General features: G+C 61.0%; 5 protein-coding genes and 2 non-coding genes across 24 annotated transcripts; 5 read left to right on the top strand and 2 right to left on the bottom strand.

Annotated features, from left to right (window-relative positions):
* The first annotated feature begins 5,966 nt into the window (after nt 1-5,966).
* On the top strand, nt 5,967-20,739 carry FGFR3 (fibroblast growth factor receptor 3). Of its 12 annotated transcripts, none has more exons than XM_037047181.1 (18): nt 5,967-6,159; nt 6,534-6,744; nt 12,109-12,378; nt 12,538-12,591; nt 13,554-13,723; nt 13,798-13,921; nt 13,998-14,188; nt 15,921-16,065; nt 16,518-16,705; nt 16,932-17,077; nt 17,462-17,583; nt 17,663-17,773; nt 17,880-18,070; nt 18,163-18,285; nt 18,374-18,444; nt 18,646-18,783; nt 18,874-18,979; nt 19,069-20,739. In XM_037047181.1, the coding sequence occupies exons 2-18, from the start codon at nt 6,636-6,638 to the stop codon at nt 19,213-19,215; spliced, it is 2,406 nt and encodes an 801-aa protein (XP_036903076.1). In that variant the 5' UTR covers nt 5,967-6,159; nt 6,534-6,635; the 3' UTR covers nt 19,216-20,739. The 12 variants fall into 12 exon arrangements, with proteins under 12 accessions (XP_036903076.1, XP_036903065.1, XP_036903046.1 ...); XM_037047170.1 differs by having other exon boundaries at nt 16,929-17,077; XM_037047151.1 differs by lacking the exon at nt 15,921-16,065 and adding an exon at nt 15,161-15,311.
* A 4,817-nt stretch (nt 20,740-25,556) lies between these two features.
* Nucleotides 25,557-53,079, bottom strand: LETM1 (leucine zipper and EF-hand containing transmembrane protein 1). 2 transcript variants are annotated; one of them, XM_037047055.1, is made up of 14 exons: nt 52,744-53,079; nt 46,966-47,026; nt 40,334-40,781; nt 39,905-40,048; nt 39,383-39,520; nt 38,574-38,777; nt 33,325-33,444; nt 31,819-31,950; nt 31,381-31,524; nt 31,066-31,197; nt 28,104-28,238; nt 27,052-27,242; nt 26,530-26,668; nt 25,557-26,244 (listed from the first exon to the last, which is right to left on the bottom strand). In XM_037047055.1, exons 1-14 carry the CDS (start codon nt 52,817-52,819, stop codon nt 26,095-26,097), a joined length of 2,214 nt encoding a protein of 737 aa, XP_036902950.1. In that variant the 5' UTR covers nt 52,820-53,079; the 3' UTR covers nt 25,557-26,094. The 2 variants fall into 2 exon arrangements, with proteins under 2 accessions (XP_036902950.1, XP_036902961.1); XM_037047066.1 differs by having other exon boundaries at nt 31,066-31,194.
* Nucleotides 37,728-37,834, top strand: LOC118989926 (U6 spliceosomal RNA). The gene has a single exon (XR_005067123.1). It is a non-coding gene; the product is annotated as a U6 spliceosomal RNA (small nuclear RNA).
* Nucleotides 53,080-70,456: 17,377 nt separating the features above from the next.
* NSD2 (nuclear receptor binding SET domain protein 2) lies at nt 70,457-116,916 on the top strand. Of its 3 annotated transcripts, none has more exons than XM_037046989.1 (22): nt 70,457-70,577; nt 84,405-85,030; nt 86,869-87,031; nt 88,287-88,453; nt 88,897-89,355; nt 92,227-92,371; nt 94,504-94,622; nt 96,472-96,553; nt 97,714-97,838; nt 106,026-106,157; nt 106,405-106,528; nt 107,288-107,488; nt 108,087-108,266; nt 108,484-108,640; nt 108,776-108,981; nt 109,820-109,923; nt 111,041-111,310; nt 111,577-111,693; nt 114,244-114,385; nt 114,543-114,649; nt 115,305-115,509; nt 115,837-116,916. In XM_037046989.1, exons 2-22 carry the CDS (start codon nt 84,434-84,436, stop codon nt 116,106-116,108), a joined length of 4,074 nt encoding a protein of 1,357 aa, XP_036902884.1. In that variant the 5' UTR covers nt 70,457-70,577; nt 84,405-84,433; the 3' UTR covers nt 116,109-116,916. The 3 variants fall into 3 exon arrangements, 2 of the variants coding, with proteins under 2 accessions (XP_036902884.1, XP_036902876.1); XM_037046981.1 differs by having other exon boundaries at nt 84,400-85,030; XR_005066631.1 differs by lacking the exons at nt 106,026-106,157; nt 106,405-106,528; nt 107,288-107,488; ... (8 more) ...; nt 115,305-115,509; nt 115,837-116,916 and adding an exon at nt 110,956-110,967 and having other exon boundaries at nt 70,458-70,577; nt 84,400-85,030; nt 97,714-98,621.
* LOC118989961 (small Cajal body-specific RNA 23) lies at nt 114,013-114,137 on the top strand. The gene has a single exon (XR_005067140.1).
* A 2,976-nt stretch (nt 116,917-119,892) lies between the features above and the next one.
* On the bottom strand, nt 119,893-129,801 carry NELFA (negative elongation factor complex member A). 2 transcript variants are annotated; one of them, XM_037047007.1, is made up of 11 exons: nt 129,570-129,801; nt 126,160-126,331; nt 125,426-125,587; nt 124,349-124,438; nt 122,599-122,729; nt 122,434-122,503; nt 122,103-122,194; nt 121,478-121,589; nt 120,525-120,808; nt 120,258-120,357; nt 119,893-120,151 (listed from the first exon to the last, which is right to left on the bottom strand). In XM_037047007.1, exons 1-11 carry the CDS (start codon nt 129,777-129,779, stop codon nt 119,967-119,969), a joined length of 1,608 nt encoding a protein of 535 aa, XP_036902902.1. In that variant the 5' UTR covers nt 129,780-129,801; the 3' UTR covers nt 119,893-119,966. The 2 variants fall into 2 exon arrangements, with proteins under 2 accessions (XP_036902902.1, XP_036902910.1); XM_037047015.1 differs by having other exon boundaries at nt 122,103-122,191.
* A 199-nt stretch (nt 129,802-130,000) lies between these two features.
* LOC118987750 (uncharacterized) lies at nt 130,001-131,384 on the top strand. 3 transcript variants are annotated; one of them, XM_037047036.1, is made up of 3 exons: nt 130,001-130,502; nt 130,940-131,188; nt 131,291-131,384. In XM_037047036.1, the coding sequence occupies exons 1-3, from the start codon at nt 130,186-130,188 to the stop codon at nt 131,331-131,333; spliced, it is 609 nt and encodes a 202-aa protein (XP_036902931.1). In that variant the 5' UTR covers nt 130,001-130,185; the 3' UTR covers nt 131,334-131,384. The 3 variants fall into 3 exon arrangements, 2 of the variants coding, with proteins under 2 accessions (XP_036902931.1, XP_036902922.1); XM_037047027.1 differs by having other exon boundaries at nt 130,001-130,571; XR_005066635.1 differs by lacking the exon at nt 130,940-131,188 and having other exon boundaries at nt 130,001-130,571.
* Nucleotides 131,385-134,528: the final 3,144 nt, after the last annotated feature.

The raw sequence follows: 134,528 nt of genomic DNA, 5'->3' as shown, positions 1-134,528 counted from the left end.
GCAGCGGCTCACCGCAGCACGCCTTCATTTCCCATCTGCAAAGTGGCGCCATGCTGACTGAGTTGGGCACCTCTTAGAGCTAAATAGACACGCTCGCCCTGGTGCCCAGCATGTGCCAGCTGACACGGCAGGGCAGCACACTCACCCTGCCCCCGGGCCTTTGCTGCATTGGCATTTTGAGAAGCCGAGGGCCTGGGGGACGCATCCAGCTCCTGGGTGCATGGGTGGGACAGGAACCAAAGTCAGCAGCCGGCAAGGCCCCACACCACTGCAGCCCCTCTCAGCTGGGCTGGGGGTGGGGTCCTGCGTGGGCCCTCTCTGGGGGTGATGGGGTGCCGAGGGGGCCTGGGTCCACAGAGCCCAGCCAAAGCCTCCTCTGCTGGAATCTTCAGAGCCAGGCCCCTGCCCGGGGAAGCCCAGGACCCTCTGCCTCCAGGCCACCTCCTCCCTCCACTGCCCTCAGAGCAGGTGCGGTTCAGATGGGTGACGGAGATGGTGGGCAAATGGCCGAGACCGAGACTGCAGGACTGGGCCCTGGTGGTGCCCATCCTGGCCCAGATTCTGCCTCAGACCCAGCCTTTGACCTTTCACCCCGAGCCCACCCGGCTGAGTGCGGCTGCCTGGTGTCAGGACTTCCCCCAGAACGCAGTGCCAGCCTCGGGGCAGCCTGCAGTGAGGGCCAGCCCCCCCCCCAACCCCCGTGCTGCTGTCTCCTGGGCAGGGAGCCCGGCCACGGCGGTGGGGGGCCCGCGGCTCCTGGTGGGCCCTGCTGGGGGTGCACACAGGGAGCAGGGCTCCTGCTTGGCGAGCCAGCGGCCTCTGCCCAGCCTCGGTGAGTTCGCCCTGCAAACAGCTGCCTCCTCCAATTAGCTCCGAGCAGCCCTGCGAGCCAGCATCCGGCACGGGCCGGTGGGGGCAGGGCCAGCCTCCCTCCAGCTGCAGGCGCCTGCCCGAGGCTGGGGGGCCCCCCGCCTGCTCTCTGGGCCCCCAAACACTGCGGAAGGCACCTGCCCTCCCCTTCCCAGGTATGGTTGAAACCCCTTGGGAAAGAGCTGCACCTGGTTACTGTGTACCTGCTGTGCCACCCAAGGTTCCATGCCTCAGTTTCCCCACCTGTCAAACAGGGCTAAAGATGGGGCTGGCATGAGGATCAGCCCTGGGGCTTCTTTGCCTGAAGTCACCATCACCCCCAGCTCCAGTCCCCCCACCACTCCCGGTCCCACAGGACGTGGGTCACCCCAGCCGGAGTCTCGGGGGCTCCTCTGGGTCTGGCCCGGGTGGGTCTAGAGCCACCAGCCAGCAGAGGTTAAGCCGCCACTGCCTGTGGGACTCAGCTGGCCACTCTGAACAGGCGCTGCGGCCCGGAGCTGGGCTGCCGTTTGTCCACGGCCGGCCAGTGGGGGCAGAGGGGGTTGGGCCCCCGGGGGTTCTGGCTGAGGCTCCCAGGCCAGGCGGGGAGCCAGTAGGACCCAAAGGAAGGGGCATCCCCGAGAGGGCGAGGCTGCCCGCTGGAGGGGGGGGGGTACCACTGGGCCTGGCCCGAGGGCCCCGGCCTGGATTCCGAATTCAGCCGGAGCCTGTGGAGTCGGGCTTGTTTATTCTTGGCAGGAAGGCTGGTGCTGGGGGGCGGAGGTGGGGAGTGAAGCCTTTCAAAAAATAATAATAATAAAAACGCTCATTTAGAAGGCTCCCAAGACGTGCTGAACACCAAAAGGGTCCTGGAAAAAATGCTGAGAAGGTTTAAGTGTAAATGGACCCAAAACATCATAATTAAATTTCCCTTAAATTTACCAGAGTTTGGGGTCAAAGAAAAAATAAAACTTAGGGAAAATACACTTGAGGTTTTAGGCAAATGCCAAGTGCTTAGGAAAATAGATTTCTGAGCTGCTCAGCGGCTACCGGCCTGGCCCCCACCAGCCGGGCCCAGGAGCTGTGGCTGCCTTAACCCCTCCCTGGCCGCTGTGGGCCCCCTCCACCCTCCCCTCACTCTCCAGCCTGCCCCCAGCCCACTTCTGCCCTCACCAGCTGCCTCCTGCCCCTCTGCCCTGCAGAGCAGCCCTCGGGGCCAGGCTTCTGTTCGGGCTGGGGCCCGCTCATTCCCGGGCCTGGGCTGGAGCCCTGGGCAAGCCCAGGCCTTCACTGCCTCCCACCCCCTGACCCCTAGACGCTCCCGTGTCTGTCCACAGCCCTGGTCTCCCTCTTTCTCCTCATCTGGAAACAACCCCATCTTCCAGATCTAAAGTCAGGGTTTGAGGTCCGAGCGAGCCAAAGGGCAAAAAGGACGGATCGTTTGGATGGGGCGGTCGGAGCACACCTGAGAAGACTGCCTTGAAACAGCCTGGGATTTATGGTATTGCCCTTCTTGCTCAGCCTGCCGGGAAGCTCAGAGCCAAAAGGAAGGACACGCTACAGTCGCTGGCATTCGCCAATGCATTTTGAAATATCTTCTCTTATCCACGTTCTTTAAAATTCCGCTTTTGGTATCAGGAGCACATCTACTGTGCTTTCTATTTGAGTCCCCCACTTTTCTGAGAATAAAATAAAAAGGCAGAAATTGCCCACGATCCACAACAGCCACAGCCTCTCTCCAATTTGCTCTTCCTTCTGGGTGGGGAGGGAACGAGCCCAGCCCAGCTCAGCCGGTCCTCGACAGGCCCCTCCTCCTCCTCCAGCCCTGGTGGACTGCCCTGGTCCCCGGGGCCCCGTGCCCCCCAGAAGGCAGGGCAGCAGGTGTCAGAGCGTGGGCTGTGCGTTGGCAGATGGTGAGCGCTGGGAGGAGAGGGAGCAGCCCCTGCTGGCCCCAGGAGCCCCCTGGGGGCGATGGGCCGGGCGGAGGGGCTCCCAACTTCAGGGAAGGGCAGAGAGAAGCTCTAGCAGCAGAGGGCCATTTCTGGGCTGGATGGTCCCTCTGGAGGGGAGCTGGGCACGGGAGGGGACGCCCCTGCCCTGAGGTCCAGGCCTGGCAGCAGCCTTAACAGGCCCTGAGAGATGGAGCCCACGGCCCGCAGGGAGCACATGTGGGTTCCAGGCCACAGCAAGAAGGTCCGGAGGCTGAACACACCTCACACGTGTCCCCAGCATCAGCCCAGGCTCCGCAGGGGAAGGTGCGGAGAGCTAGACGCTGGAGCAGCTGCACCCAGCTTCCCTCCCACGGAGGCGCTTTCGGAGCTCACAGCACAGGCCCCAGCAAGCCGGCCACCGGCTCTGAGTCACCTAAGGCTGGGCTGGGCACAGCTGCCCCCAGCCCCGATTCCTGTCTCCCCTTGGCCTCCCACATGCAATTTCACGCAGGAGCCCTGTGGGTGTGGGCCCTGAGAGACCGGTGGGCGTGCGGGGAGGGGGTGGGCAGGGTGGTGTGAACCCCGAGGGAGCCCCGCACTATGCTCTAGCCCTTGGCCAGCTGTTCCCCACTGTCTTGCATGGCTCACCGGTCCAGTGGCCCAGGGAGGGACTGCCCCATCGGGGTGTCAGATGACATTGCAGAGGGTCTCAGTAGAAATGACCCACCAAGGGGGTATGACAAAATAGTGGGTACACATGGAAAGCATCACTAAAGTCCATGACACATGGTGAGGACGGTGCCCTGGACAGCAGACCTGGCCCCAATGCCCAGGGACAGGCCTGTGACACAGCACCACGCTCCAGGTGAGCACGGTGACTGGGAAATAACAGTTGTGAATAATGACATCATTTTTGTCAGTAACAGTAAAGGAGGCCAGGGGCAGCGAGGCCTTCGGTGTTGGCCTGGGGCCATGCTCAGGCCCTTTGGAGGCAATTTGGCCACATCAGCCCAGAGCCACAAAAATGCACCTGACCTTTGACCTAAATGCCACCAGACAGTGCCACTGGGGAGGCTAAATGAAGGGGCCACTTGAGTTCCTCAGCAGCAGCAGCACCAGAGGAACCAGCCAGGACAGGGAGTGTAGAGGGCAGTTGGAGGCCTCCAAAGGACTAGTCAGTGTCCTGACCCCCAAAACCTAGTGGGGTGACCTTACTTGGAAAAGTGGTCTTTGCAGGTAAGTTAAGCTCTTGAGATGAGGAGATGGTGCCGGAGTAGCTGGGTGGGCCCACACCCAGTGACCCACCCTTACAAACCAAGTGAAGCCCAGTGACGGAGGTGGCAGAGGTTGGAGGGACGCCTCGAGCCCCCCCCCCCCCCCGGCGGGAAGAGGTGGGAGGAGCCCCCGGAGCCTGGGAGGGAGCCCCGCCCTGCAGCCCCTGGTCTCCGCCTCCAGGCTGAGTGGAGGAGGATGCTCTGCAGCAGCTCTGGGAGAGGAGCGTGGGCAGGTCTGTGAGCACCCATGGGTCGGCCTGGGCCTGCTGCTGGGAGACGAGGGGCTCACTCTGCCTGGCAGGCCCAAGGGAATGCCCACGTCCTGCCTGCTGGAGGGACTTATGCACGCAAAGCTGCGGTGGGGCTCGGGCTCGTGGGGCAGGGACAGTGGGATGAGGGGGAGAAGGTGCAGGGCTGAGAGGGGGAGCCCCGCACCTGGAGAACAGCTGGCACAGGCCCTCCATCCCCCACCCCATGGGCACTTCTGCCAAGGTCTTAGTGCTGCGGGCTGAGAGCAGAGCTGCTCGGTGATGAGGAACTGGTTCCTCCCTCTCAGAGGCCGTGGGATGCAGCACAACCTTCTTGGGGGGCTGCAGAGGGGCTGACCTCCTGGAGACCATGCAGAGCTCCTTCTGGGCCTCAGAAGGACCAGCAGCCCACACCCATGCTGGCATGCTCAGTAACTAGGAATGGTTGATGGATCAGAGCAGAGCATGTCATTGTGGCCCTTGGGACCCTATCTTGGGGAAGAGCCAACACAGGGACGGCCTGGAGCTGCACACGGGAGGGGTCTAGACAGCCCCCAGAGTTCAGCAGGCCCCAGCCTGTCTGGGAGACAAGGGCCCGAGTGGAGTATGCACAGAGGACAGCCTGTCAGGGAAGCATTGGTGGTGGGGGGGTGCCTTTCAGGGCTGTTAACTCTGGCCTCAGAGGCCGGGGTCTCCCGCTGGCCCCTCGCAGTACAGGCAGCCCCTGGAGCCGTGGGTGGCCTGAACAGCCAGTGCCAGAGGGGCATTCACGCCGGTTTTTCGGATGAGTAAACCGAGTCCCAGTGCCCACAGCCAGGTGGGCTACAGGTGTTAGGCTGGGGTGCCAAGCCTTGCCCAGGTGATCCAAGCTCTGGCTCCCTCCGGTCACCCTCCCAGGTTTTTCTGAAATCAGAAGAGCCCTCTTCCTCACAAAGGTGGACACAGAAGCCACAGTCACATGGACCCACTCAGGCCAGTCTGCCCACTCTGGCAGGGACCACTCAGGGATCCACTCTGCCACCCGCTCCCCGGGGGGCCGTCCTCAGGGCCCTAAGGTTGGGCCCCCAACCCCTGCTCTCTCTTCTGATGCCTGGAAGCACCCAATCTCCACACCTGTCTCCTGGGGAAGCCGGGTAAGGACTCGCTCTGTGAGGGGGCTCAGGCAGCTCAGCTACATGGGTGCCGCAGTCGTTTAGTTAACTCAGCAGCCAGCTCCTGGGTATCGAGCTTCCCGGGTGCAGTCCCCTTGCATTTCAGCCCCACGTCCTCACATCTAGCATTCCTCGGCCCCCATGCCGCGCTCCTGCACTCGGACTTCACCCATTGAGACCACCCTGAGCCCCTGATCCGCGGCTGGGTGAGAACTCGGACTGCGCGCTGCGTAGAGGCCTACGCTCGGCCTCCCTGTGCGCACAGCGGCGCGACCTGGGACCTCACCCGCCTAGCCCCGGCTCCCACGCCCTCCGAGACCGCCGGGCGCCCCCGCCCGGCCCCGCCCCCTCTAATCCCCTCCGCGGGCTCTGGAGAGTTGGACGGCGGGCCCGCCCCAAGACCGCCCCAGGGGAGGGGCGTGTCCTTTCTGCACCGCGCGTCGGTGTGGGCGTGGCCCATCCGGGTTGGGGGCGGGGCCGGCGCGGGCCAGCCCCCACTGGCTGCCGCGCGCCGGGCCGCCAGGACTCAGTGCGAGGTGGCGGCAGCGGCGGCTCGGGTAGTTAGTGCTGCGCGGTCCTACTCGGTCGGGCGCACGGACGCACCGGCTTGCCGACGGCCGGAGGGGCCGGGAGCGGGCGCTGGGCTGTGGAGCAGCTAGCGGAAGCAAGGGCAGCACGCAGCGATTGGAAGACCCGAGACCGCCAGGTCAGTGCGGGGGCCAGGGCGGGCGCGGGAGGGGGTCCAGGGGAGCGCGCGGCGGGGCCGGAGCGCGCAGCAGGCTCGGATCCCGAGCGGTCCTGCAGCGGAGCCCGGCCGGGGCGCGAGCTTCCCGCTCTGGAAAGTTTGCCGCCGCCGCCGCCCTGGGAGGGCTCTGCAGCAGCCAGGCAGGGAAGGGGGAGGAGGGAGGGACCGCGGCGGGGAGGAGGCGGCCGGCGCCAGGCGGCCCGGGAGCCCTGGGCGGCGGCGGCGGCGGGTGGGGCGGAAGGGGTCGGAGGGGCTGAGACGCAGGACCGGGCCACAGCCGCTTCCTCCCCTTCGCGCCCGGTCCGCCCGGGTAACAAGCTGTCCGCCTTCTGCAGACTCCCGAGAGGCGCCCTCTTCCCGCCGGTGCCAGGGCCGGGCCATGGGGGGCAGCATGCCCGCGAGCACTGCCTGAAGACGCCGTATCCCCTGCCCCCGCGATGGGTGCCCCGGTTTGGGCTGTCGCGCTCTTCGTGGCCATAGTGGTCGTGACCGGTGCCGCCTCGGGGCTCCCGGGCGCGGAGCAGCGGGTCCTGCGGAGAGTGGCAGGTAAGGAAGGGCCGGACGGGACATGGGAGGGGCCACGGGCCCTGCGGGCAGAAGCGTCCCGGCTCCGGAACAGGCACCTGGGTGAGTGTCGGACGCTGATCTGAGAGGGCCCGAGGGCCCTCCGCGGGCTGCCACCGCGGGGCCTGTGTCCGGGTTCTGTCGCCCTCCCTCCCCAGGGATCTCGGCCAGAGCTGGCACGGCAGTGAGTGGGGCGCCTGGAGCCGCAGGGCCACCACCCAAGTGCGAGGCTGCGGTGGGTGCGGGCCGGGCGGTGGCGTCCGCAGTCCCCCGCCTCCGCGCTGCCCGGGGTGGGGGCGCGGTCCGCCGTAGGCGCCGTCGGGAGGGCGCGGGGGGCTGCGTTTCCAGGATCCCTATTGTTCTGTGGGTTTTGCACTGACGGAAAGTTTCTATTGTTGGTGCCGCTCCCCCAACCCTCTTCGGGCCCCAGTTCATGGCCAGCTTTGGCCAAAGCGAGGGACCGTGCTTTGGAGGGAGGGTAAGAGTGCGACAGCCCGCGGCTGGTCCCTTGCTCCTCCGCGGCTCCCAAGGCAAGGCGCTAACTTCTAGTGTCCGTCCGACCACCCCTCTCTCATACCCTGTGGCTGGATGTGTCTGCCCCCGGCGGGTGCACGCGGGGCGCCTCGAGGTGAGAGGGCGGATATCCGAGGGACGTGGAGCCGCGGACACCGGTTGGTAGTGAAGGTCCCGCGGGACGTGGAGGGTCTCGAGGAGGGCCGGGCCAGCGGGGTGATGGACGCTGAGGTGTGGGAGCGCGTCTGGGCGCCAGGCCCCGCCCAGCACACGCGCCGCCGCCCTGAAGGCGCTGTGCGCAACCTCGACTAGCCCGGCTGGGCGCTCCCAATGCCACCGCCCCGGACGCGTGCCGCCAGGCTCCGGGCGGCAGGGCAGAAACTTGTGGTCCGGGTGGTGACCACGGGGAGCTCGCCTTTTGGGGACAGTTACCTCCACAGCGCAGGCGAGGGGGCAGCGCGAAACCTGCCTCCTCCCTGGCGGCCGCGTGGAGGGAGGCCTTTACCCGGTGAGCTCACGCCCCACCCGGGCGCACCCGAACAGCCGCTCCTTTGTACCTCGGCGCGGCCACAGACGCGCATTGATGGCGGGGCCAGGCCGCCTCGGAGGGAGGTGTGAGCGCAGCGGCTGGGGTGCGCCGTGCCAGCGAGGCGGCGGCCGGCCGCGGGCAGGACACAGGCAGATGGTGGCCCGCCCTCCCCGCGCCCCCTGAGCCCCTTTCTCCGGCGGCGGCTGCAGCCTCCCGGAACAATGTCATTTTTTTATGAATGAAAGTGGGCCCGGCGCTTGAATGTGCGTGTCATTCAGCGGCGTGACAGAGGCCGTCGGGAGGTCAGCGCGCGCTTTTAGCGCCTGCTCCTGCGGCCCCCGCTTCCAGGGGCTCCGAATAAGCGGCCGCGGGGGGAGCCCCGCATTAGCATTCGCATTCAGATAAAGATATTACTCCCTACGGCCAGGGAATGTCAACTAGCCCCGGGGGAGGGGGTGGCGGGAAGGCCACAGACCCTCTCCAGGACCCCCTGTGGCGCTCGGGGCTCGTGGCCTCCTCCAGCCCTAGTCGTAAGACTGGCAGCAAAGCCTGTGGTGCTCCCGCCGGATGCGGGCTTGGGTCAGAGGACTGCGAGGGCCCCGCCAAGGCCGCGGGGAAGGGGTCTACTGCCTCCTGCCTCTGCCCCAGCGGGCCCCTCCTCGCCCCCGCAGTACAGCTGGTGAAACAGGTAGTAAGTAGATAGGTCAATAAACTTAATCCGGTTCCTTTGAGAGATGGGCGGGTTGGGCAGTAAACACACAAAGGCCTTGTGAAATTTCCAGAGGTGCCGGCTGGCGCTTTCCGGGGAACACAAGTTACGGAGCCAGAGCTGGGTGGGGTCAAGGACAGCAGAGAAGGTGAGGGGCTGCCGGGCTGCCCTGGGGACCCCAGGCTGCCCCACCGCTGCCTGCTTCTCCGCAGGGGGTCGTGTTCTCCAGTGAGGGGCCCAGGCAGGGTACCCCACTGGGAAGGAAGGTTGGTGGGAGCAGCAGGAGGCTGCCCCCTGCAGCCTGACCCCACCCAGCCAGCAGGGGTATGGGGGGTAGTGCTGGGCACCTCCCTGGCTTCAGCCTCTCCCTCCTCCTCCTCCTGGGGCTGGACTTTGAGCCTGCGGGGCCTCTGGGTGGTTCATTAACCTGGGCTGAGCCCCAGGCTGGACTTGTGGCCCCTGAACCCCCAGCAGGGAGTCCACCAGGGCCCCCCCCCCCAGGTCTCAGGCCCCACTTGGGACCAGTTGCCCTAAGAATGTCCAGCCTTAGAAAAAAAGCCTTGTAAAAGTTTGTTTGAGCTGACTGACGTCAGTTGCAGGGAAGTGAAACTTCAGTGGATTGCTCTGGAGAATGGCCGTTTTGCAGCTTGTTCTATACTTGAGCATCGGGTGGGGCAGCCTCGGTGGAAACCGAGTGAGGTGGGAGGTGCTGCGGGTCCAGGGCTGGGAGCATGCTGGTGCATGGGGGTGGTGTGCGGGAACAGCACCGTGTCCCCCCACCCCGGGGTGCCTTCCAGAAGTCTGGAGAAGATTGCTCTGATATTTAAAAAGCATTCTATCTTATCTTAGATGCACAAAGAGTAAGACATTCTCAAAGGTCAAGACTGACCTTTGTCCAGGAAGCTCCAGGCCTCTCAGGTAACCACCTGCACGTAGCGACCTGCACGTAACCACTGGCCCTGACCCCGGGGGCCCTGGCCCGGTTAGTCAGGGAGTTTTGCGATCAGCCCACTGTGTGGTGACTTTGGTCTCTGGGCCTGGCCTCCCCTGAGCCAGTCAGGTTTTGAATGCGGCCCTTTTTTCTATCCATTTTCCAAATGGATCTAGAGGGGAAAGAGGGGAGGTGGGACCAGCCTGCCCCAGCAGTGGTTTGGGGGGAGTCCTCCACTGGTCCACACAGGGCCGAGTGATTAACAAGTGAAATGAGCTGTGAATGGAGCCTCTTCTTCTCTGCGAGGTGAAGGGCTCCCTGACCCCAGGCCCTGCTGGGGGGCTCAAGGCTGTCCACTGCTGGGCCCTCTCCTGGAGCCCCAGTTTCCTCGCCTGTCCCAGAAGGCCAGCAATGGAGGGGCTGTTGGGAGGATTAGGCTGGATAATCCTGTAAACCCTCATTAGCCCGCCCACCATCCCCCCCCCTTTTTCTCTGACTTTGTTCCGAAACTTTTCAGGATGTTTCCTGGTGGGGGTCCAGAACCTTTGCCCGAGGCCTCACGGCCCCTTGGAGGTGCCTCCTCCCTGGCCTCCCCCAGAGTGTGTCTCTGGCCACAGGTCCCACGGCCAGGAGGGAGAGCTGGGGACAGCTTCTCCACTCCAGACCGTGTTCTGTCCTTCTGGACCCTGTGGCCATGCGCACCTTGTAGTCTGTCCGAGTTGGATGGGTGCTTCTTGGTGTTGCCTACAAGAACCACCTACCTGCCCATGGCTGGGTGTCCCACAGGCCTTGGTGACTTCTGTCTCAGAGCACACTCAGACTGGCTGTGACCGTGCCCGGGGCCTGTCTGCTTTGGGCGATAGACCCAGGGCGGGGGGGGGGGGGGGGGTAGGGAGTCTCTTGNGGGGGGGGGGGGGGGGGGGCGGGTAGGGAGTCTCTTGCCCTACTTCCACATGCTCCAGGGCTTTAACTGCACGAGGAGGCTTCCCTGGTGCCACACAGGTGGAAACTGAGGCAGGGGCCAGGGCATGGCAGGGTCAGGAACTCCGAGACCGGGAGACCAGTGTGCAGGCCTGGCTTGGCCCTCTTGGGGCGTGCCACCCCTCCAGCTCTGGCGATGGGCTACTCTTGACACATGGCCTCCAATCACGCTCAGCCCTTTGCGGCAGGGGTGGGTGGAGGCGTCTGCGCAGGTGGGAGCAGGCACTAGGGAGCCCACTGGGGCAGACTTTCCACTGCGACCACCCTCCACCTGGGCACCTGGGTGCCACTGTGGCATGCAGGACCTCTATGCCCCAACGTGTGTGGGCCCCAGTGTCTGTGGCAGTAAGGAGCCCCTTTTTCTTGATCAAGAAAGACCCCTTCCTGGGGCCACTCTGGGGGGGCAGAGGCCTGAACACCCCGGCAGGTAGAGCAGGACCCTGATCTTGGATGTCGGAGCCCCGCCCCCCACTTGTCTCTGTGTCCCCCGGGGCTCCAGGTGAGCCTGTGTGTGGGATTTGCTGGAGGGAGACCCACCTGGCTCGCTGACCTGGTGTGGGAGTGACTGCCTCGTGGAGGCACTGTGCTGGGCAGGGTGGTGGGTGGGGCAGGGGTGACCCCCCGCAGCGGGTGGCTGCCTAGCGGGTGGCTCCCTGGGGTGCTCCGCGTCCCCTCAGCCTAGTGCTGGACCAGGCTGAAGCGAATACTTGTGCGGACGGTCCGACCTCCCCAGACCAGACCGGAACTGACTGCTGTTGCCCTTGGGCCGGGGCCTGGGGCTGAGGCTGCCGCTGCAGCCTGTTCTTGGCCTTCTGGGGGGCCTCCATCGGCTCCCGGCACTGGGTGGTCCCCACAGGATGTAGTGGCCAAGACTGGGGGGCTGGCGTTCAGGCCCGGTGCCTTCAGACTGTGGGGTCCCCAGGGACACAGGCTCTGAATGCTTCGGATGCCCTTCTAGTGGGCACTGGGCCTGTGAGGATGTCTGAGGTGGACGGGCGGAACTGGGCCTGCCCCAGGGTGCCAGGGACTGGTGTGGCTGGCAGGGCAGCTGGGCCCTCGAATGTAGGCCGCGTGTCAGCAGAATGACAAGTAACGGAGCAGCTGACCCAGCTGGGTGGGGAGGGCGGCCTGTGCAGCAGGACCACCCAGCCCTGTCCTGGGCCTTCTGCCTGGCCGCCCGCCTGCTGGGCATTGTCTGGCCCCAACAGGGAGGGCTGGGGGCAGCCGGCCTGGCCAGCGATGTGTCCCTGGGTCTCGGGCCTGGAGGGCCTCCCGGGAGCTGGGCAGCCACAGCATGCACGGTGGGCCCCTCTTCTGATGTCTTCCTCCCTGGCCTGTGTTGTGTGGTCATCTGTAAATGGGGGTCTCAGGCACCTTCATCCCAAATGCAGAATGGATTTTGTGTCTTTAAATGGCTGAAAACACCTGGAGGAAGACTCCTCCATGATGCGCCAAGGTCGGTGCCCATGACCAAGGTTGGTCGGTGCCCATGACCAAGGCCCCACTGGGGTGCAGCCTCGCTGGCTCTAAATGCACGGTGGCTGCACCACGGCCCCACACCCTCCCACTGCTGCTGTGGTGGCGGGTCTGTGAGGTGGGGCGTCTTGGCACCCTCTGGAGGTGCTGAGCACTGGTGTTCTTGGTGGGGAGCCCGTCCCTCACGGTCACCCGTCTTGCCGGCAGAGGTCCCGGAGCCGGAGCCTGGCCAGCAGGAGCAGCTGGTCTTTGGAAGTGGGGACACCGTGGAGCTGAACTGCCGTCCGCCTACAGGTGGCCCTGCAGGGCCCACCTTTTGGGTCAAGGACGGGACAGGGCTGACACCCTCGGACAGGGTCCTGGTGGGGCCGCAGCGGCTGCAGGTGCTCAATGCCTCCCACGAGGACGCCGGGGCCTACAGCTGCCGGCAGAGGCTCACCCAGCGCATCCTCTGCCACTTCAGCGTGCGGGTGACAGGTGGGTGTCTGCCAGTGTCCGTGGGTGCTCCGGGAGGCTGGGCTCTCAGACCGCAGGTCTGGGTGGAGAGCAGGGTGCCCCCGGCGGCACCGCCTGAGGGGCAGACTCTGGGCCTCCTGGGCAGGGGGGTCAGATACGGCCCTCTTCCCCACACTGCAGATGCCCCATCCTCAGGAGACGATGAAGATGAGGAGGAGGAGGCGGAAGACACAGGTGAGATGGGGTTTGGGAGGGGTTTGAAATGCTGAGGGATGGGGGGCGGGACCCTCTGGGGTCCAGGAGCAAGTAGGCGAGGAGGAGCCAGTGGGGAGCGGGAAACCTGAGGGGCAGAGGTGTAGGGCAGAGAGGGGCCTAGGAGAGCCGGGTGCTAGGCCCTCAAGACGCAGCAGGAACAGCTTGAACTCGAGGTTGAAGATCCTTCTCCCTTAGTCCGTAGGGAGGTTCCAGGCCGAACTTCCTGCCTGGCTGCCCCACTGCCCTCTCCCAGCCTCGCTCTTCTGGGGCCCTTCCTGCCCTGGCTGTCTCTGACTGGGGTCTGCTGTCTGTCTGTCCGTCTGTGTGGGCTCTGGGTGCCTGGGAGGTGCCTCCCTAGCGCCTGTCCACACACCCCCTTCCTGGGCCTCAGTACTCTCCTCGGAGAAGGCAGCAGGGTTGTGGGGAGGGGGTGCCCCCGCCTTGGGGGACGCTTGCCCAGCCCCCTGCCCCGGCAGGAATGCAGCCCCCACCCTGGCCCTGGAGAAGGAGAAAAACCAGTTGGGCTCTGGCGGTGGGGAGGGGGGGTGGCCCTGCCCCCACCTGCTGCCCTGCAGGCCCTGGGGTGCAGCCGAGGGTGGCGCCCGGGAGCCTCCAGGGCTCCAGGTTGTGGGAGTGGTTGGGCCTGCTTGTCTGGCGCTGAGCTTCCCGACCCGGTCTGGCCTGGCTCCTCTGTCCGCTGGGTGGGTAGGTGTGCCCCCAGGAGGCATCTGTGTCCTGCAGGCTCCCAGGAGGCAGGGGACAGGGGGCCTGGCTGAGTGAGTGCTGTAGGTGGTGTGGAGTCTGCTGGGAGCCTCATCTAGTTCAGGCGGGCCCCTCAAAAGGCCCCCAATCCCCTGCAGAGGAGAAACTGAGGCTGGAAGGGCAGACAATAGGCCTCGGCCCCACCCAGCTTATGGCCTCCCTGTGCCTGTCACCAGCAGGGGCCCCTTACTGGACACGGCCCGAGCGGATGGAGAAGAAGCTGCTGGCCGTGCCGGCCGCCAACACCGTTCGCTTCCGCTGCCCGGCTGCTGGCAGCCCCACCCCGTCCATCACCTGGCTGAAGAACGGCAGGGAGTTCCGGGGCGAGCACCGCATCGGGGGCATCAAGGTGGGCCCGGCAGGTGGGCTGGGTGTGGGCCTGGGGGCCTGGCCTGCCGCCCTCACCGCCACATCTGTCCCCAGCTGCGGCTCCAGCAGTGGAGCCTGGTCATGGAGAGCGTGGTGCCCTCCGACCGGGGCAACTACACGTGTGTCGTGCAGAACAGGTTCGGCAGCATCCGGCAGACCTACACCCTGGACGTGCTCGGTGAGGCCCCGGGCCCCCAGGGGGCGGGGGGCGCCCCCGCCGGCAGCCCGTAAGCCTCTGTGCATCTGTCCCCCAGAGCGCTCTCCGCACCGGCCCATCCTGCAGGCAGGGCTGCCGGCCAACCAGACGGCGGTGCTGGGCAGCGACGTGGAGTTTCACTGCAAGGTGTACAGCGACGCCCAGCCCCACATCCAGTGGCTGAAGCACGTGGAGGTGAATGGCAGCAAAGTGGGGCCCGACGGCACTCCCTACGTCACCGTGCTCAAGGTGGGTGCTGCCCCCTGCTGGCGGGAGCCGGGACAGGGTGGACGCCGGGGCAGGGAGGCCATGCTTGGGCCCGGGGCTTGGGCTGATCCACTGGCCCTGCCCTGCTGGGGAGGTGGGGGGGTGAGTCCCAGCGGGCCCTCCCACACGTTCGCAGGTCTCCCTGTCTGCCCCTGGGGGTTCTCAGCCCTGGAAGCTTGCAGAGGTCCCCTGGGGTGGGCCCCACTCCCAGCCCCAGCTGGCCTGTGGCCACTGAGGCCGAGAAGCACCCTCTTGGGTCTGGGAGGCTGGGCACTGCTCCTGGAGCTGGGAGGGTCTGGCGCATGGGGCATGTCCCTGTGTTCTGAGAAATTGCCACCCAGCCCGCCACTCTGGGCCTTGGGGCAGGACAGCCTCGGCTCTGTTCCCAGGGCCCCGGGGCGGGGGGGGGGGGGGGGGGNCGGCGGCTGCCTGCATCGGGGTGGTTGCGACACTGGCAGCCCCGAGAGAAACATCTGTTCAGAGACAAGACAGGCGGGTGGGGGAGGGAAGCAGGGGCTCAGGCTGTGGAGTCCAGACCCGGCTGGGCGAGGCTGGCTGGGCCCACTGGGTGGTGTCTCAGCACGGGGGTCGGCACGTGAGCTGCCCACTGGGGCACAGCAGGCCCACCCTGGGCTTCGGGGGCGGGCGGGTGTGCGCACACCAGCCCTGAGGGGCCTCCTGGGTGCCTGCCCGGGCCGTGCTGTGGGCTGGAGAGAGTGGATGTGGGAAGGCGCATGTGAAACAACAGTCTTCTGCGGAGAAGTGCCCACATGCCTCCTCCAGGCAGCCTTCTGGGCTGGCCCAGCCCCATTCATTCCACAGGGGCCTCCCACACCCACCTGGGAGCCTCGGGGCCCCAGGCTGCCCTCCTGGTGGGGTCTGGACCTGTGCACAGCCCCTCCGGGCGGCCGGGCAGCGGCAGGCGCGCCTGAGCGGGGTCTCTTGTCCCCGCAGTCGTGGATCAGTGAGGCTGTGGAGGCCGACGCGCGCCTGCGCCTGGCCAATGTGTCCGAGCAGGACGGGGGCCAGTACCTCTGTCGGGCCTCCAATTTCATAGGCGTGTCTGAGAAGGCCTTTTGGCTGCGTGTTCACGGGCCCCCAGCAGGTAACAGCTCTGTCCCACGCCTGCCTGGCACGCCGAGCTCCAGCTCCAACACCTGGCCCCATGCCCACTGCACGCCCGTCCTGCTCGCTGCCCGCTCCGCCGCACGCCCGCTCAGCACACGGTCTCCGCTGCTAGGCTGGCGCCTCTGGCCTCCGTGTGACTGCCTGCCTGGAGCCCTGCCGCCTGCTGACCCTGCCTGTGCCTGTGACACCCCCGCCCCCCAGATGGCCTTCAGCCCTGTGGGGGCTGCGCCCCTCTGCCTGTGGACACTGCTTTCTTCCCACCCCTGGGGCCCCCCGGCCCGCTGCCTGCTCACTTCCTGTGCGTCCCCTGTCTGCCTGCCTGTGCCCCCCACCAAATGTTCACGCTAACCCCGCACACTGCTGGCCACCCGCCTGGTGCTCTCGTGGGACAGAGGACTCGCCGGTGAAGGGACTGGCTTCGGGCTCGGTGTGGACGCACGAGGCAGAGGACTCTCGGCCACCGTGGCGGTGGTGTGGTGGCGGCGGCGTTTTCTTTGCAGCCTGGCTGGTCAAGGCCTGTGGACTCCGGCTCTGGTGCCCCTGGGGGGCCGGCGCTCGCCTATCGGGCTCTGTTCTCTCTTTGTAGACGGCGGGCGCTAACACCACCGACAAGGAGCTAGAGGTTCTGTCCTTGCGCAATGTCACCTTTGAGGACGCGGGGGAGTACACCTGTCTGGCGGGCAATTCTATCGGGTTTTCCCATCACTCTGCGTGGCTGGTGGTGCTGCCAGGTACTGGCTCCTGCTGCTGCTTGCTCTGCACCTGTTCTCTGGTCGCTGGCTTGGGACACGCCAATGCCGCCGGGGCAGGCGGGGGACCCCGAGGTTCACGGCCACCGTGCTCTGTGCCAGGCCCGTGCCTGGCATGGGATGGAAGTCCGCCTGGCCCTGTCCTGGCCCCAAGAGGCCTCTGCCTACCCCCAACCCCCAACTGGGACCCCCACAGTCCATGTGGCGGCTTTGGCGTCTCCCTGGCTTTCGGGTGTGGGTGCTGCTGGTTCTGCTGGGCTCCTCCTCTTGGGCGTTTCTGACCACAGGACCCTGAGTGGGGTGTCGGGCTCAGCACCCCGACCGGGGCTGAGCACCCTTCCCCTGCCCCCACTGCACCTGTGGCTCCGGGCGGCCGTGGGCCCGTGGGGGCTTGCCCACGGCTAGGCCAGGCCCCGATGTCCGTGTCTTTGCAGCTGAGGAGGAGCTGGTGGCGGCGGGCGAGGCGGGCAGCGTGTATGCAGGCGTTCTCAGCTACGGCATGGGCTTCGTGCTCTTCATCCTGGTGGTGGCCGCCGTGACGCTGTGCCGCCTGCGCAGCGCCCCCAAGAAGGGCCTGGCGCCCACCGTGCACAAGGTCTCCCGCTTCCCGCTTAAGAGACAGGTAACAGAAAGTAGATACCAGGTTCCGAGCTGCCTGTCCGCCTGCCGTGGCTTCCCAGGCTCCCCCAGGGCCCGCTCTCTCGGGCCCTCACTCAGGGGCTCTCTGTTCTTCAGAGGGCCCTGGACTCCCATCTCTGCAGGGGGTGGGCCGTCCCTGGGGCCGCACCCCACCCCGCCCCCTGTCCTGCGGCCCTGTGGCGCCAACCTGCCCCTGCCGACCCAAGCAGGTGTCCTTGGAGTCCAACTCGTCCATGAACTCCAACACGCCGCTGGTCCGCATCGCCCGCCTGTCCTCGGGGGAGGGCCCCACGCTGGCCAACGTCTCTGAGCTGGAGCTGCCCGCCGACCCCAAGTGGGAGCTGCCCCGGGCCCGGTCAGTGGGGTGCCAGAGCATTGCCTGTGTGCCAGGGCCGTGACCCGGCAAAGGGTGGGGGCCTACTCAGGGTGGGGTGATCTGATGGGTGTGTCATGGGGGAATGGGCCATTGTCAGATGTGGGGCGGGTGGGAAAGACTGGGCCTTGAAAAGGTGCTCCTGAGGTGGGTGGGTGCGGTGGGCGAGGCCCCACCCCCGCCAAGTGCTCTGTTGGCGGGGCATGGCAGAGGGCCAGAGACTGGAGGGGCAACAACCTTCATCCTCGTGAGCATGGTCTCAGGGGCGAGTGTGGAAGGCTTCATGGAGGCGGTGGCACTGGGCCTCCAAGGCCGCTGGGGCGGAGCTGAGTGACAGAAGTGCTTAGCGCCGCCATCTGTCACCAGGCTGACCCTGGGCAAGCCCCTCGGGGAGGGCTGCTTCGGCCAGGTGGTCATGGCGGAGGCCATCGGCATCGACAAGGACCGGGCCACCAAGCCTGTCACTGTGGCTGTGAAGATGCTGAAAGGTGAGAGAGGCAGGTGGCAGGGGCCCTGGGCTGGGTGGCCGGGGCTGCACTGCCTGACGGGCCGTCCGTCACCACACAGACGATGCCACTGACAAGGACCTCTCTGACCTGGTGTCCGAGATGGAGATGATGAAGATGATCGGGAAGCACAAGAACATCATCAACCTGCTGGGCGCCTGCACGCAGGGCGGTGGGTGCAGCGGGGCGGCGGGTGCACGCAGGGCGGGAGGGTGTCGGGCAGGGGGCACACGGGCAGGGGTGCTGGGAGAGGCCCCCTGAGGCGCCTGTCCCCGTAGGGCCCCTGTATGTGCTGGTGGAGTTCGCAGCCAAGGGCAACCTGCGCGAGTACCTGCGTGCCCGGCGGCCCCCGGGCACGGACTACTCCTTCGACACCTGCCAGCAGCCCGAGGAGCAGCTCACCTTCAAGGACCTGGTGTCCTGCGCCTACCAGGTGGCCCGGGGCATGGAGTACCTGGCCTCACAGAAGGTGAGCGGGGCTGGGGGCAGTGGGCTCTGGGGCGGCCCCCGGGGACGTGGCCGGCCGGCCAGGCGGCTGCAGCCCTGACCCCCGGCCGGCAGTGCATCCACAGGGACCTGGCAGCCCGCAACGTGCTGGTGACCGAGGACAACGTGATGAAGATCGCAGACTTCGGCCTGGCCCGCGACGTGCACAACCTTGACTACTACAAAAAGACTACCAATGTGAGCCCAGCTCTGGGCGGGCAGGGGCTGGGGCGTCCTGGCAGGAGGGCACCAGGCAGCCAACCTGCAGCTCCCGGCTTCCCTTTAGGGCCGGCTGCCTGTGAAGTGGATGGCGCCCGAGGCTTTGTTCGACCGCGTCTACACCCACCAGAGTGATGTGTATGTGGCCCCCAGACCTCGGGGGGGGTGGGGCTGCAAGGGGCCCAGGGACCAGGGCAGGGCCGGGGTGGGGGGTTCCAGGGGCAGGCCTCGGTCCCCAGCTGGAGTCCCTGGACCTTTTAGTCTTGCGCCCTGCCCCCGCCTGGGTGGACCGAGGAGCTTGCATCCAGTGGGAGGCTGATGGCGCTGTGTGCCCTGCAGGTGGTCCTTCGGGGTTCTGCTGTGGGAGACCTTCACCCTGGGGGGCTCGCCGTACCCCGGCATCCCTGTGGAGGAGCTCTTCAAGCTGCTGAAGGAAGGTCACCGCATGGACAAGCCGGCCAACTGCACGCATGACCTGTGAGAGGCCCGCCCGGGCGGGGCCAGGGGAGGTGGGGACCCTGGCTAGGGCTGGCCGGGGCGGGCACCTCACCGAGTGCCCCCCCCCAGGTACATGATCATGCGGGAGTGCTGGCATGCCGTGCCCTCGCAGCGACCCACCTTCAAGCAGCTGGTGGAGGACCTGGACCGCGTCCTCACGGTGACGTCCACTGATGTGCGTGCTGGCCCTGCTCCCCGAGCGGGGGTGGCCAGGGGTGGGGGTGCAGGGGCCTGGGGCACTGACTGCCGCCCCCCTGCCCACAGGAGTACCTGGACTTGTCGGTGCCCTTTGAGCAGTACTCACCGGGCGGCCAGGACACCCCCAGCTCCAGCTCCTCGGGGGACGACTCTGTGTTTGCCCACGACCTGCTGCCCTCGGCCCCGACCAGCAGCGGGGGCCCACAGACGTGAAGGGCCCTCGCCCACAGGCTGAGCCCCTGCCAATGTGAGAGTGGGCCCTGGCCCACTGTGTGCCGCCGACCACTGGGGCCAGCAGCCCAGGCCTGAGCCCTGGTCCAGATGGATGGACGGACAGACAACTTGGCATCTGTGTGTGTGTGCGCCTGCATGCATGTGTGTGAGAGTCTCCAGGCCCCCGGTGTGGGGTCCCCGGGGTGCCCGGCCTGCTGTACAATGACCTCCTGGCCACTGTGCCAGCAGCAGCAGGGGGCAGAATATAGAATGTAGGGGCCCCTCCTGAGGGCCTGCCCCAGGCTCCCCGGTCCCGCACTGGGAGCACCTCCCACTCCAGGGAGCAGCTCCGGGCTCTGGCATCCTCCTAGTGCCCCGGCCGAGCCTGCAGGGAGGGCCCCTCGGGGTGTGCCTCCCCCTGCCCCCATGACACCTTGTGCCTGGGGGTGAGCGTTAGCACAGGGCCCCCCCCCAGGCCCCCTCCCCCACCCTGTCCCTCAGTGACTGAGATTACGGGTACCAGAAGGCAGGAGCCTTGACCTTCTGTCCGAGAGGTTTATTCCAGAGATGAGTGTACATTTCTCTAAGTAGATGCTGTGTATGGTATACATACACATATATAAATGTCTATCTGGAAGGAGAGAGGCTCCCGGGACCCCTGAGGCCCTCACAGCAACTCGCACACGCAGAGACCACCAGGGTGGGGGCCGGGGCTTTCCCAGCACCACAGTTTTGTTTTAAAAATTGTACCTGGACCTGTATATTTGTAAAGCTATTTATGGACCCTCAGGCTCCAGGCCTGCCCCCCCCCCCAAAGCTGTAGTGTCCAGCCTGCCACGCAGCTGTGGCTTAAGTCTTAACTTATTATTACCAGCCGAGAAGGTTTCTGCCTCACTCCAGGGGCCGCTGAGGGTGCGCCTGGTGCTGGGCACCCCAGGTGGGAGCAGCCCCTCACTCCCGAGAGGGGTCAACTGGAGTGTGAGGTCACCCCAGCGAGGATGTCTTTCCTTCGGCCTTCTTTTGCAGGGGAATTCAGTTTCTGTAGGTTTTTTTCTTTAGGAGTTTTATTTTGGGGGACTTCAAAGCAAGCTGGTATTTTCATACAGTTGTAATTGCCATGCGCTCCGGGTAGGGAGGCAGCTTCCAGTGGGGACCAGCCCTGCACACAAGTTCAGATGTTATTAGATGTTACAAGTTTATATATATCTATATATATAATTTATTGAGTTTTTACAAGATGTATTTGCTGTAGATTTAACACTTCTTACGCAATGCTTCTAGACTTTTATAGCCCGGACTGCTACCTTTCAAAGCTTGGGGGAGAGCAAGCCGTGAATTCAGTTTTGTTAACTTTTTTGTGCTGTTAACGCCCCGAGTTCGGGTGGCTGCTCTCTGCTTGTCAGGGGGCGGGCTGGCGGGGGCCTGGGGTGGTCTGTTTTCGGCCCCCAGCCTCGTGGGGGCCAAAGGTGTTGCCCACAAACTGGCAGACGTGCTTTCCAAAAATAAACAATGATTCCGTTCAGAGCCTGCCCCAAGCTTTCTGGTCCCCGGCCCCTCTGTGATTCCAGGCAGCTTCATGTCCTCACTGCCCCACCTGGAACAGGCCACGCCTGCCCTGAGGAGGGAGTGACCAGCTGTCACCGCACCAGCACAGGCTGGGTGGCCCTGGGATGGGATGGGCCAGGCCACCTCCAACCCCTTCCCCCAGTTTCCAGCCCTGGGCCCAGGCTCTGATGGCACCAATCCTGAACACAACCAGCGTGAGGGGCTGGTGTGTCCAGCTGAGACCTGAAGCTGACAAGGCCAAGGCTGAGCCTCTGTGTGTGTGTGTCACTGGTGGTCTTCATTGCCTGGGTTTCCCCAACACAGGGAGTGCAGATGCCCTGGTGTCCGGGGCGGGGGGGTGGGGTGATGGGCCTGCCCAGTCCCCAGCTACCCCAGCCACGCACTCCAAGTTGGCCCTGGGGTTGTGTTCTCAGAACCGGTTCTGAGGCCTCCCTCTTTTGGACCCACCCCCTGGCATCTGTGCCAGGGGCTGGGGGCTGGGGGCGGGGTGCAATTTCTGGGTGGGGGGCCCAAGGAGCCACATGTAAGCAAAGACTTCACCTAGTGCCCTGATCCAGCCAGACTCCAGACCACTGTCTTCTCTGGTAGCCACACTTCTGCCCCTGGCTGCCTTCCTGCACGACCCCCCCAGCAGGGCCTGGTGTACTACCCTTCGGTTTCACCTGAGTTCATGTACTGCCCCACTCCTATGCCTTCAGGTGGGAGAGGACATAGAGCAGGGCACCCATGGGGCAGTGCTGGGAAGTAAGTCTAGGAAGTCTTCCTGGAGGAGGCAGCAGTGCCCAGGCCAAGTGGGGAGATGAAGGATTTGAGGGCAGGTGCCACGCAGACGAGAACGAATCCTGGAACTCAGTACTGCCCAGGGCTGGCTGGCTGGCTCTGGACCCCACTCTGCCGTGAGATCTGGGGTGCTTCCTTCTAGCCCCTCCCCACCTCGTCCTCATGAGGGACTTAGCTGGGGCAAGAGCCGCTGGGTCCCGTGGTCTTGCCCTCTGGCTTAAGAAACTTGCCCCGTTTTGCTGTGTTTGCTTCACCCATTTTGGTAACAGGTGTGGCCCAGACCTTGACCCCACTCAGGGCAGTGTTCTGGCACCAGGCCCCCAAACGCTCACCCCCAGCTCCCTGGGGACAAGCAGGGACAGTGCCTGGACCACCGGAGCATAGCCACTGCACCCCTGCCGGCCCAAGCCTGATCCTGGAGGCGGCCTGGCGCGGGCTGGAGGCGCCCTCTAGCGTCAGTGGGATTGCGTCCTTCGGCGCCTCGTTCTCTCCTGCCAGGCGGGCTCGGCTTGCCGTGGGCTCGTGATACCTGGGTCCTAGCCACGGGAGGCTGTGGTGGTGGCCTCCTGGGATGCTGGGCGGGGTGGAGACCTCGGCGGGGCACACCAGACGGGCCAGCACAGGCTGCTCGGTCCCCAGGTCTCCCCAGGCCCTGCCAGCGCAGCCCTGCCCCTGCCTCCCATCCCTTCCTCCGCCTGCCCGGCCTCACCTCTGGTGTCCCACCCTCCCCTGCCCAGTCCCCGCCTCCCCCTCACTTCCCCAGGGGGCTCACCTAGCTCCGGGCTGGAGTGGCCTTCGGAATTTGGTTCATGGCCTGTGACTTCCACCTGCCCACCCCACCAGGCTGGACACTAACCAGCCACCCACGTCCCGTTCCCAGGTGGATTAGATACGTTCAGACGCGGCTACCTGGATGTTCAGGTGGCATCGTCACACATAAACCCAGACACCTGTCCCCAATGAGTCCCCCCCCTCAACAGAGACACGGGCTTCTCGTCCACTCATTCATACGTTCACTGCACCCGGATCGGGGATCAAACCTGTAATTTGGCGTATGGGGATGATGCTCCAACCCACTGAGCAACCTGGCCAGGGCTGGATGAGGCCGTTTAAAGTCAGGACCCTACTGGTGGCTGTGGCGTCCAGGCTGGAGCTACCCCTGCTCTGCCTCCCTCTACCAGCGACTGTGAGGAGACAGCAGGGCCTATGGAGACCTGCTTCCCGGACACGCTGGTGGACCCTGGGGGCTGTGGGGGCTGGGCAGTGCTAGGGCACAGAGCCCCAAGCCCACACCCAGCTCCTGCCCCCGTCTGGGCGGCCACGGGGGCTGCAGGGCAGGCTGGCTGGGGTGGGTGGAGATTCCCCAGGCAGAGCGTCCCAGAGACATGGCTGGGCCCAGCCCCTTCGAACTCCAGGCTCCCACAGCAGTCGGTTGGCGTGTTTCCACTTGCTGCTCTTCGCTATCATCTGCACTTGCTCTGTCCTGGCCTTCACCAGGGGTGCCCCTCCAGGTGGGCTGCTGTGACTCCGGCCAGCCCCACCTCAGCAGGAGTCAGCCTGTCTAGAGCCCTGTGAAACCAGCCCAGCCCTGGCCTTGTGCCCAGTGGCGACTCAGTGAGAGCCTGGCCCATGCACCAGGGCTCTGGGAGCCTGCTGGAGGTGTCCTGACGAGGCTGGGTGAGCACCCGGGCATGGAGGGCCGAGGCCACAGCTGGGCTCAGGGAGCACAGCCCTTGGACAGGGTGCTTCCTCCTGGCAAGGTTACAAGTGGCCCACACATTCCCCAAGGAGCCTGGGGCCAGTGCAGGGCGAGGCCCCCCGAGACAGGGCAGACATGCTAGGGTGCGGGGCCTATCTGCCGAGGGGCCGAGGGGAGACCAGCTGTGCCTGTCCTGCCTGCCACTAGGACCCCCTGTTGGGTGGTGCTCTCGCCAGGCCTCAGCTCTCCCCCAGGGACGGCGCCCCCGTCAACAGCCCACGGCTCCGTGGGGGGCAGGCTGTAGGGAGACGAGCCCCACCCCCTTGGTCAGCATTATCTCCAAACCCAGGGCCCTCAGTCTTTCGGAACAGAACTATACTCTGCTGGGTGTATAGTTGGACCCCCAAGTTCAGTTGTACTGGGTGGAGCCCCAAGTCCAAGGCACCCACTGAGGGGTGGGGGGCCGGTCAGGCAGCGACCACCTCACCAGCTGGAAGAATCAACCACCGCATGGCACAGGTCACCAAGACAAAGCTTTATTCAGTCCCCTCTGTACATCAGACTGGGTGTCCAGGCACCAGCACAGCAGCTGTCTGGGGACACAGAGGGCCGGGACACGCAGGGCACACTGTCACAGAGCAGGGACGCCCAGGCCCCCACTCTAGAGGCAGAGGGTCCTGGCACTGTCCACACCCATGGCCATTCACCGGCCCCTCCCATGTGAGGCCGGAACTGGGCCTGAGCCACACAGCGGTCCCAAAGGCAGGTGCCAGGCGACCGGGGCTCTGTCCACCTGGATCCTGGGCCTTGCTTTGAGCTGTTACAGAAACATTAATTTGATACTTTAATAAAACCATTTTTTCTGATGGTGCTCACGCAGGCAGATCTGGGGCCCCTGAGGAACACGTGGAAGCAGAGCCAATGCACACTGGGCCCAGGGGGCGGCATGCCAGCCCCGAGTCCCTCAGACCTCAGAACCATGCCCTGCCTGCGGTTTGAGAACGTCCCGACTGGGTCCCCAGAGCGGCTGCAGCCGCCACGTGCCAACGCCCTGAACTCCATGAAGCGGGCGTCTGGGTGAAGACACACGTGCCGAGCATTCCCAGCTCACTCCCCAGCAGGTGTGGACGCCGGCTCCCGTGCACCCCGCCGAGCCCACGGGCAGCCCGCAGAGCCGCCTCCTCACGCCCTCGCCCCACGAGGCTTTCCTTCCCAGGCCCACCGGTTTCTATGCTGGCCCAGGCGCTGGTCCCAGCCGAGGTTGGCGCGGTGAAGGACAGTGAAAACAAACACAAAAACGAGGGGGGCGCAGATGGCCGCCCACCTCACAAGTGGAGGCGGCTCCAGCCAGCGGCATCTGCAGCCCCGGCACAGGTTCCTCCGTGGAGCTGCAGACAACTCGGGAGGCAGCAGAGGGGACGCACAGGGTGTCTGGCCAGGCCGAGGACAGCCAGACACCAGGCCCCAGAAACACCCAAGACGAGGCAGGGACACAAAGGAGGCGCCCAGAGCTGACGGCCAGGCTGGCGGGGACAGCTGCAGTGCCTGGCCGCCACCGCACAGAGGCCCACAAGAGCACAAACCCGCCCCGGTGTGTCAGGTGTGTCAGGTCTCCTCGGGGCGGCAAACAGTAACTGAGAAGCTGTCACTTCGGAGTCTCCCCGCTCCTCCCCGGCTGACCGGGCCACTGTGCTCCTGTCTTCCACGTCTGGGTTCCCCCCAACTGGGGTGTCAGACTCCTTCTCACTGAGGGCCACATCAGCCTCGCCGTTGCCTTTAAAGAGCTGAGTGTAATTTCAACTCCTTTAGGAGTTGAACTGTACATTTACACAGTCCTAAAACTATTTCAGCTCTTTGAAGGCAACCACGAGGCTGATGTGGCCCTCAGTGAGAAGCAGTCTGACACCCCTGTCCTAAAAGAAGCACATTCCTGCCTCCGAGGGGTGGGTCAGACAGAGCTGAGGCCACGGGGTGCCTGCCCCCCACCCCCCCGCAGCAGCTTTGCCTGAGGCCACAGGGAACCAGGGCTGCACCCTGAGCCTTTCTGCAAGCCCAGGGGTGCCCCCCAAGGGCCAGGAGTGGCCACCAGCCTGCCCCTGGGGAAGGAGCTGGGCCGCAGCAGCGGAGCCAGGGGCCATACAGCCCTCAAGCGGCAGGGCTGGATGGTCCAGGACCCGCAGGACACCGGACGCAGGGGCATCTGCTCCAGCCGACCAAGGGGAAGGAGGAGCCACCAGCCCAAGTAGAAAATGCTCCAAACGCCACCACAGCACAACAAATCACTCAAATGAAAACACTTCGTTTCCAGGCTTCATTGGTGCCTCGGCCCCACGTTACATCTGAGACCGTGAGTGAGGCAGGCCGTGGTGGGGGGCGCTCTGTGCTTGTTAGTCGGTACAGAGTTAGGCGGAAATAAAGGTCGATCTCGGCAGGGGAGTTGGGGGAGCTGACACAGAGTGGGAAGCCTGAAGGAGACACCATGCCAGTCAGAGAACGACTCTGCAGGCCTGCCTCACGGTCCAGGCGTGTCCTCAGCAGGTGGGTCTCTGGACACGTGCCACCAGCCCCACTGATACCGCGTCTCAGGTGTCCAAGCCCATGGACCAGACCTCCTCCCCTGGGCCAAGGGCGGGTCCTCTCTCCTCCCAGGAAGGCCATAGCAAGGATGCAGACCCACGCGGCCCCCGGGGGCACCCGGGGACTCCAGGCTGACTCCTTGTGGAATGGTAAAAATTAAGTTACTTGATGACGGACGTTTCTGATTTGCTCCAGACAAAACATCAGTCGTGTCCCCAAGGGTTACCTCCCAGCAGCCGGGGCCAGGCTGTGGGTGGCTACCCCTTCACCTCGGCGGCCTCCTTCTCCGCCTTCTCCTTGGCCTTCTCCTTCTCCTCCACCTTCTCCTCCTTCCCCAGCATGGCCACGATCTCAGCCACCTGGCTGGTGGAGACGTGGATGTCTTCTTTGTCCACCAGCTCAATCACCTGCACAGGGAAAGACGGGGACTCAGGGTCTGTTTCCTCGACCACGAGGCTGAGAAAGCCGCTGGTGCTCGACTCGGCACCGGCTCACCAGGGGCCCTGGTGCGTTTCTGGGCCCCAGGCTGCGGGAACACACCCCTGTGGGGCTGGGCCGTCAGAGCCACCCGTGCTCGTGCGCATCCTTGCCTGGCCTGGTGGACGCCGCGCCCAGCTCCGGGCACCCAGCACTCCTCTTCTGAGGGGGCTGCCCACCCCACTCCCTCGCCACGGCCCCGACACCGTACCCACCTTGACCAGGTCGTTGATGTTGACCTTGCCGTCCTTGTTCTCGTCCAGTGCTGAAGCCAGGCTGATGAGCTTGCTTTCTGGAATGTGCTTGATCTGCCTCATGGCACTGATGAGCTCGCTGACGCTGATGACAGTCTCTCTGGGAAAGGGGGAGCCTGCATGTAGCACCGCCCGCACCCACAGTCCCAGGCCCCCAGGTCAGGCCCGCCTCCCTGTGAGCACACCTGGCTGGCTGGGACATCTAGAGCAGCCCCTGAGAGCCCTGGGCCGTCTCCCTCAGGCCTGTCTGCACCAGGGGCCATGGGGGAGCTGCCTCCTGACCCGGGAGGGCAGGGGGCCCACACAGCACAGCAGGCCGACCCAGGAGGCGATGCTGACCCTGCCTGCAGGTAAAGGGCCTGCAACCTGAGGACTACCCAGAGCCTGGTCCCCTGGGGCGCTGAGGTCAGCTACAAGCACCTGGGAGAGGGAGGCAGCTTTGTTCTGGGCAGAGGCGGTCCTGGCACCCACACCCACACTCACCCTTCAGGGGAGCCCGGGGTGGCTGTGCCCAGCTTGCCAGCCTGCTGGTCTGCCTCCAGCTGTGCCAGGAGCCCGTCGATCTGCCCAATCATCTGCTGCACCCGCTTGGTCAGCCGCTTGCTGGCTTTGGACTCTTCCACTTCCATCTCTTTGCCACTCTTCGAGAGTTCCTTCTTAATCTCTTGCAAGTCCTAAGGGAAGTATTTTGCTGTAAAAAGACTGTCTTGAAAATGCTTACAATGAAGTTTACCCTGTAATTAATCTGAACCAGCGCCCTGCAGCAACGCGCCACAGCCGGTGGTGGAGAAGCGCTGACCCCGCCGTAGGGCGCCCCGTGTGGCCGGGCGCCGGGGGTGTCCTGGTCTCTGCAGACCCAGACCCTGTTTGCAGCAAAGGGAGCGAGAGCCATTCTGAGCCTCAGCTTTCCCATCTGCTAAAGGAGTAAGTAAACGGATGAAGGAATCAAGGAACGGCAAGTGTCTTCTTAAATTCCACGCCCCTTCTGCCAGGAGCAGAGGGCGGGGAGGCAGGGAGGCTGAGGAGAGGGTCCCACAACCCCTGGCTCCTGGCGGAGCCCAAAAGCAAAGGGCTGTGTCAGGAGAAAGTTGGAACAAGGGTGGTTATCTTTCCTAAGCTCAAAACTCGTCTCCTTTTCCCAGTAGAGCTGTGAAAACACAGCTCTTTGAAGTCAGGTGAGGAAGTACTACCGATAAGTAAAAAGGACAGGTTTCCATCAAAAAAGGAAGACCCAGTCCCCACTACAAGAGAAAGTCGGGCAATCAGGAGGGAGATTCCAGGCACCAGTCGGCCAGGCTCCTCTGCTCACACCTGCACGAGCCGAAGGCACCCAGACGACGGAGCCTGTCGCCCTTGGGCACAGGGCCCGCCTCCTGGACGCCGAGACTGGGGGAGACTTGCCTAGATCCCCCTTTCTCTCCAGATGCCCTTCGGTGCCGCACCTTCCAACTTCTCCAGTGTCTGACAGAGGTTTCCCTGGGAGCGTGGGGCCGGCAGAGGCAGCGTCACCCCGGGGAGCGCCCGCCCCCCCGCACCTCGCTGTAGTCCTGCACGTCCCCCTTCAGCAGCTCCAGCTCCTCCTTCTCCTTCGTCAGGGACAGCTTCTGCTCCTTCAGCTTCGAACAGGCGTCGCTGAGGAGGTCGATCTCCTCCTTGGTGATCTCCTCTCCCTGGAGAGGAGACAAAGCAAAGCCCGGGGGGAGGGGACCCCTTGAGCCTGCGGTGGCCACCGTGCACACCTGCGTCCCGGCTGCACGCACAGGCCCTGCCTTCTTCTTCTCGACGGGATGTGTCAACTGACATGTGGACACTCGTGCGACCGTCACCCTGGAGGGAGCAGCATCTGTGCCCCGTCTTCCTCGAGCCCTGGGACCCCTCCCACCCTGACCTGCGTATGGTCTCGAGCCTGGTTTGAGATGCAGGAACTCCGCACACGTGGAACTCCACACACATGGACTCCACCTGACTGCTGCTCTGACACCGGGGTCCCGAGCGTGTCCCCGAGACTGGATAGTGCAGGTCCCACTCAGAGGGGACACCAGACTGGCTCACCCACTGTCCTGGCTGTGCCAGGTCCCCCAACCTCCAATGATCGCTCCAGAGTGACTCTGCGCCTGACAGGAGAGCGGCCGGGGCCATGCTGGTCTCCCAAGTCCCCACCCCTGCGGGTGCAGAGGCCTCCATTCGCCCAGCTCCACTTGCGCCCACCACTCAGACAGCACATAGTATGTCCACCATGCGGGCAGTGTTCACCGTGTGGGTCTTGCACACCTATTTTCAAATCTGTCCCCAAATAGTCCCTTTTATTGATGCCACTGTAAATCGCACGCTTTTAAGCCCTGGCCAGTGTGGCTCAGTGGACTGAATGCAGACCTGCAAACTCCAAGGTCACTGGTTCACTTCCTAGTCAAGCCATGTACCAGGGTGCAGGCCAGGCCCTCAGTGGGGTAGGTGTGAGAGACAACCAGTGGGTGTATCTCTCGCACATCGATCGATGTTTCTCTCCCTTTCTTCCTTCCTCCCTTCCCCCCTAAAAATAAGTAAAACCTTTAAATAAAATGACATACTTTTGAAGTGTACAATTTCTAATTACTCATCAGAAGCACAGACACACACACTGATTTTCAGGTTGTCTGTGGACACAGCTGGCCTCACTTCCTCCTGGCTGGCCGCTCGGTTTACTCTTTCCCATCGCCGCCTGGCCAGACCCTCAGCATGAGAACAGGGTGGTGAGGGCGGCCAGTGCACCAGCATGTCAGCTCAGGGGGCCCCCTGGGGCTGAGTGTGCCCCCTCCGGCCCTCCTGGGACACTTCCCACCGGAGAACACACGCTGGGTGATCAGCGCAGCCTTCTGCCCACAGAAGTGACCACTCGTGGTGTCCTGCTGACTCTGTTAACCCTCAAATGACACAGAGTGCTTTTTCGTTTTCTGGAAAAACCCACGTGAAGCCGAAAAACCCCCTCGCCACAGAACAGCAGCCTTTGACTTGCTGGCTGGCCGGGCCTTCGCAGCCCTGTGCTCCTCAGACACGAGGCTGGCGCTCTTGAGCCTGGTCTGGTTCGGGGGACATGAGTCTCGGAAAGAGATGGGGACATGCCCTCCTCCCACCTGCTCTCCAGGCGCCTGCAGCACTGCGAGGCCGCTCCCACACACGTGGACCCCCAGCACCCCTACCTGGGAGGCATCTGGGGAAGCCTCTCAGTCACAAGCTGCGCTTCCTGGCAGGGGCGGGGCTTCCCCACCTGAGGCGGCCCAGGTCTGTGGAGACCCAGGTCCCTGCGCTTGAGTGCGCCCCTTCAACCAGCCCTGGCTCCTCACCATCATTTCTCCAAGTCCGTACTTCCTGCCAACACACCTCTGGCAGCCCCTGGTCCCCAAGTTCTCCTGGGAGTTTGCACTGTCCACTGACCCTAAACCTTCAACCCCAAGAAGCAGGGCGGGTCTGTCTGAGTGCAGGCCACAGCTGTCCCGGGCTCTCCTACTGACAGCGGCCCTCATCATCCCACCCCCCCTCTGCCCGGCTGTCCCTACCCTGAAAACAACTCTGGTACCTCTGTCCCCAACCCCTGTGTTGGACACACATGAACACGCAAGCTCCCAGGCCCCGCCCCCCCAGCCCAGCCAGGGTCCTTGGACCTCCCCCTTTCCTCCAGGCCTCATCACACTAGCACCCATGTTTGTCTCCAACTGTCCCCTGGGCTGTGTCCCAGGGGTGACCTGGCCTCTTTCCGGGCCTCTAGGCTGTCAGCGTGATGAAGCAGAGTCCCTCGCCCCCGGCACATTCCAAGCCACCTCAGTGTCCAAAAGCGGCCCACCCTCCCCCACCTACTGCCACTGCCCAGCACACAGCCCCCGTAGGCTGCAGCCCGCTGACCTCAAGGGCCCCCCGTTTGGGGGCTTCGTCTTTTCTCGTGAAGAGTCCGAAACTTCCTGAAGCCTCTGCCCCCAGCACTGCACCCTGCAGGCCCCTCCCACCGCGGCTCCACGGCCCCCCCTGCCTAGGCCACTGACGAACCCACTCTCAGTGCTCCTGCCTCTCAGGAGTCCGTCTCAGGTGTCATTCCCCAGCCCCTCCCGAAGCCTCATGGCCTTGCTGTCCCACCCGGGCTGCCATGACCGTCTGGCCAGCAGACATCTGCTCCCCACAGCGAGCCCGCCCACCGGGGAGCTGCTCCGCCCACCGGGGAGCCGCAGACGGGAGGAGTCCCGTTCCAAGAACAGGCTACGCCTGGATGGTGAGGGCCCCGTAGACAAGCACCCCCAGGGTACGCAGCACATCCTGGGCCCCCGGAGAAGGTGACAGAGGGTGACAGAAGACGGCCTCTGTAGAGGAACCACACAGTGTCCCCTGCCACTGGCCCACTTGGCTGACAAGGGGCCCGGAGGCCCACTTTCTCTGTGGGGGTCCTGCCACTCGGAGCACACAGGGCCCAGAGTGCTGTGACTGGCAGCTTGTGCTCCTGCTTCCCCCGGGGCAGCTGCAGACCCTACGCACCTGCACGCCTTGCAGGACGGGGGCGGCGTCCTTCAGGGCCTCCGACGGCAGAGCCACGTCTGGCACTTCCGGCTGCAGCTCGGCCGCGGGCCTCCCAGGGGCAGCCTCCACCACTGTCGGTGCTGCTTCCTTCTGAAACACAGGCCAGGGCCAGCTCAGGGGTGGCCGAATCTTGTCCCCCCAGTGCCCCCACCACTCCAGGAAGAGGGAAAGGGCTGGAGCTGCAGGGCCCTGGGCACCAGCGGGAGGCAGTTTCTGCAGAAGCTGGAGCAGGGCGCGCCCCCTGCCGTCCCAGCCTGCCCCGTGGCCCCTCACCTGGGCCTCGGAAAGCCTCTGCAGCTCCTTCTCCTGGAGCTCCTGCCGGATGGCCGCCTCCTCCTGCAGCGTGGCCTCCAGCTTCGCCTTGTTGTCCACCTGCTCCCCCTCCACCTCGGCTACCTTCACCTGCGCCTCCTTCGCCTTCAGAGAGGGCATGTCTGGCAGTGAGCCGGGGCATGCCACCACCAGAGAGGCCAAGGCAACTCCCACCCCCACCTCCAGTGGGGCAGGACACACTGCTGGGAAACCCCTCCAGGCCCCGGAGGACCCCCTCCCGCACGCCTCCCAGGAGCCCTCGCTCTTCTGGGACACGGCAGGCCCGAGAAGGGGAGGGGTGAGTGGGTAGAACACAGGTGCCCGAGGCCAGGGATTGGGTGGTGTCTCCAGGGTCCCAGCCCTCAGGGGTGTGGATGACAGAAAGGCTGGAAAACCCACCACTATCTCCGGGAGCGTCTGCAACGTGGACTTGAGCTGGTCAGCGGGCGACAGGGTGTCTGGGAGGTACATGGCCCGGGACAGGATGAGCAGCGAGGTCGGGATCTCCTGGTGCAGGTGCAGCTCCAGCCACTGCAATTGGGAGTTCAAGACCCGACTCACCTGCTGGCCTCCTCCTGCCCACACCTGTGGCCTGGACAGGGCTCTGACCCTGGAACTCTGCTCCAGGCTGGTTCACTGCCACGTTCCGTGACTCAAAGCCACCAGAGCACAAGTGGCCAGAGGCCCTTGAGTTGGCAGCCCGGCAGCCAGGGCCTGGGAAATCCTGAGCAAGACCAGACTCACTGCCAGCAAAGTCTTCACTCTAAAATGGCATGAAAGTCCCAAAGGTGGTATTTGTGAATTCACTCAACATTCGGGGTTTACACACCTACTGTGGGCCAGGTACCACTTTAGGCTATCTTTTTAAAGACTTTATTGATTTATTTTCAGAGAGAAAGGAAAAGAAATGGAGAGAGAGAAGCATCAGTGTGTGGTTGCCTCCAGAGCGCCCCCCACTGGGGACCTGGCCTGTAAACCAGGCGTGTGCCCTGACTGGGAACTGAACCTGAGACTCTTTGGTTCACAGGCTGGCACTCAGTCCACTGAGCCACACCAGCCAGGGCAACTTGAGGCTATTTTAGTGAGAAAAAGACAACATTCAAACTGACAAGACAGACCCTGAGGACATTTGGACAAAAACTGGCCACAAGGCAAATGGTGACTCGAGGCAGCACTGGAAGACCAGGAGGGAACTTCCAGGAGAGGAAGACAGCCAGAGGGGGAGGTGGGAGCACTTGAACCACAGGCCCCGCGCCAGGTGCACTGGTGCCTCGACCAACACAGGGCCGTCAGTGCTCAGAGCAGGTCACCGGGGGCCGCACGGAAGATGCAGCCAGTGACAGGTGGAGGGGCGAGGACATACTGCATGACAGACTGCGCATGTCAGGGACCGATGGGACGCGTGCCTGCCTCTACCGGGAGGATGTGCAGACTGCCCTGGCAGCCGGGAGGCGAACCCGCAGGCCCCTGCCTGCTTCCCACCTTCCGCCATGAAGAGTGAGTCACTCTGAGCGCCGCCCATCAGAGGCCCAATGGTGGCGGCAGGTGGGCAGAGTGGCCCCCGGCTGCTGGAGAGGAGCACTGAGACCCTGGCCCAGATGAGAGACGAGCCCCGGTCCCAAAGGCAGTTCGCCGGGCCCTTACCCGTGCACAGATGACGGCAGAGAGAGGCAGAAAGGATGTTACCGCCAACCACAAGCTGCTGAGGACTGGTGCTGCCTTACAGCACCGGGTGCGATGCAGCTGGACACGAGCAGAGACCCCTGCGGGCCTCGGGCCCCAGGACATGCCCATTATCCCCCCCACACACACACGCTGCCCCCACGAGCCTGAGCTGGGCTGACTCAGGGGGAGACCCTAAGACCTCACTGGGTGGGGGGCCCAGTCGGGCCTGGGACCACGCACCTGCTTCAGTTGGTCCCGCAGGCGGTCCTCGGTGACGCCCAGGGCCCGCATGCCCCTCGCCCGGCACGCGGCCTGCAATTCCTTGACATTGAGGCTGTCCACACCCTCCTCAGCAATCAGCTGGAAAACAAAAGTTGACTCAATACCGTCTTTGAGAGCTGCTGGAGGTTTATGGTGTTTGTGCCACACGCTTGTGAACCAAGTGTCCTGCTAAGAGCCACTCTCCTAATGTGCTTTGCCGAGTGACAGATAAGCCGAGGCCTGGTCCCTGGTTTGCAGGGACAGGGCCATCTCATGGGGAGGAGGCTTGGGGGAGGGTAGGATGGCCAGGACCAACCCTGAGACGAGTGTCGAAGCACACCTCCACCCAGGCCCTGCATCTCACCTGCCAGACACCGGCATGCATCCTCACTCCACAGCCCGCTGAAGCCGGAGCTGGTTGTGTCTGTGACGCAGGGTGGGGTGACCCTGAGGCTCCCAAAATGGCTCTGGGCCTCAGCCAAAGCCCCTCCTGAGCCGACGGGAAAAGAGGGCCCCGGTGCACTGGGATGATACTGTAACTGACTGAGCCACCCAGCCAAGACATGGTTTCTGGTCCTCACCCGAAGACACTGTTACCAGTTTGAGAGAGACTGGGAGAGAAGCACCGACCTGCTGCCTCCTGGATGTGCCCTAACCAAGACCTGAACCCACGCCCTTTCAGAGCACGGGCGACACTCCAGCCCACTGGGCCACCTGGCCAGCGCCATTTTTCACCCTCGTCTCTCTGCCTGCCTGGAGAAGCACGCCACACAAGCCACCACTTTCTGCTTCGACCACTGAGCGTGATCTGGAAGCCACACAGGGAGGGGCGTGCTAGGTTTGCCCGCCGTCCCCCCCACACCCTCTGCTCAGCAGGCCTCCTCTGGGTCCTCCTAGGGTGGACCTGCCGGCGACACACCCTCAGGCTCTCTCAGCCTGCCAGTGCCTCGTGTCCTCTGCGCCCCAGAGGGCGCTGGGGCGGCACAGGGTCCTGGGCTTGTTTTGGCACCTGAGAGATCCCGCCCACGTCCTCGGGACCTCTGCAGTACTGGAGGAGAGACCTGCTGCCAACACACCCTTTTCGCTGCAGGCGAGACACTGCCCTCTCGCCGCTCTCAACACCGCACGCAGCCGGAGGCGTGTACCTGCCTGACTGCGACGTGTCTCGTGGGGTTTCTTTGGGTCTGTCCTGTGCGAGGTCCCCTCAGTGGCTGAAACTCGCAGGCTTGTCCGCTTCTGGACCCAAAAAGTGCTCGCCATCTGCATGCACTTCCTGAGCTCTGCCCCTTCTCCTCCCGCGGCCCCCAGGGGCCTGGGCTCGCACTGGTTCTTCCCTAGTTCCCCTCTGACGGTTCGGGGGCGATTCCTGCTGCTTCACACTGAAGTGCCCGGCCCTTCCGCCCTGTCCTCTACTCTGGACTGCGCTTTTCGTGGAGCGTCCACTCGGTTCTCCTTTTTCTTTGTTGGGACGGCGTCTCCAGGCTCCCGCCGCAGCTCTGAGACCTTGCCTGGTGTCTCTAGCCTGTTGTCTTGGCACCGGCACCCACGGGTTACCATTTCTGCTTGCTCTGGGACCCTTCTGGTTCTGGGCACAAGGGGACACTTCCTGCTGAACCGGGATGCTCTGAGCACTGTGTTCTAAGACTCTGAATCTTATTCCAACTGCCTGACTGACCTGACTCCCTCTGGCAGGGCTCTGGCACGGGGTTAGAGGTAGATTTTGTAACTGATGACATAGCATCAGTGGGTCCAACCTAAGGGCCAAAGTTACTCATGTCTCTCAAGCAGCCCGGCTGTCCTGGGTGTGCGAAGTCTCATTGAAATCCTCTGGCCACAAGCCCCAGCCTGTGTCGCACTTCCTGCCCCACGCAGACCGCCCCCAGCTGGCCACTCCCACCACAACAGCAATAAAGGCCAAGACCTGGTCCTCCACCTTCCCTCTCTGCTGCATCTGCTTCCTGGCCCTGGCGTGCCGAGGTCTCCTGAGGACCCGAATGGCACTGTGGCCGTTTCCAGGGAACTACAAACGACAGGCCCCTTTCGTGGGCACCGAGCCCCCGGCACCACCTGCCAACCCTGGGAATTGCGCCCCAGGTGCCAGGTGCTGCCGCGCTCCTGCCAGGCTGCCCGCTGGGCCCTAGGAGGCCCCCAGGACAGAGGTGCCAAGTGTCTGTTGGGAGGAGCAGGGCTCCTCGTTACGGGCCCCACCTGGCTTCTGACTCTACCCCAGGGGGAAGGAGTGTCCTGGGACTGCCGAGTGGGATGGGGGTCCTGGCTGGAGTCGTCTGTCCCCTGGGCAGCCCCGCCCTGTGGCAGAATGGGCTTCGCCCTTGCCCCCATCTGCAGCCCCAAGGCTGGAACCTGCGGTGCCAAGACGACCCGCCCTGTCAATCCTGGGGTCCCAGGGTCTCTCCTCCCCACATCGGAGTCTCCTCCCGTCTGCCTTCCGCTTCCTGTCTGGGCACAGTGTGCCTGCTCCACCCTCTCGGCCTCAGCGGTCTGGCCACAGTTTGTCCTCACTGGAGTCTGTGGCGCCCCCGCACCGCCTCTCCTGAGGGGCAGCCACGCTGCAGGCGCCACGTGAGTGAGGGCTGCTCCCGCCAACCCCTGGGTCCCCCGCAGAGCAACGTCCTGAGTGCCCTTCCAGGGACAGGGTTCACAGCACGCCAGAGACGCGTGCCTCCGTCCTGGGAGTGCCACCTCCCCCGAGGAGCATCTCCTCCAGACCAGCCCCAAGGGGAACACATGGAGAAGCCAGAGACAGCAGGACGCAGCACCCATGCACGTGCAGCACCAGAGAGCAGAGACAGCCAGGGTTAGGGCACGTGTCTGCAGGCCAGGCCAGGCCAGCATGAAGGGGGAGCTGGCCTTCTGCGGGCCCACGGGGAGCAGCTGAGTCCAGGCCTCAGGCCACTGCTAAGAGGCAGAGATGTCCCATCAAGCTAAGGAGAAACTGGGTGTGGGGGGCTGCTGGGGCAGACAGGCATTGAAGGCTACAGTCCCGAGAGGAGAAGCAAGACGCAGTACCGACCCTGGTGCCCAGGGTCAGGCCGAGTGAGCAGAGGTGAGGAGCTGCGGAATCCGCCGTGACACGGCCGAGGCACCAGGCTGTGCTGGGCGAGGGCCGCGAGCACACGGGGCTCGTCCGAAAGGCAGGCCCGGCCACGGTGACGGGGCTGCAGGGGGAGAGAGGCACCCCCAGAACCTCTCTGATTTTTCAGACAAGGTCTGTATTTGAAACAACTCAACACTACGAACAAGCAAAACCGAAAGGAAACAAAGACCTCTATCTTGTGCTGTTACGAGAATAAAAAGACACGAACCAAGATTAACATGTTGAGAACACAGAAATGATGGAGTGGTTTTATGTGAGAAGTGAAATTTCTCTAAAAAAGCAAAACTCCACACAGCAACCCTGGGACTGAAACGAGGGGTGCAGAAACGGCTCAGGAGGATCAGACCCAGGAGGAGAGGTCGGAGCCGACGGCGTGGGGGCGGTGTAGGGGGAGCCGGGGCTGCGGGTGGGACTCTCAAGGCGGTGGGGACCCTAAGATCTGGGAACAGGGTGGTGGCGAACACAGACACAGCCGGTGCGGCGGCACTGCTGTATAGTGGCCCAATTCCGATCACAGAGCAAACCTCAGAGGCCGCCAGATGGACACCTTGGAAGGAAAGCCACCCGGCCCCTCATCCTGCTGGACGCAGTCTGGAGCCCTACCCTCAGAAATGCGCCCTGAACCCAAAGGCAGACCAGACGCCCACACCATGGGCACTGGGAGCCGTCCTAAGACACCAGTTCAGGGTGGGCCATCGGGATGGGGACCACGGGCAGGAAGGCCAGGAGGCAAGTGCTTATGGCGGGGATGCGGCACCGCCTGGCGACAGCAGGAGGGCATGAGTGTGCGGAGAAGCCCTGGGAAGGAAGGGGTGGCCCTGCCGGGAGCCGTGGGAAGGCTGTCGCCTCAGGGGAACCTGCCAGAGTGACAAGGACCACGCTGACAGGAGGACAAAAACACTGGACTTATCCACAACAAGGAAAGGCAGGAGGTCGAGTGCCGCCTGAAAGGTGGAACAGACAGACGAAGGACGAAACAGTCCCCAACAGACAGATGACAGCGACTGGCTAGAACACCAGACCCTATGGACACCAAGGCGAGAGGCGCCGCCGAGGAGAAGGGCCCCTCCCAGAGACTCTGGAGAAGCCCAGGCACACGGGGGGCCGGGCAGGGGCGGTCAAAGGCCGGGGCAAGGCCGGGGCAGGGCCAGGGCAGGGCTTGCTCTCGACTTCCTGCCTTTTACTCAGAGGCCTAATTCCAGGTCACTGGTTAAGGAAATTACCAGAGATCTTGGGCAAAAATCCATGCTAAAAGTTACTGGAGTGTGTGCTCGCTTCGGCAGCACATAGACTAAAATTGGAACGATACAGAGAAGATTAGCATGGCCCCTGCGCAAGGATGACATGCAAATCCGTGAAGCGTTCCATATTTTTATCACCGTTAACAGGAGTCTAAACAACAGAACAAACAAGCAAGCAAAATATGACCAATGACACTCAAATACGGAACAGGCTGACAGGGTCCAGAGGGGAGAGGGGAGAGAATCACAGGGGAAAAGGGGAAGGACTCACATGAACAAGTACAAAGGAAACATGGACAATAACTAAGGGGGGGGAAGAAATGGGAGGGAGGTGGGGAGCACTGGGGAGGGGGCGGGCAGGGCTGGGAATATAAGACAGAAAACTGTACTTGAACAAGAATTAAATTAAAAAAAATATTTGTCGATAAAAAAAGTTACTGGAGTGTTGTTTAGGGTAGCAAAAGACAGGCTAACGCAGTTAAGTTACGAAGCACTTTCGTGACAAAGCATTAGGCAGGCATCAACATTTACCCCTTCGCCCTGGCCGGTGGCTCCGTGCGCTGGAGCATCGCCCTCACACACCTGAAGGCTGTGTGGTTAGTTCCCAGTCAGGGCACACACCTCGGCTGTGGGTTTGACTCCCGGTCAGAGCAGGTCGACGGCAGGCAGCCAACCACCGTCTCTCTCTCGCACTGACGCCTCCCACCCCCTCACCGCACCCTGGTGGCCAGGGAGAAGCCGCGGGGGGCCGCACAGCCCAAAGCTGCTGTCCCTGCAGGCTTGCGCACGCAGCGGGGAGAAGCCGCGGTCTGGGGCCGGCGTACCACCCGTGCCGCCCAGGGCCCGGAAGGAGGCCACCCACCAGCACCCACCTTGTCGTCGGCCTTGATGGAGCGCAGCCGCATGGTGAGCTGGAAACGCAGGAAGTTGTTGGTGCCCATGGACTGCAGCTCCAGCAGCTTGCACAGCGCCACCAGCTGTGGCCGCGTCAGGTTGTCCAGCGTCAGCTCGTCCTCAAACAGCTTGGAGAAGCGCAGGATCTCCTCGTTGCTGGGCCTCTCCCCAGTCTCTCGGATCTGCCAGAGCAAGGGCAAGGGTTGCCCACGGCGGAGGCCGGTCCCCCAGCATACACACAACGCACGCACGCAGTCTCACTCCACACCACCTCTCCCTGGGAGGAAGCAGGAGCTGGCTGGGAGGGCCGGCTCCACTGGGCCCTCCCTCAGAGCGGCCCCTCAGACTCCACCCTGCTGGAGGCCGGACCCACAGGGCAAGGCCAGTGACTGCAGGAGGCCACGGGCACCTTGCTGCCCACAAGCAGGCCTCGCCCCCCCTCCCGCCTTGGACGTGACTATGGAGCAGTCTTGGGGTCTGTCCTCAACCGGACTGGCCCCCCAGCCTGTTGTGACTGCAGGTCTTTGCATCTCTCATGTGCCACACTAGCCCCCGCACCGGGGCTGCCACGAAGTCAGACACAGGTAGGGGAGTGGGTGTCGGGGGTCACGCTCTCTACAGAGGCTCGGCCTCACCAGGCTCCATGGCAGGAGCCACCGCCCACCTAGGAGCGCCCCTGTCACTACAGCAGAAAAAGGGAGAATGGCAACAGGGCCACTCCCAGGTAAGGCAGGTGCACGCAGGGCCTGTGGGCCGAGGCCGGGAAGAGTCCGGAGCAGCAGGGCACCTTCTGGAAGAACGCGGAGAAGTCTTTGGTGGCGTTCCCCTTGGCTGCCTTGTTCTTCAAGGCCATCTCCTCAATGGTGTCCTGAAGGAACTTGGCCAGCTCCAGCTTGACCCGCAGCTCCTTCTTCAGCCTCTCCTCCTGTGGGGCAGACACAGGGCGCTGCACTCGTCCCCTGGGGCCCCCAGGACATGGTGCTGGAACCTGCTCCCCCAGCCCCCGGTCCCGTATGCTTTGTGGGACCCGAGCAGGGCTGGCTAGAGCACACACACGGCTGGAAAGGCACACCCCCCAAAGCACCGGACTGATGGAAACAGGAAGGCCTACACGACCAGGGACAACCTGGGCCCTACTCCCACGTACGGGCCTCAGCCCGGGCTTGAAGACCTGGGCCCAGAGAAACCATGATTTCAAATGCATTTAGGAGGGGCAGTCCCAAGCCCCAGCGCCCAGTGGGTGACCCTTGTGCCGCACGGCAATCACAAAGGAGCACGGAATGTCCCGGCAGCCGCCGCAGGAGGCCACCTTGCTGGACTGGGTCTCGAAGGTGGATGGCAGCATGTTGGGGAAGAGCTTCACAGCGATGGGCAGGAGGAACTCCATGAAGGGCACCACCACGAAGACGAGGAAGGGCACCAGGCGGAAGAGGTCGGCGCAGATCCGGAGGAACTGGGAAGGGCAGTGTGATCAGAGGTCACTGGCAGTGACTGGGAGTGTGACTGGGAGCCCCAGGCCCCCAACAGCTCGAGGGGCAGCTCCTGAAGGCCACTGCCGTCCACTATAGCCTGCAGGAAAGCTGGACAGGAGCCCATGCCCTGCCTGGAGCAACCCCCGCCCCAGAAGCACTGACCCATGGCACTGACCCGGAATAGCAGCCCAAGGCCACAGAGCAGCTGGGCCCCCAGAGGAATGCCCAGAGGGTGGGGGCAGGGGCTGAGGAGGCAGCTCCCCTACCTGGCGGCGCTCCCGGCGCGTCAGGGTGTGGCCGTTGAGGATGCGCCAGAGCATGCGTGCGGCGATCTTGGTGTCAATCCAGAGCAGGCGGAAGCCATGGTAGTAGTGCCGCAGTTCATCCAGGACCCGCTGCCCCAGCGACTTCTTCACGGCCACCTCCAAGGGTGGGCTGTACACAGGGCCTCCCTCCTCCAGCTTCTTGTTCTTGTCCTTCAAGGACTTCAGCGACTTCTCCACCACTGAGTCGTCGCCCCTGCGGGGTGACGAGTGCCAGCAGCGTGCAGGCAGGAAGCGTGGCGTGGGGCCTAGCGGACCCTCTGAGCCCAGCGCCCACTGCACTCGGGCCACTGCACCCGTGTGCTGGAGCCTTGGTGTCCGGCGACCCAGGGGGCCGCCTCCGAAGTAAAAGTACTTGGGGTGCACAGGAGTGCGGCCCAGAGGAACGTGCCTGGAAAAAGGGAAAGAACGCTGTCTCTGACTGAATATGCCCGACCCCCGCTTCCTGTGCCAGGTGCGGGGTGCCTGCAGGTGGGCAGGACGGACACAAACATGAGCAGCGAAGGACCTGGAAACAGACAGACCAGGGGTGGTCTGAGGCCTGTTCCCACAGACTGAGAATCAGAAGGTGGGGTGTGGGGCATGGAGGTCCTCCCCCTAACGGGTGACTTTCAACAAAAACCTGCAGTTCCTGAAAACCAGCGAGGATGCCCCAGTCGAGGGGGCCCCAGACCCCTGAATCAGCTGCCCAAAGGCACTGGTGCAAAATGGCAGGAACCGAGAACTGCAGCCCAAAGCCTGCATTCTCCCCCCGGCTCCACGCTGGTGTCCTGCCCCTGCAGCACCCAGGCAGGTCCAGGGCTCGCTCTGGCCCCTGACCCGCAGCCCTGTCCTCCCAGCCCACGCCACGCCCGACTCCAACCCACACACTCGGCCCCCCACTGGCCAAGAGGGCTCCGTCAGGCTCCGTGGGAAGCCACAGGGGCATCTGCAGGTGAGCACCTCTCACCTCTCACCTCCAAGCCCTCTCTGTCCACACTCTGAAGCCCATGGGCGGCCTGGGCCGCCTGCAGCCAGAGCAGGCCAGCCTGCACATCCCGGTCTGGCACGGCTGCACACTCAGCACCTGCCCACAGCACCTGGTGCCCGGCCAGAGCCCGGGGCTAGTGTTCACCGGCACGTCACAAACTAGGATGGATGAGCCCACCCGCTTCTTCCAGTGCCCCAGTCTCCCAGGGACAGCGCCGTCGGGAGTCTCTCCCTGCAGTGCACAAACCCACCGCAAGGCGGCCACAGGCTCCCACGAGCTTCAGAGGCACCGCAGCTCCTTCCCACGTGTCCTCTCGGGGCCTGGCTTGACGCCCACAACACAGATCTGAGCTCCCGGGCAGATGGCCCCAGTTCAACTCCAGCTCCACTACTCACTGCAGTGTGACCTTGGGGCATGACTTTGCCTCTCTGTGCTCCAGGAGCGTCCTTTGTAAAGGTATGTACTACTACACCCATACACAAAGTACCCAGGGCAGTGTCCGGCGCCCAGCGACGCCCAGCACAGAGAGGGCAGCTATTTCCACTGCCCCATCAAACCCTCTGGGAGGCTGCCGCTCGGGGCTGGAAGAAAGCTGGGGGACGGCTGGAGTAGCCGCCCCGTTTATAGAGGGGGTGCTGAAGGGAGAGCTCGCAGCCTGTGCTGGGCAGGTACAGCCCGCACGGGGTCTGCTGGCCTCTCTCCTGTCCTGTGGGGGTCCCTTCAACTCTCCCCGCCTGACAGTCACGGACCCACGGGGACAGGCTGCCTGGGGAACAGTGGTGCTGCTCGGGCTCAGGCCGCAGCCAGCAGCCCTGGACCCACCTCAGCTCCTGGTGCAGTGAGGACCGTGCCCGCACCCAGCGTTCAACCTCACTAAGCCAGCCCTCTGGGGAAATATCCAATTTCCAACCCTCTAGTGGCTCCTACGAGGAGACCTGGCATCAGCAGTGGCCGGGGGGTGGTGGTGGTGCGGGGGGGGGGGGTCAGCACGCACAGACAGACGTGTGCAGACAGACTGAGCTGAGGAGCACACGGTGCCTCACAAGGGCCCGGGAGGCCCTGGGCTGCTGCTTGCAAGCACAGTAGGAAGACTGTCACTAACACTCTAGCCAGAAAGCCTTAGCCATTTTCAGAGGCAAAGAATTGTGTCATTTACTCTTTTAAAAACTCCCATCTAGCCCTGGCTGGTGTGGCTCGGTGGATTGAGCACCAGCCTGCAAAACCAAGGGTCGCAGGTTTGATTCCCAGTCAGGGCACATGCCTGGCTCATGGACCAGGTCCCCAGTAGGGGTGGACAAGAGGCAACCACACACTGATGTTTCTCTCCCTCTCCTTCTGCCTCTTTTCCCCTCTCTCTAGAAATAAATAAATAAAATCTTTAAGGGTGGGCAGATAATCTAACTGTAATTGAATGATAAAATAATTTCAAATAATAAAATAAAATCTTCAAAACCATATTTTTTAAAAAAGCTTGGAGCCCTGGCTGGTGTGGCTCAGTGGACTGAGTGCTGGCCTGAAAACCAAAGGTTCGATTCCCAGTCAGGGCACATGCCTGGGTTGTGGGCCAGGTCGTGCAGGGAGCGAGAGGCAACCACACATTGATGTTTCTTTCCTCTCTCTTCTTCCTTTCCCTTCTCTCTAAAAATAACTAAATAAAATCTTTTAAAAAGCTTGGAAATGTCCATCAGTGGCTTGTCTGACTTCAGGGTGCCGACGCCAGCACCCACCTCAACCCAGTGCCGTGCCAGGCCTGTGCAAGGAGCCTTAGCAGCGCCGGGCTGGCTGCACAGCCACCGGACGCCGGGCCCCGCCACAGCCCCACTGACCCTGCAGCCAGGTGTGAGCATGCCACCGGCACGATGCCGCAGGTCACTAAGCTCTGGCTAACAGGTCCCCCCAGAAGGAACAGCTCCCCAGGACAATGGCCCGAGGCCCGGCCTGAGAGGGTGCCGACCCTTCACAAGCCACCCTGCTCTTCGGGACACATGGCCAGCGGAGATGCGGTAACACCAGCAGCACCGCGACAGAGGAGGGAGACTCCAGAGAGCAGAGTCTCCCTGCCCGGGGACAAGAAGCCGCCAGGGAACTGGAGACCATGGCCTGCAGCCCCCACCCCCCTGGAGGCCCGAGGCCCCGAGATGCCCAGTGTTGTGCGTGCAGGGGGCACCTGCCACCAACATGCTAGTGTTCCCCCAGTCTGGTGAGCAGTCACACTGAGTGAGTCACGGGAGTATGAACAGCCCCCCACCACACCGGTCTCCCCACTGCGTGAGGCTGCGAAGCCGTGCACCGCTCCATGGCCCGAGTGCTTACTCAGTCTGGTGCTCCCCCAGCCTTCTCTGCCAGGACACAGGAGGGCAAGAGCAGTGAGGCCAGTCCACGAAGGGGTCCCGGACCGGAGACGCCCCACCTGCCCACCCTGCAGGGGTCTGGACCCCTCACGTGAGGACAGAGCTCACAACAATGGACACAAATGGTTACCACGGCAATCACTTACCTGTGTGACTCAAGTGTTCCTATATTGTGGGATGAAAATAAAAATAAAATTTTTGGATACTGAGACATAAGAGTTTGACTCTCATCTATAATTTCTCATTTGAACTGTACTGAGCTCAGTAAAAGTCTTATAGTACTTCCTAAAAATTATGAACTTATAAAAAAGCTACATCAACGAAACCCAACTTTCACTTTTCCTAACTTTGTTCATTTCGGAGAAAGACGGGGAGAGGGAGAGAGAGGGAAACGGGCCTGCTGCTCCACTCACTCCACACCCACTGGTGGGGTCCTGCCCACGCCAACCTGAACCTGGAACGGAGGTGCTGGGTAAACCCAACACCCACTCCTGACGAGAACGCTCTGCAGGGGAGGAGCAGCAGCCCACCTTGCGTGGAGCTGGCCCACAGCAGGCACGCTGTGCTGACCACAGGCCTGGCTCCTGTGGTGAGAGTGGGCACCACAGCAGCCGGAGCGCTGGGAAGAGAGAGACAAAGGCGGGGCGGGGACAGCCCCAGGCCTGCCTGCAGAGGCGTCACAACAGTGGCTGGGGAGGCTTGGAAGGGCTGGGTCAAGGGGCCAGCACAAGGAGGCAGACATGACCAAGGAAGGACTGTGGGACGGGAGGCCTGCCCACCCCCCCACCCCCAGGTACCAGGTCAGCCAGAAAGTTCATCTGTCTTTTCCCGTATGGGGGGCTTCCTAGTGCTCACTTGTCCGCAACTTCATTTGAAACAATTCTGTCAGACTGTATCTCGACAGACGTCACATCAGTGTGCATTTAAACACTTATTAAAAAGGGTGAACTTTTCTGCAGGCTTTTCATACAGAAGATGGAAGAAAATGCGCAACATTTCTGGCGCATTACACTTTATTATCTCAAGAAAGATACAGACACGACTGAAGTGAGAAAAAAGATGCAGTGCATGGAGAAGGTGCTGTGACTGATCGAATGCGTCAAAAGTGGTTGAGAACTTTCGTGCTGGACATTCTCACTGGACAATGCCCCGCGGTCGGGCAGACCAGCTGAAGTTGACAGCAATCACATCAAGACATCAGTTCAGAAGAATCAACGTTGTACCAGGGGGAGACAGCCGACACACTCAAAACACCCAAATCAATACGGCGACTGGTGAAAAGGAAAAATGGGCCTCTGCTTTATGGAAAAATTGCATGGACTTTTGGGCCCGCCCCACAGATCACATCTGGGACGGTCAGAAAGGAACCACAGGTGGCCTACATAACGGGAATGGCAGCCCTTCTTCTGAGAGAGAAAAGATTCTAATGAAACATTTACCCCTGGGAACACAGTGTGCAACTTTAAAAGTTACTATTCCCCATTGGTTTTATGGGTGTAATGACATTCCAATTACAATCCTGCAAAGATCTGAAAGAATTCTCAAGTTCCACTAGGGGTTAGTCCAGAAAGAAGAGGTGCAAGGTCTGGTCCCCCAAACATGAGAGGTGGGGGAACTCACTAAGGTGAACGGTGGCCACAGACCACCATGGCCAATGGACGCCCTGTGTGGGGAGACAGGCATGCTGGCCCTGCCAGCTCTGGGGTCCCCACACCCGGGCTGCTTCCTACAGCCCAGCCCAGCCCACCGCAGCCCTAGCTTGTCTCAGCCATCAGTACTCGGAGAGCAGAGACTCCATACCCTGCCGGACCGGTGTGGCTCAGTGGGTTGGGTGTCGTCCCACACAGCAAAGGGTCGCTGGACAGGTCACGTCCAGGGTGCAATTAGGTTCCCACTCAGGGAACATAGGAGAGGCAACAGATTGATGCTGTACTCTCACATCAATGCTTCTCTCCCTCTCTCCCTCTGTTCCCCTCACTTGCCAGCACCCTCAGGCCACTGGGCAACCCTGTTTCCGGCCACCCACAGGCCCCAGACCCCTGAAATGCTCCCGGAAGGCTACAAAGTTCACTTCCAAATGAAATCTAGAAAGCCCAAAAGTAAAGCTGTCCTTAAACACCCCAGGGTCCACACCACAAACAGAACGGCTTCAGGACAAGCCCCGCACTGCAGAAACCTGAGGAGACACTGGCACGGGAGTGGCAGACCCTGCAAGCTGGCTGTGCACCTGAGCACGCTGCAAGGCCTTAAAATGGAAAATGGGCTTGCGAGAATGAAATCTGTCCAAGGAAGCATCCTCCAGAAAAGCTTCCCAGCCCAGATGAGGTGACGAATCGATCATCTCAAGAGAGAAAGGAAACCCCTGAAGACCCCAGAGCTCCATAGCCACGGGAGGAGGGGCCAGCCGGGCGGCGCTCAGCCAGGAGGTCCTGCACCCTCCAACAGAAGAGTCGGGGGTGTCAGGAAAGAGGAGCTCCGCTCTGGCTATGCAGGCAGGGGGACAGGGACCTGGTGCCAGGGCAGAGGTCTGGGTGTCCCAACACAGGCACGACAGGGGACCTGAGGCAGACTGCAGATGGACGCTAGGCAGAGGGGAGAGCAGGTGGGAGAGTACAGCAGCCCCCAAAGACGTGCAAGTATACATGGGATGGCAGACAGGGAAGGGTGGATGCCACCGCCTCCAGGAAGCCCTCTGGCCTTGCAGCAGCACCATGGACTTCTCTCACCAAAGGGAAGTCCCCCATGTTCCAGCCGTGACCCCAGAACTCGGCAGGGGCACGCCCCATGGCCAGCACTCACTCAGTGCACGCCTCTGTGCAGGAGTGTGCATGTGAGGCAGGGCCTGCCTGGGGCTCGGTGACAGAGCCATACGACAACGCTGCCTACCCACACCCTGCGTCTTTCGGTAGGAATCCACAACGGCCCCCACAAAGGGCAGCCACATAGGAGCAGAAAAGATTGGTCCCATTCAGTGCACACTGTGCAAAGACACGCTGCATGGGTGCCACTGGGTGTCGGAGAACCAGACACAGAAGAAAAAGGACCAGAGTAAAATACGCCAAAACCCCAAAGACATTTGTCACAGGCACCGGGACTGCAAACATCCATCTACTTCCCACAGACGCATCAATGGACGGGTGACATATTTCAAACTGAAAGGACAAAGCGAAAGAGAAGAGGGACAACAAGCAGGTGGTGCGAGCTCCCCGGGGGCCATGTGTGCTCCGGATGGACGGCGATGCTCGTTTACTTACCCGCAGCCTGTCAACCCCACGGCGCTGGCACAGCTGAGACAAGCGTGATCCCCCAGACCACCTGCGACAAAAACAAAGGGAGACAACAGTCAGTCTGCAGACGCCACCTCTCAGAATCTGATAGGGCGCCCCTGTTGTGAGGTGCGCTACGGGGGGCCTGTCTGCACGCTGCGGGGCTTCACAGCGCTGCCAGGGGCAGGGTTGCCCTTGTGAAGGACACAGTGTCTCGAGGCAGCCCCGGGCCCCTCGCTTCCCAAGTAGGGACACCAGGCTCCGCCTTGCAAGGGCCCATGAAGTCCAACCTTCAGGTCCCCCCCCCCGTGTGGGACCAGCCTGCTTTGCTCCAGCTTGGCTCTGGTGGGCAATGGCCAAGGCGCACACGGCCCCACGCACAGGCAGCCCCACAATGAGAGCGAGGGCCATGTAACAATGACCTGAAGTCCTCCCTGCCCACAGGAGGGGGCAAGGGCGGAGAATGATGGACAGACAAATGCCAAGAGCAAACCATTTCTGGGTCGAATGCTATTGATGAGCACAGAGCACAATGTTAAGATTCCGTGTATGTGGCATCACTCTAGTTCCCATGGGCCTAAGTTCAAGGTTCACCCACACGACTGATGGTCAGGCCTGCCCTTGATCAGACCCTGTGCTGGGAGTGGTCTGTGAGGGGACAAGAATGACTCTCATGGCATGCTGGCCAGTGCACCTGGGAAGGCAGGAGCTCCTGGAGCAGGTCTGGGTGGCCAAAGGCCAGCCCAGGGAGCCAGGAGGAGAGGGGCTGAGGGAAGGTGGGCAGGGCAGCGAACAGGCTCCACGCCTGGGCACCCTCGGAGCAGGCCGGGCAAGGTGGACCCAACCTTCTGCTCCCAATGGACCCTCTGGGGACACGGACTTCTGGTGATCACTTATGTAACTCGACAGGAGGCCAGTGTCAACCCAGGCAAACCTCCCTTTCTTGTGCAGAAGACTAGTTCCACCCGACGTTAAATTCAGGACCTCGTAGGTGGATGCCAGTTGAGTTCCAGGGTGGGGGCTGGGCTCGAGGGCTCAGCTGCCAGGATTCAGAGGCAATAGTTTCAGTCCAAATTAAAAAGCACCAGCAAAGAAAACACCACTCCAATGGAGGAGCACCCCCCTTGTTGTCTCCCAAACAGAAGCCCCCTCCCCTGTGCCTAGGGCAGCCCCCACCTCCGGCTGACTGAGAAAGAGCTCCCGCCATGCAGGTGGTCCAGCAAGAAGGTGGCCGTCACAGCTCCTAGGGCCACTTTGACCCCACACCTGCAAGGGGCGTGGGCCACACACCCCCTTCTACCTGCTCCTCAGACTCTGAAGGCTTCCCCAGCCTTCTGAGGGGACCCCAGGTGTGCCCCAGGGCTCTCTTCCCATCCCCTCAGCAGCAGGGGTGTGGTCCATGGGCCACCCCTCCTTCTGGGAGCCCCCTTGTCTTCTCTTCTGTCCAACAGTCAACTCTCCCGTGCCAGCTGGGCGTCCTACAATCCACTCCTGACGCTGCCCAGACTCAGCACAGACCACGGGGGAGGGCTGAGTCCCTACTTCCCATGTCAGCTGCAAGCAGGGTGCCTAGGCCGCCCACACTCTGCCAACTACAAATCCAGGGGTCCCCATGAACCCCCTGGTTTTTATAATTTGACACAAGAATGCTTCAGGACTCAGATCCTGCTCTCCTTACTGCTACAACGTACCATAAAGACTACAGATAGGACTTCCGCCAAGATGGAGGCATAGGTAGAAACACTGTGCCTTCTCCCACAACCAAGTTTGAACACGACAAAGGTTTGGAGAACTAGGACACACCCAAAGACCAGAAAACGGAATTATACGGGAGTCCGACAACTACGAACTGTTCAACAGGGACGGTAAGAGAGGCAGAGCCAGCAGCGGAGCTGGGTCGGGCAGGACAGATCCCCTGACCTAGGCACGCAGGCAGCCCGGACCCAGTCGGGGTGTGGGGCAGACTGACCGCGGTGGCACATTCGCGCACAGTGAGATGGACCACACAGACCCCAGGGGGTGAACTCAGTGGTGGAGGGCTGACGGCGGTGGCACACTCGCGTGCAGTGGAACGAAACGCGTGGGTCTAGTTACGGTGGTGGCTGCTGCCGGGGCCGCGGCAGCAGGCGGCAGACGGGAAGCCATTGTCCCTCTTTGACCCCGCCCCCACATACAATGTCACAACCCAGCGACTTAGTTGCCCTGTTCTAGTGAACACTTTAGGGCTCTGATCCTGCTATGGAACAGGCACGAACAGCCCAAAAGATGGTGCAAGAAGAACTCAAAGTCCCAGAGCCAATAACTCTAAGCGACCAAGAAATTGCCAGCTTCTCAGAAGCACAATTCAAGACACTATTTATCAGGATGCTCACAGAACTGGTAGATTATAGTCACAAATTAGAGGAACATAGTCACAAATTAGAGGAACATATGAAGGCTAAACTAATTGAAATGAAGGGAGATGCACAGGAAACCAATAGTGATGGAAAGGAAACTGGGACTCAAATCAATGGAATGGACCAGAAGGAAGAACAAAACATCCGACCAGAAAGGAATGAAGAAATGAGAATTCAAAAAACTGAGGAGAGGCTTAGGAACCTCCAGGACATCTGTAAATGTTCCAATATCCGGATTATAGGAGTACCAGAAGGGGGAAAGAAACAGCCACGAGTGGAAAACGTATTTGAACAAACAATAAAGAACTTCCCCAGTCTGGCAAAGGAAATAGACTTCCAGGAAATCCAGGAAGCTCAGAGAGTGCCAAAGAAGTTGGACCCAAGAAGGAACACACCAAGGCACATCATAATTACATTAGCCAAGACCAAAATGAAGGAGAGAATCCTAGAAGCATCAAGGGATAAGGGGACAGTCACCTACAAAGGAGTACCCATCAGACTGTCAGCGGATTTCTCAAAAGAGACCTTACAGGCAAGAAGGGGCTGGAAAGAAGTATTCCAAGTCATGAAATCCAAAGACCTACAGCCAAGATTGCTTTATCCAGCAAAACTTTCATTTAGAATGGAAGGACAGATAAAGTGCTTCTCAGATAAGGTCAAGTTCAAGGAGTTCATCATCACCAAGCCCTTATTATATGAAATGCTAAAGGGACTTATATAAGAAAAAGAAGATGAAAAATATTGACAGTGAAAGGACTGCAAACTCACAGTTATTAACAATCACACCTAAAACAAAAGCAAACCAAGAGGACAGCTAGATCAGGAGTGGAACCATAGAAATGAAGAACACATGGAGGGTTAGAAACAGGGGGGTGGGAGGGGGAGAAGGGGGGAGAAGGCACAGAAAATAGCAGAGATGGTAGGTAGAAAATAGATAGGGGGGAGGGCGAGATTAGTGGGGGAAATATAGAATCTAAAGAACTTGAGACACGTGGTTATAAACTAAGGGGGGGGAGAATGGTGGGGGAGGGAGTGTGCCGGGTAGAGGAGAATGAAGGGGGGGAATAGAACAACTGTAATGGTATAATCAATAAAATATATTTTTAAAAAAAGACTACAGATAAACAACCAGACCCAGAGGTACACAGCTGGAGGTCCAGAAGAGTCCTGAACGCAAGAGCTTCTGTCCCTGTGGGGCCACCAAGTGCCACCAAGCTCCCAAGCCCCCCAGTTGAGGAGTTTGTATCCTTATCACCTAGGCGTATTGGATCACGTTTTTGGCCAATGGTGAGTGAATCGGTCTCTAGACCCAGCTTCTCCCTGGAGGTTGGGGGTGGGGTCGGAAGGTCCAGGCCATTGATTACAGGTACCTCATTAGCATAAACTCAGGTTAGAGAAAAGGGGCTCATTATAAATCACAGGAGATTTCTGGATCACTCTGGAAATCCCAAGACCTCTCAGAGCTCTGGAAGCAGGCAGAAGGGGATGTGTGGTTCACACCGCTTGCAGATGTGGGGCAGGCCAGGGAGAGGGGCAGAACCAGGCACACTTCTTTCCATCGCACACCGTCCTTCACCTGGCTTCCCGGAGACCACACTCTTCCACACGCCAATCCCCACCCCCAGCTGCTGCAGGCAGAGCACTCAGAGGGCCATGGCCCTTCACATGCACCCACCCCCAGACCTCCAGGCCCCCAGCTGCTCCTCCCCAGCCCTCTAGTTCAAGCCCAGCCAGAGGCTGGACACCCCTGTGGCCCACAGCCAGTCTGCTCAGCCCGCCTCCAGGTGGACCAGCCTGCTCCCCAGTATGCCGGGCACTCAACGCCCCTCCACAAGAGCAGGGTGTGAAACGACCAAAGTGCAGTCACTGCAGAGGAGGGACCAGCTGGGCAGCACCTCGTCCCCCACCGAGGCCACGTGACAGCTATAAATCACACTGCCACAGCGAGCTACAGGGACACTTCTCCCCCAAACCCAGAACCGCAGTTTGACCCCACGAAAACATCAGATGAACCTCACTAGGGCGTCCTGCCCTGTGTCTGCAGCCCCCCTCAAACTGGCCAGGGGAAGTCAGGAGCTGTCACAGCCAAGAGAAGACTAAGGGCAAATGCGACCAAACGCAGTGTGCGCAGTGGGACAGTCTGTCAACAGGAAAGTGCGCCCCAAGCCAAACAGGTATCCGTGTAACGGGAAGTGGACGGGAGGATGCGGCCGCAGTAAATAACAATGTAGCAGCATTAACTCAGCAATTGGGACAAAGAATCACAGTGGCGTCCTCTGTCAATACGTGGATGTGTCCAGCAAAAACCACAGTACCTCAGCGTGCAGGGCTCCTTGCAGGTCTCACAGCAAACCGGCTGTAGCTGGGCCGTAACCTCAGAAAAAAACTGTATTCCCAAAGGGACACAGCCCCAGAAAGGTCCGGCCAACTCCGAACCGTAGGCTACCGTAACACGAAGAGGCCAAAGTGCTCCATCAGCAAGAGGCAGCAAGGCACCGGCCCGGCCCAGCCCAGCCCAGCCCAGCCCAGAGGGGTCGAGGTCCCAGCAGCTACCGCCAAAAGCGGCAGGAATCGCGCCTCTTTCTTGCAGTGTCTTGGGAAACTGCGAAGCACCGCAAAGTACATCACCTTACCTGGCTCTCAGTCTTACAGGGCAAGTTTTGCCTTTCCCCCAATCTTACAAGTAAGGAACAGTCTCAACAAAGTAATGTCGAAAAAGAGGCCGAGAGAGTGCAGGCACCCAGCACGTGGACCCCGAAGCGCCCGGCAGTAGGTGTGATTCCACGTCACCGCGAGGATCTCCGAGGCTCTGGACACCATGGATCTGGCCGGGGCCCCGCACGGCAAGGTCTGGGGACCCTCTACAAGGCGCCCCAGAGCGCCATGCCTGTCCCATGGACGCCCCGCAAACCCGCAGGTCCTCCTCGCCAGGGTCTGCCAGCCCGCCACTTCATCTCGAGAGCGAGGGGACTCAAGAACACGGCCACCCTCGTGATGGGCTGCGCGTGCCACCGAGCTCAGCCCGCAGAGCAGCGCCGAGAGCGTCCCGGGGCTGGCTGTCAGCGCACTCCCTGCAGAACTTTCCGAAGCCGCTCTGGAGGCCGCGGCCAGCGACAGGGCGGCTAAGGTCACAGTGCGAGTGAGTCACAAGCCACCGCCCGCGCCGGGCTGTCCCGAGCGCACGGCACCCACCGCCGCCCCGGCGAGGCGCAGGGGCAGGGCCGGCCAAGGCGCCAGCCCGGGGTGACCCCTGCCCCGGGTCGCGCTCGAGCGCAGCACTGACCCAGCTCCGGGGTCAGTGTCGCCCGTCGCCCGTCTCGGTCTCTCCCCGGCCCCTGGCCCTCCCAAGCCGCCCGGCCCGCGCGCTTACCCCTTCGGGCGGCGGCGCTGGACGTCGGGAGGCGGACAGGCGGGCCGCGGCAGCTCCTCAGTAAGATGGACGCCATGTGCCCGGCTACGGCGGCCGCGCCGGCCTCCTGCTGTCGCCTCCTCCTCCGCGGCAACTCGCGGGCCCGGCGGCGCCTCTGCCCGCCCGCGCGGACGGTTGAGGGCGGCGGTTGGCTTCCTGAGGCGAGTGCTCAGCTCAAGGAGCCGGCACCGGCGGCGACCATATCCCGGCACATACGTCCGGCGGCGCGGGGCGGGGCGACCGGGCGCCACTCCCATTGGGCCCCTCCGGCTCCCGCCGCCCGCCAGGTGAGGGCGGTCCCGGCGTGCCTCGCGATTTACTACCGGCCCCGGCGTGCCCCGCGGCCGGGCCCGCGCACAGCATTCTGGTCCTGGCTGCGCGTCCGCCGCGCGGGCGGACGGCGCCTGCGCGTAGTCTGGCGCCGTGGGGGCAAGCGAGTCTGACCCCGGGGTTTAGAGCCGCCGCGCGCTGACTGCGCGGCGGAGAGCTAGGGGGCGCTGGGCGCCTCGCTTGTCTAAAGTCGGCCTCGGCCCCGCCCCCGGCCAGCGCAAACAATCCGAAGAGACCCCCGGGTTTAGGGCGGCAGCCAGCCTGATCCCGCACGCCGCGTTCTCCGCACGGCATCGTTTTGCGTCCAGGTCTGCCCGTCCCCGTCCGAGATGGGGCCTCCAAAATTCGCACCAGGGCGTGCCACACCCTTAGACTGCCCAGCTGAGCTCCAGCTTCCGTTCCAGAACCAGACTCTCCGGCGTGACCTTGGAGCCCCACCCTCCCCTTCCTTAAGATGAGGTTACACTCGCAGAGGTCCCAGGAGCGGGGGAAGATCGACGAGGTCACGCAGGGAGAGCAGGTTGGGCGGTGTGTGGGATCCTCCTGCGGCCCTGCACCCCAATCCAGCCGCACCAGACCCTTCTCCGGGACTCTGCTTCCCGCATCCCAGCCTTTGCTCCTCTCGGACCCTGTCCCTGGAATGGCTTTTCCGCCTTTCCCGTCCCGTCCACCTGTTTGCCTTGTTCACCGATGTCCTCCCAAGGCACCAAACGGGGAGGGTCCTGCAGTTCACACTCCGCAGGTCTGTTCTCCGGTGCACTAGTGCGGAGCTCTAATCTCAGAGGACTCCCTAGTCTTCAAAAGCTGGTGAACTTTCAAAAGCTTGTGAAGCTGGCCTTTGGCTTCACAAGAGGCTTCCCCGCCTCTCAATGTCACCGTCTGAAAGAAGTAGCCTGCCTGACCCAGAGCTGCAAGACGCTGGACCAGGTGTCCGCATCCCAGTAGGGAGAAGGTGCTGCGAGTTAGTGCAGGACCCTTTGAAAAGTGACACCAAGTACCTATGTTGGTACAGGGCATTGAGTGTTACAGACAGCAAATCGAGTGAACCTAACCGCACGTGCCAGAAATCAAGGCCTCCACTGCCAACAAACCATAAAGGCAGGCCTCTCTCCTACCGACGCCCACACCTTGGAGGCGAGCGGGAGATAAGGAAGGACATCCTGTTCCTGCACGCAAGTCCAGGTCTGAAACAGGGTGAACAGACAGACTCTCAGGGTCACACAGGACCGGCATTTTAATGCCCCAAGTGTCGGAGGATGCTTGCAGTAGCATCAGCCATGGCCACAGAGCACCCCATGGCTCAAAGCCATGGAGGGGCGAAGGTGAGGCCCACAAAGGGGGCGGGTGAGAATCAAAGCTGGTCCCTGGTGCGGCTGAGGAGCCCCACCAGGCCCAAGATAGGGCCGAGCAGGGGGCCATGACAGGTGGACTGACAGAACTATCTGTGTGCAGGGCTTCCAAAGACATTGGTTGGGGAGGGGAGGGGAAGGGAAGCCCTCACTCGCCTCTAGTGCCGGATGCTCCAGGTGTGAAGAAAGGTAGCAACACTGCTCACCTGCCCTTTGGATGACTTACCCATGGCCCAGCTCAGTCAGGTTGGAGGGGGAAGATGAAAGTAAGATCTCCACAGAGGGGTAGGGGCGCTGTGGCGGTAGCTTCCGGGTGCCAGCTAGCTGTGAGTTCTCTGCAGCCCAGGCAGGTTGGAGTTCTAGAGAAACTCCTTTTTCAACAATAACTTTGTGGGTTTTTTAAATTATCTAAAGAACATGTGCTTGCAGTAGCCTTTTCAAGTTTATCAAAGTAAGTATAAACAAGGCATCCCACCACTTGCAATGTGTAACCTACTGCCACATGTCAGCCGTCTTCCTGCCCTGCATCTCTTCATGCCACAGTCCAAGTGCACGGAATCCTTGCACAGCCAGTTTTTTAATTATTAATTTATTTGTAGATAGAGGGTAAGGAAGAAAGAGAGGAAACATCAATGTGTGGTTGCCTCACATGCGCCCCCCAGAGGGCACCTGACCCTGCAACCCAGGCACGTGCCCTGACTGGGAATCGAACCAGCGACTCTTTGGTTTGCAGGCCAGCGCACAATCCACTGAGCCACACCAGTCAGGAGTTTGTTTTAATACTGTGGGCTTTTTTTGTTTTTTTTCTCTTCCTTTCTAAGGGGCTTTCTCATCCTGTCCCCTGTTCTCCCCATGAATTGTACATGACCTTCCACAGTAGCCTACGTTTGCACAAGTGACAAGAGTTGAGAGAAACAATGGGGTGGGATGTCCTGGCAGCAGGAATGCCCAGTTCGAGAGGTTAAAGATTCAGGTTAGAGACAAGGTTGGGGCTCAGATTCGAGACCAGGGTAGAGAATTGTCCAGGGGTTGGGGTAGCAGTCTGGTTAGGGGCCAGGAGGCCGGGGGAGGAGTCAGCAAGGCTTGGAGCTGTACGTCAGCCATGCTCAGTGTGCAGCAGCTGGGGTTGGATTTGACCAGGTTGGGGTTCAAACTGGGGAAGAGAGGAGGCGGAGTGAGGGACAGTGGCAGTTTTACCTGGGGGGCCTGCTGGGCCTGACGGGGGTTTGGAGTCAGGTACCAGAGCAAGCAAGCTAGCGAGAGAAGGATGCTTGAAGCTAGAACTGTAACTTCAGGGGACAGGCCTTTTAAGTGAAGGTGGCCTGTTGAGCCTTCTGCTTTCCTCTGCCACCAAGTACCACCAGTGACAAAATAGACAGGAGTCCAGGCCGCCAACCTTGGCCTGTTTTACATGACTGAGAAAACACCTTTCTCAGGTTCTGTTCTTTGAAGTGGTTTCTGTATATAAACCTGAACTTAGCCCTGGCTTGCGTGGCTCAGCAGATTGAGTGCCAGTCTGTGTGTGAACCAACCCGGTTTTGGATTCCGTCAGGGCACATGCCTGGGTTGTGCACCGGGCCCCCAGTAGGGGGCGTGTGAGAGCCAACCACACACTGATGTTTCCCTCTTTCTTCCTCCTTTACCCTCTCTAAAAACAAATAAATAAAATGTTGAAAAAAAAAAGATTGGAGACTTCCACCAAGATGGAGGCGTAGGTGGAAACACTGTGCCTTTGTTTAAAGTCAACAAAGTTTCAGTAACAAAAACACCACCAAAACACAGCCAATTGAACAATACGGAAGTTTGACAACAACGAATGGTTCAGCCGGACCGGTAAGAGGGGCGGAGCCAGCAGCGGAGCAGGGTCCCGCAGGAAAGATCTCCTGACCCAGGTGTGCAGGCAGCCGTGGGCAGATCCCAGGTGTGGGGTTGCAACAGGCGGACACAGTGAGAGCGCAAGGTGGCAGGCTGACTGCGGTCACACATTCGTGGGCAGTTAAACCAGCAAAGGAGCAAGCGCTGAGACGAACTGCCCGGGCCCCAGCAGCAGGAAGCAGCAGAGGGGACCACCATTGCCCCTCTCTGACCCCACCCCCACATACAGCGTCACAACCCAGCAACTGAGTTGCCCCGCCCAGGTGAGCACCTAGGGCTCTGCCCCTCATACCGAGACATTATGGCTCAAGAAGAACTCAAAGCCCCAGAGCCAATAACTCTAAGCCACTAAGAAACAGCCGACCTATCAGATGCACAGTTCAAAAACACTGGTGATCAGGATGCTCACAGAACTGGTCGATTTTAGTCACAAATTAGAGGAACAAATGAAGGCTAAACTAATTGAAATGAAGGGAAATGCACAGGAAACCAATAGTGATGGAAAGGAAACTGGGACTCAAATCAATGGAGTGGACCAGAAGGAGGAAAAAAAATGACCAAACAGAAAAGAAGGAAGAAACAAGAATTCAAAAAAATGAGGAGAGGCTTAGGAACTTTCAGGACATCTTTAAACGTTCCAACATCCGAATTATAGGGGTACCAGAAGGGGGAAGGAAACAGCCACGAGTGGAAAACTTATTTGAACAAATAATAAAGGAGAACTTCCCCAATCTGACAAAGGAAATAGACTTCCAGGAAATCCAGGAAGCTCAAAGAGTCCCAAAGAAGTTGGACCCAAGAAAGAACACCAAGGCACATCATAATTACACTGGCCAAGATTAGAATGAAGGAGAGAACCCTAGAAGCAACAAGAGGTAAGGGGACAGTCACCTACAAAGGAGTTCCCATCAGACTATCAGCTGATTTCTCAAAAGAGACCTTACAGGCAAAAAAGGGCTGGAAAGAAGTATTCCAAGTCATGAAATCCAAAGACCTACACCCAAGATTGCTCTAGCCAGCAAAGCTTTCATTTAGAATGGAAGGGCAGATAAAGTGCTTCTCAGATAAGATCAAATTCAAGGAGTTCACCATCACCAAGCCCTTATTATATGAAATGTTAAAGGGACTTATCTAAGAATAAGAAGATAAAAAATATGAACAGTGAAAGGACAGCAAACTCACAGTTATTAACAACCATACCTAAAACAAAAGCAAACCAAGAGGACAGCTAGATCAGGAGCGGAACCATAGAAATGAAGATCACATGGAGGGTTAGCAACAGGGGAGTGGGAGGAGGAGAAAGGGGAGAAGGCACATAGAATAAGTAGCATAGACAGTGGGTAGAAAATAGGCAGGGGGGAGGGCAAGAATAGTAGGGAAAATATAGAATCTAAAAAACTTGAGACACGTGGACATAAACTAAAGGGGGGGTGGGGAAGGGGGTGTGCAGGGTGGAGGGGAATGAAGGGGGGGGAATTAGAACAACTGTAATGGCATAATAAATAGAATATATTTTTTAAAAAAGATCACCCAAACTTAACACAGTGGATTCAAGGACAGACCCGGAGGTTGCTGGGTCAGTGTGATTGCAAATATATATTTTTATAAACCTTCAAAGTGAACAGTTTTCATTTTGAATTAAAATCATGTTTTCACTCTACGTCTCAGCATTACAGTGAAGTGAGGCAGCCAAGTCCTCGGTGTAGCCAGAAGCCATTTCCATCATGCCCCCTGGCAGACAGCAGCACCCCTGTCCAATCCAGGCAGGAGGTCGTGGGCTCTCAAGAGCCCCCTCGTTCCCTCTCTGGCACCGCCCCTCTGAGAGATAACCTCTACCCGGGTTTGGACTGCTGAAAATCCATTCTGCGTTTTTCACGTTATATAAATGCAGGCAAATAACGTATGCCTTTTTTTGTCTGCCTGCTTTCACTTACCATTACGTCCGTCAAATTCACCGGCGTTGTGGGCAACCTGAGTTTCTTCCCCTGCTGTGCAGTATAGGAATGGCCAGTTTGTTTACGAATAACATTGCTGTGAACATTGTTGCACACCGCGTTTGCCCCACGAAGGTGTGTTTTTGGCAGGAGTAGACTAGCTGGCCAGGGTGTGCTGAATGAAGTTCAGCGTCAGCAGCTCCTGACGCAGGGCTCTCCAGGGCGGTTCCAGCCTCTCACGCAGCCCTCCACCAGAAGAGGCCGCTCCGAATCCCTGCCAGTCCCTGCTCTGTCTGCTGCGAAGTCCCCCCTGGAAGACGGGAGGCCTATTGCGGTTCGTTCTGCATTCCTTTTGTGCCCACAAGTTTTGAAGCAGTTTTTCGTAAGTCCCCGACCATTCGTTTCTCCTCTTTTGCGAAGGGGCTATGGAACGCTAGTGTTTTGTCCATTTCTCCAATGGGCCGCCTGCCTTTTTCTGGTCGATTTGTAAGAGTTCTTTGTGTGTTCTGGATATAGGTCCTTAGATGTATGCATTGCAGCATTTTCTCCCCTTCAGTGGATTATCTTTTCAACTTTAATTGTGTCTTATGATGAATAGAAGTTCTTGAATGTAATGATTTAATCTTTCTTGGTGAGTGCTTTTTGTGATTGAAGAAATCTCTGCTACCCCAAGGTCGTGAAGACGTCCTGTTATGTCTTATTCTAGAAACGCAGTTGTTCTGTCTTTCGCATTCAGGCTGATGATCATTTGGAACTGATATTTGTTTGTTTCGTATATTGTGAGGCAGGCATCAAAGATGACTTTCCCCCGATGGGAGCAAAATAGGTCCAGCAACATTTATTGAAAAGACCACCCTCCTTCCTATCCAGCAGGCAGAATATTGGCCCCCCACAGATGTCCATGTCCTATCCTAATTCCAGGACTTATGAATATGTTATTTTACATGGAAAATGGGATTTTGAAGAGACAATCATATGAAGCATTTTGAGATTATTCAGCCGGATCAGAGTAATCAAGCATCCTTAGAAACAGAAGAGGGACGCAGAGAGAGGTGTGGTGACAGAGATGCGGCCTGTGGGGACTGGAACAGACATGGCTGGCTTCTGAGATGGGAGAAGGGGCCTTGAGACGAGGAATGCAAGCTGCCTTTAGAGGCTGCAAAAGATAAGAAGATGAACCTGATCCCAGAACCTCCAGAGAGGAATGGAGCCCAGGTGACCCCTCACTGCTAGGCAGTGACACCTGAGTCCGATTTCTTTCTGACCTACACACTTTAGGGTTGATGGACTGTCATTGTTTCAGCCACTCCGTTTGTGAGGGTGTGTGACAAACAACTGCACGCCCCACGAGTTACAGCGGCACCTCTGTTACATGTGGCGCAGTTCTGCTGCTTGGCCTTTCCGTTATACTCCAGTCAATGCCCACTGGCTCTAGTTATTTTCTTTTTAAAGATTCATTTGTTTATTTTTAGACAGAGGGGAAGGGAGAGAGAGAAACATCAGTGTATGGTTGCCTCTCACACACCCCCCACTGGGGACCTGGCCCACAACCCAGGTATGCGCCCTGACTGGGAAGTAAACCGGTGACCCTTTGGTTCGCAGGCTGACTCTCAACCCACCAGCCAGAGCTAATTACTGTAGCTTTGTAACTTGTCTTGATATGTGGTCTTAGCAGACCTCCATCCTATTCTTTTTCAAGTTTGTTTTGGAAGTTTGATGTCCTTTGATGAACAAAATTTCTTTTTTAAAATTTTTTAAAAATATATTTTATTGATTATGCCATTACAGTTGTCCTATTTCCCTTCTTCATTCCCCTCCACCCTGCACACCCCTCCCTCACCCCCTTTAGTTTATGTCCAAGTGTCTCAAGTTCTTTACATTCTATATTTCCCCTATGATTCTTGCCCTCCCCGCTGCCTATTTTCTCCCCACCATCTATGCTACTTATTCTCTGTATCTCCTCCCCCCTTCTCCTCCTCCCACTCCCCTGTTGCTAACCCTCCATGTGATCTCCATTTCTGTGGTTCTGTTCCTGTTCTAGTTGTTTGCTTAGTTTGCTTTTGATTTAGTCAAAATTTGATAAGTTTGATTAACTTAGTATGGTTGTTAATAACTGTGAGTTTGCTGTCCCTTCACTGTTGCTTTCACTGCACCCCCCCTGGCAGGGGATGCAGTTCCTGGCAGGGGGTACACGAGAGGCAACAGGGATGCCTGTGAAAGGATGTATGGGGGGATGTATGGTTGCCTCTGGTGTGTCCCCTTTCGGGAACTGGCCTGCAACCCAGGCATGTGCCCTAACTGGGAATCGAACCGCGATCCTCTGGTTCGCAGGCCCACGCTCAATCCACTGAGCTACAACAGCCAGGGCTCTCCTTCATTTTAATCTGGGCCAGTGTAATTATGATGTGCCTTGGTGTTCTTTCTTGGGTCCAACTTCTTTGGGACTCTTTGAGCTTCCTGGATTTCCTGGAAGTCTATCTCCTTTGTCAGTTTGGGGAAGTTCTCCTTTATTATTTGTTCAAATAAGTTTTCCACTTGTCGCTCTTCCTCTTCCCCTTCTGGTACCCCTATAATTCAGATGTTGGAACATTTAAAGATGTCCTGAAAGTTCCTAAGCCTCTCCTCATTTTTTTGAATTCTTGTTTCTTCCTTCTTTTCTGTTTGGTCATTTTTTTTCCTCCTTCTGGTCCACTCCATTGATTTGAGTCCCAGTTTCCTTTCCATCACTATTGGTTTCCTGTGCATTTCCCTTCATTTCAATTAGTTTAGCCTTCATTTGTTCCTCTAATTTGTGACTAAAATCGACCAGTTCTGTGAGCATCCTGATCACCAGTGTTTTTGAACTGTGCATCTGATAGGTCGGCTGTTTCTTAGTGGCTTAGAGTTATTGGCTCTGGGGCTTTGAGTTCTTCTTGAGCCATAATGTCTCGGTATGAGGGGCAGAGCCCTAGGTGCTCACCTGGGCGGGGCAACTCAGTTGCTGGGTTGTGACGCTGTATGTGGGGGTGGGGTCAGAGAGGGGCAATGGTGGTCCCCTCTGCTGCTTCCTGCTGCTGGGGCCCGGGCAGTTCGTCTCAGCGCTTGCTCCTTTGCTGGTTTAACTGCCCACGAATGTGTGACCGCAGTCAGCCTGCCACCTTGCGCTCTCACTGTGTCCGCCTGTTGCAACCCCACGGCTGGAATCTGCCAACGGCTGCCCAGGTTCCTGGGTTGGTCGGGCCAAGTTTTTCTGAGCGACCTGGCTCTGGCCCAGCTCCGCCCCAGCTCCGCCAGTCGCTGGCTCCGCCCCTCTTACTAGTCCGGCTAAACAGTTTGTTATTGTTGGACTTCCGTACAGTTAAATTTTCTGTGTTTTGGTTGCGTTTTTGTTACTAAAACTTTGTTGTCTTTAAACTTGGTTGTGTGAGGAGGCACAGTGTTTCCACCTATGCCTCCATCTTGGCGGAAAGTTCCTCCCAAAATTTCTTAATTTTAATGCAAATGTGCCAATCTTTCCTTTGATAGCTAATGGCTTTTCCTACCATCCTTGTGGAGAACTGTTCCCTGACCAAAGGTCAGACAGATAGTCACCCCTATCTTCAACGAAAAGATGGAAAGACTTATTTATTTATTTTTAAGGTTTTCTTTATTTATTTTTAGTGAGAAGGGAGGGACGGAGAAAGAGAGAGAGAGAAACATCACGTGGCCCCCACTGGGGACCTGGCCCCGCAACCCAGGCATGTGCCCTGACTGGGAATCGAACTGGTGACCCCTTAGTTTGCAGCCCGTGCTCAGTCCACTGAGCTACACCAGCCAGGGCAGAAAGTCTTCTTAAAAATTATTTACTTGTTTCCTTAGAGGAGGGGAAGGAAGAGAGAAAGAAAGGGAGAGAAACACCAACCTGTGGTTGCCTCTCACACAGGCCCCCTATCAGGGCCCTGGGCCACAACCCAGGCATGTGCCCCGACGGGGAATTGAACCTGTAACCCTTTGGCTCACAGGCCTGTGCTCCATCCACTGAGCGGCACCAGCCATAGTGGAAAGACTTGCTTTTACTGTTTAATAGCTGTTTCATCTAGAGTTTCCAGGAATCCTGGCCCACAGTGTGTAGTACATCCCACCATCAAATTTTCCCCCTACAGGTAAAACCGTGCTTCCCAGGCCTCCTGAGTCAGAAGTCCCTCCTTCCCCTCATTTGTGCCCCATCCTAGACCAGCGTTCCGTCATCTGTGCCCCATTCTAGACCAGCATTCCGTCATCTGTGCGCCTGGGCCTGGACTCTGTCTTCTCTTTCCTTCTCTTTTGCTGGTCACCCTGTACCATCTACCCCATTTCCGGTCACACCCTGACCCAAGGCCCATTTGCTCTAAACCAAAACCGGTCCCTGCATGAGACGCTGGCAAGTCAGTGGGACCACGTGGCTTTCTTTTGGGGTGAAGTTTGCAAACGTGAAGTTTTGACTGCGAAGACTACTGTCCCCTTCCTCACTGCCAGCCCTCTGGCTGGACTCTGAAGTGCCAACATGGGGTTCGCATTGCACCAACGGAATCCCGAGGGGCCTAAGGACTCCCTGAACGTGCGGGACATTCAAGTCAGTGCTTTTGTCAAGCTTGGAAAAACTGTGGCCCTTATTTTGGTAGATATTTTTTCTGCCCCTTCCCTGCCTCCCTTTCTCAGGCTTCATCCATCACTCATGTGGAACCCTTCAATCGGGACCGCCAAGTGCCTGGGACCGCTTCTTCGACGTCTTCCTCTACGCTCCTCACTGTTAGTGAGTTCATTGACTCTTCCCTCTGTCCTCTTCGATATCCTTCCAAACCTACCCGGTGATTTTCGTCGTTTATGTACTTTTCATTTCTAAAATTTTCTTTTTTTTTCTTTTTTTTTTAAATGCCGATGCACATTACACATGGCCAAGTACTGTGAATATGTTCGTAACCCTTTGTTATTTCATGTCCAGTACTTCACTCCATTACTACAGCTTGATTTATTTTTTTTATTTTTATTTTTTTAGATTTTATTTATTTATTTATCTATCTTTAGATGGGAAGGAGAGGGAGAGAAACATCAATGTATGGTTGCCTTTTGTGCATCCCCTGCTGGGAGTTGGCCTGCAGGGAACCAGTCTGCAACCCAGGCATGTGCCCTGACTGGGAATCGAACCGCGATCCTCTGGTTCGCAGGCCCGCGCTCAATCCACTGAGCTACACCAGCCAGGACTCATTTCTAAAATTTTCATTCTGTCTTTTTGAACAGCTTCCACTTTTCTGCTGAGTGGTTTTTTCTTTGCTCAGACCATATTTTTCTTTAATTACCAAACACCTTAAAACAACTGCGCTGAAGTCTAACACTGGGCTCAGGGTGGGGGCTGCTATTGGCTGTGTTCCTTGATGGTGGCCACATCTCTCCTGTCCTTGTGTGCCTTGGCTTCTTAGTGTGAGTCGTTGTTGTGGGTGGCATGTTCTAGAGTCTCTGGGTTGCAGTGTCTTCCTCTGAAAGGCTCAGAGTGTGCTTACTGCGGCCCCACCACCAAAGACTGCCGCTCGGCCAGCCTCCCCTTTGAATTCCGACTGTGGGAAAGCCAGTCCCTCTTGTGAGGAGGACATTCAAGCTGTCCACGGAGAGGTCCACATGGGAAGAACGGAGGCCGCCTGCCGGCAACCAGCACCTCCTGAGTAAGCCCTCTTTGTAGCCCATCCAAGCACCATCGGGACTTTGGGCGATGGCAGCCCTGGGTGACATCTTGTCTGCTGCCCCACAGGAGACCTTGAGCCCGATCTGTACAGCTCGCCCACTCTCAAACTCCTGACCAAAAGGAACTGTGTGTGATGGTTAATGTTTATTATTCTTGTGAACCACTACGTGATACCCAGTAAGAGGTAACAGATAGGATGTGTCTGGAGAATGTCGTGCTCCAGGATGTGGCCCCAGTTGCCGGGCCAGGGATCCTGGAGTCTCAAATGTATGCCAGGGATGGTCAGGGAGTGTGAACAAAGTATCCACTTGGACCTGGCCAGAGCTCCCAGACCTTTGTTCTCTGCAGAATCCGGGACCTCACCCTAAGCCTGTGCAGCCCAGTCCTCGGGCCAGGACCGTGGGCATCTTGAACTCCTCTCCACACACTTGCCTCTCCTGCAGTGCCCTCCGCCCGTGACAGCTCTATCACAGGCCCTCATCTCAGCCACACAGCGCGTCCTGGGTGGACCCCACCTCCCTGCGCCCTGAGGCTGCCCACACAATGGGAGCTGGGGTGGTCAAAGCGACCTCAGGAATTTCCCTTCCTTGGGGTCACAGTCCTGCACTTCCTGTTCCCGCCCCCTGAAAGTGCTGCCTCATCAGTCTGGTCCCTGCGATGGTTGGCGGGGCTGGGACAGGCTGTCCTCTGTCTGGGTCGCCCAGCAGAAGCCTCTGTCAGATTCGCTCTCTAATAAGAGACCCATCTACATCTGTGGGAAAACTGGTGAGTTCTGATCAAGTCTGGCATTTAGTTCATGGTGGTGAAGGGCCAAGGCCGGTTTCTTAGTTTTGACAAAGCTCCTATGGAAATCTTTTATGTAAATGTAAAATTATTCCAATAAAAATAACCAGAGGTATCCATCTGGCTTGGGAGGGGGGTGCGTGGGGGAGGGAGAGGGCATGCTCCGTGTCCCGTGTGGCTGTCCGCCAGGCTGCTGTCTCTGGCCCATCCCCAACGCAGGTGGCCATGCCTGTCAGCTCCTGGAGGGCTCCCCGAGCTTCCCAGGCTTCCATCTCGCTGGCAGCCCAGGGCTTGGGGAGAACTTTTATTTCCTTTTTTCTGCCTTTCCGCGTTTTAATTCCCTGCAATTTTCATAATTAGAAAAAGAAGAGTTACAACAGTGTTTCTTTAGCCAAAGCCTGAGTGCGTGGGAAGCGCTGGCAGCGGGCCTGGCCCTGGGTGGTCGTAGCGCTGATGCAGTCTGCGCGGAGGACGGGGCGGGGGAGCCGCAGGAGGGGTGCGGGTGGCCCCGTGTAGGTCGCCGCCAGTCTTCTCTCCGTTGCCCTCAGTCCGCGGGTCTCGCTTTCTTCCTTCGGAAGGACCCAGGAGATGCAAGAGCCCTGAAGCCCAGGGCGGGGCGTGGGGACGGGAGGCTGGAAGGGGAACTGCTGTAGCACGGGCTGTAGGGCGGGGTCGCCAGTGGGCGGGGCTCCGAGGTGCGTGGCCAATGGGCAGCGGTGGGGACTCAGGGCGGGGCTCCGGGGCCGCACCCCGTGGCCCGAGGCGGGCCGCGGGCGGCGGAGTAGGTCTCTAACTCCGTAGCCCGGGGGGGCCCCTCGGCGTGCTCCTCCGCCCCGGCCACGTCGGCGCTGCCAGGTTCCTGCAGCCCCTAGCCCCGCGCTTCCCTTGCGCGTTCTGGAGGGAGCACCGCTGGGCAGGTGTGAGCTTGTGCCCCCAGGAATCAGGCTCGGACCCGAAGCTGCCGTTCCTTCCCCGCTGCTATTGACATTTTACAGACAGAGGCCTCACACTCGCCCAAGGTCGTACCCCTAGTAAAAGGGGTGTGGGTTGAATTGCGTCCCCCCAGGAGTCGCGTTCAGGTCCCAACTTCCTGCCTGTGAAGGCGACCCTATTTGGAAACAGGGTCTTTGCAGATGATCCACTTCAGTACGGTCATTAGGAGGGCACCACCAATAAGTGGAGTCCCGAGAAGGGAAAACACACCCGGAGCACACGGGGGAAGGCCAGGTGAGGATGGAGCCTGGGGCTGGAGTGAGGCTGACACAAACCAGAGACACTCGGGGACTGCCAGCCAGCCGCAGAAACTGGGAAGAAGCAAGGGCAGATTCTCTCCGAGAGTGTGGGCAGGGAGCAGGGGTCTGTACACACCCCGCCTTTGGGCACAAGGCTTCCAACACTTCGAGAGCGTTAACTGTGTTTTGCGGCACTTCACTGAGGGCCTTAGGGGGTGGATGGGAAGCCCCGCAGCCCGGCTGCGGGCAGCACTGGAGATAAGCACGGGCTGTGGCCAGACTGGAGTTGGGGGTTGGTCAAGGTAGGCCTCTGGAGAAAGTAGTATCACAGCCAGGATTTGGCATGGGAAGAGGGAGAGGAAACATTCAATTCAGGACCCGCCCAGGGTGGGTGCGCATGGCTGTCCGAGGGATGACAGGTCTAGTGGGGAGTCAGCTTCACATAAGGGGGGCTTGGGGAGAGGCTGGGCTGGATGCCCTCCCCATTCCCCAAAGCCTCAGGCTGCCTGAAGAGTGGGGTTCGTGTGAGCGGCACTGGGAGGCCCAGCTGGTGGGTGACGTGGGCAATTCTGAGGTTTATAAAAATTCCCCCCGGGGACCGGGTGTAGAGAATGGACTGTAGAGGAAGGAAGTGGGGCAGGGGAACCAGTGAAGAGAAAGCTGCCCCTTATTCCGGGAAAGAAGTTGGACTAAGGCCCTGGCGGTCATTGGTGGGAGGTGGTGGTCCGGCAGAGCAGCAGGAGAGAGGAAGAGGGGAGGATTTAGGAGGTGGACTCCTTGGAGGAGGAGGGGGAGTCCTAGGCTGGCTGGGGTGGAATCTTCAGGAAGCAGCTTTTGCCGGGAAGATGGGTCTGCAGTTGCCCCCAGGACTGGACGCTGGCCCTGAGCTGTTCTGGAGGTGACTACTGAAGCTGACAACAGGCACCTCAGGCTCTCGGGAGGCCCCATTAGCCAGCCCCAAGGTGGGCAGAGAGAGGGCTGGGCAGAGAGGGTGGGGAGACCTGATCAGGCCTCTCAGCCAGGACGTGGGATGGGGGTGGAACATGGTTTCAGTCGGCATGTCCATGTTCCTGCCTGACAGGGACTCCTGCTCATCAGGGGGGTGGCCCCTGTGACCTGGGGGGCTCGCAGTACTGTTTGCCGGCTGCCAGGTCCTGCGGCTGTCCCAGCGGACTGCAGTGGTCCTTGGGCTGGGTGGGAGCCAAGGCAGAGCTTGGCCTTGGAGAAGTCCAGCTTCCAGCCTGGAGAATAGAGTGCTCAGGGCTGGGAAGGGGCTTCCAGAAAGGTGGGGGTAGGCCCCCCTCCCCTGCCACCACTGCTGGGCCTGCCCTGGGCTGAAAGGAGGGGACCTCCCTTCCCTCCTCTCCTTGGAGGAAGGGGCCACTGGGGCACTGGAGGAGGGGCGGCTTGAGACCGCCGGTTTCCACTTGGAAGCCCTCTTTATTTGGCTGGGGATGGAGAAAGGCTGGGGTCAGAGTGCATGCATCCCCATGGAAACAGCAATGAGCCTGGCCCCTTGGGGACCCTGGCCCTGGTGGGGGATGGGGAGGCCAAGCTGGGGCTCCGGGGCTCCTTTGGCTGAGGCCTGGGCCTGGCCTTTGGCAGCAGCTCTTACAGGGTGGTCCAGGCCTTGAGCTGCGGGACCTGTGATGAAGAGGAGCAGGGGAGACAGGGCCACAGGAAGAACTCAGAGGGGAGAGTGGACTGTGCCTCCTGCAGCCGGATGCTCCCCCTGGGTCGTCAGTAGGCAGCCAGAGGCAGTGAGGCTGAGGCCTTGCGGGCAAAGGGACTTCTGGTTCAGCTTGACCTCATGCTCTGTGGCTGCAGGCCTGGTTCCAGAGCCAGCAGGCAGGTCTGGGTACCCTGGTCCTAAATGCCTGGCTCAGCTCGGCTCAGGCTCAGCCTCACTCTTGGGAGGCTGGCTGCCAGGGGGTGGGGGTGGGAGCCTAGCAGGGCAGTCCGAGCAGGGCAGCCCTTGTCCTCGGAAAGGCCTTTTGTCTGTCTGTTTTTGCCACTATGTGTCACAACTAGATTCTGCTCTGGCCAGGTAGCTTAATTGGTTAGAGCATTGTCCTGATACACCAAGGTTGTGGGTTCGATTCCTGGTCAGCGTACATACAGGAATCAACCATCCACTGAATGCATAAATAAGTGGAAAACAAATCTATGTTTCTCTCTCTCCCCCTTTCTCTATTAAAAAAATAAATGACAAAAGACTGGATTCTTAGTCCCTCCATCAGCTGCAGTTACCCCTGTCTGTGTACAGAGTTTTCATTCAGAGAAGTGATGAATTTCAAAGAGACCAAAATAAGGCTCAGCCCCAGCCACTGCCATCCTTGAGTGCCCTGCACACCTCTGGGCCCACTAGGCTCCAGGCCCCACCTCTCCTGGCCCTCACCTGCTGGCCTGAGGCCAGCTCTCCAGGACCAGGTGTTCTCTCTGCCCATCCTGTGGGGGAAGCTACCCAGGCTCTCAGAAGTGCCAACATGTGTGTGCACCGAAATAGTTGCCCCAGAATCAAATGCCCACCTTTGGGAGCCTCACAGGTGAGCGCACCCATTAGGGACGTGTACTGGTCGACAGGACCAGATCTACCTTCCCGCTTTCTGCAGTCCACAGGGCAAGCCCACTGGCGCATGTAGGGCTGGTGGCTGTCCGGCTGGCCAGACTTGCCGAAAAGACCTCAGAACTTCTGAGAGAAAGCCATCTGGGCTCAGGGAGGCCCCCATTGGGCAGAAAAAGACCAGCTAGCTCCAAATCACTTTCTTCAAGAAAATCCAAACACACACTTGCATGTTTTGAATAAATTTACATGTCGATGGAACTATTCTAAATCAGAATTTTTTTTTCTGGAAGAGGGGCCTTCATTCCAAGTCTGTGAAATAAAATGAGATACAGAGGCAATTCATCTTGCACTGCAGGGGTTTAAAAGGTGCTGGGGTGGCTCTAAGTTTTCAGGCTTGTGCTACAGAGGGGTCCAGAGGGCACCAGTCCTTTCCCAGCCAGAGGGACATGGCAAAATACAAATATGAAAGGGGTCACCCAGCTAGACCCCTTCCGGGGCTCCTGACAGTTGCTCCGGATCCCCAGCGCCCTGTGAGGACACAGCACACAGCAAGTCCTCACCATACAGTTCCCAGACAAAAGGGTGAATGACTCCACAGTCCCTGGGACACTGGAGAGAGCCCTGTCTGGGCTCGGGTACACACTGGGGTGGGAAGCCGCTCAAGCTTGTAGCTGGCCAAGGTGGGGGGTCTGAATGCCCATTTCTCTTCAGTGAGTGTTACCTACTGGAGCCGCACACTGGCAGAACTGATCAGGTCATTGTACTCCAACCTGTCATGGATGTGGCCCGTCTAAGGAAGGGTGGGACTGGTGGCGGTGATCACGGTGGGTCTCTGCAACTGTGGCAGATTCTACAGGAGCTGGCGCAGGAGTCTGGGCTGGAAGACCTGCGATGGGAAACCTGAGGGGCGAGTCTTCGTGTCCACTGTACCAACTTGCTCTCCTCACCACGGCCAGAGTGATCTTCCCAAAGCTGGACTCTGACCAGAGGCCACTCCTGGGCCTCTGCCCCACCCCAGCCTCCCTGGAATGACACCTCCCCCAGCAGTTTCAGGGACTGTGATCCTTGTCTCTGACCACTATCCCCCACCCCCCGCCGGCCCCCATGCACCCAGCTCCAGGCCAGCCCCGAGTCCCGCAGGCTGGGGGACGGCTGAACCCTCCTCGCTCTGCAGGAAGACCGCAACACTACGGGTCGGCAGGCCCCCCTGTCCCTGTAGTTGCTTGTGACCATCTCTGCCAAGTCCATACTGCAAGGCTCAGGAGCGCAGGCATGGGGGCTCTGCACCTCCTCTTCAGCGCGGGAGCTCCTCCAAGCTACCCGGAGAGGTCCACCTAGCTTTTCACGTGTATGCGCACTGAAACCCGACCGCCACCTTCCCTGCTGGGGCGGTAGCTCCAGGACCCGCACCTTCTTCCTGCCTCGACCGTCCAGGGTGCCTCCCGCGCGAGGCGCGCTCGAGCGCAGGGCGGGAGGGCGCGGCGGGCCCTCGTCCGGTGCCCGAGCGGGTCGCGCGGGGTGGCCTCCTCGGCGGTGATTGGGCGCGCGGTCGTGACGTCAGTACGCCCGCTCGCCCGGCCTCATTCTCCGGCTCGGAGCTTTCGGTTCAGCTGCCTCCTGGCGCGCGCCTAGCCGAGGAGCAGGAGCAGGGAGCGCGTAGGCGCGGATTTGAGGCGGCTCGCGGGGTCTCGCGGCCCCGGCCCTAGCCCCCCGGCCCCGCCTGGCCCCCGCCGCGACCGCCGCCCCTCCCCGCTAGTTCAGCGCGGATTTGAACGGCCGGGCCGCAGCCCGCGAGCGCGGCAGCCAATCAGCGGCGCGCACTTTCCCGCGGCTTCTGCGGCGGCGGCGGCCCGGCGGCGGCGGCGGCGGGCGGGAGCGCGGGGGCGGGGTCGGCGCCGCGCGCGGAGATCCTCGGCCTGGCCGCGCTGCGCCCGCCGCCGCCCCCTCCCCTCCCTCGTCCCTCCTTTCCCGCAGCCCCGGCCCCTTCCCCGCTACCGCGGAGCCCAGTGCCGCGGCCCGAGAGCCACCGCCAGAGGATGCGACGCACCACAGGTCATTGGGGCGGCCGCGGGCCTGAGAGTGGGGCGGGGGCCGGGGGGCCGGGGGCGCGGCCGGGACGCGGGCGGGCGGCGGTGGCGGTGGTAACGGGCGGCGAGCAGGCGCGGCCATGTTGGGCCTCCGCGGCGGTTGCACCTGTGCCGGCCTGCGGGCCAGGCGGCCTTTGTTCGCGCCGGCGCCCAGACGGCCGGGCCGGCCTGGCCTTTGTGAGGCGCCGGCCAGGCCGGGCCCCGGCCGGGCGGTGGGAGGGGCGCAGCGGGCGGCGGGGAGGTGCTTTTTGTCTACCGCGGGTCCTCGGGAGACACTGGCGGGCGCCGGCCGTTGGTCAGCACGGGCGCCCGGCTGCCGGACCGGGCCTTGGCAGGTGGAGGCGGACGCCGGGCGCGGGGACCCTGCCGGGCTGCGGGCGCGCGCCGCGCCCAGACTTGCCTCGGTGCTCCCGGTCCTCGGGGCCAACGAGGTCCCTCCGGAGGCGCCGAAACGCGGCCCCGGTCCGCACGCTGGCTTGACCCCAGTCGCCGGGAGGGCAGTTTAAAATCTGGGCATTTAAAAACCGCTGCTCTTGACTTTGGGTGGAAAGGACTTGGAACCGTTGCAGCCTTGCTGTTTTCCCGCGGCGCCCGGGACGCACACCTTCCCAGGTTTGACATTTGAGCTGAAACTTGGTATCTCGGCTGCGGGGATCCCCTCCGGGCAGGGACCCGGCGCCCTGGGGTGCGCGTGGGAACAGAGCCTGCAGCAGAGGAGTGGTGCAGCCAGCGACTGGGGAGCCGGTTAGGGAAGTTCTTGACTGACAGCCCGCGCTCAGACTTTGAAGGCCTTGACTTCTAAGCGGGTTAAACACCAAGATGTACGTTTCTCCGTCACTAACCAACCTAGAATGCCTCGGTGATGCTGAGTCTGTTTTATGTGCTTTTAAATAAGCTTATTAAGATGGAAAATTAGCTATCCCACTCGTGCGTTGGTACTCAGACTCTTATTTTCCAAAATGATTTAAATGTCCTCATTTCATATTTAAACGTGAGGAGAGCAACGGTGTTGAAAAACCACAACTCCAAAGGGTAACACGAAGGAAACGAGCCCCAGAGCTCAGACATCCCTTTCCGCGTGGGCTTGCCCAGGCTCTGGCTCAAATCTAGACTGCAGGCTGCGGGGCGCAGGACTCATGCCTGAAGCACGTTGACTTTGAGTCACTTCCTTTCCTTCTCTTCCATTTTCTCAGCCTTCAGTTCGGGGCCGTGGTTACCAGCGCACACCACATGGGTGTGAGCTTTGCGAAGAGCTGGGGCCTCCCGTCTCCGCGGTCCCCAGAGCCGCCCTCCTGCTGCATCACAGCCCTAGAGGGTCCGGCCTGAGGTGGTGGGACGAGGGGCTCCTGGAGCTTCAGAAGCTTCAGAGGGTGACGGGCGCTTTGTCCTGTGTGTGAGCACGTGCCAGATTCGTCCGGAAGGGGCGAGCAAACACAACTCGAGGCTCACGGAGGCTCACAGAGAGAAAGAAGGGGCGGCCACCAGCTCGCGGTTTTCTGCAGCCGACGTACACAGGGCGTATAAAACCGCGCCTGCTCCAGGGTGAATTAGTGAAGGAAGCAGGGGTCAGAGTCGCATGGGTTAGAGATCAGGCGGCCGTGCAGGGCGTCCAGCCTTCCTCTGGCTGTGCGCCCTCTCCTCCGAAAGTAGTCCAACTTCGAAGAGTTAACTCACAGGGCAGAATGTAAACTAAAGCTAATTAGTTACTTCCTCTCATGGTTTGCTGCTTCAGTATATACCATGCGAAAGTAGGTGGAATTAAATTTCCTGAGAAGTGCTGGTGAGGAGACAGGAAACACTAATAAATTATGTGCAATGGGAGATACAGGATTCTTGTCACCAAGCACATATGGAAGCTTGAGCTGAAGTGATGCCGAAGTTCATCACCCAAATTTCTGTTCCCGCTCGTTTTAATCTGGACAGAGCACGTTGCCAAGGAAAGGCTCCTGTCCGCAGGGACAGAAGGTGCAGGCTTTCTGCTCGCACTCTGGGCGTGCGGTGTTGCTGGTGTTTTGCTGGGTGGGCTGCTTGGCCCCCGTGTGCCCGTCTTGGAGCTGCCACACAGCCGCCGAGCCCCCCTCCTCTCTTTTGCCCAATTACAGTGAAGGTGTCCTTGCTCACCACGTGTCTGGTGCTTCCAGCCGGCTCCAGGCCTTTGTGTGGACTGTGGTGGGGTGGCCCTCTGCCGTCCTTGCCAGAGGAAGGCAGAACACCCAGCCTTCCAGGGGCTGCCTGGGACCTTTCTCCCCTGTGGGCTGGGCTCTTGGAGGCAGGAGGACTGTCACTGCCTCTTCTGGTGCCCCATCATGACAGGCATTCCGTAAATGCCAAAGCCGCAGGCCCAGGACTCAGCATAACCCAACAACCAGGTCGAATGCCAGCGCCCAGCCTGTCTGCCTGTGCAGTTCCTACGCCTCGCCGCAGCAGCAAGGGAGCGTCCGGAGGAGGCTGAGTTTGGAGAGGGAGGGGCTGTCCCAGGTTGCCCTGCTCTCATCGGGGACCCACGGCCTGTTTGCCAGGCTGGCCTCCTCTCTTTCCTCTTCTCATCCCGGTGAGTGCAAATGTCAGATAAAAACCGGCTGTGGAACATCTAAGCACAACAGCAGGACCGACCTGCGACGACTGCCTCTGAGATGGAGGGGCAGGTGCGGCTGCCACCAGCCGTGTCCTGGGCAGGGTAAGGAGCGCACACAGCCCGCAAAGTACAGAAGCAAGCATGGAAGTTCGGGGATTAGGCTCCTGCTTCGCACAGTCTTCGCACAAGACGTGTTCCTTTCTTTGTCGTGAGTGGTTATTTATAGTAAACACTTTGGGGAGACAAAGTCTGAAGCGGGTCACCCCAGGGGCTCAGCAGCATTTTGCATTTGTGTATTGGTTGCGATGTAGCTTTTGAAGGGGCTGACTGATTTGATGATATTCAGTTTGTTAGTTAGAATTAGTGTTGTCCTCAAACTACTGTTGTTTTTGAGTCTGGCTTCCAAAAAGCAAATGGCTGATAATGAGCATCTTAACTTCTGTGATACTTGGTGGTTTTTAATATCAATAGTTAACAAAACACACAGGGTAGAAATTGCAAAGTGTAGGCTGAGCTGAGTGCTGGCCTTTGCTAGTGGGTGTGTAGACAGTCTTTTTTTTTAATATTTTGTTTGTTTATTTTAGAGAGAGGCAGAGAAACACCAATGTGTGGTTGCCTCTCGCCTGCCCCACTGGGGACCTGGCCCACAGCCCCGAGTCCTTGACTGGTCTGCGAGGCCTGGGAGTGTATCCTTGGCCTTTTGTGTCTCACCTGCCTTCGCACCGCTGTCCACTCTCACTGGGGTCCAGCCCCTGGGGCCCCTGGCCTGCTGCCCAGCTGCGCGTGGCCTCAGGCTGTGCCACTTGCCCCCATCAGGAACTCTCCTCTGCACACCCGAACACGGGGCTCCCTGCCTGCCCCGGTGCCCACCCTCCGCTGTAGCCCTTGCCCTCGAGTGGGTCCCACACTTGTCTATCTCCCAGACTGCACTGAGGTGTCTGTCAGTGTGGGAGTTTCCTCCTTCCTGACCTTCTTCCCCCTCTCCTCTAGATTTTTAAAATGTTTATTTACTTTTACAGGAGAGGGGAGGGAGAAAGAGAGGGAGAGAAACATCAACTGGTTGCCTCTAGCACGCCAGTACCCAGGGACCTGACCTGCCACCCAAACATGTGCCCTGACTGGGAATCGAACTGGCGACACCCAGCCAGCTCACTGAGCCCCAGCTGCCAGGGCAGCTTTGGTTAGTCTCGTATGCCCATGCTCGAGTGGTGCCCGAGGGGCCTGTTCACTCAGTGACTGGAGGAATGGTCGCTCAGCCCCTTGTATGAGGTCCGTTGTGTATACTCCTGAAGGGGTGTGGGTGACGAGGAGTGAGTGGCTGAGCATGCTGTCCTGGTACGAGGTTGGAAAGGTCACCTCCCCATGGGCTGTCGACAGGTCAGAGGGAGGCTCGTGGACCAGTAATTGAGAACCGTGGCCTTCCCACGCACAGGAGGTGGGGGAGGAGGAGTGGGCAAATGCAAGAGAGGGGCAGCATCGGTGGGCTGGGATCGGCGTGGGACTCAGAATTGGGGGGTGGGCCCCAGGAGTTCTGGGGCTGGCAGTTTGCAGGACGGGGATGGACTGCTCTCCCCATCTCACTGTGGACTAGCGGAAAGGGAAGGGGCCCTTCTGTTTCTCATCTGCTTCTGTCCTTCCCATGAAGAAGCTCTGGCCTCCCTGAGAGCGGCCCTGGGGCTGCTCGTCCCGCAGGGGCCTCTGCTGGTGTGTGGTCCCTGCACGCTTCTCCAGTGCCTTCTCTGGGCAGTGGCACCCAGAGGCACTCGGTTAATGGGGGGGGGGTAAGCTTTTGAGCCTTCTGCTCTCCTGAAGATTTTTATTTCATAAGCATGTGAATTCCTAGATTTTTAAAGTTGAAATGATGTTAGATGAAAGAGACTTCTGTCTTACTTTCCCCAGAAGATTTGAAGTCAAGTTGCCATCTGTGCAGAGCTTCTCCTTAAGTGGCTTTGCGCTGCAGACCTTCCCCAGGCTCGTTGGGTCCTGATGGCAGGAGGCCAGACCCCCAGACTTGAGGGGAGGCCCAGGGTCACTGGGCCACATGCCGCTGGGGCGCCTGTGGGGCCTGAGCCGGTTCTGTGCCCTGGGGACCTGCTGCTCTGCCTGTCCGGCCCTGTTAACGGACGGCTGTCTGCCCTGGAATAGGAGGGGCCGTTACATTTAGTCAGTGGGGCATCCTGTCCTCACTGGCCGTCAGCCGTGTGCTGGCGATGAGGCAGGACCGTGGAGTTGGCAGACCTTCTTGTGCGGGAAAAGCAGAGCCTGTGGACAGAGGGCCACGTTTTTGAAAAACCATGAAATGGTTTGGTCTTGCCAAAGAATTGAACCTGGATCTTTATTGCCAACAACCAGTTCACATGCAACGTGGTGTGGGAGGAACGCGGTGAACTACCCCTCGGAGCTGCCAGCAGCCGCAGGTCCCGGAGCTGGATCCCATCAACAAGGAGGAAGCGGAGGGCGAGGGTGGCGGGCAGAGGACTGCCTGCTCACCACCGTCTATGGCGCTCGTTGGTGCCCAGGGCGGGCCAGGGCGGGCCGCGGCTGCATGCCACTCCTCTGGCACAGGCAGGGATGGGGGCTCCCGTCAGATTTGCTGTTGAGGAGTCCCCGCCTCTTTAGCTGCCACAGTGGCTGTGTCGTGTTTGAGAAGAGACGGTGTCCCTGTTGGCCACGCGTCCAGATCCGTGCTGATGGAGGGCTGAGAGTGTGCGGCCCGACCAGGACCGTCACGGGGCAGTGGCGGCCGGTAGACTCGGCCCGGCCTGGTCTGTCCACCCTGCAGTCAGAGCTCTGCGGGAGGAAAGAAAGCCAGGGGAGTCCAGGAAAGTCGTAAGTCCTCTGCAGGACCCGTGAGCTGTTCCATCTGACCAGGGCCTGGCGAGTGCTGGGTGGTGCAGGAGAGTGCCAGGTCGCGGGTGCCCGTGCGTCTTCCGCAGGCAGGGACAGAGGTGGAAAGCTGGTGTGGCTGGAACAGGGGCGAGGGCCTGGGGGCGCACAGGCTGCCGAGGTGGGGGTGGGTTCTTCCAGGCTGAAGTGAGGACTTTTCTCCCAAGAGCAATGATGGGCAGTTTGCTGCGGGGGCGGGGGGGGGGGTGAGTGTGCGTGAGAATGTGCAGGGGGTGGGGTGGGTCTGCCGGCCCTGGGCGGTGGGCCGAGTGCTGGCTGGGGACAGGGGCCCGGCGTGGCTGCCACCTGCTGGGTAGAGGCTCGCCAGTGGCCCTGCTCTAGGTGGGTCCCCCTGGACACAGGAGTGGCCACATGACTTGCCTTGGACACTGAGAAGGGACGTGTCTCTTCCGACGGGAAGCTTCCTCACCCTCTGTGTCAGCTGGGGGGCTCACAGCCGCACCCGAGCTGGAGCGGCACCTCTGGGTTCAGCCGAGGAGCAAGCGGCTGCTGTGGGGCTTGGCTCCCTGAGTCTGGTCCGCCAGGCCTGTTGGGAGTGCGGACTCTGGGGCCCCCGCCACCTGCTGGGTCCCAGGCCCTGCGGCGGGGCTGGCAGTCTGTGTCCCACGGAGCCCATCCCTGGTGCCGGTGCCTTGATGCCGAGCACCTCAGCCAGCGAGGCAGGGAGGGGCTGGTGGCCATCAGGAGAAGGACAGTGGACCGAGATTTCAGAGGGAAGAGAAAGGTCTGGGGTGGGAAGCAGGCGGGAGGAACGACCCTCCCAGACGGGGGGCTCCGGTGTCCAGCCACACCTGCTCTGCTCACCCGGGGACGCCGCAGTGCCTGGGCCTGGAGAGGCCTCGGGGCTGGGCCAGCGGAAGCCATGCAGGGGCAGGGGACAGAAGTGACTGGGAAACCCGCGTGTGCCCCCCTTATTCCCTTGCCTTCTGGCATCTGGTGCCACCCTTGCCCAGCTGTTCCAGTCCCGCCTGCACTGAAGGCCGGCAACAGGACCCGCACCGCTCCAGCACAGGTCCAAGTCTGTGAAGGACAGGGGAGCCTGCTGGGCCCTGACCATAGCGCTGCTCCAGCACGAGGCCCCTCCGAGCAGCTGGGCCTCACGGGACTTAGAGCCCACTCGCCGAGCACGTGCCTCTCCCACAGCACCATGCCTGGGACAGGAGGGACTCTGCGCTGAGCCATTCATTCCAAATGGTTTCTGTAGCTGCAAAGGGGCTCCGAGCCACAGGCCAGAGAACACCACCCAGGTGACCGCCTGCTTGGCCAGAAGTCTCCCACCCTGGTCTGGTCACTGGGTCCCTTAGTCCCTCGAGCATTGCTGGGGGGTATGGACCAGTGGGGCCGCTGTGGAGAACGGCCGGTTGCTCAAGAAGCTCAACAGAGAGCCACCTCGTCCCCCAGTGACCCTGCTCCAGGGGGCAGACCAGGGGCAGTGGCAACACCTGCGCGCACCGGCATAGGAGCCCCTCTACAGCAGCATCGCTCCCAGGGCAACGGCCCCAAGTCCCACCCTGACAAGTGGCAGGAGGCCGGCGGGTCCCCATCCGGCAGTGCCAGGCAGACTCCAGGCAGGGGCAGGCCCAGCACAAGCGAAGTGCTCACAGAGACGGTGGGCGGCTGGGGGCTGCCAGGCAGAGAGGCTCACGGGCACAGGCTTCTTCGGGTGACAGGAAGACACAGGAATTAGTGGTGACAGCCGTGTCACACTGGCACTAGACTACAACCACTGCATTAGACACTAAAGGGGTGACTTTTATGTTAGTGAACTTCACCTCGTCTTGAAGCATCCACTCTCACCGAATGTGGGAAGCAGTTCCCTTTCCCTCTGAAGCACACACTGAGCGCGACGGTGGTCCGGGCCACAGTGGGACCACGCATGGGTATGAGAGGCCCCCGGACGCCGTCTGCGGAGGAGGATGCGCCCCGGCCAGGCCCACCGTGGCCCTGCGGCTGCAGCGCTGCGGCTGGGGAAGGGTTAGGATCATGCTCTCGAGTTCCAGCTTCTCTCCAGAGTTTTAAAGGTGCATTACAAAAATGTAGAAATTTCCCCAAATAATGAAAAATTACAGCACTCTGCCACACCACCCACTGCTGCTGGGAGACAGAAGAAGGCGACCGGGGAGCACCCTCATCCCACTGCGCTGCCGAAAGGAGGGGCCGGGGTGTAGGAAGGCGACGAGAAAAGGTGGGAGGAAGCAGGAAGAAAGGAGCAACACAGGAGAGAAAAAGAAGAAAACACGAAGATCACGCTGACAAAGCACCTACGCAGCCAGAGTTCCGAACAGAGTCAGGGGACGCAGAGAACGAGGGGAGGCCTGGACAGACAGCTCCCCACAGAGGACACATAGGCGCCCTCAGACACACAGGAAGATGCCCGACGTCACTGTCTCAGAAATGCGCGTGGAAACCACAGGGAACTGTCACCTCACACCTGCCAGAGGCTTCCGCCAACTGGTCCACAAACGCGTGCCATGAGGACGCGGGGAGAGGGGACCCTCGTGCACCACTGTCGGGAAAGCGGATGGGCGTAGCCACCGCGAAGAGCAGTGTGGAGGGTCCTCAAAACATTAAGGGCGGCCCTGGCTGGCGTAGCTCAGTGGATTGAGCGTGGGCCTGCGAACCAGAGGATCGCGGTTCGATTCCCAGTCAGGGCACATGCCGGGGTTGCAGGCCAGTTCCCAGCAGGGGACTCACGAGAGGCAGCCATGCAGTGATGTTTCTCTCCCTCTCTCCTTCTCTTCCTCTCTAAACACAAATAAATAAAATCTTAAAAAAAAAAACATTAAGGGTGGATCTGCCTCGTGACCCAGCCGTCCCACTCCTGGGACTGTACCTGAAAGAGCCTGAAACGCCAATTCAAAGCCATACACAGGGCCCCCACATCCGCCGCAGCAGCACTTGAAGTCGCCAAGACACGGAGGCAGCCTGGTGCCCTCTGCCGGGCAGCCGGGCAGCCCGGTGGGTGTGCACGCAGAGGACTACCACTCAGTGACAAACGCGAGTGCGGTCCCCGCCTCTGACAGAGCAAGCGGACCCGAAGGGCTCTGTGCTCAGCGAAGGAAGCCAGGTGCAGAAGGCCAACCAACCACGTGACTTCACATACACGTGGAACCTGAAAAGACAGACAAATGACTAAACAAAACAGAAACAACCCACAGATGCTGAGAATAAGCTGACGGTTTGGGGGGTAGGGAGGAACTTGGCTCTCACAGCTGAGGACAGTGGGCTTCCCAGTTTCACCCCAGAACCCCGCCCCTCAGCCCACCTCCTCCTCTGCCTGCCACCCTCCCTGCTGGCCACCCCCATTTGTTGCCGGCTCTGTATCCTGGTGCTGGGGCAGGCCTGGTGCCAGCAAGGATGGTGCTGGCCACTGGTTGTCTAGGTGACCCCTGCCGAGAGCAGTGCTGCCCCTCCCTATGCAGGGATGCCGCCTCTGGTCTCGGTGGCCTGGGGGAGGCTGCCCAGACGCCCACCACTGGATGTGTCCAGTCCCGTGGTGCCGGTGACCCTGTGACAGAAAGCAGCACAGGCAGGGGACTCCCGGACCCCCCCCCCCCCCAGGGTGGATGGCCGGTGACACTGAGAGGTGCTTCTCGGCTCTACCAGCCGGTGTTGCCTTTCCTTCCTACACCGACTGCGTGTACGTTTGTTACCTTAGGGTGTTTTGCAAGGAGAAACACGGCTGACAGCTGGCATTCTCACCCACTAGTGTCTTTGTCCAGGTGGGCCCACGCTCTTGGAAATTTCTTTACTGCCATCTTTTTGAAAAAGATTTTATCTGTTTATTTTTAGAGGAAGGGAGAAAGATGGAGAACAACATCAGTCAGTTGTCTCTTGCACATGCCCTACTGGGGACCCGGTCTGCAACCCAGGCATGTGCCCTGACTGGGAATCGAACTGGTGACCTGCTGGTTTGCAGGCCAGCGCTCAGTCCACTGAGCCACGCCAGCCGGGACTCCTTTACTGTGGAAGGAGTGTTGACAAATGTGAGAAAGGAAGCCTCACGTTCTTTTTAGATACGAACACTTTTGGAGTGACCACTGTTCCTTCCGTTGTGTGTCCTGCTCTTTCCCCCGGGTTTGTGCCTGTGCTGCAGAGCATCTTCTAGTGTCTTTACGGCACTAGACGCTCCCGAGCCTGTGCCTCACATTCGAACAGTGGTCCATGGGGGACTGTTCTCCCTTCGCCCTTTAGAGCAGCAGCCCTCCACCATTTTGGCTCCAGGCACCGGTTCTGTGCAGGACAGTCTTTCCCAGGACCCTGGTGGCAGTGGGGGAGACAGGAGGTGGGGCCCCGGCCGCAGTGCCAGAGGAGTGTAGGAGGAGGGAGGCTGGGGACCCCTGCTTTAGAGGGACAGCGCCCCCTGCCATCCGTTAGGGCCCTCGTGCTGGAGCTGGGCAGTTGGGGGCTCAGGCTCCCTCTGTGTCCCTGGTGGTTCGTGGTTTCAGCGTGAGGTGCTGTGTCTAGGTGTCGATCTGCATTTATCTGTCTGTGTGGGTCAGAGTCCTGGGTGTTCTGTAACCATTTTGTCTCTCCCTTGCCCAGTGCCCCTTCAGTTTGAGTATGGTTTCCTTCCCTTTCCGGAACAGTTTCCATCATTATCCTCTGAAAACCGCCTTGCCCCTACCCTCCCTGGTCCCTGCTGGAACTCCTTTGGGATGTAAGCCCGAGGACAGAGATGTTTGGTGAGGACATTAACTACATGAAGTTGGCCACTGTAGCCCTTGCTCAGTGTCCAGCTCAGGGGCAGCCAGCGCATCTGCACTGTAGTGCAGCCGTGCAGCCGGCACGCTTCCTCCCGCACAGCCAAGACTGTCCCCACGGGACCCCCGAGTCCCGTGTGCCCCTCCCCCACTGGCTTGCAAACGCCACTCTACTTCCTGTGTCTGCGAGTCTGACCTAGAGGGATGTCATGTGAGTGGGGACTACAGTATTTGTCTTCTGTGACCGGCTCCTTTTACTGGGCACCAGGTTTTCGAGGGTCATCCTTGTGCAGCAGGTGTCGGAAGGTCCTTGCTTTTTCAGACTGGGGTGCATCCCACTGTGTGGGTGGGCCCGCGTGTCACTCCCTGGAGGACGTCGTGGCTGCCTCCAGGGTCGGGCAGGTGTGAGTAAAGCTGCTGCGGACCCCCATGTGCAGGCATCTGTGTGTGGACTTAAGTTCTCACCTCGCTCAGGCACTCACCGTGGAGAGTGACTGCTGGACTGTGTGGTGAGTGTGGGTTTGGTTTTGTAAGAAACCACCATGCTGCCTTCCAAAGTCACTGCACTGCCCTGGCCGGGGAGCTCAGGTGGTCAGAGTGTCGTCCCTGGTACACCAGGGTGGCAGGTTCGATCCCTGGTCAGGGCACATGCAGGAGTCCACCAGTGAGTAAGTGGAACAACAAATGGATGTCTGTCTGTCTGTCTGTCTCCCCCGCCTTTCCTTCCCCTCTCTCTCTCCTTTTCTCTCCCTCCCCTGCTCTAAGTTACTTACAAACAAACGAAGTCACTGCTCCGCCCCTGCCCACTGTCGCTGAGCCAGCGTCCCTGCCTCTGCAGGTCCTTGTCAACAAGCATCCGGTGCCATCAGCGTTCTCGTGTCATCAGCATTCTCGGATTTGGCTGTTCTGATGGGCGCTCAGTGGGATCGCACGGTTCTTAGTTTGCGTTTTCCCAGTGACGCATGAACTGGAGTGTCTTTTCTCTAAAAAATTTTTTTAATTTATTGATTTGAGAGAGACACCAATTTGTTCTACTTACTTATGCATTCATTGCTTGATTCTCTTTTTTTCTTTTTAGGATTCCTTTACTTATTTTTAGAGAAAGGGGAAGGGAGGGAGGAAGAGAGGGAGAGAAACATCCTTGTGTGGTTGTCTCTCATGCGCCCCCTACTGGGGACCTGGCTGGTAACCCAGGCACGTGCCCTGCCTGGGAGTTGAACCAGCAGCCTTTCAGTCTGCAGGCTGGCGCTCAGTCCCCTGAGCCACACCAGCCGGGGCCCTGTTTCACTCTTGTATGTGCTCTGAACTGAACCCGCACACTTTGGCGTGTGGAGACGACACTCGAAACAACCGAGCCCCCTGGCCAGGACCCCGCTGGTCTGTCTGCTCTCCTGCCGACACCACCCTGCCTTGGGGACGGCACCTTCACAGCAGGTCTGGGGGCCGTGGTGCCAGGCACTGCTTTGTTCTCATCCTTCATGTTCTGTTGGCGGTTTTGGGCTTTTCGCCACCACGTCAAGTTTAAAATCCGCTTGTTGGATCCACAAAATGACCTGTGGGGTTTGGACTGGGGTTGCGTGTGACCTGGGGGCCACACTGGGAAGGGCTGGTGTCCTGGCTGTGCTGAGTCTTCTGTCCGTGAACATGGGGTGTCTCTGCACTTCTGTAGTTCTCTGGTCTTGCTCCTCAGAATTTCGATGTTTGCTTCTTACAGGTCTTGTTTGCACTCAGAGTTGTTCTAAAGTGCTAAAGTCTGGGGGGTGCTGGTGTAAATTGTGTGTTTGATTTACACTTCTGCTTGCTCACAGCCGGCGAGCAGGCGTCTGATCGACTTCTGTGTGTTGGCCTGTGCCTTTGCTATATTACTCACTAGTCCCAGGGTTTTGTTTTGTTTTTTTTGAGGTTTCCTACACATGTGAGTCAATCATGTTACCTATGAACAAAAGGTAGTTTTATTTCTTCCTTCCCAGGAAAAAAATGTGCCCTCCATTTCCTCTGCTGGTCTGGCTGCCTCGGCTGGGGCGGCACAGCGCTTTCTCCCCGTTGGGGCGCAGTAGGGGCTGCCCTGCCTTGCCCTCAGAGCGGGGCGTGAGCCGCGCAGCACAGTCTTCTGTGTGTCCCAGGGTTGGGAGGCAGCCCCGCGCATGTGATGCTGCCCTGACCGGGCCGTCGCCGTCTGCTCCTCGTCCCCCACGCTGTCCTGCCCACCCTGCTGCTCCTGTGAGAACCGTAGGTGGCAGGCCCCACAGCCTTGGGTTTCTCCCCCTCCACACAGCTGGCCGCTGCCCCGGTGGTGCTTGGCTGGGGAGCTGTGCACACGTGCAGGGGTGCCCGTGGCCTTGTCCCTCCTCTGGCGGGAGCAGCTGCCACGCGGTGGCCAGCAGAACCGCGTGCAGACAGGCTGCGTGTCCTTGGGCGGCCCCGCCGTCCCCAGTTGGAGCTGCTCCTCATGCATCGTAGGCCTCACCCGCACCTCCCCGGCCTCAGGTGCTTTTGGTGCCCCCCGCCCCCGTGCAGGGCCTCCCGGTGGCTGTCCTGAGGCCCCCTTGGTGGGTGACCCCCGCTGATATGGGTGCCGGCACTTTTGGCCACCTTTGGGGTTTGGGCCCTTCATGGGGGACCATGGCTGTGCCTTGAAGATGCCCACAGGGACAGTGCAGCCAGAGGGGTCTCTGCAGGTGGGCCCAGGGGCCCGCGGGTGCATCGGGGCATTGCCCTCAGTGATGGGGGGCAGCTCTTTCAGGTCTTGGGCTCTCCTGTCGTGGCCTTTAGGTTGGGCCTGGGCAGGGCAGGGTGGGGGTGCTGTGCGGGCCAGGCCCACACCTGGACTCACTCGGGCAGCCGTCTCCCTTTCTGGCTCTCAGCTCCTCCATCAGTCTGGCACTAGTGGTGTGCCAGGCAGTGGACTGTGTTTTTTCAGTTTGGGATTTCATTTCTTTTTAGGGAGAGAGGAAGGGAGGGAGAGAGGGTGAGACACATCAACATGCGACGTGAGTGAAACGTAGAGCGGTTGCCTCTCACGCGCCCCCATCTGGGGACCCGGCCCACAGCTCAGGCGTGTGCCCTGACTGGGAATCGAACCGGCTGCCCTCTGGTTCTCAGGCTGGTGCTCAGTCCACTGAGCCCCACCAGCCAGTGCAAGGAGCATCTGGTTTCAGACTTTGCTCTCAGGCGACCTGTGCCCATCAGTGAACCTCTGCCTGGGAAGCTGCCTCAGCTGTGACAGGCCCATTCTGTCCACTGCCTCTCATGGGCGCAGGGGGCAGCCGATAGTGTCCCCTTTGGGGCGATGAAGCACATTGGATGCTGTGTCCCTGGCCCCCTCGATGGTGAGAGGCAGTGGCCCGACCTGAGAGGTAGAGCCTGGCTTTTGTGTTCTCTTCCCCAGAGGCTGTTCTGTTCCTTCTTTCCAGCTTTATCGCTGTGTGATTTCGAGTCATTGTTCGTGTGTTGGAGCTGCCTCCTGTGACGTAAACCCCTGTCCAACACATCATAGGGCGACTCGAAAAAGCAAAACAAGCCCACAATGCCCATGAGATGTGGGACGCTTGTGTGAGGCTTTAAATGGGATGCTCCTTTCTGTTCTTTTGTTCCCCTAACAGTGTAGTGTTCTAAGCACGGAAGCACCTGGACTGAATGGAATTGAGCGTCAGAAAAAACCCCCTCCCAGTGCAGAAAGCCGTCCCGTTCGTGAGGATGAAGCAGGCCCCAGAGGCCCTTGGCGGCAGCACCGGGAAGGCCCCAAGCCGCGAGGTGAGCCGCGAGTGCTCTGTGCTCCTGGGCAAAGCGCAGCTCTCTGCAGGTCTGCAGGAGGGCCTCGTGCAGAAGTTCAATGGCCACGACGCACTGCCCTTCCTCCCGGCGGAGAGGCTGCGAGACCTGACCTCCCGCGTGTTCAGTGGGGACCCTGGTGCTCAGGATGCCAGACTGCGATTCGAGTCCCCGGAGGGGAGAGGGGCGGGGACCCCGCCCAGCGCTAGCCCCACCAAAAGCGGCTCTCCAGAGATCAAGTTGAAGATCACCAAGACCTACATGAATGGGAAGCCTCTCTTTGAGTCCTCCATCTGCGGAGGCGGCGCTGCTGCTGTGTCCCCGTCCGAAGAGGATGGACAGAAGCCAGACAACGCGGCGAGGAGGAGCAGGAAGAGGAGCGTGAAGTGTGACTCCTTACTGGAGCAGGGCCTTGTCGGAGCCGCTGCGGTGCCAGAGACCTCAAGCCCCTTGGACAAGAAGGTACCTAGGAGGGGCTCTATCCAGGGGCAGGGATGGCGCAGACACAGCTCTCCGCCCAGGAGAGCCAGGAGGACGCTGCCATGCGGGCTCGGGGCTGGGGGAAGAGCGGGGAGGGTCCCGGGGGTCTGTGTGGACTGTGGGTGTGGTGGGGGCGTGGCTCCAGGAAGCCCCAGCATGGCCTCCTTCAGGCCTGCCAGCCTTCCCGCGCCTTGCAGAGCCACTGTGAGGCCAGAGGAGGTCAGCGATGTCCTCGAGGTCAGAGCGGCACAAAGAGGTCACGCTGCTTTCTGAGTTCCTGGCCTCCTCTCCTGAGGTGGGCGGGGCCGGCCTGTGGCCTTGGGGGTGCACCTTGCCTCGAGGGGGCTTCTCCGACTCGCCCCACTGAGGAGTAAGTGTGGCTGCCCCTCAGCGACCCCTCTGCCCGCAGCGAAGGGCCCGCCTCCTTGGGGGCGGGGCTGTCTCCCAGCCAGGCCCCGGGTGCCCAGTGCCTGCTCGTCAGAGGCAAGGCTGCACGCCCTCGCCCACCCCACAGGCGCGTGGCAGGGCTCTGTGTCCTTATGTCTTCAAATGACCCAGGGTGGCCCCGCTTGGGTGAGCCTGGGCCGAGCGAGGCAGCCAGGGAGCCTCAGCTGTGGCTGAAGGGACCGGGAAGGGTGCCACAGCCTCCCCTGCCCACCAGGCCCTGGTGGCCTAGTGATGGCCTTGTGCGTCCGCTCGCAGGAGTTGAAGCAGGGGAGCTGAGACCAGTTTGAGCTGGTGTTGGGATACCAAAATTGGAATGTTTAGTTTGAAATTACCATCAAAGACTTCCAGTTACAGTTTCCACAGATAGGAGAGGAAATGGCCAAAGTTTCCTTGAAATTATTGAAATAATGAAGTTTGAGGTTTTGAAAAATGCCTTTCTGAGTGCTCAGAGCCTGTTTTGGTCTTGCTAGTGTAATTATAGTGGTGAGTTTCTGAAACGATGCAGCCAACAGTGGTTCTGGAGGTGCCCGTGGCTGTGGGCAGCTCAGTGAAGAAGAGGCAGGTGCCAACGGCTCCCAGCCCTGCCTCCTGGTTGTGCCCAAATGGGCACATTCCCTGCGTTCTGACTTTCCTCCTTCAGAGTGGGGACCCTGACACCCGTCCTCATGGGTGTGTCACAGGGCTGAAAACACACGGTAAAGGGAGGCTGGGCACTGCAGACTCACCTGGGGGCCCGCCTTCTCGAAAGTGTGCCAGGTGCCAGCCCTGTGCCCAGCACGCTGAGCTCCGAGAATTTAGTCCTGTGGTTGGCCCAGGATGGGGCTCCTGGGGGCCTGGGATTCACACCCAGGAGGAGGCCAGGGCCACGCTCGCTGCCTGTCCCCCTGCAGAACAGGGCACCGGGCAGCAGGCAGCCTGGGTCAGGCCTGCAGCCCCCAGACCGCCTGCATTCCGGGATAGGGAGACCGAGGTCCAGGCCCCAAGACTCCGGTCACTTGCTGCCAGGCCTGCTGGTGTCCTCACCACCCTGGGTCCTGCCACCCTGGCTCAGGCATGTGCTGGGCGGTGGGGCTCTAGGGAGTCCTCTGACCAGCTGAGTGAGGTGCCGTTAAGGCCACTGCCTGGCCAGGAGTTGATGTGGGAGGCCATCGTGGTGACGCAAGATGGGCTCTGCGGGCCCCGGGCCTGCCCCCTGGTGGAGGGCGGGAGAGGCGCCCTTTCAGGGCTGTGTCAGGGCTGTGGTCTGGCCACGGTGGGGGGTGCCGGATGAGGGGAGGCTCCCCGGTTAATCCTCACTGGGCCCTGCTCGGACAGAGGGCTGGCCCGAGGGGTGGTTTGGGGTGTCCCAGTAGACGTCTCCTGTTCACTTTCAGACCCCAGCTTCAAGGGAGCTCTGTCCAGGCGCCAGCAGAGACCGCGACCGCCTGCTGAAGTACAGCGTCGGTGATCTGGTGTGGTCCAAGGTGTCCGGGTACCCGTGGTGGCCCTGCATGGTCTCTACCGACCCACTCCTGCACAGCTACACCAAGCTTAAAGGTAGGGCGTCGCGGCTCGCCGGCCGCCCTGCTCGCCGGCCCTGTTGCCTTCTCACAGGCCTTCCGCCTTCCATAGCCTGACCGCAGTTCCTCCTTCTCTGTTCTCACTGTGTTCAAACGTGCATGGCTTGAAATTCGCCGCCTTAACCTTTAACTTACTCAGGATTCAGGTCTGAGCCACTAGTTTACAGCCTTGGCTTTAAGATTTTGTTTCTTTGTTTTTAGAGAGGGGAAGGGAGGGAGAAAGGGAAAGAGAAGCATCAATGTGTGGTTTTCTCTCGCACGCCCCCTGCTGGGCACGTGGCCCACAACCTAGGCATGTGCGCTGACTGGGAATCGAACCAGCGACCCCTCACTTTCCGGGACGATGCCCAGCCCACTGGGTCATGCTGGTCAGGGCCACCCTTTAAAACTTTGAAGGCTCTTTGTCTCTTTCTGTGGCGAGCAAGTGAGTCTGGGACGCCCCCGTCCTGCTGTGTATGGGGCTCGCTGCGTCGGTGTTTCTGGCAGCCTGTGTGGGAGGGAGCGGCCCCCAGGGGCCTGCGGCCCGTGTGTGCATGGGGGAGGCTGTCAGCTCGCTTTTGAGGGCTTGGTTGCCTGCTGACCAGCGTCTCCCAGTCTCCGGTGGCCAGTGTTCCGTATGAGGGAAGGGACTCGGTTTCCCGACGGAGACCCTTTCTCCCCGTTGGCACAGAGGTCTGACCTTACAGCCCACTTCCTTATTTTCACCCTCCTCCCGCCTCACCCCTATCCACACCCTTCCCTTGGGTGTGGGGGCCGGGCATCTCTTCCCTCGAGCGGGCCCCTCTGACTGCACGGGAGGGTCTGGCTTCTCTCTGCGGAGGGCAGCAGCCGTGGGTGCCTGGGGCTCTTCTGGCTCCGTGGTTGCCCTCCATGCCTCTGAGCGCTGCTGTGGGTGGGAGGCGGGGTGGGCTTCATGCCCAGGTCGCCTGAGCCCCGCCAGCTCCCCTCCACTGTGGTCTTGTCTCCTCAGTCAAATGGTCCTTTTGCAATGGCCTGTCTGGTGGTGCTCATTTGGAATCTTCTAAAGTGGGTCTGGGAAGGTGGGGAGGCGAAGGAATGATTTGGTCAGCTTTCTTTCCTGGGCAGCCTGAGCCCCGTCTGGCTGTCCTCCCTCGGCACAGGTGAGAGGGCAGGTCAGGCCGAGGGCGGCCGTTGGCACCAGGGACTGCGTCTTGGCGTCAGCGCTCAGTGGGTTCTCCCTCTCCACCTGTGACGTTCTCTTCTGAACCCAGGTCAGAAAAAGAGCGCACGCCAGTACCACGTCCAGTTCTTCGGCGACGCCCCTGAGAGGGCTTGGGTGTTTGAGAAGAGCCTGGTGGCCTTCGAAGGAGAAGCGCAGTTTGAAAAGTTGTGCCAGGAGAGTGCCAGGCAGGCGCCCACGAAAGCGGAGAAGATCAAGGTGCTGGACACTCCTGACCCCAGGGCCACAGCATGAGTTTGATTTGTAGTCTTAATTGTTCACCTTGTCTTGAAGCTACGGTTGCTTGAAGTGGTGCCAACACGACTAAGCGGGCCGTGGTAGAACGTATGACACGTTTCTTACTCATTTGATGACTCCCAGATATAATTTGTCTTGTAGTTTTTATTCCTCTTTAGGGGTGTATAAATAGATAATGTGTATAATATATTGCATGTGTCTGTATTTACATGAGTTAAGTGTGATTAAATTTATTTCTAGCTTAAAGAAACATGGGGCTGAACTCCATGTAAAATCCTCAAGTTAATTGGTTTCTATAGTTTTTGATTTTTAAATTCGTGTGACATTCTAAAAGTATCCTTTAAAGTGGGTCAGCACGTATGTGTTCATGGTGAAACTCTCCACGCCTGCGCCCCTCTTTGCAGCTGCTGAAGCCCATCTCGGGGAGACTGCGAGCCCAGTGGGAGACGGGGCTCCGCCAGGCCACAGAGGCTGCGGGCATGGCCGTGGAGGAGCGGAAGGCCAAGTTCACCTTCCTCTACGTGGGGGGCCAGCTCCACCTGAACCCGTATGTGGCCAAGGAGGTGGGCGTGCTGGGCGAGGCCCCAGCACCAGCGGGAGTCACTGCTGGGGCCCCCCGGCCCCAGAGAGAAGAGGGCACCGCTGTCAAGAGAAGGGGAAGGGCGAAGCTGGCTCGCCCTGTGGACAGCGAGGACAGCGGCTCTGCAGCAGTGACGGCGGCTCCGAAGGGGGCTGAGGCTGACCCCAGGAGAGGAGCGAGCGCTGCCCCCGGGCGGAAGAAGGCGGCGGCCGCCACGCCGCGGAGCAGGAAGGGGGACGCCGCCTCCCGGTTCCTGGTGTTCTGTCAGAAGCACCGGGATGAGGTGGGTGCTGCTCGGTCCGGGGTGGCCCCCTTTTGCGGGGGGAGCATGTGTGTCTGAGGAGCCGTCTGTAGGGAGCCCTGTGCCGATTCGGACCGAATAAGTAGCTGTGGTCACCACAGCCTCCCTGCTCATGGGGCTGAGGGGCCCCAGGCACTGGGCCATGGCTTCCGCTGGGCTGCCCTGGGTGAGGACGCAGCTGCAGGGTGCAGGGCCCCCAGGGGCTGCGTCGGGGCTGAGGCTGGGCTGGCCCGAGTTGCTGACCCGAGTGCCCGTGAGGCTCTGCCTGCTGAGCACCCATCCCCACGATATTTCCCAGGGCAGCGGTGTGGATGTTTGAGCAGGGTCCTCACCGGGGTCTGGGTGGGGGGGGTGTGGCCTGCTGGCCCAGGCGATGGCTTGTTCCCTGGTGCAGAGCTGAGGGGCGGGCCCTGGTGTCGGCCTTGCTCCCCGTCCCAGTGGGGGGTGGACAGTGTCATTGTGATGTGCTGTCACAGGCTCGATGCTTGTCTCGACTGGTGGAGAGAGGCGTTTGGTGACACCCACTGCTCTTTGATGCACAGTTGGCCACCCGGGATCGGGGGTGGACTCCCTCAGTTTGTTCAAGGGCTTCTCCCCAAACCTCTCGCGCTCGTCACACTTCCTAGTGCAACGTCAGAAGCATTTCTTGTGCCTTTCTGCCCCCTCTTGTCCAAAATATTGTAGCGAAAGACTGGCCAGTACAGTAAGATAAGAAACATTTAAAAGGTGCAATTGTACAGGAAGGGAGGGAGCTGACGCTGTTTGCGGAGGTCTGTGTGCAGGACTCAGGAGAGCCTGCAGAAAATGTCTCGCTGGAGTCCGAGTTCTCTGGGGCCGCTGGGTGTGGGGCAGAGCGCCACAGCGGTCACCGGAGGTGTTGTGTTAGGTAGGTGCCTTTCCAACAGCGTAAGTGTAAGGGGCTGGGGCATTGACGTGACAAAGCACGGGTGACTTTGGGGAAGAGCAGCCCTAACAGGGAAGCAGGCCCAGCCGAGCCCTCCTGGGTAGGAGGGCTCTGGGCTGTGTGTGTGGCTGGTCACAGCCCCACTGGCAGAGCAGCTTGGTCTGAGGACGGGGCTGTGGGGAGGGCCTGCCCCTGGGAACTCAGCCCTGCGTGTCGGGGACACTCAGGCAGTGACACACCCGGGGGGGCCCCAGGCGGACTTGTGTGTGTGGCAGCAGGTGGGGAGGGGTTCCAGATGGCCCGGGGCCACACCAGTGAAGTCACACTGTGGCCCCTGCAGGACAGCATCGTCACATTGGGAGAGGGGAGGGTTTCTTAAGCCAAACCGACCACACCCCAGGGTGGGACTCCATTACAGGGAAGGCATGCGTGCCCGGGACGACCCCCCTGAACCCCGTGAAAGGGGAGCTCCGTGGTTGCAGCTCACACAGTGCTGCAGGGAAGGGGCGGCGGGAGGGCCCACGAGGAGGTGCTGCCGGGGGGCCGAGTCTCAGTCCGCGGGGTCAGCTGTGCAGGGCAGCACACCAGCCCTGGAGCCTTTCTGCCCCACGCCCCCCAGAGCCTGCGTGGGTGGACACCCTGTGGAGGGCAGAAGTGAGCCATAGTGCACTGTGGGGGTTGTGTCCTGCTCAGTACAAGCCCTGCCCGCCCTGTCGGCCTCCAGGGTCTGGCGCTGGCTGGTCCTCGTGTTTGTCATCAGAAAAGAGTGACTCCCTCTGGCAGCTTCAGTGACTGGTTACGCTCTGCTGTAACTCTGAACGTGAACTGGGGCCACTGCGCCCACCCCACCCTGTAGCATAGTCTGGTCTCCCTGGGCTGTTCTTTCCTTCCGGGAGTGAGCGGTGGCTCGTGACACCCAAAGGTGCCTCTGAGAGGCTGTCGGTTGATAGCTGGTGGCCAGCATGAGGGACAGGACTGGGTGGGTGTCCCCTCTGCCCACTGGCCCTCTTTTTGTTTGTAGGGCCACTTGATAGGAGACAGGGATGGGCAGCACGCTGGTTGCCGCTTGCCGAGGTCAGCTTCCCGTGTCACCCTTGCCAACGAGAAATGCGCTTTGCTTCCGGCAACCGCTGGCTCCTGGTGGTTGTGGCGGTTGCTTGTCAGTCTGTGCAGCAGGCTCGGCTCAGCCACGCAGCCCGAGAGTGTCCTTAGAACACGGTTGGCAGGGCTGGGGGGTGCTGGGTGGCCGTCACAGGGTTCGGAGACTGCCTCCGAGAGTCTGGGCGGAGTGTGTTCCCCACCCTGGCGGCAGTGGGGATGTCCCCAGGGGAAGCCAGGCCACGGAAGACGCCCGAAGGCTGCTCTGCCGTCGTGATTTCGCAGTTAGTGGTGGTTTCGAGCCCCAGTTTTCCACTCTTGCAGGGTCTCCTCCGCCTTCCTGACGCTCGTGTTTCCAGGGCTTTCGGTACTTTCTGCCTCCTGCGTGTCCTGCGCGGGTCAGGAGCTCGGGAGCCCTGTGTGGGGGGCCGGGCCGGGCCCAGGAAGTCTTCCAGGGCGCTGCTCCCGCCGCCCGGGGCCTCCTTGCTTTCACGCCCGCAGGCCCACATGCTGAGGTCCTGTTCCCAGGGAACTTGGGGTGCAGCTGACTTTTGTAGGAAGCCTAGGAAACTGTCTCCCTAATTACGTAATGACTTTGGAAATGTGTTTTGTCTCGCCGTGCATCATTTCCTGTGTCTGCATGACGCACTGGTGCCATGGGCAAGTCTCTGTGGGTCTCGGCCTCCCTCAGGCACAGGTTCTCTCTGCCGCTTTGGTGGCAGTGTCTGTGACCTGGGAGCAAAGAGGTCCTGCTCGTCCTGTAGGGCCTTGCATTGGCTCTTGTGCCAGCGAGACCCGGGTGAGTTTTGGGTGCGTGGCTGCTTCACCCCCCCCTCCGCTTGTGCTCACAGGTGGTGGCCGAGCACCCGGACGCCTCCGGGGAGGAGATCGAGGAGCTCCTGGGGTCCCAGTGGAGCATGCTCAGCGAGAAGCAGAAGGCTCGCTACAATACGAAGTTCGCCGTGCTGGCCCTGCGCCCCTCCGAAGAAGATGCTGGTAAAGGGCATGGTGCGGGGTGTGCAGGGCGGTGTCCACTCCCCAACTCTGACCCACGGTGCCGTGCCAGCCACTCATGGTGTGCAGGGTCACAGAGAGCCACCCCTGCTGGCTGTGTGTCCCTACTCAGTGTCCTGAGAGCTGTTCCCTGCGACCCCGCTGGCCTGCGGGTCCCTCTTACGCCCGAGTGGACCGGCAGGGTCAGCCTTTAGGCCTGTGTCTTGGGGGTGCTGCGTCTGCACCCCTGGCTGGGCCAGCAGGCAGGGCTCTGGCCCTGGGGGGCTTTCTTGGCCTGTTGGAGAACGCGCAGGGTGGGTGGCCTCCAGCTGTTTCAGTTTAAAATACAAGACAAAAACACCCTTGCCAGTGTGGCTCGCTTAGTAGGAGCATCGTCCTTTACACCAAATGTCACAGGTTCAGTTCTCTGTCAGGGCACTTGCCTGGGTTGCGATTTCAGTCCCCAGGCAGGGGTGCATATGGGAGGCATCCAGCTAATAATGTTTCTCTCTCTGTTTCCCTTTCTCTCTCTCTCATGTGTTTTTAAAAATCAGAAGTCATGCAGAGAATGCTGCATCTCTCCAGGGCTGTTACTGACAAGCTCTGGAGAGGCTGACTGTGGAGTTTGCTCAGGGTCCCCTAGAAGGAGGGGGAGACCCGAGGGGTGCATTGGCTGCGTGCCTGGCGGGGCAGCAAGCTCCCTGGGGGGCTCTCTGCGTGTGCACATCCCCAGACAGCGTCATCCGTCTCGATGGACGGGGTGCTCTGGCCCTCCACATCGACTGTTTCATGACCCTGACACTGAGTCTGGCCCGTGTCCACAGTGAACACTGCAAGGTGGAGCGGGGGGTGCTCGGGGCCTGGTGTTCTCTCCGAGACAGGTCTGGGCTGCCGCCGTGAGTGCGCTGGGTTGAGCAGGTGGCCTGCTCAGCCCGGGGTGCAGTTCAGAGTGCATTGGCTTTGCCGGCAGCCAGGGCCCGCTCACCCTTGGAGAGCTTGTGTGGCAGGGACTGTGCCGCTCTGGGGCATTTGGGATGGTCAGTGGGCACTTAGGGGCCGGGAGGGAGGCCAGTCCCCACCCCTGAGGGTGTCAGCTGTGGGCTTGTCTCTGGAGGCCCTTTGGCTTCCCGGTCAGAGACCCCATGCTGGCAGCCTCGACAGGCATCACAGCCGCGGTGTCAGCTGCCTGTGGTCTGGGTGCAGGGATTCAGAGCTTTGCTGACACCTCTGTGAGGAACGGCAGCCGCCTCCTCTGTGGGGGCGGGGCAGCTCCGGGGTTGCTGCTGTGGTGGGGTCCGCAGCCCTGTCTGCCTCTGTGAGTGGGCAGCTGGCTGAGCAGGGGGCTGAACAGGCTTGCTGCCCACTGCCCACAGCCCTCTTCCCCGGGGCTTGCGGGGAGCTCAGGGACCATGACCAGGGTGGGGCTCGCGGGCGATGCAGCTGGCTGCCCTCTGGCAGTCTGGGCCTGGCAGCCAGTGAGGCGCTGTGTCCCGGTCCGGGCACTCTGGATGTCATGGCTGGCTGCGGGCTCCGCCCCACCCCAATGCCCAGTCCCTGGGGGGTGCTGCCCTCCCAGGGGCAGCTGGGCCTGTCCGGGGTCAGCCCTGGGCCAGAGAGAGGGGCGTGCATCACAGCGAACCTTGTGTGTGGGCGAGCCGTCCCTCTATGCCTGCACCCACACCCTCCCTGTGTGGGTGCCTGAGGTGGGGGGTCCCACGTGGCACAGGGATGTGGGGAGCACAGCTTGCTGTGCTTGCTGAGCTTGCTGAGCTTGCTGGTTAGGCGGGATGCTGTTTCAAGGAAATGTGTGAAGCGGAGCAAGTTGTGTGTTTGTTAAAGTACAGCTTAAATTCTACTAGTCTTTAAGTGTGAGTAAGCAAAGGGAATTCTTAAAATACTGGATCACATTGAAATGGAACACCCTAGTCCACGGGAACGTACTCAGAGCAGACAGCAGTCTTACAGCTCTGGATCGGACCCGGGTTTCCCAGGGTTCGGTGTGACCCATACCAGGTGGCTCTCGGCCCGGTAGCCCGGGAGTCAGCGGTCTTGCAGGCCTTGCCCCGGGTGCTGGCGAGCACCGTGTGGCCCGTGGGGGTGTTCATGTGCGTTTTCCTCATGCCACCACTTGCTAGGTGACTTCCGTGGGAGGAGGAGGGCCCACACAAAGAGGACACAGGACCCTGCGGGGGACGCTGATGTTGAGGACGTGCCCAGGAAAAGACTCCGGACGGACAAGCACGGCCTCCGGAAGGTACTTGAGTTGGGGTTGGCCTGGCTGGGGAGCCGCGTGCGGTGTGAACCGTGGTGTCGCTGTGCCCCTGACCCCCACCAGGGTGGGCAGTCAGGAGAGGAGGGGCAGCCCTCCTGCTCCCCCACGCCGGCAGGGCTCGCCTTCCTCGGGCGCCTCCAAGGAGGCTGCTGCTTGCACCCAAAGGCCCTGGGCCGAGCGCCTGAGACTCGGCTGCTCCTCCAGCAGCACCTGGCGTCTGACCCCACGGATCCTGGGCGGTGACCCCGAGGTCTCTAGGGCTTGTCACTCAGGCTGAGAGTGGCACTGATGTCTCAGCAGCAGCACCTGCAGCCAGGTGTCTGTCCGTGAACGGCTGTCGCCGGCCTACCCGTGTGACAGCGACTCATGGTGTTCCTGGTGGGGTCACGGCAGCGGTGCCTGTGGAAGCGCAGGGGCCACAGCCCTTGCAGTTCTGGCAAGTTCCACCTCCTCTGGGGAGCACAGCCTACCCAGGGCCCTCAGGACAGGGACGCCAGCCAAGTCCATGCGGCCTAGGAAGCCGTGGTCCTTCATCGCCACCCTTGCGGTGCTCGCCCCGAGGGCGGGGTGTCGTTCTGGCGGCGGGGGTGAGGCCCATTCCTGTAAGCCTGGTGTCCAGTTGTTGTGGATGGGGAGTGGCTATGGGCATGGCCTCCTGTGGGGCTGGCTGGCTCCTGAGTGGGCAGGGCGCCTGGCTCTTCCTGAGGAGTTTCAGGCAGTTGCTCCTTTCATGCTCTGCTTTGTTGGGAAGGATGGAAAGTAGCATCACACATGGTGGCCGTGCACGCAGGTGGCCCTGCGTCACTGTCTTTGAACCCGTCTCTGCAGCTCAGGGGGATGGGCTGGGCCTGCCCTGTGTTCCGGCCACCTGTGAGGGCGAGTGGCCGTGTCCTGCGGTGAGCTCACGGAAGCGCCGCTTGGTCCCTGGTGTGGCAGCCCTTCGCTGACACGGCTGCTTTGTAGTGTTCGCTTGGATGAAGCACCCGGCCCGGGGTGCTGATGTGATCTCAGAGTCTGCGTTAAGTAGTCGGGCAGACGTGCTCGATTAACAGGCAGTTCAGGAACTCACACTCACCACACAGTGGTGTCTGCTCTGGTGTGGTGTCCAGGTGGCGGCCCTCCTGTGCACAGCTGTCATTGTCCCAGGTGTGGGCACACCTTGTCCATAGCCCTGTGGCTGCCCCTGGAGTCCCATCCTCCGCCCAGTCCTGGGGGGGCAGGCGAGGGTGGCAGTGCAGGGACTTGGCCTCCGGGCTGGCAGGTGGGCCCTGAGGCGTGGGCAGCAGGGCCTGCGGTGTCTTGGCACTGCTTTGCTCCCGTTCTGAGCGAGGGGTGGAGGGTGCCCCTAGGCCTGCGTGCCTAGCTGGGACGCTGCTTTGTCAGTGGTCTGGGTGGGGGCCTGTCTGGAGCTTCTCTGCGCATGCACAGCCTCGGTGTGTGAGTTCCTGGCGGTGTTGGCGCTGAGTCAACTCGGCGCCACTTTCCAGCTTGGGCAGCCTGGAGAAGGGCTCTGCCCTCTTGCCCTCGTGCCCCCAGAACCCAGGGGGAACTTTGGGCGGCACACTGGAAGTCTCACCCCTGGTCAGGTCAGGTCAGGCTTGGTGAGGCCCCAGGCAGTTTGGGCGCTGGCAGGGGCCGGGCAGGGCGGCGCTCCAGTCCTGGGGAGAGCATGAGACTGGGCTGCTGGTGGCGGGTCCCCAGTGCGTCCCGGGGGCAGGGTTGCTGTCACTGCTTCTCAGTGGCCTCTGTGAGGCCATGTTAGGAGACCGTTCCATTCCCTTCTGTGTCATTCTCCTGCATTTTAGTTAGTTCGTTTGTTTTTAAATAACAGAGAGAGACCATCGTTGACAAACCATCCCGATCAGGCTCCTGCAAGGCCCTGGAGGCCACCTCCTCCCTGAAGAGCCAGGCAGGTAATGTGGCTGCACCTCCCTGGGCCCTTGGCAGGGGTCTGGGCTGGAGCTGGTGGGAGGCTGGGCTGGGGTGCGGGGCCCTTAGAGGCCGCGAGTCCTGGGGAGGCCGGACAGGCGCCAGGCAGCCCGGTGCACTGGGGACGCAGCCGTCTTCACGCCCAGCCGCCTGCATGGCTCAGCTGCCTGCTGCTGGTTTCCGCGTGGCTTTATTGCCTGCACAGCAGAGGTGTGGGCCCTGGCTGGTGGCTAGAGCCCTGGGTGGTTCCGGTGCTGCCCCGCATGCCGCGGTGTCCGGTCTGATCCCTGGTCAGGGCCTGTACAAGCACCAGCCAGTGATGCATCCACAAGTGGAACAATACTGTGTGTCTCTCTGACAAAACAAACAAGGACATGAGTGAGCGAGTGGAGGGTGAGGCTGTGCTGGGCACGGTGTGGACCGGGGCGCCCCGCCCCTCTCGTGGGGCGGCTTGTGCCCCGGCACCCCGCTGCCCAGCGTCAGAGCCTCCACCCGTGTGCGGGCAGACACCAGCGACGCCGCGCTGCTCCTGTTTCACGTGTGCGGGAGTTGAGCTTAAAATGTGTGTGAGAAGCAGCTGTGGGGTGGAGAAGGGCAGGTGCATTAGCCGTTCCCCAGTGCGGCCATCTGGAGGCTCATGGGAGGAGCTTCCGTGTCCAGCTCTGAGGTGGGAAGGAAACAACGTCCAGGGCCAAAGAGTGGCTGACTTTGGTAACGGCTCTGGCTTCATTTTGTTGCCCGAGATGCTGGACGGGCTTTTAAAAACCAGTGCAACAGACCTAAGAAAACGATGGGTGAGCAGTTTGAACACCGAGTGGGAGTTCCGTGCTAGAGAGGGATGGCTGCTTCCCCACATGGTGGCGGGGCTGTGGGCGTGCCCAGACCGCAGGCCTCAGAGGTGCACTCGGGCCTGTTTGAGGGGGTGATGGGTCTGGGCTTCGCGCCAGAGCCTGGGCAGGGCTGTGCGACCAGGCGTGCACGTCGTCCAGCAGCCCGCCTTCGCCTGTGCCCGGGTTTCCTGGGGTGAGCACCGAGGCCCTTGGTGCGGCATGGGAGCCGTCTCCAGAAGCTGGCTGGTCAAGCAGGAGAGAGACTGAGGGCTTACCGTCTCACCTTTACTTTATAAACTCAAACTATTTTGCAGCGACGAAACACCTGTCTGATGCGTGCAAACCCCTGAAGAAGCGAAACCGGGCGTCCACGGCAGCGGCCCCAGCGCTTGCGCTCAGCAAGAGCGTGTCCCCCGCGGCGTCTGTAACTGAGAACGAGGTAAAGTAGTAGTCGGGCTGGTGGCCGCGGCCTCTCTTGGAGGCCAGGCTGGCCCGGGCCGCACCTGCTCAGCACGGCCTCGCGGCTCCCCACAAGCGCAGGCGAGTTCCAGGCCCTCCAAACTGTAAACGCCATGACACGGAAAGAAGCCCTGCATAGTCTAGTTGAGACGCGAGGACTCGCACACGGCGGGCGTGCGAGCGTGCGTGCTCGTGCCGCCAGACGGGCGCGGCCTGCGGTCCCCCGGTCTCTGTGCTGCCCGAGGGAGCGGCGCTGATGGGATGCCGTCCTCAGGCCGCCCCAGGGGACGAGGGCTGGGACACGCTCGTGCGGTTCCTGTGGCTTCTGGACTGGGGCTCACGAGGGACGTGGCTGTGGGGCCACAGCCCTCTTTGGCCCTTCCGACTCCATCGCGCTCTTAGATGCGGGAGCATGGAGGTGAGTCAGACCCGGCACGGCGGCAACTCCTGTGCTCCTGGCTTGCACGGCAGCTGAGGCTGTGACTGTCGCTTGTCACGACACCTAGACTTCGTCAGCAAACCTCAAGTCTTTGCCACGTGAGGAACAAATGCGAAATAGCCTCAGAATGCAGATTCAACGCCTTTTTGGCCCAGAGGGGGTCTGGGATTCCAGACGTCTGTGGCTCCCGAGAAGGTTATTTCTGGTTTTAGCTTCTTGTTGTTTTGTCCCTGTGATTCCCTCCCCTTCCCCACTGTAGACAGGGGTCCTGTTTCTGGAGGATTGAGGAGGAGGTGCTGACCTTGGGCTTTTGCGGTGCAGGGAGTGGATAGATGCCCTGCCCTTTGGGTCAGAGGTGGCACTTCCGCCCTGTCTCTGCCACGGTCCCCAGTGGGACAGGCGTTCTGCTCTCTGCCAGCCTCAGTTCCCCTCTCGTTCGGCGAGGGGCAGGCTTTCCAGTGTGTGAGCGTCTTCAGTCGCTGAGGTCAGAGGGGCCTGAGGTCACTGACCAGGTCCTAGGGGCTGTAAACCCAGGGCGCTTCCCCGGGGGGCACTTCCTCAGGGACCCAGGCCAGCTGGGCCGTGGGGAGCAGCTGCTAGCACGTGCAGGCCGGGGCTTTCTGAGGGGTGGGGGTGCGGGTGAGGTGGCACACCCGGGTGTGCAGTCAGAATTCTCCACTGAGCCCCAGAGCTTCCTGAGCCATCAAGGGCACATCCTCTACAGGTTTTCTTTTCCTCGTCCTAAAGAGTTGACTGGAAAGGTGGCCTACAGTTCTGAACAGGAGCACTAAAAATAAAAGGTTTCCATTCCATAGACCCTTTTGGTAGAGTTGGCTTTCAATGACTCTTCTCGCACCGTCATACTTTGGGGCACGTGTTCAGTTGAGTGTCCCTTACACTCGTCAAGCACAGTCAGCAGGAAAACACCAAGGCTGCTCAGGCCTCGCCCCGGAGCCAGGCACGCACTAGGGCCGCTCACCTGAGGCCAGCACGGCGGGTGCGGAGACACACCTGTCAGACAAGTCCGAGGGCCTGACGTTCATTTTAACGAGTTGAGTCTTTGTGGCCAAGACACTGCCTCTGAACTTGGGAAGCATTTTGCAGTCATTAGACTTAACAGACTGTCAGCTCTTTAACTTGAGGAGCAGACGAGTTACCACGGAGGTTTGCAGCAGGCTCACCCCACAGCTGCCAGCTCTGGCAGGCAGCGCACAGATGGCAGCATGTGGTCTGTCCCTGGTTAGGGAGGGTGGCCTGAGGCCTGGCCGGCAGGCTGCTGTCTGGCTGGCCCGTGTCCTCCACTGGGGCTCGTGTCCACAGTGGGTACTTCTCCTGAAAAGGCCTGCAGGTACACGGGCGGCTGTCCACCCAGCCTGTCACGGACGCACACACAGGGCCCCTTCCCAGTGTGTGCCGCACGGAGGGCCCTGGGGCCTGGGAGGCAGAGTGCGGCCACATGAGCCCCCTGCTGCCCGCTGGGCCACGGCTGGTGGGGTTTGAGGCCTCGGGCGTGCCGCCTGGGCCTTCAGACTGGCCCCCGTTTGGGCCCCATGCCCTTTGCATGTTTATGCTTTTCCTTCCTTCACCCTTGATCCAAATGAGGATGCAGACAGGCTTAGGACTTCAAGACGTCATAGGTCAGTCATGTTGAGGTTTAAACCCTTCTCAAAAGGGTGTGCGCTAGGCCGCACTTGGGTCGGGCTCCAGGCGGAGACAGCGGGGCCTGGTGCACCTGCGTGATAGAGGCCCGTGACGGAGCTGATGTGGTCGCAGCGTTTCTGTGACTTCATTTCTTGTTCCCTTAGTAGAACAAACTTATTTTTTTCACCTTCGCTGGTAACAGCTTTTATGGGAGCCCACATCAGTCAAGCTGGACTTGAACTCAGCTGCCCTGTGCTGCTCTTAACACAGGGCAGCTTCCCAGGACGCCTGCAGCAGGTGGCATGTCATCGACACACTGAGGGACACCCTCACGTCACTGTGTGGAAGTGGTGTCTGGTTTTGTTGGTATTAACAAACACACACAGTGAAGAAAGCCTAACACATTTTGAGACCAAGGTAAGACACCTGATCCAGACCATCACCCTGGCCCCTCTGTCCGGTCTGAGGAGCACGCCGCTGGGCCAGGGGCTGCTGCAGGCGTCCAGGGGGCAGGGTGCCCCCCAGGGGGCAGGGTGTCCCCCTGGGGGCTGGTCCCGCTGGAGGTCGCTCTGGTCCTCCAGCTCGTCGCTCACTGAGCGTTTTCTGACAAGCGCCAGCGCTGGCACCTCCGAAGCAGAGCGCAGACACACTGGGCGGAGGTACCGTCCCCGCCCCTCTGTGCCAGTGGGGTGGCCGGCGCTGCAGCCCCACAGCCAACTTCCAGCATGGGTGGCTCCCCGTGACACTAGGCAGGGTGACTGTGCGGGCAGCGCCATCTGCAGCGTCCTCGAGGACCAGCCCCCTCCCCTCCCGGCCGTCACACGGATCCCCTCCAGGGGCTGCCGGCCTCCTGCTGGGAACGCGGCTGGGCTGCACACTTTCCCGCTGTGTCTTCCTCGTCGTGGGTGTTTGACACTCGTGCTTGAGCCTTTGCTTCCTGCAACATACGCAGAAAGCACCTCAGATGCCTGGTGCCTTGGAAGGACGTAGTGGTTCGCCCTGTGACAACGTGGCTCTAACAATAAAGTGATGAAACCACCACCATTTCATCCTTACCCAGAAGTGTAAATGCCGTATGGGTGGGGCCGAAGCCCACGTGGGGGCAAGAGGAACCGCACCGGGCGCCCCAGGCTGCTCCGAGGGCCCGGGGTGGTGGCCAAGGGTGGAGCCCCTGCTCAGTGGTAGCAGGACTCCCAGCCTCAAGGGCACCCGCAGCTCAGCACTGACGTGTGTCTCTCAGAATGCCTGTCACCATCCTAGGACGTGCGGGCACGGTGCATAAACAGCCGGACAGGGCGCGTCTGCTGGTGAGTGACAGGTGCCCTCCTGCCCAACAGGAGGGGGGGAAGGACCTCGGGGCAGTGTTAGCGTCCCCAGATGCGCCTTGGAGTTGGAGCGGCGGTGGCGGGGACACAGCCGGGGCCGGGGGGTGTGCAGGCTTTCTTGGCTGGGGAGGTAGCGGGAGTGGGGGCAGGTGTGCCCAGGGGGCTGCAGTGAGGCACAGTCACAGCAGCCCCCGGCAAGGCTGTCCCCTCTGGTGGCAGAGGACTGGCCCTAGGAGGCCCTGTGGCCACTGGAGGGGGATGGGAGGCTCAGCCCCGAGAGCTTGTGTGTCCTTGGCCGGTTGGACTGGGCTCCCCACGTGCCCTGGAGTGGTCCCCACGGCACAGGTGTGCATTTGCCCCGAGTTGTTGGAGCTGCCTGGTGCTGAGACCAGCCCCCTGCAGTGGCTCTGTGGGGGACCCTGGGAGCAAGGCCACCCACACCGTGTGCAGGTGCTGGTGGGGGCCACCGAGGGAGGGCACCTGCCAGGGTCTAGATTGCAGCTGTGCTGGCGTGGGGTGGTGCCTTGGTGAGCTGAGCGCCAGCGGCCCCACTGTCCAGCCACTGCCAGCACGCCTTTCTCCAGAGGGCCTCCTCCAAGTGGTCCCAGTGCTCTGTCATGGGCGGCCTTCCCGCTGTGCCCGCTTCTCCTGGCCGAGAGGCCCAGGGTGGAGGGTGTCCCCAGGAGCCAACGAGGAACCTGAGGGCAGTCCCATAGGCCTCAGGCAGGGGTGGCCCCTGCTCTCCCAGCCCTGGCCCTGAGCTTCCATGGGGCGCTTGCATGTGGGTGTGAGGTGCAGCGCTCGGGGGCGGGATAGCAGGGTGGGGGCACAGCCTTTTCCAGGGGTCTGTGGAGTTGGGGATGGTGGCAGCTGAGCACACCGGAGGAAGGATGGTGTAGGCTGTGAGAGGTGCACGTCAGGGCCGGGTTGGATGTGCCTGTGGTCTCTGGCCTGGACCCACTCACCCAGGACTGGTGACCAAAGGTGAGCAGGGTGGGCAGAGCAGAGCCAGCATGTGCCGGGCGGCGGGCGGTGGACACTGGCTGCCAGTCTGTGTGGAAGAGTGTGTAGGAGAGGAGGCCGTTGGTCAGCATCTGGTTCCAGCCCCCAGACGGGCCCTCGGGAGGGTGCTCAGCCGGAAGCCTGGCGTACGCTGGTGCTGGGCCCCCTGCAGTCGGTGGCCGGTGGCCAGTGGTGGCGTGCCGACTGGGAGTACCAGCATCACATGTTTGAGTGAAGGACAGCCCTCCGCTCCCTAGGGCCCCATCCCTCGAAGGGCTGCTTGGCACTGAGGGGCCCCCGCAACAGCAGGTCTAAAGGGGCTGGTGGAGAGGAGGGGGCAGGTGTGCCCGATTTCTCCCTCACAGGCTTCCTGACCTCACGCACCTGGCGCACACGAGCCCCTCCCCAGTGCCAGCCGCTCTGCCGGCGGTCCTGGCCAGGGGCCTGTGCGCACGGGCAGGTGACTGCCCACCCTGTGGGCTGGCGTGGGACTCGAATTTCATGCTTTGAAAATCAGTAGCTGCATTACCTCAGTTTTAAAAAACCTGTAAACTGGAAAAGCAGTTGCTGAGGGCGGCCGCTTGTCTCTGAGACTGTGAGTCTGGATCGCCGTGCTCTGCTGTGAGCGTCGGAACGCCGCCGTCCTGCCCGAAGAGGCTCCTGAGATGCTCTCGGGCCGGTGGTTTCTAGGCTTCCTTGGGGAGCCGTGTCGAGGCTGTGTTTTAGGGCTGGGGTCAGTGAGACTGGTCTGGGGCCCGTCGGTGCTCTCTGCCATTTGAGCTGGAGCTCTGGAGAGCACCGCCTGTCCACTTGCCGGTGGTGGCGCGGGCCCGGCCTCGGCGGGGAGGTCATGTGCGTGGTGAGCCTCCCGCTCCTTGTGCTGTCTGGTGCCCCGCAGGCCCCCGGGGCCTCGTCCGTGTGGCCCCTGCGGGGCTCCGTGTCAGGCTGAGAGTCAACAGCCAGATCTTGGGGGGCCCCTTTGTCACTAGATGGCCTCATGTTATGCCCACGTGTGTAACTTTCTTCTGTCCTGCACGCCGTTTGGGGGTTATTACACACACGGTTTGTCAGCATGTAGTTCGAAGCGCGCTAACCACGGAGGCACATTGCATCCCCCAGAGCTGACTGAGTTGGCGGTGGGGTGAGGCCTGGGCTTTGTGACTGTTCTCCAGTCGGGCCCCTGGCTCCCTCTCTGCCGAGCACAGTTGGGTCGACAGGGCTCTTTGAAGGACTTGTGTCCTCTGTGACCAAGGCTGGCTCAGGGCCCACGTGGCAGCCACCTGGAGGGGTGGGGTGGGGCAGCGAGGGGCCGCTGGCGAGTGGGGGCCAGCCCGAGTCTTCCCAAGGAGCTGTGTCACTAGAAACTGTCCCGGACTGAGCGCTGGAGAGTGTGAGCGAGTCACTGAGAAGTTATTTTGACTCCACTCTAACATTTTGCTGTGATGTCGACTCGGAAGACCTGTTTGGGACCCACCCTGTGGCCCTGAGCTGGTGTGGCCTGCTGTGTGCAGGGTCCTCATCTGTGACCCAGAACGGGGTGCACGTGCTCCCAGGCCGCTCTCTGCGCAGGCCTGGCGCACGCACCAGGGAGCCTGGGGCCCGAGGCCGCAGCTGTGTTCAGATGGTGTGGAGCTCAGCTTGGGACAGGGTTGCTTCTGCCAGGGAACACAGCCTCCGCTGTGTCACAGCACGCACGGGGGCCCCGGGGGGCTGCTCCCCGGCCAGCGTCGTCCCCGGTCCGGCTGCGAAGGAGCGGGTCTCTCGGGCGGGCAGGAGCGCTGCTGTGCAGCGGCCGCAGTGGCGGTGGGAAGCCGCCGGGAGTTCTCGGCAGCCCGGCCCCTCTCCCACGCATCCTGTTTGATGTGGGGCCGCCGGTGGGTCTTGTAGACCGAGGTGCGGGGGGCTGTCACTCTCACAACCGCATCCCCCAGTACTGTCCCCAGTGCACCTGGAGCCTGTGGCTGGAGTGGGACAGACACCCCCCGAAGTGTGTGCGCGTCCACTCCTCAGACGCTCCGTCCGTGGAGGAGCTGCTGACTGCCTCTGTAAATCGCAAATAAAAGGTGCTGTTCCTCCCTCTGACCCGGCCTGGTCTGTGTGTTCTGTCTCTCTCCATGCGTCTTTCCTCGAGTGTTTCCATCAGTTCCAGGCACAGGGAGGGAGGGCTGGGGGTCGGTGGGCGGGCGCCGGGCGCTCTTCCATGGAGCCCCCACGGGGGCCCTTCTTTGGGTCTGGTGGCTCCACCGGGGAGGCTGCCCTCAGGTCCCCTGTGCCCCCAGCCTCGGGATGGGGCCCTGTCTCTGTCTGGAGGATGCGTGACGTGGAGAGTCTGAGCACAGAGCGCTTCTCCAGGGCGTCTGTGTTCACGGGCGGGAGGTGAGGTGGCAGGAGGACCCTGGCGGCCCCGTCTGGGCAGCCTCGCGCTGGCCAGGCCTCACTGAGGGAGGCCCTGTAACTCGGGGTCCATTCACCCTGCTCTTTCCACCTCCCTAGGAGACGTGTGGGGTGAAAGGCAGCCTCTGTGCAGGCTGTGTTGTCACAGGTGTGTGAGACGGTAAGAGTGGGGCCACCCCCGTGCCCCCAGCAGCCACCGACACTGGCAGAGCAACAGGTCCCTGCAGACGCACCAGCCATGTGTCAGTAACGCCGACACGCCCCGTCGGCAGAGTCCAGTGTTTGCTGTTTTCCCGTTTTCCTCCTCCCCCCTGTGATGCCGGCCAGCTGAACCTGGAGGCGGCTCACTCAGGAGGCAGGAGAGCGGGCGCTCCTGGCGGGCTGGGCTCCCCTGTCTTATGCCCGACCTTTTGACACAGTCCGAGGACCATCTCTTGCTGGGCTCTGGGTGCTGGGCGAGCAGTGGGCGTGTCACGACACAGTGCCCTGTGGTGCTTGAGTGACAGGAGACGAGGTTTCCACGTTGCTCTGTTGAAAAACGCAGCTTTCAGCGTTTACCGACTGTCAGATAAGTGCTACGTGTGTTTCCAGTTTCACCTGAAAGACCTCAGATTGGTGTATAAGAAAGTTCTCTAATGAAAGACTCAATGATCCTATTTGAACACTTACTGTTGCTACCCCACTGAAGGGCCACTGAGCGGGGTGCGGGGAGAGGGTGGCCCCCCGTCGGTGGGGCCCAGGAGCGGGAGCCACCAGCCGGCTGGAGCACCACACCCGCCCCTGTGGTCGTGGGCCGCTGCCGCCGCTGCTGCCGCCTCCTGGTTGGGAAGGCGGGCAGCGGGCGGAGGGCGCGCAGGGCCCGCCCCGGCCTGGTCAGCCGTGCAGGATGGGCTTCCGCAGCACGGAGCCTGTAGCGCAGCAGCTGCGGGCGGCGGGCCCCGTGGGAAGGCCCCTCGTGCCCGCACTGCGGCTCTTTCAGACTCACTCGGTGTTGATGTGTTTCTCTGTACGTAGTAGGACCGCAGCCGGTGGGGTGCGGAGGCCGGGGTTCTCTGCCCCGCCTGCTGCCAGTCACCCCTGAGAGCATGCTGGGCGCTCGCGAGCACTGCTCCATGTGTAAGGAACACAAGGGACCGTTAAACTTTCTCCCTCACGTGTGCACACGTAGAAATGTCACGTGGGACGAAGTCCACTCCGAACTCCTGCCCAGCTTGTCGACACGCTGCACTGTCAGGAAACCCGCTGGCGGCGTGCGCTCGCAGGGAGGAGCTGGCCGTGCGGGCCGGTGTGCGCAGGGCCCACGCCTGGCGGGCCTGCCTCAGAGCGCTCTGCGACTCGTGAACTGTCGTCCGCCTCCGCCCTGCAGGTCTCGGACGGCCCGGGAGAGGAGCCTCTGGAGTCCCCGTACGAAAGTGCTGACGAAACTCAGACCGAAGTGTCCATCTCATCCAAGAAGTCGGAGCGGGGAGTCGCTGTCCGGAAGGAGCACGTGTGCCAGGTGAGGGCTGCCTGTTGGACCGGTGACAGCAGCCCCCTCAGCTGCCGTGGGGCGAGCACCTGTCCCGACAGGGCCGTGTGGGCGTGCTCCTGCTCTCAGGTCTCATCTGAAACCTCCTCAGTGGGTCCTGTTGCAGTCGCCAAGGGGTCCCTGCCGGTCCCCTGGCATCAGGGCCTCTGTCTGATGTGTCCTCGGGGGAGCCACGGTGGGGCGGGCTGCGGGGCCTCAGCCATGCCATCCCCTGCAGGTGTGTGAGAAGCCTGGCAGCCTCCTGCTCTGTGAGGGCCCCTGCTGTGGGGCCTTCCACCTTGCCTGCCTCGGGCTGTCCAGGCCACTGGAGGGAAGGTTCACCTGCAGCGAGTGTACTTCAGGCAAGTGCTGTTCCCCCCTGAGCTGGCCGGGCTGGCTCCCAGGCCAGTGTCCTGCCATGTCCTTTCCCAGCTTCCATGGAGGCCCCCATGTTCCCCTTGGCGCCTTTCATCGGGTGACAGGTGTGAACACTGTCAGGAGAGTGTCACTCAGGATGAGCCCACGTGAGGCACAGCAGAGTGGTGGCCTGTGGGTAGTGGTGCCACGGCTTGTGCTGGGGTTCGCGGGGGCATGGAGCCCTCGGCCAAGCTGCGTTGTGAGTGTGCTCCACGCTGGTCCCCATGCGGCCAGGACTCTCGCTCTGTGGCATCAGCTGTCACGGCTTACCTGCTGCCTGCCCGGCTCCCAACTAACTCTCCTGGAACACACCTCAGTTAGGAGAGGCCGCTGTCTCCGACAGGTGCCCCAGGTTGTGGCCAGCACGGGTATCTCCCTGGGGACCAGCCCTCTACCCGGCTCTTCACGTGGTCGGCTGCCGCACTCAGCGGGAGAGGGAAAGCCCTCCTTTCCTGGGGCCCTTGCTGCTTCCCGCTTCTCGCCCGCCCCGTAGAGCGGCCGCCGCCTGGCTGCCTTCTCCCGGGCGAGCCCTGGATGGACCCCTGGATGGACCCACAGGAGCTGGGACCGACAGCTCAGTGCAAGGGAGGGACCCGCGCCGCAGCAGCCGGGCCTGCCTCCCAGAGCTGCCAGTGTTCAGGGCGCAGGGACCGCAGCTGACCCTGCTCTTTGTCCCCTCGGCCCCTCCCTTCACCCCTTGCTAGGGATTCACTCCTGCTTCGCGTGCAAGGACAGCCAGGCGGACGTGCGGCGCTGCGTGGTGCCGCAGTGCGGGAAGTTCTACCACGAGGCCTGCGTGCGGAAGCTCCCTCTGACGGTGTTCGAGAGTCGAGGCTTCCGCTGCCCTCTGCACAGCTGCGCCACCTGCCACGCGTCCAACCCCGCGCACCCGCGCTCTGCGAAAGGTGCGGCGCCCGCAGGGGCGGCCCGAAAGGGCCTGGGGCCGGCGGTCGCGAAGGTCCTCAGGGCCCGCGGTGTTCGGAGGGGCTGCTCTCCGTCGGACTCAGCGCAGGGGGCGGAGGGTTTTCTCGGCCACCGTCCCTAAATGTCACCTGTAGACCCTCAGTCTAAAGGTTAAGGGTGGGACCTGTGAGCCCTCTTGATGGGCGCTACCGGTTTTTACTTCAATGGTCCCTCATCACCGGACGGAGACTGGAAAGCGCGGTCGTGGCTGCCATTTTGCCAGGGAGGGCGGCCGCCCACGGCCCGTGGACACGCGTGGGGGGCAGCGCCCGGCCGCGCAGCCTGACCATGGGGGCCTGACGCGCGTCGCGTCGCGTCGCGTCGCAGGGCCCACGGGTTGGGTTGTGGCGGGCGGTTTTTGAGCCTCCGCCTGAGGCTGGGTGCTCCGCGACGCGTGTCAGCTGCTGCCACCTACCTCGTCCTCGTCCCTTCTTGGTCGGGCACTTTGGCGCGGCGCCGGCTCCCACGCGTGCGGCCCGGGCGGCCCCTCGCCCCCTGCTCCCCGGGCCGGGCCCTCAGCACGTGTCCCTGCCCATTCAGGTAAAATGGTGCGCTGTGTGCGCTGCCCCGTGGCCTATCACGGAGGGGACGCGTGTCTGGCAGCGGGCTGCTTGGTGCTCGGCCCCCACAGCATCGTCTGCGCGGGCCACTTCACCGCCCGGAAGGGGAAGCGGCACCACGCCCACGTCAACGTCAGCTGGTGCTTCGTGTGCTCTAAAGGTGAGGCCGGGCGCCCTGCGGAGTCCCCCGTGCGATCGTGGGCTGCGCAGCGCGGCGTCCCCGAGTTCGCCGCAGCCCCTCCACGGGCGGCGGGGAGCTGTCGGTGGTGAGGCGTGCGTCTGTGTGGGCGTGCGGACCGCCGGTTGCGAGCGGCCGTCTGGGGTCAGGCGTGGGCAGGCCTCGGGGGGCGGGGGCTCAGCACCGCGCTCCGTTGCAGGGGGCAGCCTGCTGTGCTGCGAGGCCTGCCCTGCGGCCTTCCACCCGGACTGCCTGAACATCGAGATGCCCGACGGCAGCTGGTTCTGCAACGACTGCAGGGCCGGGAAGCGGCTGCGCCACCAGGACATCGTCTGGGTCAAACTCGGGAACTACAGGTGTGAGCGCTCGAGCCCCGAGCTCCCGTCGTCCTTGTTCAAACGTGTTCTTTTGCTTTGCAGTGCTTACATCAGCGATCTTACTGTCCCTCTCTCTGAAGAGTCTGTGAACCCTGTTTTTAATATTTATAATAGATGGTGGCCGGCAGAAGTTTGCCATCCCAAAAATGTCCCCCCAAATATTCAGAAAATGAAGCACGAGGTTGGAGAATTCCCTGTGTTTTTCTTTGGGTCTAAAGATTATTACTGGACGCATCAGGCTCGAGTGTTCCCGTACGTGGAAGGGGACCGGGGCAGCCGCTACCAGGGGGTCAGAGGGATCGGAAGAGTCTTCAAACACGGTACGGGCCCTCCGGGCGGGGGGGCAGCGGGCGCGGTGCTGACCCTCTTTTCTGCGTTTTGGAAGTGGGGTTTCTGCAGAAAACCCTGCCCTCAGCACCTTAGCTGTGCTTTAACTAAGGAAAAAGTGGTTTTGCTGATCTGTCGAGGCAGTGAGCAAGATAGACTGCCTGGTACTTCCGGGACAGATCACCCTCTCGGCCCGGTTGGGGAGGGAGCGAGTGCGTGTGCAGCAGCTGCCTCTCGCTCAGGGTCGCCTGAGGTGGGGGCGGGGCGGCGGCCCCTCTGCCCTGATCGCACAGTGGGGGTGCGGTGCCATCAGGCCACACGAGAGGGGCGTGGCTCCTGGGCTGCAGGAGGCTCACCAGGGCCGGGGCACGAGGGGGCAGTGTGCAGCAGCCACAGCTGCCCCTGCGGGAGGCCTCTGCCCTCTGGTCCTCAGGTCTGAGGGAGGGTGACAGGCGTCGGAGAGGGACCCTGAAATGGCCAGGAAGCTGTGTGCATTGAGTGAGTGTTAGCTGGACCAAGGCTAGTCAGCTTTCTCACCTCCTGACTCCTGCCTTGAGTCCTGGGGAGCCCTGAGTGGTGACAGCCCAGGGCGGCACGTCTGTCCTGACTGCCCCTGACAGAGCCAGGCCCTCTGAGGTTCTCGGAGTGCTGCTCCGCGGAGAAGGTGGCAGACTGGAACCGCCGGTCCGCAGCTTCCCAGCCTCGTTTTACGGAGACTGGCAACTGCGCACAGCAGCGAGGGGAGGGTGCGACGGGGCGTGAGAGCGCGGAGTGGAGGGGCAGGTGCGTTGGGTCTCTAAACCACTGGACCGTCTTTCCCTGGCCCTTCAGCGCTGCAAGAAGCCGAGGCTCGTTTTCGAGAAATCAAACTTCAGAGGGAGGCCCGGGAGACGCAGGAGAGTGAGCGGAGGCCCCCGCCCTACAAGCACATCAAGGTGACCTTTTTCAGCAGGTGGTCGGGGCGGGGCCACCGTGTGCGAGGAGTGGGCTCGTGAGCCAGCTGCTCGGGGAGCAGCGCAGGGCCCATGGGGACGAGGTGGGGCTGGCCCGTGGGTCGAGGTTCTGCCTGTGAGCACGAGGCCCAGGCGCCAGCCTTCGGAGCTGAACGGCTGCCCCCGCCAGGCTGCCTGGAGCTGGAGAGGCACAGGGCCAAGCCGACCCTGGAGTGCACCTCGCCTAGTGGGGCAGTCAGCTTGGGCCAGTGTCAGGCAGGAGCCTCCCGGGTGGAGTGATGTGCCTGCCTCCAAGGACGAGGTAGGAAGGGAGGCCAGGCTTGTGTGTGGCCCCGCACCTGTTCCGCGCCCCAGGGCTTGGCTCTGCGGCATGTGTGGGCGCACTCCTCACACCACCCATGCGCACTGAGTGTGTCCCCAGGGCCCGGTGGCCGCTGCCCAGGGGTGCTGGCTGCCCCGGAGCTGGTCACAGGCTCTGTTGCGTTCCTGCTGCCAGTGGCTCATGTGGGGGCGACGTTCTCCTGGTCGCCTGCACTGCACCACGTCAGGAGGGCTCCTGGAACCGTGGTGGCACAGCCCGGAGCCCCAGGGGCTAGAGGCGTGTCCCTGCTCATCTGCCCTGTGGTCCTCGGAGCCACTGGCTCCTTTCTGCTTCTGTGTCTTTTCGGGTTTCTCCACTGCCCTGTCCTCGGGCCACTGCTGTCCCATGAGCCACATGTGGAGGCCTGTGCACAGCCTGTACCTCCTGACCCCGGGGCACCTGTAGAGGCTCAGTCTGGGGGGCTGGCAGCTGTGGCGCTGGGATGCGGGCAGGCGGGTCGGGGGACAGGCGGTGCGTCTGGTGCTGAACTTCTCTGTGTGTCTTCCTGTCACACCCGCCGGCTGGACTGAGTGTCAGCTGCCCTGCATACAAGGGCACAGGTGCTGTGACCCCAGGGGGACGTTGGGGGCGGGGCAGGTTGCACCGAAGCCCCAGGCCTGGATTGCCCATGCACGGCTGCGTCAGCCTGGCAGGGTGGGGCAGGGGTGTCGCCAGGGTTGCAGGGCCCCGGGCCCGGTCCCTTGTGTGTGGGCTGAGGCAGCTCACCTGTCCCTGCAGGTGAACAAGCCTTATGGGAAAGTGCAGATCCATACAGCCGACATTTCTGAGATTCCCAAGTGCAACTGCAAGCCCACGGACGAGAGCCCCTGTGGCATTGACTCGGAGTGCCTGAACCGGATGCTGATGTTCGAGTGCCACCCGCAGGTGTGCCCGGCAGGCGAGTTCTGCCAGAACCAGTGCTTCGGCAAGCGCCAGTACCCCGAGACCAAGATCGTCAGGACGGACGGCAAAGGCTGGGGCCTCGTGGCCAAGAGAGACATCCGCAAGGTCAGCCGTCTCCCCAGGGTCACCCGAGTGTCTCTGCAGACGTGGGAAACAGTGTTTGTCCGCATCTGAGTTACCGCCGCTGTGGAGTGTCACCTGACAGCTACCTGTCAGAGCCAAGCTCATAAATTCCCTTAAAACCTGCCTTCAGTTGGAATTGGAGTGGTTGCTCTGGGGAAGCCGGAGTGGGGAGGGGACGCACTCCTCCGTGAGCAGCCTGGGGGGGGCCCCACCCGTCCAGCGAGTCAGCGCGCCCCTCTGGCCCCCAGGGGGAGTTTGTGAACGAGTACGTGGGCGAGCTGATCGACGAGGAGGAGTGCATGGCCAGGATCAGGCGCGCGCACGAGAACGACATCACTCACTTCTACATGCTCACCATAGACAAGGTAACGCCCACTGCTGGGAGCCCGTCTGGGGCCCAGGGCCCGTGGGCGCCCGAGGGGGGTGCTGGCAGGGGCCCTGCTCGGCGCCGGGCGAAGCCCAAGGGCAGTTCTTGCTTGTTGGCTGAGACCAGCAACCCGTTGAGAGCAGCGGTCTGCGGGGGTCAGCGTGCCGGGAAGAGGGTGGGTGGGGCTGCGCGTCCCCGAGGCACGTGGAAGGCGTGCGGGGGACACCCTCGGGCCTCTGACAGGTGCCGGCAGCTGCGGGCCCTTCTGGGGCGACTCCTTTCGTGATTACTGCCACCCCGAGAGAGCAGATGGACCCCCCCTGCTGTTCCCTCCCTTTCTGGGTGGTGAGGGAGGCTATTTCATTAGAAACTGAGCCCCCCACCAAAAAAAGAACAATAGCAACAGAAAACCTAACCAGGTTTCAGAGGGAAATTGAAACTGCCGTGTTTTGCCTGTACACTGTGCACCCAACATGTTTTGGGCCAGACTTTCGGGAGAAAATCTTCTAGTTTTATAGCTTGCTTACTTACTTGTATTTAGAGACAGGACAGATGATGGCGCTCTAGAGCCTAATTTTGCCCATAGGTGTCGTCGTTGCTGTCTAGTCGCCCTCTAACTGCATGAGCAAAAGAACACGGGTGTTTACAGAGGTGTGGTCAGCACCACTCATGCAGCGATGTTCACCCTTATTCTTCCCTCGAAACTTGGGGCAAAAACGGTGCATTGCACGCGGCAAAGCACGACTCCTGTGTTGTGAGTGGAGCCACATGGCTCACAGGACACACAGGCAGCCCCTCGGAGCATGTGCTCCCGGCGCCTGGCCAGCAGGCAGCGCCGTGGCCCGGGGAGGCGGGGCAAGCAGTCGGGACACGCTCCAGGAGAGGCCCACGCAGGCACGCCCCACACACAGCCGGTCGAGACTGCCGGGGGCCGAGCCTTCGGGCAAAGGTTTGGGTGTTGGCAAGAACCTGAGACAGCAAGACCAAGTCTGGCAGAAAAGGCCCAGTGCACGTACTGCAGAGGGCCCGCCCTGGAGGGGTCCAGACAGCCAGAGGGGACAGAAGATGCTGGGCATCCCAGGAGGTTGGGAAGTGGGCGTCTGGAAGAAGCTGCCAGAGCAGAGGCTGAGCCGAGGACCCAAAGTGCCGTGAGGCAGAGACTGAGGGCAGGGGCTGGAGGGGCACCCACCGTGCTCCTGGTGCAAAGGTGAAGCCTGGTGAGGGCATGTGTGCCTGTTCCCAGACGGCAGGCCGCCGTCACCTCAGTCAGCCCTGCCAGACAGCCCCGAAGCCTGTGTGGAGCCGGCGGCACAGCTGGCCCTGAGGACAGCAGGCGGGCATACTCCCAGTCCTTATACTCCAGGGAGCTGCCTGCCTGAGGCCGAGGCCGTGCCTCCCGTGGACTGAGCGCTGGGACGGTGTGGGAGAGGCGTCCCACGCAGCGACGGGGAAGTTGCAATGCCCAGAGCTGGTAAAACAGCCCCAGGAAACTGAGACCGCAGAGTGAAGACGGTCTTGACACTCGGACACACAGAGACACTGGACGCCCCACGGGAGAAGCGCTGGACAGAGCGACCTGGCATCTCTGAGTCCCAAGAGGCGTGGTGGGGAAGCATTTGTGCAGATGCCCCACTGAGCACAGGGCCTCCTCTGTCACGGGGACAGGGACATGGCCTCAGCAGTCACGGGTGGAGGCAGGGGAGTGTCCTGCGCTTGAGTCCGGGCCCTCTCTCTGCCACACATGGAGCATGGGGGCTCCGAAAAGCATGGCATCCGTGCCGGGGCGTGTGCAAGTGTGTGTGGCTGAGCTGGCCCACACAACCGGGGAGCCTGTAGGTGCTGTGAGCTCCACTCTTACTTGTCCTTATCGCAGACGTGACTTCCCGTCCACTCGCAACTGCCCCAGAGCGGGGACCTTTGCGTGGGCTCTGGTCCAGCCCCTTTTCCTTTCGGCCAGTGGAGCATCCCTTTGGCTGTCGCCACAGTCGACGCGGGGCCCTGGCGCCCAGGCCCCTTCATCCCTGCAGGCGGGCGCCCAGCTTGCGTCCTCCACACTTTTCCTGCCAGGCCTCTGGCCTCTGGACAACCGCGTCTTGGCGGGAGGTCGAAGCCTGGGGCCCTGGTTGCACGTCCGCAGCCGCTCGCAAGAGCAGGCGCCTTCCTTCCCGCCCGCCCGGCCGGGCTGGCGCCGTGCGAGCCCTGTTTGTGCCAGTCTCATCCCTGGGCAGGCCTTGTCCTCTGCGATTGTGCGTGGCTGTGCTGTCGGAGTCCTGGCTCCCTGGTCTGTCCTCCGGCGGGTGGCGAGGGCTCCCGCCCCAGGCTCCTGAGGGCTCGGTCCTGTCCATGTGGCCCTGACCTGCCCTCCTTGAGCGACAGAAATGGGACCGGGTTGGGGGTGTCCTGTCTCAGTGGACAGGGGACGCCACAGTGTCCGGTGCGACATGAGTCCCTCAGCACACGTCTTGCTCGCAGAGGCCCTTTACATGAGCCGTGTGGCTGGGAGTGGGTGGGAGTCCCTGCTGGTTGAACCCCAAGCTGTGCCTTCCAGGACCGCATAATTGACGCCGGCCCCAAAGGCAACTACTCCCGGTTCATGAACCACAGCTGCCAACCCAACTGCGAGACCCTCAAGTGGACGGTGAATGGCGACACCCGTGTGGGCCTCTTCGCCGTGTGCGACATCCCTGCAGGTACCAGCTCCGCCCAGGGCCCTACGGTCCAGCCACAGGAGGAGGGAGGCTCTGGGAGCAGCGGGTGGGGGTGTGGCAGCTGCGTTCTGTCTGGAGCACCTGCTTTCTGAGGCGCGTGGCCCTGGGTGTCCACACCTGGCGTGTCTGTTCTTCCCAGGGACAGAGCTGACTTTCAACTACAACCTCGACTGCCTGGGCAACGAGAAGACCGTGTGCCGCTGCGGGGCCCCCAACTGCAGCGGGTTCCTCGGGGACCGGCCGAAGGTGAGGCCCCGCTCCTCAGATGTGGCCCTACTCATGGCTCTTGCCACACGGGCCGGCAGCCAGGACGGACAAGGTGTGGTCACAGCCGGTGGTGAGGTCCTGGACCTCCAGCCATGACCAGCCAAGTCCCCCGTGGGTTCGGCGTCCCAGGGCTGCCCGGGAGGGCCCCTGACGTTTCATCTCTAGCAGTCCGAGGGCCAGAAGCCCCTGATCCATGTGGTCAGGGCTGTGCCCACGCCCAGGCTCCTGGGAGGGTCTGTGACTCTGCAGCTTCAGGGGCCATCGGCCAGCTGTGGCCTGTGCGCGTCTGCTGCTTCTCCCAAGGACCCCAGTCCGGCTGGGCCTATGGCCCCTGCTGTGGTGTGACTGCACCCTGACTCAGGCACCAGCAGGTTGGGGTGCTGAGGGTCTTGGGCTGCTGGGAGGGGTGTGTGCCTGGTTTGCTTTCTGGGTTTGACTGCCCCCCCCCCCCCGCTCCTGAGGGGGCAGTTTGGGTGGCTTTGGTGAGCAGCCCTGCAGGCACACCCCCTGCCGTCCGGGGGGGGGAGCCCTTGCTCTTCTGACACCAGCCCCCCACAGGTGTCCATGTCCCTAAAGGAGCGTGCCTCTGCCCACGCGCTTCTTTCCATGACCCGAGCTCCGCTCTTCGTTCCAGACCTCCATGGTGCTTGCTTCAGAGGAAAAGGGCAAGAAGACCAAGAAGAAAAGCCGGCGGCGCCGGACCCGTGGGGAAGGGAAGAAGGTGTCAGAGGACGAATGCTTCCGCTGTGGTGATGGGGGCCAGCTGGTGCTGTGCGACCGCAAGGCCTGCGCCAAGGCCTACCACCTGGGCTGCCTGGGCCTGCGCAAGCGGCCCTTTGGTGCGTCCCAGCCACAGGGGTGCGGGGGCGGGGGAGGAGGACTGTGACCTCAGGAGGGCCTTTGGGTGCAAAGGTGGGAGAGCGGAGGGAGGGGGAGTCAGACGTGGGGGTGAGGCAGAGATGCATGTTTGGACAGTGGCAGGTGACATGGCACCCTCCTCCACCTGACGCAGGGCCCTTAGGGGTCAACACAGAAGTCCAAGTCCAAGTCCATCTGGCTGGGCCCCGGGCTGCAGGGAGGCACGTCTCTCTGGCCTGGCACCCTTGGCGGGTGGGCAGGAGGGGCCTGGCCAGGCCGCTGCCAGCTGACCCGCCGTCTCCTTGCAGGGAAGTGGGTGTGCCCATGGCACCACTGCGATGTGTGTGGCAAACCTTCCGCCTTGTTTTGCCACTTCTGCCCCAATTCGTTCTGCAAGGAGCACCAGGACGGGGCAGCATTCAGCGCCACCCAGGACGGGCGGCCCCGCTGCAGTGAGCACACCCTGGGCACAGAGTCCACTGCCTGCGCCCAGGCCTCGAAGCCCTGCCCTGAGCCTGTGAAGCCCAAGGGGAAGAGGAGGCGGAGGCGGTGCTGGCGGAGAGTCACGGAAGGCAAATAGCTCGGGGGGTCCTGACCAGGTGGGGGGGCCGCCGGCCGGTGGGCGGGCCGAGCATGGGACTGGCGGGGCCCAGGGCACCTCCGCAGGGACAGGGACAGTGACAGCAGCCTCAGCCTCCCCGGGAGGGAGCGCCTGCCCACCTCTGAGCCACCAGCTGCGCCGCTGCCTCTGCACTGACCGCCCCGAGCCGCGTGCTCAGGCGCTGAGACACACGCTTGCGACACAGCATTAGGGCTACACTTGAATTGCGGGGAGCGTTGAGGGTCTGGCCCCCCAACTTTTAGGTTCAAGTTATGATGGACATTAACTGGCACATGAAATGTTTTTATCTTGCCCAGACAGGTAGAGTAGTTTGTTCTCTTAACGAGACCCCTGGGCCCGCCTCCCCGACATCCTCACTTGGGGGGCCGGGTGGGCTCGCTGCGGGGACGGGCTCAGGCCCCCAGTCCCTTGGAAACCATGATCTTGGTCATCATTTTTGCTTTTATGAAACAGCTGTATTTTTTGTACTAATGTGAAATTTTTCATCAGAACGCTCCGTTCTCATCCTAGTGAGAAGCTGTCCCAGCAGTGGTGACAGGGATAGTAGTTTTAAGATTTTTTGAGTCGTTTCTTCTCTCCGTAGATTTGAACTAAGAGCCGCCACCGAGCCTGCCTGTCCAGTGCAGGCCCCTCCTCAGGGCCGTCTCCCACCGCACTAGGTTCTGGCCAACACTTGGGAAAAGACTGTGTACTTTTTCATTGGATTCTCTTTCTGGTTTCTTGCCTTTATTCTCAATATATTTTTGCTAAGCTTGTTTCATGACCACCACTGATTGAACCGTGTATTTACTGATGCGCCCCGAGTCCTCCCCACAGACAGGGGGCTCGGCGAGGGTGCGGCCTGCAGGCGTTTGCTTGGGCGCCGGCAGAGGGGTCTCTCCAGGTCTGCGGAGAGACCTGGAGATCAGAACTGGCCGCCTGAGCTCGAGTCCACTTCCTCACACCCGGTGGGTCTGTCTGTCCATGGAAGACAGGTGCGCTGGCCAGACCTGCTCAGCCAGGGCAACAGCTGCCCAAAAGGCCCCTGGGAGACCCCCAGGGGGCGAGACACTTCTAGAAAGTAGGAAGTTTTCTGTGGAAGATGTGATTCTTTTTTCCCAGGGTCCCTCTTGACCGTGGGAAGTTCAGAGCCCCCTGAAAAGGGGAGAGCACCCCACTGGCACCTACATGTGCTGAGAGGCCTGCCTGTCCCCACGTGCAAGGGGGCGGGGCCAACTAGCAACAGACTCTTTCTGACCTTTTCTTCTTAAAATAACACGAGAAGGACATCTGGCCTCCTGCAGAAAAGCCCACACAGCTGCCCCTGAGCACTGCTACTGAGGTCTCCTGCTCGTCTCCTGTGGGCTGTGGGGCCCAGACGGTAGGCCAGTCACGGCCCCAGACTGCTTTCCCCCTGGTCAGTGGGTTTTTGACATGGGCTGGGGTAGGGGTCTGCCGGGGTACGATCCAGTGCGGCCCCCCCCTCTGGAGCACTGACTGGTTGTCCTTATGGCCCTTCTCCCACGACCCTGGACAGAGCAGCCGCATGTGGAACCAGACGGGAGAACCAGGACCTGTTGCTTTCTGACCCTCCCAGGCCTGGCCTAGCCTGCCTGGAAACACGCTGGCCTGAGGGGACAGTTGTCTTGGGGGATGCTGGCTTGACGTGTAGACAGACACCCACTCCTTGTGTCCTCAGCACCTGCATTTGAGATGTGGGCACAGGTGGCACCCAGGGTCCTTGGGGTCTGAGCTGCTGTAGATGGGGCCCCGCTGCAGGCTGTGGTCCACACTTTTTTTTTAACAGAAATATCAACATGTGGTTGCCTCTCCCATACTCACCTCTGGGGACCTGGCCTTCAACCCAGGCCTGTGCCCTGACTGGGAATCGAACAGCAACTTTGGCTCACAGGCCCACACTCAAGCCACTGAGCCACACCAGCCAGGGCTCACACACATCCTTTCGAACCAGCTGAGGGAAGTCTGTGTTAGTCAAACCATCAGAATTTGTTTTGCAGTGCACTTTGGGGAGCAGATTAACTTATTTTTATATTTGACAGTAGTAAAATCTTGTGATTTTTTGAGTCACTTTGGTATTTCCAAATTTTTAAATGATCTTTCTGAAAGAACAGCAGAAAAACCATTTTCAACATGGTTCTCTTTCCAAACACTGTTAATGAGCAAATAACACTAACTTTGAAAAAGTTACTTTAGGAAACCAGTTTAGGAATCTTGAGCTGCACCAAGCTTTTGGAGTGGCAGCTGAGTGTGAAGGGCCTTCCCACTGGGGCCGGCAGTGGCTTGTGTGTGTGTGTGTGTGTGTGGGGGGGGTTCAACCTCTTGAATCCTCAGCTTCAGCCCATTGTCATTAATGTGAAGCAGAAACAAAACAAAAACTGCCCCAAACCTCAGGGTTCCTCGGGATCAGGAGTGTGTGCCCGTGTGCGGTCACACCTGCTGTGCCAACCCTGGCCAGGGAAGGTGGGCGTGGTCTGCGGAGCAGGGGCAGCCTGTGGCCACCGTGGGGGAGCCCGGCAAGGCCCACACATGCTCGGAGGACCCACCCTCATTCCTGGCCCCACCCCCAAACTCAGGTCCGTGCCTCTGATGCCCGCGAAGTATTCCTCTCAGTGGCCACTGTCTGTCTCTCCAGCCGCCTCTTCTCACTTGGAGGCGACTGGCCCCGTCTGACTGGGAGTTAATGTGAGCGACTGCCTGTGGCCAGTCCGGTCCCCCATGTGCATGCTGGTGAATGCAAGGGCACTGTGTCCACCGCACCCTGCCAGAAACGAGCTGTGGACGTCCACCTGCCAGCTGGCACCTGAACTTTGTGCACCAGGAGGGCAGGCCCCTTTTAGGGAGACTGGGTGCCACCCCCAGCTGCAACAGACTCAGAAGCGTGACGCTTACTTCTGGGGGTGCATGTGCTCAAGTGCAGATCTGGAAGTCACCCGTGCTGGGGGAAACAGTATTTCGAGTGGGACGTTGTTTGGAAAATTGTGTATTTTTGTATTAAAACATGTTTAAAGGCTCCTTCCTCACATTTGTTTTATGTGGGACTGCGTTTGCAGTGCTGGGCTTTCTCCCACTTACTGTGAGCCGCCTGTCACTGCAGGGCTGACACCTGCACACGGGGAAGGGCTCCCGCCTGCAGCAGCCACTCTGCCCTGGGCTTGGCTGGGAGTGGACACTGTGCCCCGGGAGTGGTGCCGACTGCTGGACACAGTGAGTGCAGCTCTGATTTTGGAAAACGGTCTTTTAATCTTAAAAATACGTCGGTTCCAAATCCCCATTAGAGATGAAGTGGTCAGGAGGGAGGGGTACTGCGGCCTCCGCACCCGGCCCCAAGCATGCGCTGGCGCCCTCTGCGGCGGAGGCCTGCTCACCAGCGCTCCCGGCTGCCCAGAAGGCAACGGGAAGCCTGCAGCAGGGGCTGGGGCTCAGCTGCAGGCAGCTCTTCTCAGGCCACAGGGCTGCCTCTGGTCCCCTCGGCCTCAAGGGTGGGGAAAGCCCCTCCCCTTGGCCAGCGGAATTTAAGAAAAATAAAAAAGGTAAAAGTCCAACAGGCAGAACTGTCACTAAAACTAGGAAGCTGTAACTTTTTGGGTTAACTTTAACATTCAAAAGTGTAATATCGAATCCAAAAAAGTGTCTTAGATCACACAAAAAGTAACCCATATTAAAATTTAAAAACAAGTCCAAAACACCCCCGAGAACTGAATCTAAAGTGTGAGTGGGCTGGGGTACGGCAGGGCACCAGAGGCCGGTCCCTCGGTGACACTGCAGCGCCGCCATCCCTCGAGCCGGCGTCAGGCCCACAGAGGTGGGTGGCGGCTCCTAAGACACATTGGCCATGGGCTTGTACTTCTTGAAGCGCGTCCACTGGCCCGTGGCGTAGTTCATCTCGAACACAGTGTCCACCAGCATGGTGGTGCTGCCCTGGCCGTCTGCCTTGGGCAGGTCCTCGGTGTGCTCGCTGAGTTTGATCTGGATCACGTCACCCTGCTCCTGGCACGGGTTCTCTGTGGAGGGTGTGGGCTCTGGGCGGGGGCCGTGGCCCAGTGGCCTGAGCCCTCCCTGCAGGGCCCTGCACCCCCCGCCGCCCCCGGCCCAGCCAAGTGGACCCACCTCGGGAGCCGGCCATGAAGCCCAGGATGAGGGCCTTCTCGGGCCGCGTGACCTTGTTGGCCGTCTTGAACATCTCCTGCGCAGCAAACATCTGCTCTCTCTGCAGGCGCAGTGAGGGTGAGGGCTGGGCCACCGACCCTCAGCCCTGCCAGGGTCCCCCCGTCTTGCAGGCCCAGACCAGGCTCCCTGGCAACCTGGGCTACAGGGGTAGAGGGGCGAGGCCACAGCACTTGCCCGGCGGCCTGTGGCCTTCCAGGGCACACCTACCGTGAGGGACAGGTTCTTCTTGGGTTGCGGCTGGGCAGGGGGCTGGGCCTGTGGGGCCACCATGGCCACCGGCGGTGCCTGAGCAGCAGGGGTGGCGGCAGGGGGTGTCGTGGGCGTCAGGGGAGAGGCCGGCGCAGCAGGTACAGGTGTGGGCGTGGCTGGGCTCAGGCCGCTGTTGTACATGGGCGCCCGCTGTTTGAACTGAGCCGGCAAGGCAGGGGCTGGGGTGCTGGGCTCCTCGGGGGGCCGGCTGGCCTGAAGGCTGGCTTCCCGGGAAGGCGGGGCTGTAAGCACAGCAGGGCTGGCTGAGGCTGGCAGGACCAGGAGGTCCCACTGGACTCTGTGCCAGGCCTCACCTTGCCTAGCCTGGAGGGGGCAGGCTCTACCCACCCCCCCACCCCCAGCCCTGATGCCAGCCGTGTCCAGCCCAAACCGGCACTGCCAGCTTTTGCTGCCACGGGTCCCGAGACCTCAGCTCCGCGAGTCTCTAGGCCCTCAGGAGGCCTCCCCGCCCAGAGCTGGGGCTGGGCCCCAGGTCTCAGGCCTTTTCAGATGGACAGACAAGACACCCAGGATCTGGCCAGGTCTGCCCCCTTGGGCCCCAAATCCTGGCAGAAAAAGCCGAGTGGAAACTGCAGAGCGGGACCCGCTGGCTCAGGCCTCTCCAGACTCGAGGGCTGCAAGGGTTCTGGTGGGCCCTGAGGTACTGTCACCTCGGCCCCTCCTCCCATGCCCAACCCGAGGCAGTGCTGTGCAGCTGGACACGGGGCCACTGCCTGCTGCCCCAGGCAGGGCAGAACAGGGAAAACTGGGCTTATTTCTCAGCCTGTGCCCCCAGCAGGCACCAGCAGGGCTGGAGGGCCACGTGGGACCCCCCAACACCCAAGGAAGCACTGGGTGGGGGCCCCTCGGGAAGGTCGCCGGCATGCCGTGCTGCCCTGCCGCTGGCTCACCTGCCGGGGCCTCGGAGCTGGGGATGTAGGATGAGGCAGGGACTGCGCTGGGTGTGGCGGGCAGGTAGCTTGTGGAGGGCAGCGCAGGCTCGCTGTTCAGAGCCCCGAGTTTCTGGAATATGGTGCATGGAGAGGCCTGGGTCGCAGCACTGCCCCCACGGGGGCTGAGCCGGAAACACTGGAATGTACCTCCGCACCCCCTACCCCAGGCTGGGGAAGGGACCACTCCGGGCCACAAGGCCCCTGCCCGGCACAGCCCCCCAACCCAGACCCGCCCGAGCAGAGGACAGCTCCTGTTTGGTTAAGGAGCTGGCACACCAGCCATCTTTGAGGAGAGGAGGAAGCACAACCAGGGTTTTCTCATCACACGCGCGCGGCGGAAGGCGGGGGGGCGGGCGCGAGGAGGAGACATGGCTCCAGCCACAAGCTGCTCACGGCCCGCATCGGGGCTACGCCCAGCCCTGGCGCTGTCTCCCTCACCCTCTCGCCCTGGTGGGGGGCCCTGGCCAGCTGCCCCTGCACACGCACACCACACACGCGTGCACACACATGTTCTTTGACAACCGCCTCTGGTGGCTGAGAATCGGGACAAGAGGGAGGAGCCACGGCCGCACCGAGGCCCTACCTGCGTGGACACCAGGCCGGCTGCGTAGTCGGGGGTGGCGTTCTCGATGACCGTCTCCTCCTTGGCTGGCTTTTCCACCACCTCTGTATCTGCTGACAGAGCCTGGTCAGTGCCCCTGGAGGCCCCCTCAAGTGGGCTCAGCAAGCCAGTCTCAAAACGCTGCCTGAGTCTGCCCTTCCAACCCAGCTCCAGGCAGAGAGAACGGGCCCCAGGGGAAGGGCTGCCACCTGCAGCTCCCGCCCGAGACACGCGCTCACGCAGAGAGCACCAGAGCAGGGGAGGGCAGCCCGGAGTGCCGCCCCGCGGACCCCACCAGGACCCCGGCACCCACCCAGCGTCTTCCTCCTTCTCTTCGCCTCTCGGCCGGCACCAACCATGTCCAGCTCAGAAATGTCCAGCAGCTGCCAAGATAGACAGAAGCCTGCCCTTAACTACAACACGAGGCACGCCGAGACCCGCTGTGCCGGGCTGCAGACAGCAAAGAGGACGTGCCCACCTTCACACCCCTCTCCTTCCGCAGGGGCGTCCTTGAGGGTGGCACAGGGGTCCGGTTCCCGGCAGGGCTGAAGACGCTGGGTGCAGTGGGGCTCCGGAAGGGCGCCTGCTTTGGGATGCCTTTGAGTGGGGCTGGAACAGGACAGCGCCCATCAGAGGCGACGGTGGCAGAGACGGCCAGTCCCCTGCCACGTGCGTCCTCGGCCTCCACCAGGCGCAGAGGCACCTCTGCGGGAAGAGGCTCGCCGCCCGCTCACTGGCCCACGAGGCCCTGGAGTCTGCTGGCTGCTGAGCGGGCCGAGCCGACCCCACAGACGTGCCGCATCTACTGGAGGTGACAACCCCGGGTCACCTGTACCTGTCCTTAGGGAGGGCTGAAAAATCCAGAACAAGGCCTTGGCAAGCAATGACCTCACAGCCAACCTGAGACATTTTTGCCAAAAAACACTGAACAAAAAGCGCAGCCCAGCAGCCATCTGCCCTGCCACTCCGCACCACTCAGTGCGTAGGCCTGCTGCACGGTCAACACCTCCCTCACTGACCAGGCCTTGTCCGTCCGCACCTGGACACAGCAGGGACAGTTCCTCTTAACATGGCCTGGCCCACCCCTGGGGGCCCCGCCTCGGCGCTCAGCACGTGGGCCCTCGAAGCCAGGCCAACAGGGCCAGGGGCGGACCTACTGCCACTCCTGCCCCTAGAGAGGCCACTCACACTTCTTGTGCTTCCACGGCCACAACAGCAACAGCGTGCCATGCAGTGAGAGCCCGGGACCACCCCTCACACAGTGACAAGTCGGCTGGCGCCCAGACACCAGGCCCCACTCAGCAGGTCCAGAACTGTGGGCCTGCGTGTGGCAGACAGCAGGGGAGCGGAGCAGGCCTGCCCACAGAGTGTGGCCTGGGGACTCCCTTGGGCTCCAGAGTCTTGCTCATCTGTGGCTCTCATGTGCCCTGTCTTCTCAGCTGTGTGCTGGGCCCTGGGCGGTGAGCTCTGTGTGGACAGGGGGCACATGGTGACAGGAAACAGGAGTAGGGCCGTCCTTCCCTCTGGGCTCTTGGCCTGGGCCATCTGGAGGGAAGCTGCAGGGCACCTGATTTTCAATTGCTTGGGTCGTGCGTTTGGGGCTCTGTGCTCCTGACCCCAGGAGAGGAGCAGGCCTGGGAGGACGAGGTGGGACCACTGGCTCCCAGGCACCACCCTCCCCAACCATCAGCCTGCAAGTGGGGGCGGGGGGCAGCGGCAGGAGCACAGGCCCAGCCCCCCACCAGGGAGCAGCACCGCAGGCTCATGGGCCTCAGAGCTGGCCGGACCCTGCACTTGCCACGTTTGACAGAAAGGAATGTTCCAGCCCTCGCACCTGCTGGGGACGTGCTGCACTTGCTGGAACTTGTATGAATCCCTCCACAGAAGAAAATGCTTCACTGTTTGGCACTCGGTTTCAGCACTTGCCACGAGCTCCGGAAGCAGCTGCTGACGAGTGCTGAGGTGCCCTGCGCCTTGACCCTGTGCCCTTGACCCTGGAAGAGGCCAGCCCTGTGCTCTGCCCTCAGCTCCCTCTGCTGGCCAGTGGCTCTGGAGGTCAGACCTCAGCCTTTGAGCACCTCTGCCCATGAGGAAAAATCTCTCATCTTTTAGGTCCGACCGGCCTGGCGGGCGGGTAGTTCTGGGCCCCATGCTGGCCCGCAGCCAAGAAGCCCTCTGGTGCCGGGCGTGGTCCAGGGGCCACTCCGGTGAGGGGCACGAGGCCTTACTTGTGGTGTCCATCTTGCGGAGCAGCCCCCGGCCCTTGGCGTGGAAGGGCACCCCTGCGCTCCTCTTCAGCTGCTGGGCAGTCTCGGTGGCTGTAAGGAGAGGGCGGTGCATGTCAGCCCACCCCAAAAGGACACCATGCCTCTGCTGCCGGTGAGTCCAGCCCCCACCCATCTGACAGAGAGGTGTGTCCCTGCAGACGCCAGGTCTGCCCTCTGAGTGAGCCCTCGCCCGCTCACTGGGAGTCCGAGGCGAGCTCGGACGCTACAGCCACGTGTTCTGAGCACAAAGTAGAGCCATGGGTGGGATGCCAGGCACTCTGATGGGGTCCCAGGGGGTCTGCATGGCCGCACACCCTGTGTGAGGCCCAGTGGGGCGTGGGCATCCCTGGAGCTCTCCTGCAGAAGCACCAGGAAGGACGTCAGAGTGGTCTGGGGCAGGGCTCAGGGAGGGACAGAGCCCTGAGCTACACCAGCTCTGGGAAAGCAGAACTGGTCTGGCCCTAGGACACTGCCAGGTTCACTCAGGTTCCTTGGAAACGGCATTTTCACGTTATTAACACCCATTCCACAGCGCTGACGTCTGACTGAAGGAGTGCCCCCCCTCCTTCCCCTGACAGGTCCCTCCCACACATAACCCTGACCCCACGATGCAAGAACACGTTGAGTAAAGCCACCAGACATTTGTGAAGCCAGCCTGAGATCAAGACGAAGGTCACGTTGCGGGAGCAGAGCCGACCTTTGCGAGGCTGCCTGGCTCTCTGACCTTGTGACTTAGTTGGTACAAATTCAATTTTGTTACAAACACTCGGTGTTACAAACACCAGAAAATTCTGAAGTTTGTAAAATAGGCTTTTAGAAAACAGTTCAGCATAGCAATAAAATTTCAAGAAATAAAACAGAACCAAACAAAAACCCTTAGGACTTTCTGTAGGACCCCCATGGTCTTCAGCACACAGCTTAGGTCCCATAAAACGGCGACAGCGCCAAGGAGAAGCGCAGGACAGAAGCGCAGGACCTGGCGGAAGCGCAGTGGGCGGCGCACCCCCCCCCCCCCCCCCCGCGCGGCGGGGCACTCACACTTCTGCAGGAGCTCGGCCCTCAGCGTGGCGCTCTTCGGCTTCCTCTTCAGCTGGAAGTGCTTCACCGGAGGGGTGAGCGGGCCGGCCAGGGTGGTCAGGGCGCTCTTATTCAGGTACCGGCACTCCAGCGGCAGCATGGCGGATGCCTCACACTCAGTCACTGTCCGTTGGAGGAGCGGCGCACGGTCAGGGGGCGCGGCGCACGGTCAGGAGGCGCGCCTCCCTTTCTGAGCGCACAGCCCGCCGTCTACAGTCACGGGGCAGGGACCCACGGGGGGCAGCACCCGAGACGCTGCCACCACAGCTGAGGCGACGTCCTCTGCTGGCTCCAACTCCCTGGCCAGGGCAGGGGCTGGGGGAAGGGGGAGCAGCGCACTGCACCTGCGCAGGCTCTCAGACATTTGCAAATATTTTCTAAGTGGCTTTCGGTTCCCCTTCTGAACGACTTAACTGCTGGAGTTGTCTGCGCTCTGTGACAGCCTGGATGGGCGAGGGGAGGGACTGCAAGGGGAGAGTGCGCAGGAACACCAGAAGTGCGTGAAAAGTTTCAGAAAAACACGTGCGGGGGCGGGGACACACGAGCGCACTGTGGTTCTAAAATCCTCTACCACGTCCTAAAGTCAGCCAGTCCCCAGCATGACACCCTGAAAGCCAGATTCCTTTAAGAAAAGATGATTTTGCTCTTTGGAAGCCATTTCCCTCCCTCGACACAAACCAAACCCACACACGTACCCTTTTCTCTAAGTTCTCCTAAAATATCTTGAACGTTGGGATTCTGCTCCTCGAGATCGAGGTTGAGTGAGCCCGTGTCTGGAAAGGACTTGAGGATGTCGGCGACCATAAGCACCCAGGGATCCGAGTCCAGGGTGGCCAGCTGGATGACCTCGGTCAGGGCGCCTTTCATCTGCCCAGGGAGGAGAGCCAGAGTCCTGAGCAGGGCCTGCCCTGCCCACCCAGGAGCCTGGCGCCCCTCCTCGGAGGGGCGCTGCTGCCCCACTGGGGGGGGGGCAGAAAGGGGTGCACCAGGGGGGTGCGGCCAGAGCCTTTGTTTTCATTTATTTATTTTTAAGACTTTAATTATGTGCCCTGGCTGGCGTGGCTCACGGGGAAAAAGCTCTGCAGAGGGAAAGCAGCTGGTTGCCCGAGACCACAAGCTGTCTGACTGCACTTAGAAGGAAACTTCTAGAACAGCCAAGTCCACAGACCAAGGAAGCAGCCAGGTGGGGCCCAGGGCCAGGAGGTGTGGGGGATTGGTATAGGGTTTGTTTCGGAGTAGATGGAGATGCTCTAAAACTGACTAGGATGACATTAGATGGGTGAGTGGCATGGTACTTGAACTACATTTTAGTAGAGCTATTAAAGCTCATTCATGATTAAAATAATTCTTAAAAAATCTAGAAATGTAAGAGAAGTTCCCTAACCAGGCACAAGGTATCTATCAGGGAACAGAAAACAGCAAGCAACAAAGCACTGAAGGTTCTCTCTGTGGATCAGAAACTAGGCAACACATGGGGGGCAGGGGGGTGCAGAAGAGAAAAAGTGATAGAGAACACAGAAAAATAAAGATTCTGCAGCGAAATAATTACAATTAGTAACATTTCAGCACAGATGCTATTCACACACTCATCTAAAAAGAAAATATAAAATGCTTGCTCTGCCTGGTGTGGCTCAGTGGTCTGAGCACCTGCCTGCGAACCAAAGGGTTGCAGGTTCGATTCCCAGTCAGGGTACATGCCTGGGTTGCAGGCCAGGTCCCAGTAGGGGGCATGTGAGAGGCAACCACACATTGATGTTTCTCTCCCTCTTCCTCCCCCCTCTTTAAAAATAAGTAGGTAAAATAATTTAGAAAAGGAAAGAAAATAAAATTCTAATGTGTTTATAACAGCATAAGAAAATGTGAAATATCCAGAAACTTGTCTAACAGAAGGTGGAAGGCCTCTATGGAGGAAATCACAAAACTTTATAGTAAACATTAAAGAAGATCTAAGTAGAGAGGGATACCTGCACCCACAATTTATAAGATTCAATATTGAAATGATTTCTCCCCAGAATGAACTAAATTCTACTCGGCCTTAATGAGCATCCCCTGGCTGCTCGTGGGTGCCTGTGTAAGCTGGTCATGCGGGGTGCGGGGGCTCCTTCTGAAAAAGGAAGTGGTCAGCAGCCCAGTCAGCTGCCCGCACTGAGGCACCAGGTCCTGTACCAGGACCTAGTGGGATCCTAGCACCTGATCTGTCTCTACACAGCAGAGTGGAGCCCAGACGGACAGCCGTGGCCCCAGTGACAGTGCAGATCAGCAGTCCCTTCGGAAGCATGAAGGACAGTCTCTCAGTAAATGAACGGTGCCAGGCTGACGACACATCTGTATGGACAGAACCAGCTCCGCGTGGTTAGCCACTCATTCCAGGTGGACGCCAAGGTGTGAGGCACGACTGCACACTCTGACTCCACGGTGCACGGCCCCCCAACCGCGAAGCAGCCACACTGCAGGGCGCCTGTAACACATGCAACCAAAACAGGACTGCTACCCAGCCTTGATTTTTAAAAACTTCCTACAAAGCAGCAGCAACAATAACAAAAAAAAGAATCAGAAACAAAAACCCGAATAGCCCTGGGTGGTGTAGCTCAGTGGATTGAGCGCAGGCTTGCGAACCAAAGCATCACTGGTTTGATTCCCAGTCAGGGCACATGCCCGGGTTGCAGGCCAGTTCCCAGTAGGGGTGTGCTAGAGGCAGCCATATACTGATGTTTCACTCCCTCTTTCTCCCTCCCTTCCCCATCTCTCTAAAATAAATGAATTAAATTTAAAAAAAGAGATCTGAACAGACAATTCACAAAAAAAGAACTTCAAATAGTGAATGAACACACGCAAGGGTGCTGGGATGACATGGGAAGCAGGCACCTGGTGCCAGCAGTTAATAAATCTTCAACTCCCCCACCCCGCCCCCCAAGTTCTGTAACTACATGCTGGGAGGGCATGAGGGAGACACTGCTGTGAGCATTTCAAAACAAACACACCCAGTCGCTCCCCGGCACACCGAAACCAATGGGACGCAACCAATGGGACGCTGCAGATCGATTACACCCCAGTAGGAAAGGTGCAGGAGCTTTGGAAAACAAAATCCACGGAACGAAGTCCGGCGAGCTTGGGGAAGGAGTTTAATCTTTTAAACCACTTTGAAAAACAACCTGGCATGAAGCCATCAGCCCCCTTCCACTACCACAGAGGGTGGAACCGAACGCCGTGATCCTGGCCACAGCAGGGCTCCCAGCAGCAGGGGCTGGCCGGCTCGGGTGTCCACGCGACAACGCGGCGGCGTGCTCAGAAAGCGGCCACAGGAAGGCCAAGCTCCCACACCGCACGCACGCGCGACGCACACACACGCACGCCCACGATGCGCATAGCTGCGCGCACACAGTGCTCACACCGGGCACCACCGGGGCCCCCGGTGCAGCGGCGGACTGCCTACGCTGTTGATAAGATTACACAGAAAGGCGCGTTGCGGGGAGGGCGGGGGGGGGGGCGGGAACGCGGGGACCTGCAGGCAGGGCGACCGCCATCGCAGCGAGCGGGTCCCAGGGCCTCGCTGGCGCCGCTGTGGACGTCACACCTCACAACACAAACAGTTGTGAACGACTACTCCCTGGTCGCGATCGCAACGTAGCTGGGGAGCCTCCACCAACAGTGGCCCCAAAACTGACTAACAACCGTTCACTTCGCCCGAAAACAGCACAACGCACCGCTGGAGAAACACACTGACGGCCCCACCCCCGAGCCGGACGCGGGCGTGCGGAGAGGGCCGGAGGGACGCGTGGGCCTGCACGTGCGCTGGCGCGCTGGCGCGGCCGCTGGGAAGTCCAGCGGAGACTGGGGCTCGGCTGGGCTCGGCTCGGCACGGCCCGGCCCGTCCGGCTCCCCACGCCGGACCCGGACGAAGCTCGGCTCGCCCCCGCGAACCCGGTGCAAGCAGGTGCCCGCGTCTATCCTTGCCGCCTGGAGCCCCACCCCCACAGCTGACGGGCGCCGCCTCCCCTCCCCGAGAAGGGGGTCGGGTGGGGGCCGAGGGGCTGCGGGGGACTCCGGATCTGGGCTCCGTTACGGGAGGCCGTCCCCGCGCCGCGCACCGCCGCCGGCGCCTTACCTCGTCCACCGTGCGGCGTGGGAGGTGCAGCGTCCCAAGCAGCAGCTTGAGCTTCACGGCCGACGAGAGGCCGTGGAAGCAGAGGCGGATGTTGTCGATGACTGCGGGCGTGAGCAGGGACGCGATGCTGGGTGGTGCCCACAGCTCGTCCGTGGCCCCCAGTTTGTTGTGCAGCCACAGGCCCGTGTCGCTCTCCCGCATTGACGCCATCTTGAGGGGAAAAAGCCGAGCGCCGCCGCCGATCCGGCATCTTATGAAGACACCTACGCGCCCGCCGCGAGGACCCCCAACATGGCGGCGCCCGCCTGGGCGTCTGCGGGCACGTTGCGGCGGGGCGGGGCCTTGGCTAGGTGCCGTAACGTAACATGGCGTCGTCCACGGCTGGCTCTAGGGACCGCTGCGGGACGTGACGTCCGGAGGGGACGGTGGAGCCGTTAGGCTAGTGCGCGCGGCGGCGGGCGGAGGTCTCGGCAGGGTCCGGGCGCCAACGGCGGCGCCACTGGAGAGCGTTTCAAGGTCAGAAAGACCCTAAGGGGCACCTGCGTCCACGGAAGCCAGGAAGGGTCGAGTTTTCCTTTCTTTTTTAATACGCTGAGCACCTACTGTGTGTCCAGCAATGTGCCGGACGCAAAAGTCCAAACCTCCCGAGCTAATTTGGGTCACATACGAGGGCCGACCCGGAAGCAGATCCTTAAGAGGGTTGAGAAGTGCTCCAAAGAATGGCAGGTGTGTAGTTCTCTTCGCGCCTTTAGTGTCAAAGGCGAGAGCTAGGGGTAACGGGAAGTCCCTCGGTGGTAGACGGGCGAACGGGCGCAGGCAAAGCGGGAAATCCCGCGTCCGGCTGCAGGGAGGCCACACCAAGTTCTACCGCCCGCGGGGCTGGGCCGCGGTGCCTGCGGGGTCCGGAAGAGGACTGCCCCCCGACGGTTGGAGGTACGGGGTGCCGCGCGCCCCGGAACGACCGGCCGGGGCTGTTGAGAGAACCACTCGGACGTTTGGGAGGTGCGTCCTTCCCCGTCCGGTGGTGGCGGGGCAGCAAGTTGGGGGCATGATCAGCTCGGCCCCAGACTGGGGGTGGGAGCTTGTTCGCCACGCCACGGCCAGGCCGCCGATCCCAGGGAGCGCCCTCCGCTCCGGGGAGCCTGCCTGCGCCCACCCCCTCCCCCCTTCCCCCAGCACACCCAGGGGCTCCGGCCGAGCTTGGTGGCGCCCCGGCTCGCCCGCCACCTGCCCTCACTGCAGGGGAGGCCCCACTCGGGTGCGGTCGTGTTGTTTCTATTCTTCCGCCGTCAGTCCCGAAGCTCGCTTTGCCCCCCACCTTCCTCCCGCTCTGGTGTGTTTGGAGCGGGCCCGGTGCGTGTCCTTGGCAGACGCGGAGCGGACTCGCGCGACTGCGCACGTCTTCAGCGGCAGAGCGGACATTGCCGACCCGTGTCTGCGGCGTATTTCGGCTTCCACGCTCCTGCGGTCAAACCCTCACGCCGCCGCCGGTCTGCGCAGAGGCCCCTGGTTGGCGCCCGCAGGGCGAAGGCGGTGCTGCCCAGAAGAGGGGTGTTGGCCGGAGGGCACCCCGGCTGCCCGGGGGCTGCCCCACCCCCACTGCGGGGGCCGCTGTTAAGGTTTTACAAGAGTGTCAATTATAACATCCATTATCAAGAATTAAACTTCACTGTATTCATTTTATTTCTTAACTTCTCACAAGGTATCTTCCTTCACTTCAGTGTCACCCTCACCCTGGGTGTGACGCCCAGCTGTGGTGACTGAGGGGTGGAGCTGCCACACCGCCGGTCCTCAGGTGACGTGAGGACATCGCTGGAAAAGGTGACAAAAGGAACCCTGCCCGGTTGGTCTCGACTATGAGCAGCGCACGCGTGTCCCCCGTATCTGCATGCGTCTCCTCCGGGTCCTCGGCTTTCCTGCCGCATCCACAGGCCTGTGGGGTAGACCATTGCCCCTGTGTGACTGTGGGCGTGGGTGGCCCTGGTGGGTGGGTCCCGCCCTGCCACCCGGGACCCTGAACTGGAATTTGCAGGTTGGAAAATAATGGTATTGCCCCTGCTGGTGCGACTCAGCGGACTGAGCGCTGGCTTGCGAACCACAGGGTCTCCAGTTCTATTCCCAGTCAGGCAGGTGCCTGGGTTGGAGACATGCAAGAGGCAACTACACTTGGATGTTTTGCTCCCTCTCTCTGAAAATAAATAAAACTCTTTAAAAATGATACCATTTTCATTAATGTTTGTTAAATGTGGGTAGTGCCCTAGACCAGGAATTGACCCCTGAGTCACAGGTTTGGCGCTCAGCCACTGAGCTGCACTTGCCAAGGTGAGCTCATGTTTATTTTAATGTTTAAATTAGAAGTGTTTTGGGTCGTTATTTAGAAGTTTGGTGACTTGTGTGTGTGACTACGAGCATGCCATAGGAATATGACTCTCGTCTACATCCATTAGCCTGGCGTGCACTTGGGGTCATTCCTGTTGCTCTGTATGAAGGACTTACAGGGAGCACACTGCTGCCTGACTGCTCCGGCTCCACTGTCCAGGGCCTCGGGCCTCGGGCCTCGAACTTGAACTCAGCACTGCTGGGAGAGCCAGCGCTGTGCGCGCTGGCAGGGGGCGTGGTTGGTTACTGAAGGCCAGACCCCACCCAGGGATGGAGGAAACGCCAGCAACGAACATCAGAGTTAAAAGCCCGCTGTGTCCGGGATCACTGCCGTGGGGACGGCACACGCAGTTTCTCCAGGTTCAGAAACGCTGGTCGGTGCCAGCAGGGAGGGAAGCCACCACGGCCCGGGACAGCTCTGCTGTCAGCGGTGCTGGGGCTGAGAAGAGTTTCGGCTGTCACAACCCAAGTTGTTCGCAGACTTGGGCAGCAGTGTGGTGGTTCCCGGAGGGGAAAGGTGTCGGGGGCAGGGTAGGGGCAGGGGGGCACGTGGCGGTAGGGGAGACGTGCCTGGGGTGGTGAACACAGAACACAGCCGATGTGCTGGCATTGTGCTCCTGAAACCCACATAATTGTGGGAACCAGTGTCATCCCAATAAATTAAAGAGAAGAAGGAAGGAAAAGATAGAATTGAGGGTGGGAAATAGTCTCACATATGATCACTTGTCAAGTTTGAGGGCAGCACAGTCCCTGGGAAAAGAGCGGAGTGGGAGGCACCTCCACCCCTCAGGTCCCGGCTACAGGGAGCCGGCAGTGGGCTGAGCAAGTCCACCCTTGCTGGTGCAAACCGGTGCGGACACCTGGAGTGGCCCAGACGTTTTGGCCCGACACCCTGTTCATGACTTTCTGCAGAACGTGTGGTCTCCGGTGTGTCGGAGTCCTCAGTGTCTCATCCTTGGATTCAGCTCTGGGTCATCAGAAAAACTTTGACTTAGCCACTGGAGGCTAAGTACTTAACAAAGCTTATGCTTAACAAAGGGAAGACAGACCACTGGGAGGAGGTGTTTGCAACACTAAAAAGCACTGGAGACCTGGCTGGTGTAGCTCAGTGGATTGAGGTGGGTGGGGAGGAAACAAACAACCAGGTTTCAATTCCCAGTCAGGGCACATGCCTGGGTTGAAGGCCAGTTCCCAGCAGGGGACGCACGAGAAGCAACCATACATTGATATTTCTCTCCCTCCTTCCCTTCTAAAGATAAATAAATGAAATTTTTTAAAAATCTTATAATCTTAAAAAAAAGCACCAGAGCGGTAACCTGTAGAGGAAACAAGGAGTGCCTGTTAAGTCAGGAAAAGAGGAAACAAGATGGATGGGCAAAGGGTAAGAGTTGGGGGGACCCGAAATCTGAGAAGCAAAGACCAGTCACCCGAAAACTGAAATAACACGATGCCTCACCACACCCACTAAACTGCAGTGTCAGAAAGGCCAAGGTTTGTTAGGTTCGGGTGTCTGAGTGTCCCGGCGCCGTCTGTGGGGAGGACTTTTCTTTCCCAGATGAAGTGCCTTGGAGCCGTGGTTCCGGTCCTGCCGGGCTGTGGGGCTCTGTCCCGATTGTTCGACCACCCGTCTTCACGCCGACACCACGCTGCTCGATGCTGTGGCTCTGTGACCTACTGAAGTGATTTTGGCTATTTTAGGCCTTCCGCACGTCTAGCATATTTTAGAACTATTTGTCAATTTATAGAAAAAATTCGTGGACACAGTTGTTTACAGTGCACCTTTGATTTTTTTATAAATCTATATATGAAATACATACATCTAAAGATTTTATTTATTTATTTTAGAGAGATGGGGAAGGGAGGGAGAAAGAGAGGGAGAGACACATCAACGTGTGGCTGCCTCTAGCACACCCCCTACTGGGAATATGGCCTGCAACCGAGGCACGTGCCCTGACTGGGAATCAAACCAGCGATGCTGATCTTTTCTTCAGGTCCATGGGATCTGTAGTGATGCCCCATCTTTTATTTCTCCTTTTAACGGCCACAATAGTTTGCTTACAATTGAACTCTTCTTTTTAGAGATTTTATTTATTACTTTTAGAGGGGGGAAGGGAGGGAGAGAGGGGGCAAAACATCAGTGTGTGGCTGTGTGTGGGGCGCCCCGCACTGGGGACCTGGCTGCGAGCCAGGCTTATGCCCCGACCAGAAATGAATCGGACACCCCCTGGCTCGCGGGCGCCGAGCCGCACCAGCTGGGGCTGCACGCTGCGTCTACAAGACGACCAGTTTACACACCAGAAATTGTGTCAGAAGCGTGAATCACAACGCAGACACTATACGGGACGCTCCCGCAGTGCGCGGAGTGTTGGTTGTCTCTGCGTCGCTCTAGCCGTAGCACCCGTGCGGTGGGAGCGAGCACCCATCTTTCCTTTCCGACGGTAGTGACTTGCGTCCTCTCTCCTTTTGCCCGATGGAGGTGTGACTGACATGCAACAGTACGTTCCTCTCAGCATGTCCAATACATCGCGTTCACTAAAACGTCCGCGAGTGGGAACCTCGGCTACACTGCGGTGGGGGGGG

This window comes from Sturnira hondurensis, unplaced genomic scaffold, assembly GCF_014824575.4.
Source record: "Sturnira hondurensis isolate 20B ecotype Veracruz unplaced genomic scaffold, ASM1482457v3 Scaffold0000780, whole genome shotgun sequence".
In the NCBI taxonomy this organism is placed as follows: domain Eukaryota; kingdom Metazoa; phylum Chordata; class Mammalia; order Chiroptera; family Phyllostomidae; genus Sturnira; species Sturnira hondurensis.
This window is presented reverse-complemented; position numbering and strand designations above follow the sequence as displayed.

What these genes read in the sequence shown, in the direction of transcription:
- FGFR3 (XM_037047076.1), top strand. Translation starts at nt 7,606, where the DNA reads ATGCCACCGCCCCGGACGCGTGCCGCCAGGCTCCGGGCGGCAGGGCAG. An exon ending in CTTCAGCGTGCGGGTGACAG is followed by an intron (nt 12,379 to 12,537) that starts GTGGGTGTCTGC and finishes CCCACACTGCAG; the next exon opens with ATGCCCCATCCTCAGGAGAC. An exon ending in GCCAACTGCACGCATGACCT is followed by an intron (nt 18,784 to 18,873) that starts GTGAGAGGCCCG and finishes GCCCCCCCCCAG; the next exon opens with GTACATGATCATGCGGGAGT.
- LETM1 (XM_037047055.1), bottom strand. Translation starts at nt 52,819, where the DNA reads ATGGCGTCCATCTTACTGAGGAGCTGCCGCGGCCCGCCTGTCCGCCTC. An exon ending in AGACGCTCCCGGAGATAGTG is followed by an intron (nt 31,525 to 31,818) that starts GTGGGTTTTCCA and finishes CCCTCTCTGAAG; the next exon opens with GCGAAGGAGGCGCAGGTGAA. An exon ending in ACGTGCAGGACTACAGCGAG is followed by an intron (nt 27,243 to 28,103) that starts GTGCGGGGGGGC and finishes TACTTCCCTTAG; the next exon opens with GACTTGCAAGAGATTAAGAA.
- NSD2 (XM_037046989.1), top strand. Translation starts at nt 84,434, where the DNA reads ATGGAATTGAGCGTCAGAAAAAACCCCCTCCCAGTGCAGAAAGCCGTC. An exon ending in CCCCTCCGAAGAAGATGCTG is followed by an intron (nt 92,372 to 94,503) that starts GTAAAGGGCATG and finishes ACCACTTGCTAG; the next exon opens with GTGACTTCCGTGGGAGGAGG. An exon ending in GGAAGGAGCACGTGTGCCAG is followed by an intron (nt 106,158 to 106,404) that starts GTGAGGGCTGCC and finishes CATCCCCTGCAG; the next exon opens with GTGTGTGAGAAGCCTGGCAG.
- NELFA (XM_037047007.1), bottom strand. Translation starts at nt 129,779, where the DNA reads ATGGCGTCAATGCGGGAGAGCGACACGGGCCTGTGGCTGCACAACAAA. An exon ending in GGCCGAGCTCCTGCAGAAGT is followed by an intron (nt 124,439 to 125,425) that starts GTGAGTGCCCCG and finishes CTCTCCTTACAG; the next exon opens with CCACCGAGACTGCCCAGCAG. An exon ending in GGAAGGAGAGGGGTGTGAAG is followed by an intron (nt 122,504 to 122,598) that starts GTGGGCACGTCC and finishes CTATCTTGGCAG; the next exon opens with CTGCTGGACATTTCTGAGCT.
- LOC118987750 (XM_037047027.1), top strand. Translation starts at nt 130,186, where the DNA reads ATGTGCCGGACGCAAAAGTCCAAACCTCCCGAGCTAATTTGGGTCACA. An exon ending in ACCACTCGGACGTTTGGGAG is followed by an intron (nt 130,572 to 130,939) that starts GTGCGTCCTTCC and finishes TGTCCTTGGCAG; the next exon opens with ACGCGGAGCGGACTCGCGCG. An exon ending in CTGCGGGGGCCGCTGTTAAG is followed by an intron (nt 131,189 to 131,290) that starts GTTTTACAAGAG and finishes CCTTCACTTCAG; the next exon opens with TGTCACCCTCACCCTGGGTG.